This window comes from Felis catus, chromosome B2 (genome assembly GCF_018350175.1).
Source record: "Felis catus isolate Fca126 chromosome B2, F.catus_Fca126_mat1.0, whole genome shotgun sequence".
Classification (NCBI taxonomy): domain Eukaryota; kingdom Metazoa; phylum Chordata; class Mammalia; order Carnivora; family Felidae; genus Felis; species Felis catus.
Window position 1 is genome coordinate 120,572,911 of NC_058372.1, and position 144,179 is coordinate 120,717,089.

Consider the following 144,179-nt stretch of genomic DNA (forward strand, 5'->3'; position numbering starts at 1 on the left):
GACAATAGAGCAAAGTGTTTCAGAGCACAAGCTTTGGAATTAGCCCTTGCAAGTTCAAATTGTCCTCCCACCATGCGCAAATAAAAATCATTAAAAATCATTTTACTCTGCCTTTATACAATTATTTCATTTTCTCATCTCACTTCCTGGGCTAGAACTTCTAGAACAAAGGGGAGAACATAATGGTGATAAGAGGCATCCTTGTCTTAGTTTTATTTTAATGACTATGCTGCTAGTCTAGGCTTGACAAATAATATAAATATGAAACACACTGAACATGTTCAAAGTCTGACTTTTCAGCGAGCCCAACCTTCCTCCCAATAAGGTAAATGCTAGCCTGGATTTTTTTGCTTATAGTATCCTTACTTATAAACATTGTTCTTGTTACTTTTTTTTTTTTTTTTTTTTTTTTTTACCCTTCCTTCACAAGCGATTTTTAAGTTTGTTTCATTTTGCCTGTCTTTGAGCTGGGTTCATACTCTATGCAGCCTTCGCAACTTGTTCATAGCACTCAATATTGAATTGATTAATCCCTGTGATTGCTTCTAATGTCAGTTTATTCATTTTTGCTGCCATATAATATCCCCTCGTATAAACACACCGCAACTTGTCCCTTCTATTGTTTAAGAAAACTTTGGATTTGTTTACAAGTTTAGCTACTAGCAGTGTGGCCTTGAATATTTTTGTGTTTGTATCCCAAAGCAAGAGTTACTCTATCACTGCTAACAAGATGAGATGAGCATCTTTCCCTATGTTTGACTCATATTTTTATTCGTATCATCATGTTTCTTCTATGAAATGCTCTTTATGTCTTTTGCCCATTTTTCAACTGGGTTGTCTGACTTTTCCTTACTGATTTACAGAAGTTCACTACTTCTCCATGTTTTTTCATGCAATAAAGACATTCATTTTATTTTGTTCATAAAAAAATTTGTTTATTTATTTTGAGAGAGACAGAGACGGGGGGGAGAGAGAGAGAGAAGGGGGGGAGAGAGAGAGAGAGAGAGAGAGAGAGAGAGAGAGAGAGAGAGAATCAGACAATCTCAAGCAGGCTCCACACTGTCGTGCAGAGCCCGATGTAGGGCTCAGACTCACGAACTGTGAGATCATGGGTTGAGCCAAATCCAAGCGTTGGACGCTTAACCAACTACACTCCACACAGGCGCCCAGGAGATTCATTTTAATGTTCTAAACGTGAGCTGCTTTATGATTATTGCTTTCGTATCTTGTTTAAGAAATACTTTCCAATCCTGAGATCATAAATCCAATATAACCATTTCATCTGCTTCCATGTTTTCTTTTTAAAGTCTTGAAACTTTACCCGTCACATTTAAGTCCTTCCTCGGGCGGGAATTGATATTCCTGTATGGTGCGAAGTAGGGGTCCTATTTTATAACCCATTTTCCTAGCACTGATAAGTGATTAGCTCATTCTTTCCCCACTGAAATCGCAACATGATCTCTGACATATATCAGGTTTCCTTATACGAGTCTGACTTTGGCTCCTTATTCTGTTTCGCAAGTCAATTGATCTAACCCTACACCAATAGTCCATCACTTAACTATAGAGCTGTTTAATAAATTCTGCCTGTTCTTCAGGATTGTTTGTCAAAGTTCCTCTAAAAAATCTCGTGGGGATCTAGATTGGAATTCAATGGAATCTACAGCCCAGTTTAGGAAGAAATTACTTCTTTCAGATATTGAGTTTTCCTACCTATGAAAATGATATATCTCTGCATTTATGTAAGTGTTCTTCAATTTAATTGAATAACATAATTTTTATATAAAGGTCTTGCATATCTTATTAGGAGCATTCCTAAATGCTTCATTTTGTGGATTCTATATATCTTACATTTTTTATTACATTCGTTCAATTTTTGTTGCTGGATGAAGTGGATATGGTTGACCCTCAGTTTTCATTCCTACTCTTTCCTAGTATCACTGTTGTATTGTCACTGCCACCTTCCAGCAGAGTCTGGAAGGCTAAAATCTACATTTTGCAGACTCTTCCGAAGCTAGTTTTATCTTTGTGAATTAGTTTCCACCAATCATGTAAATTTACAGGAAATTTGGAAGATGAAAGTAAGGCAGAGGTCATCTTTCTGACACTTCATCCGTTTTTGGCTAGTAAGTAAGCACGGTCATTGAGATGTGGAGCTCGTCTGCGGCAGTGTTCTAGAATCCAGTCACATTTCACAGGCATTGAGTTGAGAGGCAGTTGGGAAGTGGCTTTCCGATTTCACATTCCTGAATCGCAGCACTGGCGGTGTGTTACTGAATGCGGTGACCTGATTCTCTAACTTGTTTATTGTGGTCTTTGGAGGATCATTCTGTGTCGTTCTGAGCGTCATATTTGGAAGCCCAAAACTTCCGATGATTTCATATTCCTCTAATTTCCTCTGTTAAACTTCTGTTTAAAGTACTTGGAGTGGCTTTAGTTCCCAGTTGTTAGCTGATTTGTAGAAACGCAACTAATTTTTATATTTTATTTTGCATTTCACAACCTTGCTGAACTCCTTTTCTTATTCTAGTAACTAATAAATTCTTTTGAATTTTATTTTCATATAAATATTTCATCTGCTAGACATAACCATTATGTTTTTAAAAATCATTGTATCTTTGGGGCGCCTGGGTGGCTCAGTGGGTTAGGTGTCTGACTCTTCTTTTCTGTTCAGGTCATGATGGCAGGGTTTGTGAGTTCCAGTCCCACAGCAGGCTCTCTGCGGGCAGCACAGAACCCACTTGGGATCCCCTCAACGATCCATTTGGGATACTCCCCCACTCTCTGTGCACACACGCTCTCTCGCTCTCAAAAATAAACATTTTTTTAAAAAGGGGGAAAAAATAAAAATCTTTCAATCTTTGGTATATTTTTCTTGCCATACTCACCTGGCTAAGACTCCAGTAGAGAGCTGATTGAAACAAAGTAAAAGTTTAACAGCAATTGTCCTTGTTTGAGTCTCATTCTTAAAGGGGAAGTGTTTGGTATTTCACCATTGGGTATGATATCTGCAGTAAAGATATTGTTGTTATTTGTAGATACTTTTTATCAGTTTAAGGAAATGTGGTTTTATTCCTGGCTTTATAAAAGTTATATTTTAAATCATAAATGTATATTGAAATACATCAAATGCTTTTTTTGTATCTATTGAAATATTCATTACTTTTCTAGTCTTTTTTTTTAAGTTTATTTATTTATTTTGAGAGACAGGGAGGAGAGAGAGAGAGGGAGAGAACAGGGGAGGGGCAGAGAGAGAGGAAGAGAGAATCCCCAGGAGGCTCTGCTTGGGTTAGATTCAGGGCTTGAACCCATGAACTGTGAAATCATGCCCAGAGTCAAAACCAAGAGTCAGATGCTTACCGACTGAGCCACCAAAGGGCCCCTGATCCTCTACTCATTTAGCGGATTATATATATTTACTTTCTTATATGAAAGCAACCTTGCAATCCTGGGATAAACTCACTTGGTCATGGTGTGTTTTTCCTTTTTATGTATCGGCTAGTAGGTTAAGCACTTTTTTTTTTCAATGTTTCTTTCTTTATTTCTGAAAAAGAGAGAGAAAGGGACAAAGAGAGAATCCCAAGCAGGCTCCTCTCTGTCAGTGCAGAACCCAACCTGGGGCTCGATCTCACAAACCATGAGATCATGACCTGAGTCGAAATCGAGAGTCAGGCACTTAACCAACTGAGCCACCCACGTGCTTCCAGTATTTTTTTTTTAAGCTATTTCAATAGCCGTGCCATGATATCTCATTGCGGTGTCTCTGCATTGCTTTAATAACTAATAATGTTGGACATCTTTACATGTGGTTATTTGCCACCTGTATATATTCTTTTTTTTTTTTTTAACTTAAATCCAAATTAGTTAGCATCTAGCGTAACAATGATTTCAGGAGTAGATTCTTTAGTGCCCCTTACCCATTTAGCCCATCCCCCCTCCCACACCCCCTCCAGTAACCCTCAGTTTGTTCTCCATGTTTATGAGTCTCTTTTGTTTTGTCCCCCTCCCTGTTTTTATATTATTTTTGTTTCCCTTCCATTATGCTCATCTGTTTTGTCTCTGAAAATCCTCATATGAGTGAAGTCATATGATTTTTGTCTTTCTCTGACTGACTGATGTCACTTAGCATAATACCCTCCAGTTCCATCCACATAGTTGCAAATGGCGAGAGTCCATTCTTTTTGATTGCCGAGTAATACTCCATTGTGTATATATATACCACATCTTCTTTATCCATTCATCCAGCGATGGACATTTGGGCTCTTTCCATACTTTGGCTATTGTCGATAGTGCTGCTATGAACATGGGGGTGCATGTGTCCCTTCGAAACAGCACACCTGTATCCCGTGGATAAATGCCTAGTAGTGCAATTGCTGGGTCATAGGGTAGTTCTGTTTTTAGTTTTTTGAGGAACCTCCATACTGTTTTCCAGAGTGGCTGTAACAGCTTGCATTCCCAACCACCTGTATATATTCTTTAATGAAGTGTCTGTTAAATTATTTTGCTCTGTGTTTTATTGAGTTGTTTTGTCATAATTGTTTTCTTACAATATTTTTAGAGTTTTTATAAGGCATATGACTTGCTAATACTCTCTTCAAGTCTATGGCTTACTTTTTCATTCTCTTCACATTTCTTTTGAAGAATAGAAGTTTTTAATTCTGATGAAATCCAATGTATTGGTTCTTTAATAGGTATTCTTTTGATGTCATACATAAGAAATATTTGCCTAATTTGAGGACATAAAGTTTTCCCTGTGTTTTCTTCCAGAAATTTCATGGCTTAGGCTACACCTTTAAGTATAGGATCCATTTTGAATTAATTTTTATATATACTTCAAGATATGGATTGAAGTTCTTTTTTCTTTTTTTTTTTTCCATTTGGCCACCAAATTATTCTAGCACCATTTACTGAGAAGATCATCATTTCTGAATTGTTTTGTTCAAGAATTTTGCCTAATGATTAAAACTGGCCAGTATTTTCATATCTCACACCCTCTTTGTAATGTTTGATAAGAAGTCATTCTATGAAACTAGGAGTGTTTCCTATTTTTCCATTCTTTAGAACATTTTATATAAGCTTGGAACTATTTATCTTCTTTGAATGTTTGTTACCAGAGTGTTTGGTATCCTCAAAAGCCTTCTGGGCCTGAAATTTTCTTTGTGGGAAAATTCTGGCTATTAAGTTCTTAGGTGTGGCAAAATATGTTCTCCTAGGAATGTGTCCTTTCTTCTGTATTGCCAAATCCTTTGCTGTATATATGAATGTTTATGATATCCTCTAATCATTTTTTAATGTCTACAGCATTTAAAATAATGATCCCTTTTTGTATTCCTGATAGTAACTGTTTGTACCTTCTCTCTTAACTAATCTCAACTAAACAAATATTTGTAAGGTTTTTTTTTTATAAAATTTTTTTTTTCAACGTTTATTTATTTTTGGGACAGAGAGAGACAGAGCATGAACTGGGGAGGGGCAGAGAGAGAGGGAGACACATTATTGGAAACAGGCTCCAGGCTCCGAGCCATCAGCCCAGAGCCTGACGCGGGGCTCGAACTCATGGACCGCGAGATCGTGACCTGGCTGAAGTCGGACGCTTAACCGACTGCGCCACCCAGGCGCCCCTGTAAGTTTTATTAATCACATATATATCAGCCATTAGCTCTTTGGATGTTACCTTTGCCTCTTTTCTCTCTGCTCTACTTCCTGGATTCTGATTAAATGTATGTTAATCATTTCTTTCCTGTCATTTACGTCAATACCTTTTCTTCTGTATTTTCTTTTTGTCTCTGTTTCATTTTAAAATATTTTTTCTAATTTATCTTCTAGTTCACCAATTCCCCTTTCAGCTGTGTTTGCTCTGCTATTAAAACCACTAATCAAGTTTTTAATTTCAGCTATCATATTGTTTTGGTTCTGGAAATTTCTTCTTGACCTTTTTCAAACCTGCTTAGGTAATTTTTTTTCCTACAGATATTTCAAATGTATCTTTTATTGTATTAAATAGTAAGCATAACTGTTTTATTACCTATTTGATAACTTTCTAAATCTAAATATTAAATATTTTTGACTCTATTTCTGTTATTTGTCGTTTCTTTCGGTTCTTGCTCATGTGGTCTTCTTTACGTGCCTATATAAGTCTAACTCTATATGCACTGGGAATAGCACTTGGAAACCTATTTATAGGAATAATTTGAAACCTAATAGAAATCTACCTTCTTACAGAGTGATCTGTGTTTCCACTGGGCACCCAGGGACACTATCAGTCTGAAATCAGTGTCTGGAAACAACTACTACCGGACTTGTTTACTTCAGGTACATTCTTACCCTCAGGATATAGCCCTTTGGTGTCTCACTTTGATGTCAGGAAGATCTCCTATTCAACTTGCCAATTAGTGCAATCACTGGGCTATTGCTGTGCCCGTCACTTACGGAGGATGTCAACATTAAAGTTTCAGGTCTCAGGACTGGCCAATACTCACTGAGCAAAAACACCTTCTGATGACTATTGACCTTTCCAGGTTCTTCCTTTTTCTTAATTTTGGTCTCAGAGTCTCTTATTCTCTTTTCAGTATGTGCTTCTAAGAAAGGCTTCTGGATTTTTCTCCCAGGATTTTTAGTAGTTTTCTGCAAAAGAATTAGTCAGTTACCGGAATCCTGAGGTCCATTCCTTTCTTCTTGAGTCATTTTTGCTGTTCATACTTTAGGAAATTTCTCATTTCTTCAAAATGTTTAAATTTTTTGGTAGAAAGTTGGTCTAGTGTTCTCTTTTTATCTTTTTAGTCTTTGGCATGTCTGAGGTTAAGACTCCCTTTTTCATTTCTAATTATTTTTATTTAAGCTTTATCTCTTATTTTTCTTGGTCAGACATACAACTGTTGTCTACTTTATTATTCTTTTTTAAAAATAAGTAGAATCCTCTGTATTTTCTTTGTGTTTTCTATTTCATTAATTTCTGTTTTTATCATTTTTTTTCTATTTTCTTGGAGTTTCTTCAGCTTTTTATTCTCTAATTTCCTTTTCTTTTTCTTTTTTTTTTTATCGTTTATTTATTTTTAAGAGGGAGAGAGACAGAGTGCTAGTGCGGGGAGGGGCAGAGAGCGAGGGAAACACAGAATCTGAAGCAGGCTCCAGGCTCCAAGGTGTCAGCACAGAGTCTGATGCAGGGCTCAGACTCACGAAGTGGGGGATCATGACCTGAGCTGAAGTTGGATGATTAGCCGACTGAGCCACCCAGGTCCCCCTCTTTCTCCAACTTCTTAAGTTGGATACTTAGCTCATGCATTTTCAGGCTTTTTTCTTTAACACAAATCAAAAGATTTTGAATTGTATTAATTAATCTCTACTCATTTTTATCTGTGTTATCTATTAATAGTTCAGAGAGATTTATTGGCATATCTACTCTGATATAAATTTGTCAAATTTTAACTTTGTATCTTCTAATTTTTGCTTTTATTTTGCTGATATTAATGTGGCTACTACATTTTTATGATTAGCATTTTTTCTGGAATCTTTTTAATATTTAACTTTCATAATTTCTGCTATTCGTATATAATAAATCTTTAGAGATCTTCTGTTTCCTTTTCATTTGTTTATTTTTATTTTTTTAAGTCTTATTTATTTAAGTAATCTCTACACACAAGATGGGCCTTGAGCTCACAACCCCTAGATCAAGAGTCACATGCTCTGCTTGTTATTTTTTTTTAAGTTTATTTATTTATTTTGAGAGTCAGAGAAGGAGAGAGAGAGAGAGAGAGAGAGCACACAGGAGCAGGGGAGGGGCAGAGAGAGAGGGAGAGAGAGAATCCCAAGCATGCTGTGCATTGTCAGTGCAGAGACTGACTTGGGACTCAGTCCCACAAACTGTGAGACCATGACGTGAGCTGAAATCAAGAGTCGGACGCTTTACTGAGCCACCCAGGCACCCCATGTCACATGTTCTTCTGACTGAGCCGGCCAGGTGCCCCCATTTGCTTATTTTTTTAATCCACCAAAACAATCTCTGTTTTTAAGTTGGCGAACTCAATATATTTACACACAGAATATAGTTGAATTACTTGTAATCTATTATGTTTTTTGTTTTTTGCATGTGAGTTTAATTTACATGTATTTTGTTTAGTAGAAACTTACAACTTTTTTCCACTCTCTTACTTTACATCATCTCTTTGTTCCACTTTTTCTATGTCTTGTTTCTCTCTTGACTTTGTTTGTTTAGTTGTTTGTTTTATTATTTAATTTTTGCCTTCTATCACATGGGAATATATACAGTATTTTTTATTCTCTTTATAGTAGTAGTAGTCTTTTAGTAATCTTATTTAACAATTCAACAAGATCTAAAACCCATCATACTGTAACTTCTTTCAAACAATACAAATCTAAGGATACTTTTCCTGCACCAACATCCACCCTGCTACCCCAAGTTAAGGAGTTGGTAAATGTACAGGGTAAAATTTCCAGAGTAAAAATTAAAAAGTTAATTTTCATACCACTAGAGGGCGACATGCATTTTTCAAAATGACTTGTTTGACACACTTCAAAATGTTATGGTAAAACCCTGGTTTGTGAGCATAATTCATTTTCAAAACATGCTTGTAATCCAAAGCACTTGTATATCAAAGTGAATTTCCCCATAAGAAATAACGGCAACTCAGATGATTCGTTCCACAACCCAAAAATATTCATATAAAAATGATTACAATACTATAATAGAATACAAAATAATAAGGAAAATACAAAATATAAAGAAAAATAAACAAATCAACCTGCACTTATCTTTGAAAAGCTTCATGGCCGGTGTGAGGGAGACAAGAGAGAGGAGGGTTATTGTCTAGGGCAGTTTGCACACTTTCAGTCTCACTAATGGAATCACTGCTGTCTATTGGCTCAATGGAATCTTTTTTCTTTTCATGCAACTTTAACAAGGAACCTGTCCAATGACACATGGCTTTTGCTCCCTTTTGAGGATTTCGTGAAAATGTGACATTGCATTGTTATTAAACAGATTCATTGCTCACACTGTTCAGCCTTTTTTGCATAGTTCTTTCCTACAAAATTGTGTACTCTTCCCCACGTTTTATACATCTCCCTAATCTCATTTGAAGTGAGGGATTCCTCCACCTTTGTCTCCTCCTCCTCTACAGATGAGATACAGGCGTAGACTTCTTACAAAATTCTGCAGTTTTGGCCACTTGCAGACCTCGTTTGTACCTCTCGATAATGTCCTTCTTAACTTCCACCATGATCATTTCCTTCTCGTAACTGCCTTTCTTTTCAACCTTTTTCTGCATGGGGGCCATTGTATACACTCTCACGGGTGTTGACTACAGTACAGTATTAATAAAATCTTTTTACATATTGTATTTAATGTAACTGGCAATAAGGCAGCAGAGGAAAGGGTCTATATCTGCAGGCAGCCTGACCTAGAATGAAGCAAAGCATTCCTAAGCTTACTCTTGTATGGAAAAGCAAAGGACTGTCCGTAGGTGCTTTGAAGTGACAAAAAATCCACTAGTGCCAGTTGTGGGCAGCTTCCAATGTTCTGAAAAACCACTGATTTCTGCCAAACACCGTGGGCTGAGACAGAGCATCTGAACATTGAAGATGATCACCCACAATCCTGCAGCGAGCGAGAGAGAGAAGAACCATTGGCTCAATTGCAGTCATGTGATATTCGGCATCACATACTACCCATATTATAAGACATCGCTTAGGGGCACCTGGGTGGCGCAGTCGATTGGGCGTCCGACTTCAGCCAGGTCACGATCTCGCAGTCCGTGAGTTCGAGCCCCGCGTCAGGCTCTGGGCTGATGGCTCTGAGCCTGGAGCCTATTTCGATTCTGTGTCTCCCTCTCTCTCTGCCCCTCCCCCGTTCATGCTCTGTCTCTCTCTGTCCCAAAAATAAATAAACGTTGAAAAAAAAAATAAGACATCGCTTGTTTATCAAGTTAAAATGTATTAGAAATGTTTGCTTGTCTTGCAGAACACTCACAGAACAAGTTACTTGCCATCCAAGGTTTTAACCGTATTTATATTAGTTGCAAATTGAATGATCTATCAAACGACCAAACAAACTTTTGTTTCAAGAATGTGGCCTAAAGATACATATACTCTAGTATCTTAAGATTCAATTAAATTAACGGAAGAAATATAAACATAAAAATTAATTCAGAGCAGCACAAGAAATGAGTCTGAGGTGCCACCAGAATCACAGAACAGTGGAGAGTTTCTGAATCATGTAAAGCAGGAGCCACACTAGAGCATTAAATCTGAGATGGGGGAGGGGGGGATGGCAGGAGGGGGACACAGGAGGCTCCATTTTGTGTATGTACATTTGTGTCGTCTGACTTTCTACAAAGAAAACGTACTCGTGCATCATTTGTGTAGGAAAAAAAGGTTATTCCATAGTCATTTATAAATAAACTATATGGATAGAGATTTGATGATAAAAACCTAACAGAGCTGAAGATCTTTGAAGCTTGTACATTTGGCCAATGTCGTAAGAACTCCTCCAAAAGGGGGCTAACATCAGAGACAGCGGAGGTCTTTAACTCACATGGAATGTATTTTTGTTATGAAATAAAGATCTGACTGCATATATATTTTTTCCAGTGGATAGACAACTGTCTCAATACCATTTACTGATTAATTACCCTTTTCCAACAGAGTTGAAATGCACCTTTATCATTTAATGGATTCCTTTAAATACATAGATATGTTTTCTATTTTTATTTTTTTTAATGTATATTTATTTTTGAGAGCAAGAGAGTGTGAGTGGTGGAGGGGCAGGGAGGGAGGGGGACACAGAATCTGAAGTAGGCTCCAGGCTCTGAGCTGTCAGCACAGAGCCTGACTTGGGGCTCGAACTCATAGACTGTGAGATCATGACCTGAAGTTGGACACTCAACTGACTGAGCCACCCAGGTGCCCCTGTTTTCTATTCTTTTCCACTCATATTCTGTCCGTCCCTGCCCCAATTCTATACTATATTAATTATTGTTGCTTTAAAAAAATTTTTTTAGTGTTTATTTTTTAGAGAGACAGACAGACCGAGTGTGAGCAAGGGAGGGGCAGAGAGAGAGGGAGACACAGAATCCAAAACAGGCTCCAGGCTCTGAGCTGTCAGCACAGAACCCAACGTGGGACTTGAAATCATGAACCATGAGATCTTGACCTGATCTAAAGTCAGATGCTTAACCGACTGAGCCACCCAGGCCCTCCCATTATTGTTGCTTTTTTAATGTGTTTTTAGATCTGGCAGTTAAATACATGATTTTTTTCTTTTGCAACACTATGGCATGCTCCTGCATTTTATTTTTCAGGTGAAATTTAGAATTTGATTAATTTTCTTAAAAATCATCATTAGCTATCGATTGGAATAACATTGAATATGTAGATACATTTGAGGAAGATCGACTTCTTTATACCACTGAGCCTTTCCACCCACGCAGTTTTACATTTGCTTGTCTTTTTCCCTCCATCTTCTGTCTCCACTTCTCTTCCTATGTCACTTTGTTATCCGCTAGTGAACATTATTCTCTTCCTTACAGGATACATCAGCTCAGATGTGTCAGTTCCCACCTTCCCCGATTTTACTGCCAGAAAAGAGGACTGTTCTTTTTCCCAGCTGCGCCTCAGTAAGTCCCAGAGTGGGACACCCTTTGGCCTGGCTTGGTCACTTACCCTCTTCCTCACCAATCACAGAAGCCAGGAAAGTGGGGTCGTGAGTCCAATCAGGAGAGGTGAGCTGCACAGGGATTTGAGCAAGAACAGTATAACATAAAGAATTTTTAACTATCACAGGAAATTGGGAGTATTAACGGGCTGGCCAGCAAGAAACAAAGAAAACACAAAAGAATATAGGAACTGCACATTTGAGGGCCAAGCACTATTCCAGGGGCTGGGTTGGAGAATCAAGGAACAGACTTGCGCACTCTCCCCTCGCCCCCAATACAGCTGAGTTCCAGGCCTTATTGGAAAGGGCACGGCCATGGCTCACTGAAATTTGGTAGGATGCTTTCCAGAGAGAAGTCATAAGAAATCCACCTTCTAACTGCTGCGGAAAGCAGTTCACAGGAGATGTCTCACAGGGGGGGAGGCTCTCCTACAAAACCTCACGATAGGGAGCAGGGGTGGCAGCTACCTGTGCTGTAGGAGGCAGACACTGGAGAAGCTGCTGACGCTGTAGGAGCCCCATGAACTACAGAAACCTGCCTGACCGCTGGGCTCCATAAGCATCTCTACAACAGAACGATGCTGTATTTCTATGGAAGAAGACACTGCTATCCTCCTTACCAGTAAAATGCTCACCCTTTTCCCAAAAAAGGAGACACAGGGTCCTCAGATTCATCACATCCATTGCTAGCTATATTACTTAGTCCTCAGGTTCAGTCACCATTCCACTGAATATTGTTACTTAAAGACTAATTGTAAGGTTAACTTATGTAGCGAGTTGCATTGTGGCCTCAGGAGACAGGTCTACGTTCTAGTGCCCAGTTCCTGTGAATGTGTCCTTTTTTGGAAACAGGGTCTTTGAAGACATCATTCAATTAGGGATCTTGAGATGAGGTCATCCTGGATTTACAGTGGGCCCTAAATCCAATGACTGGTGGCCTTATGAGAGAAAAAAAGGCAGGGGCGGGGGCAGATTTGAGCTACAGACACGCACAGAAAAAACAATATGAAAACGGAGGCAGAGATTGGAGTGACGCATTCATAGGCCGAAGGATGCTAACGATTACCAGGCTGCCACCAGAAGCTAAGAGAAAGACATGGAACACATTCTCTCTCAGAGCCTCCAAAAGAAACCAACACTGCCCACACCTTGATTTTGGAATTCTGGCTTCCAGAACTGTAAGAGAACAAATTTCTGTTGTTTTAATCCATCAGATTGGTGGTACTTTATCACAACAGAACTAGGAAAGCAACACGGCTTCCAATAACTTGAATGTCAAGTAAAAACAGGAAGGAGATAAAGGGATAAGATGATCAGTAAACACGAATGAACGCCTAAGGTATAATAAGCCAAGAGAAAACATGCAACGATACTGCATTTCTGTAATTGTTCACAAGGTCACAGTTAGTGACCTATAGCTTTCACTTCACTACCCATTCTGCATTTCCCTACTGTCAGCTGGGACCTCAGTCGGTTGGGATTCTTTGCTTGGTGGAGTGGCCCAAACCTTCATTTCCAAAGGATCTCAGTCTTCTAACACCCTACCATTTATTTTTGGTTGCTATAAATTTTCATTCACTTTGATATCAGACACAGAAGTACGAAGAGGATTCCGGAGACTCTTCTGGGTTCTAGACTGTCTTTCTTGCCTCCACTGTGTGTAAGTAACCTAGTGTCCCAAACAGTGTCACCATTTAAGAATATCATCTCACTAACAGTTTACAGCTTTGGGTAGGGATTTTACTTGTTGTTGCTAATTTAGTAAATATAAGAGGGAGTTCAAAATGCCTCTAATTAGTTTGTGTGTGCCTTTTCTGTATACTTTATTTATATAAATAAATGTCCTAATAGTTTCTTTATATATTTATATGTTATTCATGCAGTAAACGTTTGGTAGAAGTCATATATATATACACACGTAGTGATATATATATATATATATATATATATATATATATATACACACGTAGTGATATATATATATATATATATATATACACACACACACACACACAATTAGTGTATGTGTACATACATACATATCTCTATGTACATACATACATACATACATATTACTCCAGCCAGTAAATTACCTCCTGTTTTTGCTTTTTGTTGCAGCGGTATAAGGAACCCCAAATGGCCAGATGGTAGTCTCGTCTTCCAATTTAGTGAAACCATTGATATATCTCATGAAAGAAGCATTCTCCCTTTGGGGACTAGGGTCTCTACTCCGGCAGCAAAGTTTCCAGGTAAGGGAGGGAAAATTTCTGAGGGGATTATAAGGTGAGGTTGTGAGAAGAGCCGCTCCCACTCCCATACCTTGATTCCGATGTATTCTGGCTATGGAAGCGAGGGTACCATGTGATGGTCTCTGATGCAAAACGTATCCTGTAAGACAGGCTTTCATTTCTTCCCAGGGTGTTGCCTCTCAGCTGGGCTATGGCTGAGGCTTCAGTAAGTCATTTCACTGTTCCGTTCAGCCGGCTGCTTTCAAGCGACGGGGTATGTGGTAAGGCCCGTTAATTTCCTATGCATGGACGCATGGCTGCACTTCCTTTGCCGTGAAATGAGTTCCCCGATCGGATGCGGTGCCGTGTGGAATGCACTGCTGGTAGATGGCACACCATTTTGTGAGTTCACAAACACTAGGTGCTGGCAGAAACATTATGAGCAGCAAAGACTATCCATTTTCAGGGTACAGGAGTACTCCAATAAGGATGAATCTTTGCCCCCTCAAAGGTGGAAGAGGTCCGGTACGATCAATCTGCCATCTGACAGCTGTTCTTAGTAGCCCAGGGAAAGGGAGCCGGATCAAGGACTCGGTGTTGTTTTCTGCTCTCTCTCTTGACAGCACTGTCAGCAAGGGGAGCCTCGGTAAGGAGACATTCAGATTGTTGAGCGTATACATAGCCTGCATCCCCACCACCATGGCCACTTTGTTCAAGGGCCCACTGAGCAAGCCCTGGGTGGCTAAGCAAAGAGGCTGCCTGACATCCAGAGACAGTGCCATTTCACCCACCTGATTATTAGTCTCCTCTGCAATGGGTACCTGTAGCGTGTATCCAAATGGTACACACGGATCTTCACAGTGTGTGCTCATGAAAAGAAACTTATCTATATACCTCTTCCCCACACTACCTTGTCACCAATCTTCCAATCTTATTCCTTTCCGAGTCCCTGTACATCTAGAAGAAACCACTAGCAATTGCAACTCCCACTTGGACCCACATTAGATTGGAGGTAGGTAAAGAGCAAACATAATTCTCCAAATAAGAGGTGTAAGTACTTTTCGCAAAAGAAGAGAGGTGTTCTTGGCTGACAAACCAATAACTGTTCCCTACATGTTACCCTTTGGCTGTTCAGTGCATGCACACACACACACACACACACACACACACACACACACACACTGGTTTTCACATAGCTGTAGTTTCTCTTAACATAAAGCAACTATCCCTTATGCAATTGACAATGTACTCAATCCCTACCCAATGCTAGAGGAAAACTCAATGTCACCTGCAGCCCAAATTCAGGATCTTTGAGTGTAGCCAATCTTGATAAGGTCCAGATCTAGCTAAATGATAATGATAATGGATTTTTTCCCCAATGCACAAATATATAATAGAGGGGGGTGGGGAACAGGATAACAAAACCTAATAAGAAAGGGCAAAAAGGAGACTCACCGTGCCATGGTTGAGCATATACCGTATAATGTAGAATAAGCGTAAGAAGGACTTCTCTTCTCCAGGAGAAAACTGAGATCTCTTGTCAGTCACTCAAAGTGCCAAGATCTCCTTTATCTATTATCCTCAAAGGCTGTCCTTTAGAGAAGTAGTGAAAAGGAATTTCCTGGGACTTCCCTGGCAACTGAATTCATCTTTCTGCAGATCCCAGGACTGGGATGTTGTCTTTGAGACAGCACAGCAGTAGAGGCCTTTTGCAAGGCTAAAGGCTTTCTGGCAATCCCTTAAAACTTATTTGGCTGTCAGTCAATGTCATTTAGGGGAAATCCATTAGCTTGTTATCAGAAATCTCATTTAGACAGCAAGCTTTAAATAGGGACTTTGCCCTTCTTGTTTCCATCTCTTGGAAACTGGCCTGGCAACTCTACTCTGTCAATCACCCTAGATCTTAGTTCACTGTCTTTGCCACAGACTTTATCTGAGGGCAGGGAGGGAAGCAGGCTGGGATTGTAAAGCCAGGTTACAGCTTCAGACTGTCCCCTAAGTTGTGCCCCACTCATCTGGCACAATGGGAGAAATTATCTCTCAGTTGGTAAGGGGGCACAGCAGAAGATATTTGAGAAGAGCCCCGAGGAATGAGACATCCCTGACTCCATTGTCCTGCTGGGTCTCTGCAATCCTGTTTAGTGTTTTAACCTTATGAGGGATGAAGTGGGGGGTGGGGGGGGTGGGGAGGGCGGCAGAAAATCTAACTGTTTCAATTGGCAGAGTAGATATTATCTGATCACTATCAATGCAAGATAACTAACCCACTGGCAGAAAGGACTCCTCTTACCAGCTATATAAGTACCACTTTATTATTGCCCATCTCCTTCTGAGTGGCCCTGCTGAACCAGTCTGTCTCTCTCAGAGCACCAAGGGAGTAAGAAGTAGCCAATATATTCCAATAGCTTGATTAAAAAAAAAACAAAAACGAGTTTTCATAAAGCTAGAAGCCTTAGTGGACACAGATATCTGTTGTGAAGGATCACTTTTTGCTTGTTTGTTTTTAGTTATCAACTCAACACAGACAAATGCTTTCATAAATAGAAAACTGCATGCTTAGGGGCCACATTAATGTCAAATTACTCAAAGTTTCAAAATGCTCCTCTCAATTTCTATACCTATTTCATTGCTGATCAGTACAGTTTACAGACTGGCTTTGGTCCATACATCACATTTTAAGGAGCACTTATCTAACAGATAAATCTCACTAGGTTCCCAGCCTAGGTATCAATTTCTGTATTTAATGGAGAGTCTTGGTTCAGAACATATACTGTATATTCTAATCTTACCTACCACCTGAATAATGAGTAATATTATAATCTTACCTGGCACCTAAATAATGGAGCGCATTCTAAGACCAATGGAGCCCACTGACTCTATCTCATTGTTTTACGTCTTCCCTGGTGAAGTGAATTCCTTGGTCAGAGGAAGGGTGTATGGGCTAATGTGATAGGTCTACGGAGAATGGGGCTTGCTTGCAGCAACATACATCCATTTCCCGGATGAGGCACTTGTAATGAGACAAACTGTCGACTAATCTATGACAAAAGGGAGTCTGAAGTAATTGACTGGCTTCATACCAGGTATCTTGCTGGTCCCCTGAAAGAAAGCTGCCTCATGAAGACCTTAAAATTGGTCACCATTGATGTGAAATTGACTTTTCAGCCTTGGCACTCATCAGGGGATTACAGCCTCTCCCTTGCCAGTTCCTTGGCAAATCAGACCATGTTACACTACAGCTTAAAACCCATCACTTCCTCTAGCGCTTGGAAGAAAATCCAAACTCCCTTCTGCGTCTACAAGGCACTGAAAGTTTAAGGCCTGACTTTCTCTCCAATTTCATCTGGTGTCACTCTTTCCCTTGATTAGATCAGGACGCTCCATCCACGCTAATGCTTCGGCATAGCAAACGCCTAGCATATCTTGTTCCCTCTGCCCGGAACACTCTCTGAACATCCCTTCCACTCCCATAGCTTTCAGTTAACAGCTGAAATGTTACCTCCTAAGAGTCATCACCCCAGTATGACACAGACATTACTTTCCAGTCAAGCCTCGTCTATTTTCTTCACTTATACCTAACCAAGCTACAATCATTTAATATTATTCGAAAATAAGTTAGTACAAATATTGCAGCAAAATGGAAATTCCATTCATCTACAGAGCTTTTTAAATGCTCAGATATTTTTTGAATACTTAGAGTAGGAAGCAAAAGATCAAGAGCCATCCTTAGAGACCCAATAGATAATAAAATACCCAAGTGCTTGCATACTCCCAAATGCCCTGAAGTCAGCCCTTGCCTTCATTTTCAAACGGATAGTGGCATTATCATTTTTCATCCACGATTCACACCAATCAGAGACCAGATACCCATGACCCCGCCTTGTGGCCTTTTATTAAATCAGAGCTGCCCGTCGGCCTCTTCTGTGGCCAGAGGCTTCTGGCTGCAGCTGAGCTCGGGAGCAGAGGCCCGTGCCAGCCTGAAGAGTGGGACTCCGGGGGCGCCGCGGGGTTCTGCGCTGCCTGGCGCTCCCCAGGCCGTTACCCGAGTCTCGCTCCCGCGGGCAGCGCCTCTCAGGCCACCCCCGAGAGCTCATCGGACCCCAGCGCGGCCGTTCAAACTGGCGAGTGTGCGCCTCTCGGGGTCCCCGGATTCCAGGGCTACTTGGGCGCAGAGCCGTGAAAGAGTCTCAGTCCCCAGGCGCCCAGCTTTCGAGCGACCGCCCTCCTACGCCCGTCGGCCTGAGCCACCGTTTCTCCTGCTGGGCTCCCCAGCCCTAGCCTGCAGCCGCCCTCGCCCCGGTCCATCCTTCCAGGATCTGACTGCGCCGCGCATAAGCCTCTGAAGTGCTCGGGCTCCCAGGCGGAGTCCTGACCGCAAACCCAAGTTGAGTAAGGAATATAGGGAAGGGAGAGGCGACAGAAGTGTGACCTAAGCTCCCTGCCTCTATCTGTCTATCTATCCATCCATCCATCCATCCACCCACCCACCCTTCTATCGATCTGTCCATCCATCCTTCCGCTATCATCTCCTGCCGCTGTATTTTAGGACTAGAATTAGAATTCCTTAATGAGAGGTTTATCATGACGTCGTAAATTAACGTTTAACTGAAAAAGCGAAAATAGGACTTTTTCAGACAGAAAAGGTCTTAGAAAATAAATTTACTTGTTGAGAACTAGTTTTGCTAATTGCGTTAAATGGTGGACCTTGAAGTTGAACGAGCTAACGAGAAAGTTCTAAGGTTTTGACAAAAAAATTAAAGTCCATTTATACTATACTGTATGCCAGGAACAACGAACTCATGTTTAGAGATGAGCTAGAAAGGTACAAAGATCACGCAATCTTTTCAAAACCTTTTTAGGCGGTCCTCCAGCAAAAGAAGTCTAGCCCAGTAGCAGTCCCTGCCCCCAACACCCGGACGTCGCCAAGCCCAAGAGCGGGAGGGGCCTACCTTGGGGGACTAGGAAGGAGGAAGGGAAAGTGGGGAAAGGGGCGGGGGAAAGTGACGGGAGCAGTGAGAGCCGGAAATGAGTGGCTAGCGAGGAGCCCAGGGGCGCCCTGTCCGGCGGCGCTCTAGCCCCCGCGCACTGTCTCTATGTTCCCCCTGCGTCTGGTCTATTTATTGTCGCGGGGAAGAAGCGGCCGCCCAGTACCCGGAACAACAAAGCACGAAAGACGGAGCTCGAGCCTCGGGGGCTCCTAGCAACGGGTCGGGGCGGGAGTTCCATGGAGACTGGGGAGCGCGCCCGCCTCATCATCATCCTTGTCCTCCAGCTTATCCTCCGCGTCCGACGTAACCGGCAGCAGCGCTGCCGCCGCGTTCTCTGCCGCCGCCCCCTCTTCCCACGGTAACCCCGTAGGCGACCCTGGGCGGGGGGAGCGCGGGCGACCGGGCGGCCTGAGCGCCGGGTGCCGGGCATCTGGGCGCCGGGGCTGGCGTGTGCGAGCCGGGCCGTACGGTTGGTGGGGTGTGCGGGGGCGGACGACCCGAGGAGGGGAACTAAGGTGGGAGGAATTGGTCCGGGGGCCGAGGGAGGGTCTACTTCTTAGGGAGGACCGGGTGATATTTGGGGAGCTCATCAGGGATAACGGCGTGGGGGGCGGGGCGTCCCTGCCTGCGAGCTTAACCGAGCGGGGTGTAGCAGAAGAAAAGAGGTGTTTTATTTTTCCTGTTAGCCACCCCTGGGAAAGACAGAAGGGAGATTCCCCATCCGTTTCTGTGAAGCCCTCACCCTGGAGAAGAAGAATCGTGCAAAGATGCTAGGGGTCCATTGCTTCCCAGAAAACTTCCAGCGGCCTCTGCCGCGGCGGGAATGCTACCAAATAGCATCTTCCCCGGTTACTGGTGCCGGCGATGCCAACAGCCCCGCTTTATTATTATTATTATTATTATTATTATTATTATTATTATTACTACTATTACCCAAATTAGGTTTGATGAAGGGTCCGGAACTGAGGAAGATAAAATGAATTGTGGGCAGAGCTAAGCGAGGATCAGAATTGGGATAAGCGCTTAATGATAGACCGTAAGAGCCCTAAAAGTAATTTAATTGAGAATGACGGTTTTTAAGACTCCTTCAGCCGCGGTGTGCATCTGCGGGCTCTGTCAGTGTGCTCATTGCAATAAGACTCAGACTGCAGCCAGCCAGTTCACATCTGTGAGCTCTCTGGCTGCGTCTGTCACCTGCAGTTGCAAAGCGACACTGGCAGTTAACCAGCGTGGGCTTCTGTATTTAGGGTTAAGAACAGTGCCTTAAAATTGGCTGAAGGTAAAAAAGAGAGAGAAACAAGCCTGGTGTGATTTTTGTGTGAAGAACCAATTACAGAATCCCTGAGAAAATTGAAAAATAGAAATACAAGGAAAAGATTTAGCAGTCGGAGCGTAGTCTGCTGTCTCTTTTAAAGTTTGAGAAAATGGCAGGCCATTCAAATGGAGAAGGGACTTTTATCGCTATCTGGTTTCAAGAATTATTTGCAGTTTGATACCTCCAGGTAAATATTTGTCAGCTTATATGATCTCTGTGCTTTACATCACTATTTAGTGGTTTTATACTTTCCCAAATCATTCCAGGTCAGTAAATGAGGTTTCCCTATGGCATACTGAAATGGCCACATATACCTTCAAGAGAATATCATCTTCATGTCCAGTGAGAATAAAGCTCTTTATATAAAGTTGAGGATTAACAATGAAAATAAAACTGATAAATCACAGAAGCAATTATGTCAACCACAGCTTCTGTTTGTCTCAAGCCTTTTTTTTTTTTTTTTTTTTTTTTTTTTTGGCTAAGCTGGCTTGTCTTAAGCAAAATGTGTCATCCTTATTCTCAGCCCCCTCTTTTCATACTCTTTGCCTTCAAGATCAGAAATTAATGGTCTGCTAATAAGTGCTCTTGATTGGTTCACTATAGCCAGAATAGCGTTTTTAACACAGGCGTTTTCCTGGAGTTGGGGTTCAGTATCTCTTGTTAAAGGACTTTCACGGATGTGCAAAGAGGTGGGCAGTTATCTTTAATGGAAAGTATAAACATTGGGAGATTTAGAGTTGCTTAAGATTCTAAGAGGAAAAACCCAAGATTGTCACCTTTAGGTTAATGAATCAAGGATTGTTTAATCTTTTCATAAAGCTCTTCTTCTATGAAGGATATCCTGGGGGAGGACCACACTTGAAGCTGTTGGATGTTGAGTCCCAAGATTTCCATAGTGCACATGAGACTTAAGTGAATTCCCTCAATCACAGGGTTGCCATCACATACTTCACCTAGACCTGTTTGTGGTTCCCTGTCTGTTCCGTGTTTGAGTGGGGGTCAGGCCCTAGCTTCCACCTTTAGTAGCAATCCAATTTCTGTGTTCCCTGCTCTCTACTGTAACATTCCCAGTGTTTGGTGTTGTTTTAGTTCCTATCCTTATTTAATCATGTAACAGTCCAAATGATTTTTTGGGCTATTTGTATTGTTTGTTTCTTACGGAGTTTTCGGTATACATCCTTGGGCTATATACCCTTTTCATTAATGTTAACTTTGTTGTATTTTCCTTCTTCTGTATCCCTCCCCTTTATTTGTAGAATTGAAGTGGTCATGTCAGATGTTATGTATTCATTCTGTTTGTGCAGAACAGCAGGTTAAGAGCCTCATGCTGGGACTGTATTGAAATAAAGCATGTAAAAAATATTGTCACTTTTCAGAATTAAAAGGTGTTTTACAAGTTCAAGTGGTAGTACTATAATTATAGACACAGTCACTTTTTTAAAGGTTAAAAGTATTGTAGAGCTCACTGTGTTTTTAATTGAACCTCAGATTTTCATAATTTTTATTCTGAAAACCTTCTTAGTATCAGTCTTTTCTGATAATTTTGCATCTGAATATTTAACTGAAATTACATTTTGCCAAGTTTGAGGGAACAATTTAAGTGATTCCCACAAATTTTTCTTTATGTGGATAATTTTTATATCAAAACTTTTGTGGATATACAGTAGTCCCCTCTTTATCTGTGGTTTTACTTCCTGTGGGTTCAGTTCCCCCTGGTCAGCCAGGGGCTGGAAGCAGACAACCTTCCTTCTGATGTATGGTCGGAATGTCAGTAGTAGCTTAATATTAGGTTATTAGGTCATAGGGCCTACGTCATTCACCTCATTTCATCTCAACATATATGCATTTTATCATCTCACATCACAAAAAGAAGGGGGAGTATAGTACAATAAGATATTTTGAGAAAGAACACATTCACATAACTTTTCTTATAGTACATTGTTATAATTGTTCTGTTTTATTACTGTTGTTAATCTCTTACTGTGCCTTATTTAGAAATTATGCTTTAACATAGGTATGTATGTACAGAGAAAAACATAGTGTATATAGGGTTTGGTATTACCTGCAGTTTCAGGCATCCACTAGGGGTCTTGGAACATATACTCTACAAATGAGGGGACCTACTATATACGTGTATAGAATGTGCAGAATTTGCTCTAAAGTAGAGCAAATACATATGAAATATGCAACCGAATGTTATTGGAGAATGTTATTTCTTATCATGGATGTGGCACATCACTTACAATAAATATTGTATAATCTAGTTGAATGGGTGTCAGCATTGTTTTTAGGCGAAGGAGCCGGTAAGAATCTGGTGATTGATTTCCTTCCGTTGCATCATTGACCATGTGATGAAATTATTATTGCTTTGAAAAGTGAAATTTAAATTGATTTTAGAAGAATTCATAGTAGAATGTTTCCCCCGTGTGTTTAACTGAAGACCTGTAGTGCTTTGAAAATTTAGCTGTGTTGTGACATTTGAATTAAAAAATAAGATTTCCTGAAACGTACACTCAGATTTGTTACACCTTTTATATGCCTAATGCCGCATCGAGTATGTAAAGCTGGATGAAAGGTGTTTCTCTTCAGGTGCTTTTTGTGCACTTGTAGATAGCAGAGAAATGGACATACCGTGAATACCGAAACACGACACACAAATTTGTGTTTTGAATCCCTTGTTACACACTGCCCGGTGCTATTGATGTACAGATTTCATCATGCCTGATAAAATTAGGACTTTCTGGAGGATCAGGACTATGAGTTGCCATCCTGTTGTATGCTAATGTCATGCAGGTGTGTGTACATATTTTGAAGATTAACATGTTAATAAAAGGGTATATTTATTTTCTTTGACTTCGGAGGGTAACCTGGTAGATGAGGGGAACCTTTAATTATCTAATCTAATTAGTAATCTAATTCTTGATGCCTACAATTTCAGTTATTTTGGGGTTTTTTTTGTTTTTTTGTTTTACTGGCTGCAAATTATAAGCAAAAACTTCTCTAACATGATTGGGGATTTTTTTTTTTTTTTAAACCAGTTCAAACAGTAAAAATAATGATTTACTGCCTTGAGTAGCTCCAGTATTTGCTCGCATGAATACCACCTTGGGAAATTTCGAAAGGGTGAAAGAGTATATGCGTGTTTGAGGTCTTGCCAGGCTACGTATACAAATTTGACTTTTGTGATACAACCTTTTATTAAGAAGAAAGATACGGAGTGTGTGTGTCTGTGTAGTTGTGGAAAAACCAAGATTCTAGAAATAGGTCATTAGTGAAAAAGAATCAGTTTGTATCAGAAGTTATATTCATCTGGTCTTATCTTGTGATTGGTGATAAAACTCAAAATTTGGCTTCGATGGCTTGTTTTGTATGGGACACCTGCTGCTAGGGATCCCATTAAATGTTAAACACACTAAAGTGAGTTCTGGGACAGTTCGGATGGGCCTTCGTGCAGGAATCAATAATGAAACTGTTTAAAATTTCACGAAAAAAAAAAACAACACAGCACAAAAGTTTGGCTGGCAACTTCAAGCATGTAGTATTCATTCATCAAGCAAGAGTACTGAAAATCAGATTGTGTACTGAGGACGCTTTTGTCAGGACATGTGTGGATGAGGACTCTTACTGTTTTAATTGTATTTAGCACCATAGAGATCTGCTTATAAACATTGGTCCGTGGTATGTTTTTTTGTTTTGTTTTGTTTTATGTCTGTTTATTTTTGAGCGAGCGGGAGAGACAGAGCAGAGCTTGAGCAGGGAAGGGGCAGAAAGAGAGAGAGGGAGAAACGGAATCGGAAGCAGGCTCCAGGCTCTGAGCTGTCAGCACAGAGCCTGCCTGATGCATGACTTGAACCCACAGACTGAGATCATGGCCTGAGCTGAAGTTGGATGCTTAACTGGCTGAGGCACCCAGGCGCCCCTGTTTTTGGTTTTTAACTCCCTCGATGAGAACGCATAAAATTTTAAAAGAAGTAAAAATTTGTTTTTGTTAATTAAATAGTTCCAAAGAATCAGGTGCGAGCCTTCTTTTGTTGATAAATTACAGGTATTTTCATTGTGAGGCAGAACAATTTTAGTCAAAATCAGTTATACTGTTTTCTTAGGATTAGTCTTAATATAGCACTTAACAGTATGGAATCAGGATACAGGCTGTCTGTGTTCAATACAGTGGCCGTGCTGCTTTTTGATGATGTGGCCTGAGTAATTTATTTCACTGCCTTGATTCCCCAGTTGTTTCAACTACAGTATGGGACTAATCCTTGTACGACCCTGTAGGATTGCTGTGAGAATTAAGTGAAAAGCATTTGGAACAATGCTCAGCATAATTAGGTGAACAGATATTCCCTGATGCTGACAGCAGTGGTACTAGGCAGCACATTAAAGGTGAACCAGCTATATAGTTTGTGTCCTTCATATGGAGGCTTTCTGTTAAAGCACTGGAATTCTTGATGTGTGATTACCAACTTAGACTCATCCCTGCTGTTAGGTTCTGGGGGGAGGGAAGCACTTTTGTTTTAATTTTGAATTATCACACAGGCATCTGGTTAGCACTTACGGCAGATGGACTAAGTAAAAAGAGACATCTCTGTTTCTTGGGAAAGGAAGGCCAACAAAGCCTGATCTGGCACCACGTTGCAGCTATTGAAATGCTATTACCCTGTGGACTTGACCACTTGTTTTGCTGTATGGTGCTTCTGAATAAGAGCAATAGACCCTGATGGTTTTATTTAGCAGAATTCCTCTTTCTTTAGAGGACACTATTTTTGCTTGTATAACCTTAAATGGTGATAAACTTGAAACTTGTTGGTGTCTTTGTCAGGCCATTTAACTTGTGTTTTCTGTTATCACTATAAATGTCCTACATTGTAGCTTTCTTGTAATTTTAGAAGTAGCTGAGACTGCTGTTCTGCTCCAGTAATTCAAGTGACTCAAGGATGACCGCATAGAACTGGAAAATTATTTGTTTATGGTAAGGCTAACACCAGATACCGAGGCTTACCTAATCAGGGGAATAGCTTGATAATTGTAGTTTTGTTTAGGCTGTTATTAAAATGGTTAACTTTTTAAAGCGAAGTACAAATGTTTTAGTTTAGTTAGAAGGACATTTGAAACTGCTGACTAGAAAATAAATGTTTCTGCTTAAATACAGTGAATTGCAAACTGTTCTTTTCTGTTTTGGCTGACATCCAGGTCTTGGTTTTTAGTTGAAATAATGTTTTCATAAAAGGTATATTACAGAAGTTTATATGAAACGTGCTATTAAAAATATGTTTTGCTTTAAACGTACAGGGGTCGAGTTTTATAACCCTTCCATCTTGTGCTGTTTTGTTTAAGTTGGTTTTTATACTATTTCTCCCCTAAGAAGATTGGCGTATATGCTTGTATGTAGAGATGTGGCTTTTGTTTTCCTGTTTAAAGAGAGGGAAGTTTAGTTGATGTTCTTGATTTAGTTGAGTAGTCCTTTCGTTGACTAGATTGATATAGTATTGATATAATATTGTTAACATTATTCCTATAGCCATCATGGATTCTGGATCTGAAAAATATTGAGATAAGCAAAGAAATGATCGTGGCTATTTCATGGATATCTATATCCATATGTATCTATATATATCTCTGTAGATATCTATATCCATAGATATATATCCATAGATATATCTATAGAGATATATAGTTTATACATACACACCTCCATATATCCTTTTAGATATTCTAAGGACTATAGTGGGAGATTTTTACGAAAACAGGTCTCCAAGGTGTTAATATTGTCCAGAATAAAAGCCCGTTTTGAAATAAAGGTCTGACTGACACATGGTTAAATGTTCCCTAGTGTTCTTTCCACCACACTTTTTCAGGGACAGGTGTTGCTGACCTTGAGATATAAAGATAATAAAGCTAATGTGTAGTCTAAAAGCACAAATACGAAGATGGAAATTTGGTTTTTGACTACGGTCACCATTTATAGAACCCATCGTTGTTTGAACCTCAGCTAACATTCCTGGTAAGCCTGAACCTTCTGTGGAATAAGAACCACCCCAGTCCTTGTAAATTGCTGCAGAGCCTCTTTCAAGGTACAGAGCCTTTTCTTTTCCTTACCAGCTGATGGCTACAGTGAGCTTCTTGGCTGTCTCCAGTTATTCGTATGCATGTGTAACCCGGTAAAGTTGTGATGAGCATCCTTTAATTGCACGGCTTGACCATATATATCCCAGAATCTCTGCTGGGGCAGGTTAGGGTAGATGTGGATGGTACAGCCTTCTTGAAGGCATAGTCACCAGTTCATGAGACCTGCCTCAGCACAACGTTGGTATGCTAATCTCAAAGGTACACTAGATTTCTTAACCCAGTTCTTTCCTCCTTTTTTGGTGATGGTGGCAGTTAAGGTATGTGACACAGCTGAACAGTTTATGACTGACGAACAGCCATGCGAATAACTCTTTTATCATCTCAGCAGCATACTGCTAGTGTGAATCCTTCGGTTAGTAAAGCTGAGAAAACCTTTGGCTGGCCAGTGATCTTGAAAATTCTCCTTCAGTGCATAGTACAGTACCACTTGGATAATTGTTTAATTTGTGTGTCTATTAAGAATGTGTGTCTATTAAGAATGTGTGCCTTTTAATTTACTCTTTCTAGGCTTTTTGTTTGGGGCCGATTAAATTGGAAGAGTTTCAAATGTCTGAAGCGACATTCTTAATTCGTCTTGTGTTACATCCTCACTCTTACTTTGTAAAGAGTGGAATGATGGCTTTATTATCATATTCATTTAATTGCGCGACTGGTAGGCTGGAAGCAGCTGACCTGTTGGCTGGTCTGTGACCAGCTACCATGGAATGAACTTTGGGTATGGATGGTTTAGGGCTCATAGGACTCCTGGGGTTAAAATGGAGAACGTAACCCTTAGGAGAAAGGAAAGGGAATATATACATCAAAAACGTTAAGGATCTGTGTGGGTGTTTTAATTAAAATAATTCTTTCTTTACATCAGAAACATACTTCTGTGTTTGTAAAAGCTCCTGAAACACAGTTGCCCTTCAGGATTTGGGGGTCTAAACTGAAACCAGTAATAACTTGTTAGGTGTGTGAACACTAAGCAGAACATACCAGTAAGTTAAATAAAGGACATAATAGATGCTGTTAGAGAACTTGAGTGGTTTGGGGCTACTAAGCTTCTTACCTGTTACAGTGAAAAATGTCTGCCCTTCCTACTTACTCCCCAACCCCGCAATTCGGTTTTTCACTTGTTCTTGAAGTATTCATCTAATTTAGCAACTATTTGTTGAGTTGATGGCCAAGTGCCAGCTAAGCCAAATTCTAAAGGTTACACATTTATATTAAACAGCTCTCTTCAAGGCTGTGGCGCCTATAGCACACGGTTATCATGCAGACGGTACCTCTGCGGTACCCTCTGCTCGGAGAGCTCCTCTTAGTGTTTCGTGACTGGTTCCTTCTTATCCTACAAGATCGCACGTTAAGAATAATTTTTCGTCTCTGAGGAACTTAAGAGGCCTGCCTGCATCATTCCTCCTAGAGTTTCTCTTGTGTCCTCTTATTCCCTTCACAACATAGATCACATTTTCTTAATTATTTTAATTGCTTATCTGTTCATTGTCAGATTCTTCCACCGGAATACAGCTGCCGTGAAGTTTCCTTCTCTGACCGTTGTTCTGAGCTGTCTTCCCAGTGTTCAGCTACAGTGCTTGGTTCGTATCAGTTGTGGATTCAATGAGTCTACCCACAAGTAAGAGTCTGTTAGTGAAGCAATGAGGAAAGGGCATCCTAGGCAAATTTAAAATTAAGAAAAGGTCTGCCGGAGGAGAAATAGTTGAGATTGTTAAGGTGTGTTGGAAGTGGAAGAAGATTAGGTCACAAAAGGTAAATTGGAGGCTCGAAGCTCACTGCATTCCAAGCCAAGCAAGTTAGATTCCATGTGTCCGTGCAAGAGAGCCAGACTTTTCCTTAAGCAGGGGTGTGGCACAGTTAGGAAGAGAGCTTATTTGTTGGATGGACTAGATTGTGGGTACTGCAAGCAGAGTTCCATTAGAAGGCCGTGGTCATAAGGACATGTGAAAGCCTAAAATAAAATGTTGATGCTTCGGATGCAGAAAAGAAGCAAAGTGGAAAGTTGACTGGGTATAAGAGAAAGAAGAGCTGAAGGATGATTGATTCTGAAATTTCTGAGTCAGGTGTTGAGTGAGTGTTGGAGGGTGGCTCCATCAACTGAAATTAAGAATTAAGAGACCACAAGTATTTCTGAGGGGATTAATTGATTTTGGATATGTTGGTTTAAGTTAACGAACATACCGCACAGCCAGTGAAGAAAATGGATTCAGATCTCTGATAGGTTAGGATCGATGTAGGAGTCATAAACTCAGAGATAACAGTTGAAGCTTGGAAAGCTTATAGAAGAAAAGGGCTCTTAAATTCATCGAGAATATGAAAAACAAATGGCCTCAGGTACACGTCCAGATTTGTGTGTGCACAATTTCAGGGGTTCCTCACCTCCGGAACCTATTGTTGAGCTTTTCAGGAACTGTCCTGGGATTCAGTGAAGAACTTCCAATTTGCGGAGCAGAAAGGTATTGGAGATGGGAGGAGAACGTAGGGAAAGGTGCCTCAGAAGCCAAAACTAGGGGTGGTGAGGGAGAATTTTGAGAGTCAGGAGTGCCCCGTGCTTTATGCTCTGGAGAGGTCCATCAGGAGGGAGTTTGAACTGCGACATCAGATTCAGCAGTGAGCCGCTCGTTCCTAAACATTTCATAGCATGCAGAGGCACAGGGCAGAGTGTGACAGTTTCATGCATGAATCGAGTTAAGGAAACAATGCATGGTAAACAGACTACAGAAGTCTTGATGTTCTCTAACGATAAACAGGCCTGATATGAGAATAGAGTCCATTTTAAGGACCTGCCGAAAGGGAAATTCCATGATTTTGATGACCTGTTGTGGTGTTGCAGCCCAGTGGTTCTCAGCTGGCTACCCACTAGAAACAACTTGGCAATGTTTTCAAAAATTAGGGCCCCCGATGAAGGTTAGTTAATCAATATCTCTGGGGGTTGAGGCTTTCTGTAGTTGTTATTTTGTTTTATCTTTTACTTAGTAGTTAAGAGCTAGTGTTGCAGTCAGAAAACTTCATTATCATTCTTGATTTGTGTTCTGTGTAAGAATACTTTCTTTTACTTGTATGTTATCTAATTACTCAGTTTACTGTTGTGCTGTTTTAAAATATTTTGTCTTTCTCACAGACCTTAATTTCCAGTTTAAAAAACGTGACTCAGCCCTCAGTCAATTAAAAGATCTGACAGTTCTGAGTAAATTAAGACGTTCTTAATGGTGCTTACATGTGGAAAGATACTCATTCTGTAACCCTGTTTGCTTTTATTTAAGTATGTTACTTTTTTACTAAATAGTAAAAACTGCTTGTTACCTAGAAAAGTTTGAACTCTGTATTACTATTTTCCAACTAGCTAATTTATTTCATAATTCTACCTTCCTTTTCTTAAAATGGCACTCATACATGGCATAGACCTTAAGCAGGTTGTCTACACTAGAGCACACATTTTATACCAAGGGTAAGCCTGTAAAAGCAGTTGAAAGGAAACCATCAAAATAGAAAATTTCTCATGTTGTGTTCTACCTTGGGGTGCTTTCTCTTGATTACATTCTTGGTGAGCTGTCGGCATTCAAGTTTGAACCCTGCATTCACATCCCTGACCTAAAAATCAGAATACAGAATACGGAGAACTTTGAATTTTATGGGTGTCAACCCTGACACCAACCAGAAGGTGAAAGAGGGGTTGTTCAGCTTACTAGCCACCTAGGGAGATAATATTTATACTACCAAGAAAATGATAATCTTTTTAAAATTATGTGGTTTTATTAGCTTATTAGTGGCTTAATTAGTTTCACAAAGTGTGGTTACTTATGAGTAAGTTAGGACAGATATCCAGATTCTCTATAAAGTGACAGACGTAACTAGTTTTTGAAATGATGGCTCACAGTATGGGAGAATACGACATATAAGACTGGGGAGAAAACCTATGCCATACACTTGAAATGAACACAGTAGATTTACACTTTAAGCGAGATGAACATGATACACAGTTTTGTTGCAGTTTAGTTTCCAAATCTGTTGTACCTCTAATTTTCCTGTGTTTGCAGGTACCTAGCTAAGTAAAAGCAAAATATATATTTTGCAATATGTAATAGACTTGGTCAGATTCTTTTTCCCTCTCTCTCCTTGTTCCCCTTCTCCCCTAACCCCAACCCCCCCCCCCCCCAGAAAAAAACTGCATAATAAGCACTTGGTTTGAAATGGTTTTATTATTGGGGATTTTTAAAAAAATCACTGTTAAATCTATTTTTTTATAATACTAAACAGACACATCAAAATTATATTCTTTATTTTTCCACTTGCTTTTTTCTTTTTTTCTTTTTCCTTTTATTCTTTGTCTTTTTTAGAGTTTATTTATTTTGAGAGAGAGAGAGAGAGAGAGAGAGACAGAGAGAGAGAGAGAGAGAGAGAGAGAAATCCAGAGTGGGGGAGGGGCAGAGAAAGAGGGGGAGAGAGAGAGAATCCCAAGCAGGCTCTGCACTGTCAGTGCAGAGCCTGACTTGAGGCTCCAGCTCACAAACCACAAGATCACGATCTAGGCTGAAATTAAGAGTCAGACACTTAACCGACTGAGCCACCCAAGCACCCCGAATCCCACTTTTTTTTTTAAAGAGAGAGAAAGCAGAGGAGAGGGGCAGAGGAGCCTGACATAGGGATCAATTCCATGACCCTGAGCTCATGACCTGAGCTGAAATCAAGAGCCTGATGCTCAACTCACTGAACCACCCCGGTGCCCCTCTACCCCTTGCTTTTAGACTTGAAAGAACATGATTTGTTTTTGTTTTTGTTTTCCAAAGCTTGAGGACCACAGCAGATAACTGGAAATCCTTTCCAGTTTTGAACACTTCTCTATTCATGGAAGATAAAGAAAGGAGATGATAATAACAATGAGAATGGCTAAGTTTGAATGCTTACCAACTGTTAGTACTGCACTGTGTTTTGCATGAAATTTCAATTTTTGCAACACTCCAGGATAGGTCCTATTACCTGCCTTATTTAATAGATGAGGACATTTAGGCACAAAGGCATTAAATAACTTACCTAGGGTCACACAGCTGATAAATGGTAGGGTCTTGATTTAACCCAAGTGATCTATTCCAGAGTCTGAGCTCTGAAACGTGTGTGTGTGTGTGTGTGTGTGTGTGTGTGTGTGTGTGTGTGTACTGCTTTTTAATCTCAAGCTAACAGTTAAGCTCTTCCAGACATTTTATTGAATGTGTTTAGTGTCTTGGGAACTATGTTAAGGTTTGGGTGTAAAAATAAGTAAGATTTGATTATGTGCTTGAGGAGTTTATTGTCTACCAGGGAGACATAAATAAATACGAAATTTTACTATAGTGTGGGGAAATCCTGTGATAGTGGTTTGCATAGCAACATGGTACTGGGACTCAGAGTAGGGACACCCTGGCTCAGTCTTAGGGATCGGATGTCTCAGTTCCTTTGATTTCTTATTTTATCCATCGTGGTTTTAATTACCTTCTCTACTCGGGTTTTCAGATTTTTACCTCTAATCTGGACCTGTCCTGAGTGATGGACTCTTACCTAATTGTCTGCTCTGTACCTCCCTATGGATGTCTTCTAAGTTCCTTCAACTCAGCATTCCCCAAACAGAATCCTCACCATCGCTCCTTGTCCTGTCTGCTCTGCAGCTTGCTCTCCTTCCAGTGTTTCTGTAAATAGTATGTTAGGCAACAAACCTGGAGTCATCCTCCACCCCCTTTTCCTCTTTCTGTATCAGCCACAAAGCTGGGTTCAGTCATCTAGAAATGTCACTCTTCTGTCTACTTCTTTGCATCTTCATCCACCCTGTCTCCACTGCTTCCCTCTCTCACCAGGACTGCTGCACTGGACCCTGACTGAGTTTCCTGCCCGTTCTTATCATCCAGTCCATTCTTCCATTACAGAAGTGCCGGGGATATATTTTTAAAAAGCAAATACTTCATGTCATTTCTTGCTTCTCTTTTAGTTCATTGCTCTTGGGATGAATGTGAGAATGTGAAAATCCTTAACGTAGTCTGGAAGGCATGACCCCTCCGTGCGTCTCCAGCCTGGTCTTGTGCCACTCTTTCCACTTGAGCTGTGCTGGCCCTTCTTCAGGTCTGAATAGTCTGTACTCTTAACTCACCTTAGAGCTGAGAACACCTGCATTCCCTCTACCAGGTCTTGCTCAGGCCTGGATCCCCAACCCCCCCCCCCCGCCCCGCCCCCAGCATGAGGCCTAATGCTTAGATTTCCAATTCATTTCTACAGAATTGATTGAATGAAGGGGATGCTGAGCTATAGAACAAATAGGAGTGAGACAGGTGAAGAATTTTAGCAAAGGAATAGCATAAGCCGGCAAAAGATTAATATTCTTTAACATATAAGAGCTTGTACAAAGCAGTAAGAAATCTCAGAAGGAAAATGAACAAAGAATCGGAGACAGTTAACAGAGTAAATACAAGTGGTAGTATTTTAAAAGTGTACTCTTATCAGTATTCAAGGAATTTCACCCTCACCAGTTAATTCACTATTGGTTTTTCTTGTATCTCAGATTGTCAAAGACCTTTTCAGAATACTTTGTTGGCGAGCTATGACAGAATATACATGTGATCTCAGTCTTGTTTAATATGCAGATAAATGTAAGGATTCAGCAGCCTAAAAACATGTGCCTTTTTTTTTTTTTAATTTTTTTTTTTTCAACGTTTATTTATTTTTGGGACAGAGAGAGACAGAGCATGAACGGGGGAGGGGCAGAGGGGGAGGGGCAGAGAGAGAGGGAGGCACAGAATCGGAAACAGGCTCCAGGCTCTGAGCCATCAGCCCAGAGCCCGACGCGGGGCTCGAACTCATGGACCGCGAGATCGTGACCTGGCTGAAGTCCGACGCTTAACCGACTGCGCCACCCAGGCGCCCCAACATGTGCCTTTTTGAGCATGGGGGAGGGGGGACCTTAGTAATTATAACTGTGGTGGGACTTGTTTTTCTTTGAGTATTTTGTATGTGATTGGAAAATGACATGGTATCTTCCTTAAAATCCTGCATTAAGGCCATTTGTTTGAAATATTAAGAAAGCTATCCATTGGGCGCCTGGGTGGCGCAGTCGGTTAAGCGTCCGACTTCAGCCAGGTCACGATCTCGCGGTACGGGAGTTCGAGCCCCGCGTCGGGCTCTGGGCTGATGGCTCGGAGCCTGGAGCCTGTTTCCGATTCTGTGTCTCCCTCTCTCTCTGCCCCTCCCCCGTTCATGCTCTGTCTCTCTCTGTCCCAAAAATAAATAAACGTTGAAAAAAAAAAGAAAGCTATCCAAAGTAAATTTTGTTCTTCATAAGGAATTGGTACACTCAATTTCTCATCTTTTGAGTTTGAATCCGCAAATTTCAAGTTATATTCGGTAAAATATACTTATTTTCTTGTTATCCACAGTAATACATTAGTTGATGTTAGCATTGACTAATATGGCGTTAATTGGGCACATTATGATTTGGGAGGTGTTCATTAATTTCTCAAAACAAATCATGTGAAGAGTAAATGGTGTATGCATTTTGCAAATAGTGTAGGAATGTTCAGAGCCAGCCCACTTTCACAAAGCTTCCACTAGGATCCAAGTTCTCTTACTTTATTTCTGAGAGAGAGAAAGAGAGCCTCTGCTCAAGCACTGGGGAGGGGCAGAGGGAGAGAGGGAATCTTAAGCAAGCTCCATGCTCAGTGTGGAGCCCAACCCGGGGCTTGATCTCAAAACCTTAGATCGTGACCTGAGCTGAAATCAAGAGTCAGACACTTAACCAACTGAGCCACCCAGGCACCCCCAAGTTCTCTTATTTTACAGATAGATTTTAGTACATGATGAAATAGTGAAATTCTTAAGTGGGCTACTATTTAAACATTATTAATATGAGGTAGATATTAGATTATTCTTAAATTGCAAAAATACTTTTTTTTGTTTTAACTGGAACTTTTTCTTTGAGTGTAAACCATTGATTTGCCTTTCATTAAGCACACATTCAGAAAATCATCAAGTTAAATTAAATTAAATTTTCCTCCATTATTTTTTAGGCACCATCACAAATATTTTTACTGACTGAAACATAAAAATTTTCCTTTCTATTTTTTTTAAATAGATAGTTGCTGGCAACCCACCACTTGTTGTTAATTTCCATAAAAACAGTATTTTTGTAGTTTTCTTAATACAGATTTAAAAACCGTTAACAGTTCATTTTGATGCAAGGTATTTACATGAATGCTACCAGCTTGCTGGTCTTCAGAATTGTTATTTAGACTAAGTCATAGGTGGAGGCAAAAGTAATGAAGATACTCTCTGTTTAACTCAATGTAATCATGGTCTGTACATCAAGTACTTTTTGCTTTATACTTAAATACTTGTTGAATGTTTTATGTAATATGGATGGCATAATATATAAGCTTTTCCTTTGGAAAGTACAAGGGTTTTTTTTAGGCCAGGCGTCCTGTTAGTAAAATTTTCTTTCTGTGGCTAGAATGCAAAAATGCCAGCCCTAAAGATGGGTCCCGGAAGTGCACCAGGTGACAGAATGATAGAATGTCACCCTGCCACACGGGTTCAAGGTTTGCAGCTTCGTCCATGTGCCTGTGCTGTTGCCCTGTAGTGCTGCCAGTCTTCTCCCTCCGCTGCCCCTTTGAACATACACGCATGTTGAAGGCAAAGCGGGAAGTTGAGAATTGGGATGTTAATTAACTAAACTGACACAGTAGCTCTAGAACTGAAATAAAAATTTAGTGTATAATGCCTAGTTTGTCAGTAGCCTGCCTTCATCTAAGATGTTAGAATCTGGGATTTGAGAATTAGGTGGGACCTTAGAAACCATCTAGTCTCATCTTATACTCAATCGAAGACTCATTCTATAACATTCTTAACTGTTGGTTAATTCTCTAGCCACACCTTCCCCCCCCCCCCCCGCCTCCTTTTGTGACACTTGTCTTCTGTGGAGTCCCCTGCTTTGCAGTGGTATTTGTTTATCGGTGTGGCTTCATGAGATCTGCTTCCATGTGACTTTAACTGGTTCTGTCAGTTTCCTTTTTATTCAGATATTTGAGAACAACTGCTATCTTTTCTTTCCTGCGCTAAATGTCCTGAGACTTCCCTCACACACTATTTTTATATCTCATACCATCCTACTTCCCTCTGGATATCTGGTTATCATTGCCCTCTTTAAATGACAGTGTTTGGATATTGAGACGTTTTGGTAGCAAAAAAGGCTATAGGCGCTCCTTTGCTGTAGGTGCTCCTATCTAACCTAGGTTCTGTTTGTTTTTTAAGTAATATAATCACAACTTCATGTTGTCTTAGTATGGCCTAGTGTGAAGTAAAGTCTTTTCTTAAACACTTTTTAAAATTATTGTGGAGAGGCACCTGGCTGGCTCAGTCGGTTAAGCATCGAACTTCGGCTCAGCTCATGATCTGACCTGGGTTCGAGTCCCACATCAGGCTCCGTGCTGACAGCCTGGAGCCTCCTTCGGATTCTGTATGTCCCTCTCTCTCTGTCCCTCCCATGCTTGTACTCTGCCTCTCTCTCTCAAAGAAAAATAAACATTAAAAAAATTATTATGGAAATTTTCAGAGAGAATTAAAGGGAGAATAGTATAATGAATACCCATCTGTATGTCTATCACGTACATTTAACAAATGTTAAGACATGCAACAGTAACGTGACATTTTTTTGGTCCTAAAATACAATTATATTTACTGTCCATATCTATTCTGTATCCCAGAATAGATTGTCCAAATTTGTTTGGTTCCTGTAGCAGGATTCCAGCATCTAGGGAGTCATCTGAAACTTTATCCAAATCTATGTTAGTGAGTTCAGATAATGAAAAACACTTGCATTTTAACGTAAATTATAAACACGACATGCCTCCCTGAATATTTTGGTAGTGTCTCTAAAAAATAAGCATATTTGTCTATGTAACTAGTCTGTCATTGCACATAACGAAATGAACAGTAACTCCCCAATATATGTATCACCCAGATCCATACTGATGTCCCTCAAATATTTCCTACAACTGGTTTGTTCAAACCAGTGTTCAATCAAGGACCATGACAAACATATTTTATGTATTTTAATAAAAATGTAGGTGGGGGGCCTGGGTGGTTCAGTCGGTTAAGCATCCGACTTCAGCTCAGGTCATGATTTCACAGTCCATGAGTTCGAGCCCCGCGTCAGCTGGGGCTGTGCTGACAGCTCGGAGCCTGGTGTCTGCTTCAGATTCTGTGACTCCCTCTCTCTGACCCTCCTCTGTTCATGTTCTGTCTCTTTCTGTCTCAAAAAAAAAAAAAAAAAAAAAAAAAAAAGTAGGCTTTAAAATTTATCAGTGTTGCATTTTATTTTATTGATACAGCCTAATTGGGCCAGCCCAGGAATTAACAGACTTTTTTTTTTTTCCTTAAACACCAGATGGTAACTATTTTAGACTTGTGGGTCATCTGGTTTTTGTCATAACTGCTCAGTTGTGCCACGTGGTCATTAGGTAACACTTGAGCATGGCATGTTCCAATAAAACTTTTTTTTACAAAATGGCCACTGGTCCATTGAATAATTTGCTGACCCCTGCCTAATCTGCGGCGATCTCCATTTTTTTCTCTCTGTTAATATGGCTTCTCAAGGTTTGCATCGGTTCATGAAATAATACTATTTGGTTATAAAATTCAACTACCTGTGAATCCATCAAGCAGTAATAGCTGTCATTTAATTAATGCATGCTGTGTGCTGTATGGACATAGATAACCGTACTTAATCCTTCACAGCACCTTGGGGGGGGGGGGTGCGGTGATACCGCCAGTTTCCAGACGAGAAAGGGAAGAAGTAAGGTTTCTCCTGTCCCATGAAACAGATGTGAAAGAACGTTGGCTTTTTCAAAGGCACAGTGTTAGCTGGGTTACAGGCGTGTGCTGAGGGACTGTCAAGTCGTCCGTTGGAGTCAGGACACAACGCCTGTGTCCTGACGTGCTATTTTGAGAGCTTTATGAAGAATATGAGGTTACTTTGGATGGCATGCCTCACCTGTAGAAAAGAGCAATCTCCAGGAGACCGCGAGGGTTCATGTTGTGTGCAAATGGGTCTAAATCCAGTCTTCCCCTACTTTTGCCATTTCTCAAATCATGGAGGGTGATCTTGTGGTTAAAGCGTTGGAGGCCGCTCTCCCGGTGTCCTCAGATGCAACTTGAATATCCTCGGAGTAGCTAAGATGTTATTTTTCTGTGCTCTGTTTATTTCGTTTTGTTCTCCTGGCCTTTTATTAGGTTTTGGGGGTATTTTTGCCTTGTTTTTACGAAGAGTGTTTTTTGTGGCCTTTCAGTTTCAATATCTTTCCTGGTGTGGAAAGTATAAAATGTACTAGAGCTATTACTGGTCTTAATGCGCTCCACAGATACCGCGTTTTTGGCAGACGGGACGTTTGTGACAACCTTGCACCAAGCAAATCTGTTGGCACCATCTTTCCAACAGTTAGATGATTCCCTCGGTGTTTCAGACTTACTCATTATTACTGTGTTTGTTGTGGTGATCAGTGATCTTTGCTGTTACTCTGTAGTTGGTTTGGGGCCCCGTGAAATGCTCCCGTTTAAGGTGGCAGACTTGACACGTATCGGGTGTGTCTGCTCCACCAACTGGTCGTCCCCCTGTCTGTCTCCTCGCGCCCCCCCCCCCCCCCCCCGTGCCCTGAAACACAATGGTATTGAAATTAGGTCAGTTTGTAGCCCTCTGATGACCTCTAAGTGTTCAAGTGAAAGGAAGAAATACACTCCCTTGAAATCAAAAGCCAGATACGATTACGCTTCGTGAGTGTCAAAAGCTGCAGTAGGCCAAAAGCTAGGTCTCTTGTGCCAGTTAGTCAAGTTGTGACCGCAAAGGAAACGTTCTTGAAGGAAATTAAGACTGCTACTCCAGTAAACACATTAATGGTACGAAAGTAAAACAACTGTATTGCTGATACAGAGAAAATTGTAGTGGTCTGGATAGAAGGTCGTACCAGCCCCGACCTTCCCTTAAGCCAAAGCCTGATCCAGAGCAAGGCCCTAACTCTCTTCAATTCTGTGAAGGCTGAGAAAGATGAGGAAGCTGGAGAAGAAAGTTTGAAGCTCACAGAGGTTGGTGCATTTAAGGAAAGAAGCCATTTCCATGACCTAAAAGCAGGGTGAAGCAGCAAGCGGTGATGTAGAAGCTGAAGCAAGTTATCCAGAAGATCTAGCTAAGATAATGAAGATGGTTACATTAAACAACAGATTTTAAATATACACAAAATAGCTTTTGATTGCAATGAAATGCTGTTTAAGGATTTCATAGCTAGAGAGAAGTCAATGCTAGCTTCAAAGGATAGACTGACTCTCCTGTTGGGGGCTGATATTGCTGGTGACTTTGAGTTGAAGCCAGTGCTCATGTACTATCCCAAAAATCCTAGGACCTTTAAGAGAAGCTACTCTGCCTGTGCTCTATAAATGGAACAATAAAGTTTGGGTGAAAGCACATCTATTTGCAACATGGTTTATGAATGTTTTAAGCCCACTGTTGAGACCTACTGCTCAGAAAAAAAGATTATTTTCAAAATATTACTGCTCATTGACAGTGCGCCTGGTTACCCAAGAGCTCTGGTGGAGATGTGCAATGAAATTAATGTCGTTTTATGCCTGCTACCACAACATCCATTCTGTAGCCCATGGATCAAGGAGTCAGTTCAACTTGCAAGTCTTATTGTTTAAGAAATACATTTCCATAAGGCTATAGAACTGCCCCAGATAGTGATTCCTCTGATGGATCTGGAAAAAGTACATTGAAAACCTTCTGTAAAGGATTCACCATTCTAGATGCCATTAAGAACATTCATGATTCATGGGAAGAGGTCACAATATCAACACTAAGAGGAGTTTGGTAGAAGTTGGTTTCAATCCTCATGGATGACTTTAAGGGGCTCAGTACTAAAGTGGAGGAAGTAACTGCAGGTGTGGTGGAAACAGCAGGAGAACTAGAATTAGAAGTGGAGCCTGGGGGCGCCTGGGTGGCTCAGTCGCTTAAGTGTCCGACTTCGACTCAGGTCATGATCTCGTGGTTCACAAGTTCAAGCCCCGCGTCAGGCTCTGTGCTGACAGCTCAGAGCCTGGAGCCTGCTTCCGATTCTGTGTCTCCCTCTCTCTCTGACCCTCCCCCCATTCATGCTCTGTCTCTCTCTGTCTCAAAAATAAATAAACATTAAAAAAAAAATTAAAAAGAAGTGGAGCCTGAAGATGGGACTGAATTGCTGCAATCTCATGGTCAATCTTGAATGGCTGACGAGTCGCTTCTTAGGAAGAGCCAAGAAGGTGGTTTCCTGAGATGGAATCTACTCTTGGTGAAGATGCCGTGAAGATTGTTGAAGTGACCAACAGAGGATTTAGAATATTACATGAATTTAGCTGATAATGCAGTAGGTTTAATGGATTGAGAGGACTGACTTCAATTTTGAAAGAAGTTCGACAGTGGCTACCTACTATAGGGAATGCATCACCTACTATAGGGAAATCGTTCATGAAAGGAAGATCCGATCCATGTGGCAAACTTTATTGTCTTAAAGAAATTGCCGCAATCACCCCAGTCTTCACCCCAATCTTCACCCCAACTGCTTCACTCTGATCAGTCAGCAGCCATCAACATGGAGGCAGAACCTTCCATGTTCTCCTTTTCCTTTCCGCCAGCAAAAAGATTGACTTGCTAAAAGCTCAGATGGTTAACATTTTTTAGCAATAAAATACTTTTAAAATAAGGTTTATACATTGATGATTTCAGATATAATGCTGTTGTATAATTAATAGACTATAGTATGGTGTAAACATAACTTATAGGCACTGAGAAACCAGAACGTTTATTTGACTTGCTTTATTGAGTTACCCGCTTCATCATGGTGGTCTAGAACCAAACCCACGCTATCACCTGTGGTCTTTGATGCAATTTGTCTTAAAAGCCAGGAGGTGGCGGTGTTTTCCAAGTAATGCTTTAAGGTTGCAGTTTGTGAGGGTTACTGAAGTAATGTTTTTGAATACCACTGAAAAGTCAGAGAACCTAAAACACACAATGTGTTCTTATTCCTAAAATCATTGAGTGAGGAAGAAGCTGCTTCAGCCTCTATGAGGAATTTTTTCTAAGACTATTTAAAAATTTTTATTGAGATACAATTGACATATAATATGTTTCAGGTATACAACTTAATGATTTAAAAAATAGATATATGTATATAGGTGTGTATATGTGTGTGTGTGTGTGTGTATATATATATATATATGTATACACACACACACACACACATATACATATACATATACATATACATATACATGTATATATGAATTGCAAAATAACCACCACACTATGTCATTAGCATCCGTCACCACACATAGTTACACATTTATTTTCTTGTGATGAGATCTACTCTCTTAGCTTTCAAATATACCACATGGTAGTATGAACTCTAGTCGCCAAGCTGTACATTATATCTCCAGGACTTACTGGTTTTATAACTGGAAGTTTGTGCTTTTGGCCACAACGGTAATGGACTTAATAAGAAGCTAGAAATATGATAGTTCCTGAAGTTAGGGCAGGGGCAGTTTTGAATTCTGCTTTTTATTAGGAGGAAATATTTGACAACTCATAGTAGGCATACTTGGAGCACAGGACGAAACACCTGATTAAACCATGCCTTAATGTTAGGCCCTGTGCAGTGAGAAAGTCATTGATAATTCTATTTATATCAAAATAGAGTTAACTGTGCTTTTCATATATATATTGTTTTTCTCTAATGTATATTTTTCTATACTGTAGAAAGATTCTAATATTTATGTTGTTTTTCTATACTATACAAAAAATTGAAGAAATTAACTTTTTAATATTCCTATATGAAAAAACTATTGGAATCTTTTACATTTCAAAACTTGGAGTTGAATTTTTCTTTTATTTCTACCATGTTTGCTTTTTTAGTTATATTATTTCTACTTTCATTTATCATTTTCTTCCTTCTATTTTGTGGTTGTCCTATACTTGATTTCTTGGATCGAATGCTGAAGTCATTTATGTTTGTCCTATACTTGATTTCTTGGATCGAATGCTTAAGTCGTTTATATTTGTTTTCTTTTTTATGGCCGAGAAGTATTCCATTTTGTATATATGCCACATCTTTTTTTATCCATTCACCCATCAGTGGACATTTAGGTTACTTCCATAGCTTGGCTATTGTAAATAATACTGTGATGAATGTAGGGGTGCATATATCTTTTCAAATTAATGTTTCCCCTTTCTTCAGATGACTGTCCAAAAGTGGAATTGTTGGATCGTTTTTAATTTTTTGAGGAACCTCCATACTGTTTTCCACAGTAGCTGCACCAGTTTACATTCCCACCAACAGTGAACAAGTTTTCCCTTCTCTCCACATCCTCACCAGCGCCTGTTATTGTGTGTCTTTTTGTTAACAACCATTCTAACACATGTGCAGTGATCTCTCATTGTGGTTTTGAGTTGCTTTTCCCTGATGATTAGCGATGTTGATTGAGTATCTTTTCATGTGCCTGTTGGCTATCCGTATGCCTTCTTTGGAAAAATGTCTCTTCAGTTCCTCTACCCATTTTTTAATCAGATTGTTTGTTGTTTTTGCTATTGAGTTATAAGAGTTCTTTTTATTTTCTGGATATTTACATCTTACTGAGTATATGATTTGCAGCAATTTTCTCGCATTCAGTAGGCTGCCTTTCATGTTGTTTGCTGTGCAGAAGCTTTTTAGTTTGATGTATCGCTCGCTTGTTTTTGCTTTTGTTGCCTTTGCTTTTAAAGTTGGATCCAGAAATTCAGTGCGAAGACTGGTGGTATCATGGAGCTTACCACCCGTTTTCTTCTAGTTTTATAGTTCCAGGTTTTACATTCAAGTCTTTAATCCATTTTGTGTTATTTTTACGTGTGGTGTAAGATAGGAGTGTAGTTTTATTCTTCTGAATGTGGCTGCCCGGGTTCCTCAGCACCACTTCTTGAAGAGACTGTCTGTTCACCATTGTGTGTGCTTGCCTCCTTATTCATACATCGGTTGACTGAACGTGCATGGGTTTATTTTGAGCTCTCTATTCTGTTCTGATCTCTATTACTATAGCTTTGTAATATAGTTTGAAATCGGAGTCCAGCTTTGTTCTTTCTCAAGATTGCTTGTGTGGTTCCATAGAAATTTTCGGATTGTTTGTTCTATTTCTGTGAAAAATACCATTGGGATTTTGATAGCGATCGCATTGAATCTCTAGATTGCTTTGAGTGGTATGGACATTTTAACTATTAATTCTTTCAATCGATGAGCATGTAATATACATTTACTTGTTTTTCATTTTCTTTCATCAGTGTCTTACAGTTTTCAGTGTACAGGTTTTTCATCTCCTTGTTTAAATTTATTCCTAGGTATTTTGTTCTTTTTGATGCAATTATAAATTGAGTTTTTAAAATTTCTCTTTCTGATAGTTTGTTGTTAGTATATAGAAACAGAACAGATTTTATATATTGATTTTGTACTTTGCAGCTTTTCCTGAATTCATTTATTAGTTATAAAAGTGTTTTTGGTGGAGTCTTTAGGGTTTTCTATGTATAAAATCATGCCATCCACAAAAAGTGACAATTTTACTTTTTCCCTTTCCAATTTGGATGCATTGTCTTTTTCTTGCCTAACTGCTCTGGCTAGGATTTCCAATATTGTGTTGAATGCAAGTGGTGAGAGTGGGCATTCTTGACTTGTTCCGGATCTCCGAGGAAAAACTTTCAGCTTTTCACCATTGAGTATGATGTTAGCTGTGGGGTGAATCTTTGTTAATATCCAGCACTGCTTTCTTGTTTTACAAGATAGCTAAATTGACTGCAAGTGGGTTTTTTGTTTGTTTGTAATGCTTCAGAAATGTGGAGTCTTTTGTGTAGGATGCCTCTTTTTTTTTTTTAATTTTTTTTTTTTAACGTTTATTTATTTTTGAGACAGAGAGAGACAGAGCATGAACGGGGGAGGGGCAGAGAGAGGGAGACACAGAATCGGAAACAGGCTCCAGGCTCTGAGCTGTCAGCACAGAGCCCGACGCGGGGCTCAAACTCACGGACCGCGAGATCATGACCTGAGCCGAAGTGGGCCGCTTAACCGACTGAGCCACCCAGATGCCCCGCCTGATTCTTTTTTAAGTACTGACTCCATATTCTGTCCTTGATTTAAAACGTATTAAAGCAATAGTGTTTTCTGAGGCTGCTTGCCAGGTTATATTCATCTAAAATATGAACATTGAGTAACTTAGGATGAACGACGCCTATGATCTCATTTTTAGAGTTTAAGTTACTAAAGTACAGGCACAATTGTATTAATTTCAAGTCTTCTTTGCAGTCACCGAGATTTGCTTTATACCTACTTTCTTGACTTATTTTTACCCTACATATTGTCCTGGTATTCTCGCCTTAATTTGTTTTAATTTATTTTAATGTAAAAAACAAAATCTGTGTAAAACAGTAAATTTGACAGTTTCTTCATACGAGTTTCTTTTTAAGTAGTGCTTTCTGTAGCCTGTCTCTTGGGATGTGCATCCGTTAGGATTAGGCTTGGCTGCATATGACAGAAATTCAGCAGGTGAGGGCCTTGAGATGGAAATTGATTTTTCTCCCACCTTCATCAAGTCTGGAATTAGGAAGTACAGGGGTAATAAGGAATTCCATTGGATTAGGGGCTCGGGCTTGCTCTGTCTTACTGTTCCACTGCCCTTATCTCATAGTCTCATGATCAGATGGCTACTTGAGCTCCCAATTCTTACATCTAAAGTCCAGGCAATAAAAGTGAAGAAGGGTAGGAAGGCCAAAGGGGTCTTGGCTGGCTTAGTCTGGTCACTCTAAGCAATCTTTAATTCGCAAAAGATACAAAACTATTTCATTTTACATTTCGTTAATCGTGACAGGATCGTGTGGCCCCTTGGCTCTACCTGTTCCCAGGGAGCCTTGAAAGTATGGATACTATTTTATTTCTCGCAAACACCTGGGTTCTGTTCACTGTGCAGGAAGGGTGGAACGGATGTTGGGGTACGCAGCTAAGAGCCTCTTTACCTCAGTTATTTCATAGTTTTTACAGGAAAATAGAAAACCTGGTGAGGTCTATATGGCTCAGCATCTGGGCTATAATATAATCATGGGAAATGGTAGTAAGAGATCTCTGCTTATTGATTATTTTATCCATATTAACTGTCATTTTTGTGTTATTATTGCCAAATATGTATGCTAAGTACTTTTTATACACTCTGTATAATCCCCACAACACGTTCTAGTAGGACACTATATGCCATGCCACAAATGAGAAAACCGAGGCACAGATAGATTGCATACCTTTTTCAGGTTCTCGTACCTGGTGTGTGGGGAGTCAGGATATTGATCCTGCTGTTTAAGATCAGTGTTGATAACTGCCTCCATCCTCTTTAGTAATCCGTCTACTTGTATGTGCACTGCTACTCCTGCCCTATCCCTTGTACGTAAAAATCATTTGAGTTGTCTTAGAGATACACAGAAAACAACAAAACAAGGAGATAAGCAGATTGAAGGGAACATAAAAGTCAGAAATTGGTGAAGCGGAGATACAGGTGGTGCACAGAACTGAAGGCTCCATCATCGTAGAGAGGTGCCACAGGTCTGGTCTGACTTGTGTTCTGTCAGATCCCAAACGGCAGGAAAACAAGCTTGAATTTTCTGTATCGGGACCCTTGGCATCTTCGTTGTTTTAGTCATACAATAATTTGAATCCTTATAAAGAATACTAGTTTATCATATTGTAGCTGCAAGGGATCCCCAAGATCATTACAATGGTATTGTTACTGTTTTCTGGTATTCTCTTTGTGGGTTAGGTGAACTAAATTACCATTACTTGTTTTTTAAGATGTGGAAACCTGGTCAGAATTTTGTAACTGGAAATGGGTCATATGCTTACTGGTAAAAACTGGGGCTCTTTTTTGTTGGTTCATTTATAGAAATGCTCGTATCATAGTTTTAAAAGGATACAGACCTTGAAAGACTGTGATCCTGACGAAAATGGTGTGCTATTTGTGAGAGCTTCTTCCTACACTCATAGACTCGTGAGCTCCTTGATGACAAAAGATTTTGCCTTACTCATTTTTTTCCTGGTGTCCTCAGTGCATAGAAGGTATTCAGTAAGTGAATAATGAATGGCTGACTGGTAAATGAGAAAAATCTATTAATATTATAATTAATATTTCTGCTTCTTTAAACAGGTAAGTCAGTTACCTAAAACAGAGGAAAGACAGGTCACCCTTCTTTTCCCCCTGGCAAGTTGTATGAGGCGGGTTACAGTACCACTAATGATTGGACATTGGGACCACAAAGTCCCACCCTTAAACTTGGTGTGTTTGGAGAATTGCCATAATTATGATACACCTGAAACATAGTGGTTGTAAAGGGAAGTAGCAGGAGACAAGTCTGGTAGGCTCCTGGCACGTAAATGTTACTTATTAATTGTAAGGCATAAAAGGTCCGGATTTTGAAAGATTCTGTACGACATGTTTGTTATCTTTTTAAAAATGACATTTTTAGTGAGGAAAAGAAGGGACGTGATTTGGTTTGAGTCACATTTGAAAACTAAATAGTGTAATTCATTTCTTATATTTTAATTTTCAAGACTATTTATGAAAAATAAATTAACAGGATATTTAAGTGTAATTACTTTATTTTGTTTTCTTTCTCAGGATGTGATCTTCGTGGTGGGAAGCTCAGTTTTTAAACTACCCCAATGGATGCAGACAGTGATGTTGCATTGGACATTCTAATTACAAATGTAGTCTGTGTTTTTAGAACAAGATGCCATTTGAACTTAAGGAAGATTGCTTTGGAGGGAGCAAATGTAATTTATAAGCGTGATGTTGGAGTAAGTATCTAAATTTTGGCGTGTGGGCTACATAGACTGGTTTTGTAGTGCTATAAATGATATACTAAAATATATTCACTTACCGATAGTTTAAGAGCACCTTACCAAGTGCCGGCTGTACTCAGTACAATATGGAGCCCTGTAGAAGCCCCCCCCCCCCGCTCCCATGAAGTGCCAACTTTTGCATATACACATCTCGAAGTCTTAGCAAAGAATTCACAGGCTACTAGACATTTTTTTCTCTTAATTTCTTTTAACTGAAGAAGGGGACATCTGTACAGTGGTATATACTTAATTCAAATATAATTTTTTAGTTGCATGAATGATGCATGATACGAATGAGGTCCTAATACATATGTTGTGATTTTTGTAGTATGTTGTCATACCCCTCTTTATTTAGCTAAAATAAAATAGTTGGTATTCTTAGTAACACATTGCTGAAAATAATATGATTCATATCCTAACCTGGATACTTTCAATTTTAGTTTTTGTTAGACCTCTACTCTTTAAAATAAAAGCATTGATAACTTGCCTTTAACCTTATTGAAGATTAACATTAGAAGTGACAATACGTGTTCATTGGATTTTGTAAACCACATGATGTTGAGATGTGTATCTTATACATTTATTATGAAAATTATGAATGTATATGAAGGCTCCAAGCTCTAAAAATTAGGTGCCAGTATACCTCAGTAAATTATTAGTTCTTAGTACTACAAACTAAGTTAAGGGGAATTGAATTCAATTAAAACTTAATAGTGACACAATTAAAGATTTTCAAGTTCATCAGCAATGCCATCGTCACCTAAATAAAGGAAGGAATATGTCCGCTGGAGAAGGTTAGCGAGTAAAAGGCCTCGTGCTGCTTTGGATCTTGTGTGTGCCATGGGACAGGGAAGTCATTTTTCCTAGGAAGATGAACTGAAAAGGCTGAGTTGATGGTAAGCAGGTGGTGAAAGGCACTTAAGTGCAGAATAAACTCAGTTTAGTGTTTCCCAGCCACTTGTGTGTGAAATTTTATACTATCTTTTAGTTCAGATTTTATTTTGACTCTTTGGGAAATTTTATCCTTCCAGATTTAATAGCTTTGATAATAGGTGGGTAATACGGTATTTGACAGAGAAAGGGCAAAACTCAAAATGCCAACGGAAGTTTGAAGGAGAAACGTCTGATTCATATGCTATCGTAATCAGTATACATTTACTTCTCCTATGCACAATGGGCATATAATTAATATTTCCATAAATGAAAAACTACAATGAAAACTTAAATTTGTTCTCTTGGACCTTCGTCCTTGACCGACTTATGCTCATTCTGTAGATAATTTCATTCAAACCCACAGCTTTAAATGGCTCTCATATCTAAAGAATCTAAAATTACATCTCCAGCTCCACCGTTTCCCCTGCATTCAAGATTTGTGTATTGAACTTGAACATGTAGTAGGCATCTCAACTGTAAGGTACAGAAAGTAGCGATGAGTACCATGAAGCAGAATAAAGCAAGGTAGGAGGTGGGGAGCGACAAAGGGACGGGTGCATTGATGGAGTGGTCAGGGAAGGCCTCTCTGACATCTGGTGAGAGACTTGAATGAAGTGAGAATATTGAGGGAAGAACATTCCGGATGACAGTAACAATTACTGCAAAACCCCTGAGGTGTGAACAGGTTTGGCATGTTTAAGGATCCATTTATGTGGATTGCGAATCGCAAATTCCAGTTATGTAACCAGCGGGGAATGAGAGTTGGAAAGTGTACAGACTCGTGGCGTATTGATTTCAAGTATATAGTAAGAGGTTTATGCAGACCTTGTATTTTTGATTAATTGAATGTCCTTTTGGATGAATATGTTCTTTGTGTTCGGTATGGAGCTCGATTTCCGAATGGATGATTTGGAGAACAGTTATTTATTTCAGGCGTGGGTAAGCGTCGAGTAGTCAACTTGTATTAAAATGGCCACGTAGAGCAGCACCGTAAGTGAAAATTAATATTTAATGTGTAATCAGGTTTTGGGTTTTGTGTGTGTGTGTGTGTTGTTTTTTGCAGAAAGTATTAATGAAGCTTAGAAAACCTAGAATCACAGCTACAATTTGGTCCTCAGGAAAAATTATTTGCACTGGAGCAACAAGGTAAACTTTCCTTGGACTTTTAATGTTTCCTTTGTACAAGGGGAGGACGTTTTCCTGGACTTAAAATCATGTGTGTCGTTTGTCATGTTTGTCAGTATAAAGTTTATTTCCTGTGTGACTGATAATCTTTTCGTTTCCTTAAAACCGTAGTGAAGAAGAAGCAAAATTTGGTGCCAGACGTTTAGCCCGCAGTCTGCAGAAACTAGGTTTTCAGGTAATGTTTTCAAAAAAAACATCCGAACCGCAAATATGGAAGGATTTAGTTTGTAAAGGTAAACTTTTTAATTTAATAGACGGAAGAAATCACACAAAAACTTCCTCACGATTGGCCTTTTTCTTACCGTCCTTCAGTACAAAAATTACGCAGTGAGCTTACCCACGTGAGTCCTTGCAAGGATCCTGGCTTTTTCACTGCCCCCCTTTCTCAGGGACGCTTGTTACCTTACACGTGACCTGCCTTTTCAGCTCTTCAGGTTGTTCACTCCTCACACGCACACACCAAGTCATGTTTTTGATGACCTCAAGAGTAGTTTGTCAGGATGATGAGTAGGGAGTAGGGCCCTACGTTCAAAAAGTTGAAGCGCATTTGTTTGTATTTATAGATAGCTATCACATAAATTATAAAGAAGAAAAAAGATATTAGAATGGAACTTGCCTAGATCTATACATTTTGTGGCTAAGAGTAAACCGTGTTCCTACATTTTATGGTTAGTGACAGCGTTACCATTATAACAGGAAATTGTGATTATTTAAAAATATGCAGAACTGACTGAATCTGTGCTTGAGAAATAACAGCATTTGCTGGTGTAAGTTGAAAAGGATTCACATGAATAACTAATACTAAGTATACACCTGTGTATAAGAACTCAGAAAAGGCTGCATTTTGTAAAATCAATCAGCTGTATTAAAAATGACATGAATCCTGGGGCACCTGGGTGGCTCAGTCGGTTGGGCGTCCGGCTCTTGACTTCGGCTCAGCTCGTGGCTGATGAGTTTGAGCCTCACATTGTGCTCTCTGCTGTCAGTGTAGAGCCCGCTTCAGATCCTCTGTCTCCTGCCCCTCCCCGACTTGCGCCCTCTCAAAAATAAACATTTAAAAAAAAATAGCATAAGTCCAAAACAAAATGCACAGTGTTTGAAAACGGACATTGTAAGATTGGCCTGCTGTGTTAGATCCACAGTTTAGTCCACAGAAAGTGCATACTGGTTGGTGGGCTCTTACTTGTAAAGTGACCATCACTGGGAGGTTAACTTTATCAAATACCATTTTATGGAGGCATACATTTGGTAAAATTGCTATGTAGTATGGACTTGTTGTGTCACTTGCAAATGATGAGTCAACGAAAGAAAAATAAAGATGTGCTGTGGTCCCTGAAGAGATGGGCCCAGGCTGTGTGGAATTCAAATGAGCAGTTGTGGGAAGTTGAGTTTCTCTGTGTCTTCCTCAGTCTTCCCCGAGGTGGAAGATACTAGAAAGGCGCCGGGGTACTGATGGTGGGAGAGGGGGAGGGTTGGTGCCTAAGAAAAGTGGCAGTATTGAGAGTCGTGACTGATGGTGGGGCCACTTTGGACAGCGTAGTGACTTTCATCAGCTGCCTTGTGCACGTACTCCGATGGAAGATAGTTAACCCAGAATTGTGGTTTTACTGGGAACGTTTCAAAAGATAATAAACTGCTCCATCCAAGTTATTGGTAGGAGTGGCTGAAGTTACTTTTCAGCCTTGGACCTTGTCTTAGTATAACATTAGACGTGTCGAGAAAAATCCCAGTTAAAAACACCATTTTCTCACTCTACCCTCCCGGAAGAAAACGTCTAACTAAACTCGCAGAAAGGTCATTTTACCTTACTCCTATAAGCAAAAGTCTGACCTTTCAGAGCTCAGTGTACACGCAGTACTCAGTATTGACTCAGCGTATACTCAGTATTTACTTATTTAAGTGGCAACTTCCATTTTGACTCTTGAGAAGGATAACTCTGCTTTAATTTTTATAATCACTATTCTTTCTCCTGTCCCAGCAGATTAAATATCCCACTTAAAGTTTAAAAAAATACAAGATAAGATTCAAAAGACCCAGATGTTTTAATCTTGCAAATCTCTCAAGTTTTATTTAATTTTTTGATGAAGTTTTTGACCTTTTTCTTTAATTACAGTGGGCCCTTGAACAACACAGGTTTGAACTGTGCGGATCCACTTATGTACAGATATTTTTTGATAAATCTATTACAGTGCCATATATGTATTCTCTCTTCCTTATGACTTTCTTAATAACATTTTCTTTTCTCTAGCTTTATTGTAAGAATACAGTATATAATATGTATACAAAACATGTGTTAATCGACTGTTTATGTTATGGGTAAGGCTTCCAGTCAATCGTAGGCTATTAGTAGTTGAGTTTGAGGAGTCAGAAGTTATGCGTGGAATTTTGACTGGCAGGGGCACTAATCCCTGCATTGTTCAAGGGTCACCTGTATGGTAGTAAGAAGTCACCGAAAACTAAATCAGTTTGTCAGGTGTTGTTTTTCTTTCTAGTTTGTTCTTACTTTTAAGGATTGAAAGAGTTACTTATAGTTCCCCTGATGAACAATTTCTATTTTCTGATGAGGAATTTTTTTGTTGCAAAATAATTCATTGAGTTGTACTTCTCTCCTGAAGGTAATATTTACAGATTTTAAGGTCGTTAACGTTTTGGCGGTGTGTAACATGCCATTTGAAATCCGTTTGCCAGAATTCACAAAGAACAATAGACCTCATGCCAGGTAGGTCTTTGAAGAATCAGGACAACTTACCAAATTTGTAATTGTTTGTCAGCCTATAAATATTTATATTAATTGTGGTTTTTTTTTTTTTTTGTACAGTTATGAACCTGAACTTCATCCTGCTGTGTGCTATCGGATAAAATCTCTAAGAGCTACGTTACAGATTTTTTCAACGGGAAGTATCACAGTAACAGGTATTTTATGATACTGAAAGCAGGCGTATGGCCAATTATGGTTTGAATGAAGTGCTTATATCCAAATATAAATATTGTCTCATTGTCCCCCTTCAGTCACTTCTGCCCTACAAAGGGAACCAGTCTCCTGACTTTTAAAACTGTAGTTTCGTTTTGCCTGCTTTTTCTACTAGTTTTAAGTCTTATACATACTGTTTTGGGTCAGTGTTCTTTCATTCATTATTATCTAGTGAGATTCATTCGTATTATTCCACGTAGCTGTAGATCCATGACCTAAGCCAAAATCAAGAGTCAGACGCTTAACCCACTGAGCCACACAGGCACCCTAAGAGAAATCCACTTCATAAACTTCATAGAGGTTTTACCTAAGCAAAATACTCCTGTATCACTGGTGCCTATTTATCACGTCTTATGTGTATTTTGTTATGTATCTTCTGAGTCCTAAGTATTTGAAAGGGGTGGTTTCAAAGACAAGGCATAGATGTCAAAGGATCACATTAGCACACAGGATGGTTTTTAAAAGTACTGTGTGTATAAATTGTACGGAGACATCACTTGAGAGTTAGGCCCAACCTTTGACTAAATTGGATTCAGGAAAATTTCTTTGGTGTCCTTGAATTTTTCTTTTTATTCCTTTAGTCCTTAAGAGAAAATACACGTTACCAACACCTTTAGACTCTGAACAAGTAAGTTTTAGTTTTGACTGATTCTATGGGTTTTCACATCTTCCTTGGAGACTTTTAAAACCTACTGCCAGAGTCATGCCGAAATCTTAAAATGGAGTGTGGGGGAACAAATCCATGTTCTTTCTTGTCTTCTTTCAACTGCCTCTTCCTACATTTTGGAGCCTAGGCCTCTGGCAGAGCCCCAAAATCTGTTGAGAAGTCCCCATTAAGTGTAGAGTTTATGATGCATAGGTAAAATCTACATTTGAGTTAATAGGTAACTAAACAACATCACAAACTGAAGACAGTTAGGTTGATTAGTATGCGTTATATATTTACATCTGGAACATCCTATGAAATGTTAACAATTCAGTGAACAGATACTGAGTGGTTCCCATAGGCAAAGCACTATCCTATGTGGGGGAAGGGAGAGGAATCAGGAAAGAGCAGACCCTGATGATAGCATGTGGTCAGTACCTTCAGAGAGTTCACAGTGGGTACAATATGTGTGTTTTTAAGATCTTTCAAAAGAGTTAAGCGTACGTTAGTGAAACCATTTTTATTAAAATGTTTTATGAAAATATTTGGTCTTTTTTTATGTTTCCTTTTATCTATTCAAGTGGAATATTAAATTTTTTAAAAACTAGTTATTCCTAGCCTTATATGGATTAATTCATATGTAGCGTTACCTCATTCCCGTGTGTGTGTGTGTGTGTGTGTGTGTGTGTGTGTGTGTGCGCGTGCGCGCGCGCCCCTATTTACTGAGTGAACTGTGAGGATGAATGGCCAGGTTAGTAATACACGTGGGGGTGGGTAGTGAGTACTAATCTGCGGGGCGTTTTAGACCAGTTAGCTAGTCACAGCCCTCTGATTTCCCAGAACTTTGGAAGCAGGCTTGTTGTACTTCACTGGGTTCCTCAGCACTCCTGTGAGCGTCAGAGGCGGCCTAACCAAAGCCAGACTACAGCGACCAAAAGGCTAGTGCCCAAAATGTCTACTCCCGTTTATCATTCCTTCCTTTAATCAGTATCTCACATCGCTTCTTATTCTCCTTCACGGCAGTCTGTGTGTGGTTTTTATGTACACTGTCTTCACCCTGGGGCCCGAAAACAAGACGAATCACGTCATTGGTGTTTCAGATTGCCTCGAACTGTTCAGAGAGAATTTTATTCTCTTGGTTTTTGCTGTGACCGTCTGACTATGTAAAGTGTAGATCTTTTTAAAAACAGCCCCATATATTTTCAGTTCTGGGAAATCCGCGTTCCTGGCGCTCTTCTCACCCCTTCCTCTCTCTGTTGTGTTTGGTACAGGGCCCAACGTAAAGGCTGTTGCTACTGCTGTGGAACAGATTTACCCGTTTGTGTTTGAAAGCAGGAAAGAAATTTTATAATTCATCGCTTAATTGGTTAGAATCCCTAACTGAGCACCTTTTAAAACCTGCTGCACATTGGACTCAAAACAAAAGGAAAACTGGACCAACAGTAATTGAGGAAATAGACTCTTTTATTCATTCACGGCTACAGTGTAAGCTCCAGGCCCTTTGGATTTTATTTCAGACCTTGCTGTAATATAAAAAGGAAGTTTACAAGACATGACATTGCTGCTTTTACAAAAGGACATTCTATTTATTTTCGCAGTAATTCTCATGTCCCCGAAAGCAGAGCTGTCACAGTGTGCACTACCTTAAATTGTTCTGTTGTTGTCATTAGTTTTTTCCAGTTTGAGCTAATGTGTTTTATTTGTGAATAGTCTTTTACATTTTTGTATGCTGAATATGGGCACCAAAGAACCTGTAAAAGTTATCTTTTTCAATTGAATGTGCACAAATAAAAGTTTGGAAAAGATCTCTCTTCATATCCATTCTGTAACTTTTATTCCCCATTTTCTATTTTAACAAAAATTGTATTCACAATTCTTTTTTCTTTTTGATCTATGCAAGCTTAGACTTTTGCTAAAAGTGTGTTGGCTTCTTTTTGAAGTGTATTTTGTAAATATATATATGCCACGTGTGTATAGTATCTTTTAATGCTCTGTTACCAAATATCAAATAGGCAATTTTTTTCTTGCAGATTAGAAATAAAAATATGTGTATAAATTCTAGGGAATGAACCGGAGTAGAACTTTATAGATTAAGCATAATGTTTTATGTTGCTAATTTAATATGATAGAAAATGTTAAATATCTTTTAAAAGTTACAGAATTGTAGTTTTAAAAAGCAAAACCTCTTACCTATGAGATGGATGTGAGAAAGAAGCTGTGATGGGTTGCACCTCGTATGTACTTCTGTGATTCTGGTAAGACTCAACTCTAGTTGTAGGAAAGTAGTAATCCGGGGTTGGTGTTCGAGGCTATACCAAGAGTCTTGTCAGAAGTTGATACGTTGTGCTGTTTTAACAAGAAGTGCCCACAAGCTGCCTCTGTGCCACAGTATAATTATAATATAGTTCAACTTGAACTTGAAAGCCATTTTGCAAGACATGTCTTTCCCCTTGCTGTGTCTTATTTAATGGAGCTGAAGAGTGACTGCCTATCCAGGATCTGGGATTGCTCCTCTTAAAATGACAATAAATGTGCATGTGTGAAACACTGGCTCTCTGGCTCACCCGCGTGAGCCCTGGGATGGTGGCGTGCGGATCAGGCTGCAGTTGTGCTCCACCCCTGGGGTGAGGAATTCGGTAGAACCAACAGTAATTTCAACGCGAAGTGAAGTTGAGTGGAGAGTGCAATTGGCTTCTCAGTAGAAACCTACTAGAGACAGTATTCCAACACAATCCGCCACTAAAACCTGAATTTCCAAAACGTTTTGAAAGCTTCATGAGAAATGGCCGCGTCCTAACCTCCATATTCGAGTCCATTTTCCTCACCATCTCATAAAGTCTCCCAAACCTCACTTACGTCCTGCACTGAACAACACACGTTATTTTAGATTTATTTTTATCTTCTTTCCTCTCGATGCCTTTCCCTACTGTGCCTCTCTTAATGGCGGTGGGGGGGGGGGGGGGACAAAGGCTAACTTCTATATTTTCTTTCTTGTGAAAGACTTCTGATTTTCAAACTTCCGTGTGCCCTCTCTCTTTCTCTCTCTCTCTCTCTCTCTCTCTCTCTCTTTTTTTTTTTTACATCGTGTTTATTTGCTTCACGTTAAGAGCCAATAGGATAGGTAGACCTCATAAAATACAGAGGATACCATTCCGTGAAGAAGTTACAGGTTCCGGGCAGACTATTTTAAAAATCGAGATTTTCCACTTAGCTTTAATTAACAGTAACAAGTGACCTGTTTTGTAACGTTCCCCCCAAAAAGAAATGTAGGAAAGGGGGGGGGGGACATGATTATATGGCCAATGTGCGGATCCAGGTGTTGTAATATTTTCAGCATTCGAGTGACTTGAAAAGTGGGTAGATCAGTAGCGCATCAAAACGCTTTCTCAGAAAAGAGGAAGAAAGACAATCTAACCAGTTTAGGTTTCAGGGCTGCTGTGTGAGCGTCACCTGGCAAAATGTCCTGGCTGACCCACTAAACTTAACAAAGCTGGGAAGAATGAGCGTGTCTGAGGTCTTCTGCTGGCTCTTCACAAGTGCTGTAAATTTTTTGATAAATAAAAACTGTGAATATATACATACACATTGTAAGTATTCCCCCTTTTTTATTTTTGAAAACCAAAAAAAGCTCTGATTGGGGACATGTTGGGTAAAAGTTGGTTCGAAGACAGAATTATTTAGTCACGGACTCAGGGTAATAAAAGAAACGTGTAAGAGTGTTTAAGATACCGAAGTTGAAATCACCAGTGATAAACCACCTAAGTTTATGAACAATTTCCTACCCATTTATGATGAGTGGCTAAAACAAATTGCTAATGTATACATAGTGCTCAGACTTTGAAGGGAACATGTAACAGTTTTGTTAAATATCTCACAATCTGGGACGCTTGGCAAAGAAAACAAATTTGTATCAATTCCCTGTCTTGATTAAAAAAAAATCTCAGCATCTAATTCCACTGAAGATTCATAATAAATTTCTTAAATTGATCCTCTAGAACACACTTCCTTTTTCCAAAAAAAAAAAAAAAACACAACCACCCAACACATGCTCTAACTTGCATAGGAAATATGCTGTGGTAGAAGGAAGGTCTCAAGTCTCCCTTCCTCATAACTTTCCCTGCCAATTTTCATTATGTAATTCGTTTCAGAATCAGGACTTTTAGTCATTCTCCTGAGTCTCTGCTAGGACAGTTTCCCTATTATACAGATTTGTAGTCTTTCCATTTTGTTGTAGGGAAATGACTAGGTCATATACCCTTCTGTCAAACTGGGACAGTTTGTTTGGGCCCAGTAGGAAAATCCCAACCTAAATAACGAAGGGTTTTGGCTCTTAGGATTCTCTTTTCTTCAGGTCAAACGTAATTGGTTACTCTTTTTCAAGTTAGGTTATTCGTGCCTTAAGTCTTTGTGTGCCTCCCATAGCTTATAATAGTCACTTAATGGGTTACTCCTGAAGTGGGTCAAGATTCTTTATTGTAGGTTCTCTGTCGTCATATCCAAATTGGTAAAATGCCCCACCAAGTCCTAATATTCAACTGGAGAAATGCAGAGGAAAGCAATTCATTGTTGTGGTAAAAACTCAAGCTTCTGGTATAGCTGGTGACCTCTGTTTCATCATAGAGAAGAACATAGGGAAGGAGTTGTCCTGATGTCCTATGTCTGCAGTCATCTGAAAGTCAGCATCAATTCTAGCCAGTATGCCATGACCCGAGGTAGTGATATTCCTGAGGAGTGCAAAGAATTGCGGGAAACTATGGATCGCTATTAAGTCATGAAAGCCTTACAAGGAGAGAGTTTTATAAGCTTGACTGCGTAACTCAAACCTAATTGATTATAGAGATTTGGATAAATAACCTAATGGCCTGACTCCTTTTCTGATGTTTTACTAACAGCTACTACTAAGTATATATGGTCCCAGGATTTGGAAATTGCCTTTTCTATTCATATATATTTTTTTAAATGGATGGAAAAGTGTCTGTTTTTCTTAACTATGGCAGAATTGTTTCTTTTAATATGTGATAATACATAAAATTTATAAAGGGGTATTTTGCATTACACTGTTGTTCATAATTCATAGAATGAGCTGCATAATCTTTGTACTTGTTGAAATATAATTAGGAATTATCACTGAAATCCTAGCCAGGATCCTATCCTAATCTAAAACATAGGTGCAATTGTCCACGTTGTGTCCTGTTCTTTTTTACAGAAGACCCAGTGTAAGTACTGTCATAGTGGGCAAAAAAAAAACCCTGTAAGCTCGTGTCCCGGCCACTTATGTGTCCGGATAATAAAGCTGCGACTGGCCTCCGTACGTACATACCTTAAGGCAGAAGTTGATCGCATTACTAGTTCATAGTTTTTCAAAGGCTGCTATGTGAAAAGGGTGGGAAGTATTGAACCAGCCAGTATTTTTCACCTAGTATCCTACTCAGAGTAAGAGATCACTTGGGATCTTGCACCCCATTTACGCTTTGACAGGTGGACATGAAAGGTTGTCCTTATCATTTCAGGGGGTCCCTCTAAAACTAGCTCCGTGACCCTAAGAAAACATGGGGGTGGCCAATAGGTGTTGGTACAAAGACACCCTTCTAATTTGTCAACACTTGGAAGGTCTGAGGCCATTAGGTCTCCGGAGAAAGCCACCTTGCTCGTCCCCTACCACACCGCTTTTTACACTCCAAGAGCTGCTCTTGGGGGTTTTCTTTTTTGAAGCTGTTTTGGCACTAATTCCTCTTGATGATGACTCATAAAACAAATGTTGTTTTTCACAAAGTTCCTGAAAGAGAAAGAGGCACGAATGAAAATGTCGTTCTTAATTTATAGTACCGGGGTAGGGGGGGAAGGGTGCAGGCTTTTTTTTTTTTTTTAAACCACCCCGGGCCTCTCATGTGTTAGCTAAGCAAAAAAGACATTTTCATTGTAAAGCCCTGACGTATCCTGACATTCAGTACCCCACAGAACTTGGGTCGATTTCATGCAAAGGGTAAAATGGGGGGGGTGACTTCTCCGAACACAATCAAGGCATTCCTACCAGCAGAGTCCAAGGACAGTATTACACAGAACTAATGGCGATAACGTCCCAGATCCTATTTTGTCTCCACTTCTCGAACCCAATTAACATGCCTGTTTGTATATCTACGTTGTCTGCCTTCTGCATTATCCCCTTGCTCCGGCATTAATAATTTCTTTTCCTACAGGATTATTCCCATGATGGGATTATTTCCCATAAAAATATGCCCTAGTATTTTACGTTCATTTAAAAGTGAAACAAAGGGATGCCTGGGTGGCTCAGTCAATCGAGCATCCGACTTCGGCTCAGGTCGCCATCTCACGGGTCGTGAGTTCAAGCCCTGCATCAGGCTCTCTCCTGTCAGCGCAGAGCCTGCTTTAGATCCTCTGTCTCTGCCCCTCCCCCCTTCTCTCTCTCCAAAATCTACATTAAAAAATAATGGTTAAAAGAAAAAAAAAAGCCACCTTTGAACCTCCTCTTTCAAAGATCTTTTCCTGTAATTTAGCCAGTTAAGTGGCTACTGTGCACCTAGTACTACGCTAGGTACTGAAGATAGCGTGGATATAGAGTCCTGCTTTCAAGGAGCTTACATTTTAATAAAGGAGGCAGGCACATAAGCACCTGATTTCAAGTAGTGAAAGTGCAAATGAGAAAAGTAAACGGAAAGAAAAAAAAGAAGGAAAATAGTTGGGAGAGAGGCGACTGTATCCCGCTGGCATCGCTCCCAAGAGGTGACATGTGATCAGAAACTGTAACGAGAAGGTAACCATGTGAAGCATTAGAAGCACTGTGTTTTCAGAAAGATCAGAGCATGGTGAGTACACGAACGACAAGACGGGGTCGGGGAGGTAGGTGGCAGCCACAGTGAGAAGCTTGCATTTTATCTGAAATGTAATTTGCACCATAGCATTTTGAGCTGAGGAATGACATTTGTAAAAGATCAGGCTGACTGCCCCATGGAGGGCAGACTGTAGAGGGCCAGGGCTGGAAGACCAGTGTGGAGGTTAGTGTAGTCCAGGAACTCCGAATGGTACTGGCTCAAAGTGTCAGATTCATGTATGTCATGCCGACAGATTTAACGAGACCTAGTGACAGTATAGATGTGGAGCACAGTGATTATCGTGGATGAATCCTAAGCGTCTGGCCTGAGGAGCCCCTCCCCACTACCCCCAGGCAGAAGGCTTATGGAGGAGGGTGTGTGCATTTGGGTGAGGGGGTCTGAGAACCAAGAGTTCTGTGTAGGTCATGTCAAGCTAGAGACGCCTATTAGACATTCCAACCAAAGATGTTAAGTAAGCAGTTAGATTTGGAAATTTGAAAGTCAGGTAAAAGGTCAAAACCTGGAGATAGAAGACATTTGGGAGTCCTCACTTTTTGGATGGCTTATAATGCCTTAGGGATAGGTCTAAGAAGTAGACGTAGGTATAGATCTAAGGACTGAGTCCTGGGCACTACTGGGTTTTTTATTTTTTATTTTTTCTAATCTTTATTTTTGAGAGAGAGGGGGACACAGAGTCTGAAGCAGGCTCCGGGCTCTGAGCTGTCAGCACGGAGCCTGATGTGGGGCTCAAACTCACAGTTCGTGAGTTCATAACCTGAGCCCGAAGTTGGACGCTCAACCGACTGAGCCACCCGGGTGCCCCTTGGGCACTACTGTTTTTAAAGGTATACAGGAGGAGGGGGAGAGGGAGGAAGCAAAGGAGACCACGAAGTGACTAATGAGGTAGGAGGAAAATCAGGAAAGAGTGGTATTCCAGAAGACAAGTGAAAACAAGTGTTTGCAGATAGGGAGCATGAGGAGCTGGGCAAGTGCTTCTGGGAAGTCGAGTAACGGGGACTGAGAACTGTCCCCATGTTTGATAACTTGGAAGTCCTAAGTAGCCTTCGGAGTAAGAACATGAGCAAGTCTGAGTGGAGTAAGTTCAAGAAAGAATGGAAGGTGAGGACACAAAGACAATACAGAGTACAGTAAAACCTTGGTTGGCGAGCATAATTCGTTCCAGAACGTGCTTGTAATACAAAGCACTTGCATATCAGTGCGAATTTCAAGAACCATTGGCTCAGTTGTGATCACGTGACATTCGGTGTCACGTACTACTCGTATTGCAAGACATCGCTTGGATATCAAGTTAAAATGTATTAGAAATGTTTGCTTGTCTTGCACAACTCTCGCAGAACAAGTCACTCGCCATATAAGGTTTTACTGTACTTGAGAACTGAAAAGTAGGCAGGGAAGGGGTGGGTTCCTGGAGGGAACTTGAAGTCTAGGGAGGTATATTGTTTATGACGGTAAATACTGCAGCTGTGTGTGTGTGTGTGTGTGTGTGTGCGTGTGCGTGTGTGTGTGTGATGATAACCTCCCAGAAGGGGGAAGTTGCACTCAGCGCATAAAGGGAAGAGCTGGCATAGATGGACATGGGCATAGATGTAGGTACTTTAGTGGATGGCATGCAGGATGAGTTGGTCTCTCTATTTCTCTTTTGTCAGCGAACTGAAAAGGCAAGATCGTCGGCAGAGAGGAAGTGGGAAGGGTACTCAAGGCTTGAGGAAAGAGTATAGAGTGTAAGGTAATCCTCTTGGAGAGGAGGGAAGTCAACTCTCTGGGCAACGTGCGTTGTAGGACTCGCCCGAAGACCTACTGGAGATTTGTGTTCATAAATCTAAAATCAGTCTTGTCAACACGGTTGTGTGTCTTCTTCAGCCATGCTGCGCCCCTTGGGTGCAGGGATAACATAATAAATGGTTTCATCAGAGTTGGGTTTTCCCGAAATGATGGAGGAAGCGAAGGCAGGGAAAAAGGAGTGGTGGTGGTCCATGAAGTCTGAGCAGGGGAAGCCGATGGCTACTCAGTGGATTCCAGGCCCTGGTGTGGCGTGGATTTGTTGCGGTGCTGGTGCTTGGGAAAGTGAGCTGGGACGCAGAGGGGTCACAGGGCGAGGGGTAATGACAGTCCGTGATACGACCATCCTGTTTGCTCCCCTTCCGAGCAAAATGACAGAAGGGCTGTAGCTGATTCCCTCACTTCGTGAACTTCTGTCCCATCTCAAGCCTCAAACCTTCCATCCTGTCACTCCACTGAGACTGTGCCTGACAAGCATGCGGTCACCTTACTCTTTGTACTTGACCTCTCAGCAGCTTTTGGCACCATCTGGTCCCATCTTCCTAGAACACTTTTTTTTTTTTTTTGGCTTCAGTGATCCCGTGGTCTCCTGGCTTTCCCCCAAACTCACTATCAGCTCCTTTTCAGTCTTTTTGGATACTCCGTCTCCTCTGTTGGATCTCTAAATGTCGGATTAACCTAGGGCTTGGTTCTGGACTTCCTTCCCTTCTCTCAGCTCTTTGACTAGATTTCATCCGGTTCCACAATTTAAATGCCATCTACAAACTACATAGCAGCCCAATCTGACCCTGTCCCTGAGTGTCTTTCAGACTTATTATATATTGCACAGCTGGCTAATAATATATCTCCCTGATGCCTAATGGTCATCTCAAAATGAATATATCGAGAATAGTACTCTGGACTCTCTCCATCCCGGAAACCTAGTCCTCCTTGTGGCTACCCTATTTTACCATCCACGTAGTTTCTCAAGCTAAACATTTAGGTGTCATCCTGACTACTTCATTGCCTTACTCTTATATCCAATTCATTCATTCATTCATTCATTCATTCATTCATTCAATAACTTTAGCTGAGATCAATTAGCCAGTGAGGCTGATAAAGAAGTTCTCTAAGAAATAAACCTTAGGGCACAAAAACTTTAAAATAGTGGGAAGATACAACGGAACCAGTAGAGGATGCTGACAGGAGACAACCAGGAGGGGAGGGTGGTCCTCGAAGGCAGTGAAGCCAACTATTTCAGGAAGAAGGGCATGCTCACCTCGGTCCAATTCTGGGAATGGTCACCACGCTAGCCATTAAGATGAGGAAGGAGAATTGACCACTGGCTTTAGCATTGTAGGGGTAACTGGGATGCTAAAAACAGCAATTTCTGTAGAACGGTGGCCATAAAAGTCTTACTGGAGCAGGTTCATAAGAGAATGGGAAAAGAGGAACTGACAATGAATATGCTAGAATTTGCTATAAATGGTAGCAGAAAAACAGCAAAAGCCAAAGAGAAAAGTGGAATCAAGGCCATTTTTTTTTTTTCAGATGGGGAAAAATTGCACAGGGTTTCCCTGCTGGTGAGCATTTGAGATAAAGGGAGAGGTAAAATGGGCATGATGCATGGGTGAGCAGAGAGAACTGTCAGAGAATGTCCTGGAAAAGGCATGGGGGGAGAACATGAAGTGATTGGCCTCAAACAGGAATGCTGAGGCTAACAGAGAAAACCCAGAGGGATGGTGGCGCATTTGGATACAAACGCGTGCGGGTTGGTGTGCCAGGTTATGGAAGTGTCCATTTTTCTCAGTAAAGTCAGAGGGGCAAGGCCGTCAGTGGGAGTGAACAGGGCTAAGGAAGAAGGGAGGTTTCCAGACAGAGAAGGCAGTATGGAGCAGTTGTCTAGGAGACAAGCAGTTAATGGACCAGGGACACGTGCGATCGCCAGGCAGCAAGCACTGAGGGCCATTTGAGGTCAATGATCGTGATTCGAAACGAGAAAAACCCAACACCGCGCTTGTGTGCTTTCTCAGCCACGCTCCGCTGTGCGACTGCAGAGGCTTACTTGGCACACCTCAAAATGTAAATCAGATCATGTCACTCCCTGCTTAAAATATTTTAGTGGCTTCCTATTGTACTTAGAATGAAATCCAAACTCGCTGGGCCTGCAGAGCTCTGTACGCTCGTCTCTACCGACTTTCTGACTAATCTCACACAGATTTCAGCTTCCTGGGCTTCCTGCTGTTCCTGGAGCAGGTCAAGTGCGTTTCGGATTAGCCTTTGCGCTGTTCTCTCTGCCCGAATTCTCCTTCGCCCTATCTTGGTTGGCTCTTTTATTATCACATAGATTTTATCTTAAATGTTGCCTCTCAGAATAACCTTCTCGGATCAGCTGATCAAAAATAGCCCCCTGGGGCACCTGGGTGGCTCAGTAGGTTGAGCATCTGACTCTTGACTCTTGATTTTGGCTCAGGTCATGAGGTTGAGGTTCGTGAGATCGAGCCCCGTATTGGGCTCCACACTGACAACAGGGAGACTTGCTTGGGATTCTCTCTCTCCCTCTCTCTCTGCCCCTCCCCCACACTCGCTCACTTCTCTCTCAAAATAAATAAACTTTAAAAAAAAAACAAAACCAAAAAACCTAGGCCCTGATTAGGAGGCTCTCTTATTGTCATGTTTTAATACGGCCTTTTTGCTTGTTGAGTAATGTTGCCGTAGCACCTAGAACAGTGCCTGGCACGTATTAGATGCTCAGGAAATATTTATCAAATCAGTGAATTTGGGTGAATGAATGAAGCAATGACCTGCTGGAAGCGGAAAATAACCTAAGTCTCAGAGCCAAAATATTTCCAAAACGTTAGCTTGTTAATTTTCTCCATTTGTTCCCGCTTAAACTGAGGAAAAGCATCAAAGTCACAGCTGAAATAGCAAATATGGCAAACATCCCATTTGGAGTTTGTGGCTGGCAGGGCAGAAGTTCAAAACAAAATCCTTTCAAATTACATTCTTGCTGAAATCTTGTCCGACCTCTCAGCTGAGTCACTGCTTATTTTATAAGAAACTTAACAACCTTGGGAGAATGTTTTCTCAGCCTCGCGGAGATGGAAGCACAAGCCCCGAACTCCGGAGATGAAGAAAGAGAAGTGCTAAGCGCGGTATGCAGGCTCAACTTCGAAGTTAATTTGACATTATAAATGGCTTCCTTTCTTACTCCTTAGGAAGTCATCGGGAGATACATGTCAGGACTATCTCTTTCCATGGTGGCAAAAAATGATTCACTTGTTTCATAGACTCCTAAATTTGCAAAGACTTGCTTGATATAGCAGCGTCCTTCCGCAATCTCTAAGCTCCCTTAAGCTTCCGCGTCCAAGCGAGCTCCCTGGGCTTTCTGCTGCCCCGCATTTACTTAGCCGGTTGGAGAACCATTATGTATTTTATCTTTTTATTTTTGTCGCCGACATTTCCCTCCAGGGAACCTTTTTTTTTTTTAAATATATGAAATTTATTGTCAAATTGGTTTCCATACAACACCCAGTGCTCATCCCAAAGGATGCCCTCTTTCATAGCCGTCACCTACCCTCCCCACCCTCCCACCCCCCATCAGCCCTCTGTTCTCATTTTTTAAGAGTCTCTTAGGCTTTGGTTCTCTCCCACTCTAACCCCTCCAGGGAACCTTGTCTAATGTACAGACTTTGGCCAGTCTGCACAATTCGGGCTGCTTACATTTTCATTTGAAAAGCCTTTGCCAACCTGCTTCTTCGAGCTCAGATGAACCACAGGCTCTCTACTACTAGATAAACAGCAGTTAGCCAAGGGTTCCCAGAGCAACTCTTTCCGCCCTCCGTACTGGGTTTCCGCACACCACACACCCTAGGAGATGCCTTCACTGCTGCTGTGAATTTCACGTGCAGGATTGGTTTGCCACCTCCTCTCTTATAATTCTCCGCATCAGAGCTCGCATCTATTTTTGGCCTCCAACACCTGGTACCCGTGTCGTCTTGTCGAGGGTTCACGGTGCTTTGGCTTCTGGATTCCTCTTACTCTGCCGTTTATCACTTGAGGTTCGGATTTAAGTGTGAATACCTTGCGTGACTCAAAAGTAACAGAAATGTGATTCTTTCGAAAACCTTTCATAATCCAGGCTTTACTGATTTAGACGGATTCCTTCCCCACCCTGACGCTGAATGAGTAAGTTTTGTTGCGTTTTAGACAGCCAAATCAGATACTGCTAGGGAATGTCTTATTCTGGAGGTCTATTAGATAGAAAGATTGGCTCTTCTGAGGGTTTGTCCTCAAATTTTTATTTGGTTTGCAATTGGATACATTCTGACAGCCCCGTGTGAAAAATAGATCTGAAAGTTTCTTAACCTTAGCTCATCCAGAACGTTCCTTCCACTTCCAAGTTAGACTTAAAAAGTTAATTCCTAACTGCTTTCTCCCTGCCTCAATTCTGTAGTGTTGTTCACGAGAATTTTAACAAACCTTAATGTTTTAAAGGAATTTCACACCCCCAGCTAATAAATGGGTAGTTAAAAAGTGCTTACGCACACGGTGGACGGACTTACCATGAAGCCAATGACACACAAGCCCCAGGGTCCCTCCCTGCACAGCCTCTTCCAAGACCTACATAGTCACACCTAATTTCACATTCATAATTTGTATTTTTTTTTTCCTTCGACAGGGCCCCTCAAAAGCTTAGGCTCCACGAAATGTGGATCAGCCCCCACTTACATCCCTATGCACTGATGTGTTGAGGACCATCTTCCGACCGACACCGGTCTCTCCGCTCCCTTGGTCCATTTGCATGTCCCAGAGGCACCTCACAGACAGTCCGTACAGACTGAGTTCAGGGTTGTCCCTGAGCCCCGCCGGGCTCCTGCCCCCCAAACCTGCTCCTCCTTCTCCTGGTCTTACGAGGGCACATGTCACCATTGTGTATGGGGTTAGTTCTCTAAGCTTGAGGGAGATTTGCTCCTTTCCCTTGACCATCTTTTCCAATCCAGGTCTAAGTTGTCTGGTTCCATCCCGACACGCCAACCAGCCCCATAGTTTTCTGTCTGGTTTCGTCAACACACTCCCATCGGTCTCCCTCACTCAGCTGCCCCTCCACTTCCATTCTCTGTATTTGGCCAGAGTCCTCCTTCAAAAATCGGTAACTCTTCCCTCCTGTTCGGTTACTTTATTTTTTCATGTTCATTTTTTGAATTTTTAATGTTTATTTTTGAGAGACAGAGCATGAGCATGGGAGGCACAGAGAGAGGGGGAGACACAGACTCTGAAGCAGGCTCCAGGCTCCGAGCTGTCAGCACAGAGCCCGACTCGGGGCTCGAACCCACGAGCCGTGAGATCGTGACCTGAGCTGTGGTCAGATGCCCAACCGACTGAACCGCCCAGGTGCCCCTAAACATGCCCCACTGCCTTTAGCACCAACTCCAAACTCTTTACCAAGAAGGACGAGCCCCTTCCTGACTGTTCTCTGCCTTCTGCTTGGCACTCCTGTCTCAATCCTCATATCCTCTCCAGACCACACCAGCGAGTATACTGGCCTCCGCGTGTGATCCCCCTGTGTCTCGCACATACACCTCTTTGCCCAGGCAACTCCTTCAGGATTCTGCTTCGGTATTATCTCTTTCAGGAAGATTTTATAGATGAGATCCTCCAATATAGGCGATCTTCCTTGGAGCCTGCCAACAACGCTAAATATTTGTAATAGTCTGTTTTCTTGCCTGCCTTCTAAAGAAGCTATGGATTCTTTGTCTCCTGCGTTTTCAGTTCTTTCCTAGAACGGTGTCTGGTGGAGAGCAGATGGTCAAAAAAGAGTTGAATGAGTAAGATGAAACCGTGGGGAAGGGAGTGGTGTGGTATAGCCAGTGGTGTGTATAGCCAGTCGGGCTCACTTATCTGAACACATACCTCTGCCTCTTCCCATTGCACAGGCTCCATTCAACTGTAGATGAAACCACACCCTACAAGCCACAGATCAACACCTATTGTGCTCCACACGGTCATCCAAGCTCTAATCCCCCCACACAATGAATTCAGCATTGGCCTTGTTCATAGGTTATCAAATTGAACAGCGGATACTTTTCCACCATCCTCTAGGAATCAAGATTATGCTAGGCACCACACAGAGGTTCCGGAAGAAAGACAATGGGCAGAGGCCACTCCTGGAAACCAAGACTTTACCACTTAGTTAAGGAGGGGGAATCCCTAGAGTCCTAGCTACGCCAGTAGAGAAGAAAATGGGACTCGAACATGTGAAAAATCCAGGAGAGAGGAATGCTATCCAGGGCTGGGGTTATGCAGGGCTTCTAAGATGAGGCTTTGCATGGTCTCTCAAGGCATAAGGATGACCGGCTAAATCGGCGATGGTAACTATAATGTAGGAAGAGAAGTCGAGAGAAAGAAATAAGTATCAGTGAGGCAGGAGGGAAGCCAGGAAAGAAAAGTGTTTCACAGGAGCTAAAAGAGAATTTCAAAAAGAGTAGGTGTGGAAGAGTCAATGTGGTTAAAAACAGTTTTTTGTGTGCGTGTGTCCATCTCATCAAGAGATTAAGTCGATGTCTACAGCCCTTGATTCTGGGCTGGCCTTGGGACTTGTAAGATGCTAGAGAGCAATGCAGGTAATGCAGTGTGACTTCCAGAACGTATACCCCACAGGGCCTTATAGCTCCGGCTCCCACCGCCGTGGAATGCTGCCCAGAGTCTGACGTGTGAGGAAGCCATGTTAGATTGGAGGCTGAGGCCACGTGAAGGGCAATGGGGGCTCCCCACTGAGTCAGCACCCGCCGCCATCCTGTGGGTGAGGCTCCCTTACACTGTCACTATGGCGGTCCCTCCTGCTGATGGAGACACATGAGTGCAGCCAGGCTAACCCAGCAGAGGCACCGCCCAAGCAAGCCAAAGAATCCTGGGAAATGGGAAATGGTGTATCTTAAGCCACCACACTTGGGGATGGTGCGTTCCACCTGAACAGACAGCTGACGTGAAACAGGTGACAGGGAAGAATGAGAAGCGAAGAATGAACAGCAGATTGGGAAGTCTTTAGCGTCCGGGCATCTAAGTCCCCGAAAAAGGCCTTGAATCTGAATCAAGTATTCAGATGAATGCATAAAGTTACCAAGGTCTGAGGCTACTAGTTATTGGAATCAGGTATCTGTGACAGTCCTGTTGAGATTCTGTGCTCTCCAAGAAATCCAGTCGGTTGGTTTCAACTAGCATAGGGCCAGGCAATGTGCTGATCAGGCCAAGGGTACAGCAGGCTTTCCTGACAATTACATATCTTCGTAAATGAGTAACCTTCGTTTTCATTGTGTTTTTTTAAAAATGGGGGCCTTATCTGTATTAAAAAGTAATCCTACAATTTGATGTTTAACTTACAGCCTGAATTAAGAGAAAAGTCCTTCTGCTCACTTAAGTGAAATATTTACTTATGTATTTATTTATTTTTTAACGTTTATTTATTTTTGAGACAGAGAGAGACAGGGCATGAGTGGGGGAGGGTCAGAGAGAGAGGGAGACACAGAATCGGAAACAGGCTCCAGGCTCTGAGCTGTCAGCACGGAGCCCGACGTGGGGCTCGAACTCACGGACCGCGAGATCATGACCTGAGCCGAAGTTGGATGCTTAACCAACTGAGCCACCCAGGCGCCCCTTTAAGTGAAATATTTTAAAGAGGCAAACCACTCTTGGGGCTCCTGGGTGACTCAGTCCGTTAAGCGTCTGACTCTTGATTTTGGCTCAGGTCATGATTTCACAGTTGGTAAGATCGAGCCCCGGGTTGGGCTCCATGCTGACAGCATGGAGCTTGCTTGGGATGCTCTCTCCCTCTTTCTCTGCCCCTCGCCCCCCTCTCTTTCTCTCTGTCTTTCTCTCTTTCTTCTCCCCCCTCAAAAATATATAAATAAACATGGGGAAAAATGCAAACCATCTAAAAGTGTATAAAATACAAACAGAAAGTTTTCCAAACCCTACTCTACATGAATATGTATACGTCCAGCTACCATCAAATCACCTATCAAGTATGTTCTTCCTTCAGGCAAAAGCTGAAGCATCACGGTGCCCACATTTCCTGTAGCAATCATACATTTTTCTCCAGCGCATTGAAAGACTTTCTGGAAGAAATTCCCAAACTGTAAATAAGTCGTGCCCTCCCCGTATATTGAAACCCAAGAGCAAGAATCTCTCCATGTTCAAGTGTAATGATTTAATCCGAGGAAGAACGAGTTCCCCTTCATTCCTGGCCCCTGTGCATCACCTCCTTGCCCTCAGTTGAGCAGTCAGAGCTGTGAGCTCTGTTAGCAAAATCAAAGAGTTTTCTATGGCCCCTGTCTAAGTTAAATGGTCTAAACAATCTCTCTATGTGAGATGCGTTTCACCAGTTTTCTGAATGCTATCCCTGCGAGAAACTTTATCTTCTTTTTTTTTTTTTAATTTTTTTTTCAACGTTTATTTATTTTTGGGACAGAGAGAGAGCATGAACGGGAGAGGGGCAGAGAGAGAGGGAGACACAGAATCGGAAACAGGCTCCAGGCTCCGAGCCATCAGCCCAGAGCCTGACGCGGGGCTCGAACTCACGGACCGCGAGAGCGTGACCTGGCTGAAGTCGGACGCTTAACCGACTGCACCACCCAGGCGCCCCAAAACTCTTTATCTTCTTAAACTCGTTTTGATTGTGCCGCATTTGGAATGACTGCAGTCACTGAAACTCGAGTGTTCCTGATAATCTTAGCCTTAACAGGTGTTTAGGGCTTAAAGACAACCTACAAGTGTAATAGGAATAGAAGCCTGTGGTTCTGGCACGGGATGAACATGGCATTCCAAGACTTACCTGAAACCCCAAACAAACAAACAAACAAACAAAAAACCCCTCCTGGGTGGGGGACCTAGGGAGACGAGAGAGGTTCTTTGAACATTTCTGAAAAGAGCTTTGAAAAGTTCACCTGTTAGAAAGCACTGGTTATTCTAACTCCTTCGCTTAGTCACCCAGATTCAACGCATGGCCCTAAAACCTGCAGTTGTGCTCTGAGATATGGCTTCACACCGTAGGGAATATCCTGAAATAATTTCAGACGTTATCATTATTCGGTTGTACATAAAAGCTGCATTTTTTGGACCAGAGTGTTGTGCAGAGAGCAATGCATAGAATACTTACCCTTTGGCCAGCTCCGCTGATATCTGTTCCAAAGAGCATCCCTTCGTCTCAGGTATAAACACAACAACAAAAACCAGGGATGCGAGGCTCATGATCGTGTATATAAAGCACACCCATGGCAAGCCAATGAGATCTACAAAGGACAAAAGAGACTGATTAAAAATGTGGGTTTTGCTTTTTGTTTTTTATTTTAGAGAGAGAGAGAGAGAGAGGGAAAGCAGGGGAGAGGGAGAGAGAGAGAGAGAGAGAGAGAGAGAGAGAGAGAGAGAATCCTAAGCAGGTTCCACCCTCAGTGTGGAGCCCAACACAGGACTCGATCCCAGGACCTTGGGATCATGATCTGAGCCGAAATCAAGAGTAGGACACTCAACTGACTAAGCCACCCAGGCATCCCTCAAAATGTGTTTTGTGTTGCTTTGACCCACTTTGTGGACAGCTGCTTCTTAGAGCATATAAAAAACATGTGTATTTCCGAACACGCTGGTAGAGTATATATCCAGGGAAACAGCAACTACAAATTAAAAATACAGTCAACCTCTGTAAGTTTCACGTTTACCAACTACCCCAGCTTGCCCTGTCAAAGTAAATAGAAGCCTTGTGGCTACCACCATTTAAATCCAATGCCATTGTGCCATCTTCCTGCTGAATATGCTCATTGCAAAAAAGAAAAAAGACCTCAAACAACACAGAAACGGAGAAAGCAGAAGGTAAAATATCTCCTCTCTCTCTCTCTCTCTCCTCACCCCACAGTCCCCCTCCTGGGAGTACTGGCTGTAGCAGTTTGGTTTCTATTTGGTGGATATTTTAAAAGACATTTATACAGATGCACTTTTCTTGAAATGAGCTCACCCGTCTTTACCCTGACTCAAATACGTCACTCGTGTTGGCAATATTCATTTTAGTAGCTGGCAGCATTTTTGTGATGCGTCTTCCTGGATTCAGAGAAAAAAGTGATAACTCCTTTTTTTTTTTTTTTTAACGTTTATCTATTTTTGAGAGACAGGGTGCGAGCAGGGGAGGGGCAGAGAGAGAGGGAGACACAGAATCCGAAGCAGGCTCCAGGCTCTGAGCCATCAGCACAGAGCCCGACGCTGGGCTCGAACTCACAAACCGAGAGATCATGACCTGAGCCAAAGTCGGACACTTAACCGACTGAGCCACCCAGGTGCCCCAGAAGTGGTAACAGTTCTAATGAAAGGCATTAGCTTGCTAAGATTCATCAACAAGAAGCCGCATCCTCTCCTGCCAGCCTGGTGTTTCCTCTGACTCCTTCTGGTCAAAGATACAGTCCTTTTGTAGTTACTGACCAAGGTTCGAGGCAAGTTAACTGGTGAGAAGCGGCCCCCAGGGCACCGGAGCCTGGCATGGGCACTGCGTTGCCCCGGGCTTAGCGGCAAGAAGTCCAGCCTGGCGGGGACTTGTGGGAAAGAAACTGGCTCTTAACAAACACAGGCTCAGACCGACCTCAGCCAGAGACAGTGCAAACAGCCCTTAACAGCCGCAGCCACGAATCCCGACTGGTCAGTCAGGGAAAAGTGCAGTGGGGAGGTTTGGTGAATGCAGTGTGGAAAGATCTGGGCATATTAACCACCTGCCAGTCAGTGAGGTGAGGAGGAGCAGGAAGAAGGGACAGTGCTGCAGTTCTTTGGACAGTTTTTTTTTTTTTAATTTTTTTTTTTAACATTTATTTATTTTGAGACAGAGAGAGAGAGACAGAGCATGAATGGGGGGAGGGGCAGAGAGAGAGGGAGGCACAGAATTGGAAGGAGGCTCCAGGCTCTGAGCCATCAGCCCCGAGCCCGACGCGGGGCTCGAACTCACGGACCGCGAGATCGTGACCTGAGCTGAAGTCGGACGCTCAACCGACTGAGCCACCCAGGCGCCCCTGGACAGTTTTAATTAAAGTCCCATCCCTTGTGCTTTCCTTGCTGCTGGCACAGGCTTTTGCCCCAGTGAGGGCTTAATAAAGTGCTTGTAGAATCGGTCGTCCTTTCCTCTCTGGGACATAAAACCGGAATATAGACAGTGGGGGAAAAAAAAAAGGTCACCTCATCGAACTCGTCCTCTGGTCTGTTTGAACACTTTCAGTAACATGGAGTTGATGAGCTGATGGCTTCAGAGATTCTCACCGCACAGTGGGCTGGCCCAACTGTTACAAAGACCTTCCTCACCCATTCTGAAGTCCAAGTACTACCTTTCAAGAGCTCTGGCTCTGGTCCTGCTTTGCCCTCCGGGTCAGCTCTCCAGTCCCTTCGTCATGACAGCGTGACAGCCACGCAGGCACCCGAGCGAGCTCCCATCCATCCTTTCCCTGAGCATCTTCTCGCCCCAAACACCCAGGACTTTCGCAACTTTTCTGCACAGACCGTGGGGTCACAATGCCCATCCAGGTGCCCTCCCGTGCTGGGTACACGGCAGCCCTCTTTTTTTATTTTTAATTTTTTTTAAATGTTTATTTTTGAGAGAGAGAGAGAGAGAGAGACAGAGTGTGAGTGGGGGAGGGGCAGAGAGAGAGGGAGACACAGAATCCGAAGCAGGCTCCAGGCTCTGAGCTGTCAGCACAGAGCCCGACGCGGGGCTCGAACCCACGAACTCTGAGATCGTGACCTGAGCCAAAGTCGGACGCTCAACCGACCGAGCCACCCAGGCGCCCCTTGGGAAGCTGACTTTTGAAAGTAAGCACAGCCTTCCCTGTTCTCAGCAAATTCGTGTCCTGCCCCTTTGCTTTTATGAGAGACCTACCTCGGTATCTGTTTTTGCTAACTGAGAAAAATCCAGAGAGGATTTTCGCTCTTAGGAAGTGCGAGTTGCTTTGCTTCCGGCCATTTTGGCTTCTGAGTGGTTTGGTAGACACACTCTACTTTCGAACAGCGGGAGAAACCTGTATCGAATTTCAAACGCAGCCCGGTGAAATGTCATCTACAGGTTCATTCCAGGATTTTTAAGTGAATGTGCTTTCCCAACGTTTGTTCTAAATGCAGGAGAACTTCTGAATGTGCATTAGCTCATCTTACACATTAGCTAGCCTTCCCAGAGACTTATGTCATCTTTTCCCATCCCTGATCGTTTCCATTCTTTTTTCTATTTTTTAATTACAATTTTAAGTCTAGTTGACACACAATGTCACACTGGTTTCAGGTATCAGGTTAGTGATTGGACAAGTTGACACATTATGCCATGCTCACTCCATTTTTGCATGTATATTTCTTTTCTGCACATCAAGGGGCAGATAAGGGGTGTGTGTGTGTGTGTGTGTGTGTGTGTGTGTGTGAAGATGAAAGGTACCGGCCTATGCACGTGATCTGAGAAGGACACGTATGGTTGGTGCTAATGACCAGTTTCTTTGTTTCCTTTAATCTTAGGCTATTTCTAAAAAACGTGGGACGTTTGAAAATGTTATGTAAAAACCCAAACCATGGTTAATGAATAACTCCAAAACTGAATTTCCAAAAGTAGATGTACTCAAAAAAAAGTGGTTGACAAGTATTCAGAAGTATAGATATAGACCTTTTCGAGTACACATCCACTTTTCAAAATTCATATTTTATATGTATTTTTTAATACGTATATCAGATACACATATAATGGGAAAAGGAAAGGAAGAAAAGAGCTCCTTAGTAATTTTGGAAGATGCTGGGGAACTGTCTCATTATTTTGAAAACTAGAAAATCAAGAGAAAACGTCAAGCATTTACCTTGCCTTTTTCCTACGATTCATCCTTTAGGGCAGGCAAATAACTAATGAGAAGAAATTCCTCCTTAGAGAAATATCAATGACAAAAATACAGAAGGAGCGATGCAATGAAAATAACGGATCTGGGGTGCCTGGGTGGCTGAGTCAGTTAAGCATCCGATTTCAGCTCAGGTCACGATCTCGAAGTTTGTGAGTTCGAGCCCCTGTGTGGGGCTCTGGGTTGATGGCTCAGAGCCTGGAACCTGCTTCAGATTCTGTGTCTCCCTCTCTCTCTGTCCCTCCCCTGTTCGTGTTCTGTCTTTCTCTCTCTCTCTCTCTCAAAAAAAAATGAATAAAATATTAAAAAAATAACACTTAAAAAAAAATAACGGATCTGGGTGATGATCCTCGAAGGGGCCTGAATGACAAAGTGGGACACAGACAGACAAGCAGACACACAGGGTGTGCCTTTGTGGCAGGACACCCGCCATCATCTGTGAAGGAATTCATAGACAAACAAATGAGAAAATCTAAATCTGCTCTCAAGCCTCGAGATCTAAAGAGCAGTTCTCAGGAAACCCAAAAGACAGAAGGCCACGTGACATGACTGTAATCAGCAAAACCCAGCGTGGGGAAAACTCTTTGAAACAAATGACCCAGTTTCTTCATTACAAATCCAAAGATGGGCAGGAAAGGGAGGAAATGGAGATGAAACCTACAAATTAGGAGCCATGTCAATCAACGGCAGATTGTGTTATTTGGATCGTGATTCAAACAAAGTATAAGAAAACATAAAAAGTGTATAAAAGACATAAAAATAACAGAAAATATAAAAAATAACTATAAGACATGGAAGAATGTGGATACAGACTCGATATTTGATACTAAGGGATTACTGTGAATATTTTTATTTCTGATAATGACCTTGCAGGTATAGGTTTTAAACGCCTGATCTTTTAGAGGTCCACGTGGAAATTTTATAGACAAAATGACGTCCTGTCTGGGATATGACCCAAAACAATTCGGGGAGAGAGAAGCTGGGGTTATAAACGAATTCAGAATGATAACTTTAAATTGGGTGGTCGGTACATCAGATACATCCTCTTTATGTTTGAATGTTTTAAAAAGGTCCACAGTGAAATGTCTTTTAGGTGAGTGTGCTTCCCCAACATTTGTCCTATGAGCACAAAAGGTGTTAGAGGCAAACAGCAGGTCCTTACCGGTCACAGTCAAAAATGTCAGAGAGATGATGAGATTGATGCCCCAGTTCATGCTAGAAGTTAAAGCCATGGCTCGTCCTCTAATTCCAGCAGGAAAAATCTCGCTCAGTAGTAGCCAGGGCACTAGAAGAAAGGGAAGAGAGGGTGGGGAGCAGCGAAATTATCAAACACCCATTGAAACGGAGGGCCAGCCCCCTGACCTCCGACCTCGGCTCTGGCCCTGAGTGGTCTATGGTTGGAGAGCAGGGCTGGGTCCTTCCTTGGCAGGAGGGAAGAGGACAGGCTTCCTGCTCCTCTCCAGCCAAGTGAGAAAGGATTCGGGAGAAACACCAACAGAGCCTGACAATCCTGGAGGAGGGGTGGGGCAGGGGTGGGGGGCGGGAGGACAGAAAGCGCTGGTATGTGACACAGGACTGAGAAATGCAAATGGGAGGGGCAGTGGCTGGGGCCACCTGCCAGGGAGCAACCAGAGAGGCAGCTTGGGACCTCTGCCAAGCACGGAGTCTCAGGGCCAGACCAGCGCTCTACCTGCTCCATGTCTGGGCCCTTCCCTATAATTTCCTTTGCCCCTGACCTTGGAGAAATCCAACATCATAGCCAATGAGTGGGTAGGAAATGGAGCCACGAAGGCAGGAGGAAGGAGGCCGTCTTATTCCCCCTTCTCCCACTTGGTCTTCCTGACCTGGGCAAGCTGAGCAGACAGAAGGTCTGAATTCAACAGAGCTCCGAAATTTGATTATTATACTTGACTTAATGTTTGAGTGTCTGAAAGGAGACTCTGGTCGGCACAAAAACTGACCAGAGCACTTTTGATTCTCTGGGAGTGACGGGGAGCATTATAGGACCCTCCTGATGGGATCAGGAGGGGCGGCCGAGGGGCAAACGCACTTGTCTTCTGCTTACAGCCTTTCAAGTCCCATCTGCCCTCATAAAGGCGCTACGAGTTCGTACAACGGACGGAGCGCGTCCCGAAACTTACTTCAAACGAGTCTCCTCAAATCTCACACGATAGGAACTATTACTATCCCTCTTCACAAGAGAAGAAACTCGGGCTGAAAGAGTTAATAATTTGCCAAGGTCACGGCGCTCACAAGTGGCACGGGTGCCACTGAGTCCTGGCGGTCAGTCTGTGAAACTCATGCTTTTTAATCACGGTGCTCTCTTGCTGGTGGCTCAATAAATATTTGTTAATGAATAAGTAAATGTGGAATCTAAGCCTTTGATTCTGAAGAAAGAAGGACGCAGGAGCTGCCCCAGCCCGGGCTCACTGCTGGCTAAGTCACCTTGTGTTGGAAAGCCATCAGTCACATACAGCCCAGATGTACCGTCCTAGCCCAGTGGAGGTGGGGGGTGGGGGCGGGGAGAAGCTTGAAGCCAGGGAGGGGCCCCACTGCGGGCAACCACTGGGAGGGATCATGTGGGAACCAAGCTGTCAGCTGTGCCTCTAATTTAACAACTTGGCTCGCATGACAAGAGCAGGCTCTGGGCTGAAAACATCTGCTCATAGTAAATTTGCTGTTTCAGAGTAAGAAAAACAAATTGAATTATAGAAGAGAGCTGGAGAAACATTTTTTTTTTTTTCTTGATTACCTTTTCCACGTGAATCCGTATCGAGTTACCTTTAGGGCATGGAAGATACTTTTAACAAAAGGAACACGATGATCATTGTTTTAATTAACAGGGAATTCAAAGTCAACATTTTGTACCCCTCCCCTCCGCTTCCTACTTGCAAAAAAAAAAAAAAAAAAAAAAAAAAAAACCAACTTTATTGTGTTCTTGCAGATTACACCCGAGGTAGGATCACTTTGCTCTTAATGAGACCAAAGCAGTGCTCAGGTAACCTTGTCTGGGGCTTTGTTAAGACTGGGGATCTGGCTCTGACAGTTGTGTGATTCTAGCAAAGTCTTTGTAATGACCTGCCCTTGGACAAATGCAAGATGAATTTATGTATATGCAATTTCTTTGGAGCTAAATAATCTACACCACAGACCAATCCCCTCTGCCCCTTTCTGCCATGGTTTTTTGTCAAGGTACAGCGGAGGGTCTCTTATCACCTTTTGCTCTAGCAGCCATAAGGAGGAGGTGGGGGATGGGTCACTCTTTCATTCTGGTTTCTGGAGGAGTTCGCACAAGTTTGCTTTATTTTTTTAAAAACTTTTTAAATGTTTACTTATTTTTGAGAGGGAGAGACAGAGCATGAGCGAGGGAGGGGCAGAGAGAGGGAGACACAGAATCCGAAACAGGCTCCAGGCTCTGAGCTCTCCGCCCAGAGCCCCACTCGGGGCTCGAACTCACAAACCGTGAGATCATGATCTGAGCCGACGCTTAACCGGCTGCGCCACCCAGGCGCCCCTCACACAGGTTTTTCTTGGTCTACTTTCATCCCCACTTCATCACCTCTGAAACTCCCTCCTTCCCTCCCCAGTTTCATCATGACCTCCTCTTGGAATTATTTGGTGGGATTTTGGAAAATCATTGCTGGGGTCATCAGACCCATGCTGACATCGGATGAAAATGAGCTGATCTTTCTGTTGTAGAAAGTGGTAGAGCTCGCCAACAAGAAGATGGGACAGTTTCCTAAAGCCCTAGTTACAAGCACTCAATCTGAACTGTCAGAGGCTTCCTGAAAGGACCCACAGTCTACACTGAAAGCCTGGGTACTAGGTGTGCATTCAATTCAGCACCTGAGCCAGCGTCGTGGGCCGTTGAACCAGTCAGTGAGCAATGAACTGAATGTTGAGAGAGGGACTTTCCTTCGTCTCTGATAAGAGCTTGTCAGGCAAACCTTGCGCCTGATGTTTCCAAAAATAATGCATCACTGTGGAAAGCTTCCACTTCTTTTTTGATCTAATAGAAAGAATTCAAGAATCGATACCTTGGCTTATCTAATATTGACAAACTGGGTGCTGTAGCAGTTGACAAGCATTTTGACAAGGATGGTTCAACCTCCCGATAAGAAGCCTGTTAAGTCAAAAACAAGGATTTTAATTGTTAAAACTATTGTTAAGATTGTTGATATTATTTTAACAATGAGTTCAGCACCCTAAAATCACAGACTTCCAAAATCAGAAAATGAAATGAAGTTCTGAAGGTGGTCCTTGCAGCAAGGGAAAACTTCCTGGAAGGATAAGAATCTTTCCACGGCAGCCTCAGGAGCAAGATGATGAAAAGCCTCCACGTTCCCTGGGAAGGGGCCACGAATACCCAAAGCGGAAAGAATGGAGAAGCTCTGTATCAGTTCACAAGGAAGGAGCGCGGAGATGTAAAATGTCACATGGGGATTTACTATGTTGATATTGGTAATGGCAAGTAGAAGTCTTCTGAAAATCACCAACGTTGCGTTCTCATGAGATGGCCTCATCGCCCTCCCAGGGAAAATTGAGGTATTGTCACACGGCACCGTGAGGAAGTGCTGGCTCTCTCTGGGAGTCCTTGTTCTCCCCTTCCCTGATGACAGAGCCAGAGGGGATGCTTTGTGCCCACCGCATAGCGAACTCTTCTACAATGAGTGCCACCGCTACAGTTTAGCAGACCCTGAAACAGTCCTCCTTGATTTCTGTTATTCCACCTTTAACCCTGACGTTCCAGGACTACCTTGGCAATTCGTGCCTCCATAAATGTCAGTCTGCACATGCCTTTTTTTTAATGTTTATTTTTTTTATGTTTATTTTTGAAAGAGAGAGAGAGACACAGAGTGTGAGTGTGTGTGTATGGGGGGGTGGTGCAGAGAGAGAGAGGGAGACACAGAATCCGAAGCAGGCTCCAGGCTCTGAGATGTCAGCGCAGAGCTTGATGTGGGGCTTGAACCCACGAGCTGCGAGATCACGACCTGAGCTGAAGTCGGCCACTTAACCAACTGAGCCACCCAGGCGCCCCAATGTTTATTTATTTTTGAGAGAGAGTGAGAGAGACAGAGCACGAGCAGGGGAGAGGCAGAGAGAGAGAGAGAGAGAGAGAGAGAGAATGTGAGGCAGGCTCCAGGCTCTGAGCTGTCAGTACAGAGCCCAATGCAGGGCTCGAACTCACGGACCACGAGTGCGCAACCTGAGCCAAAGTCGGATGCTTAACTGACTGAGCCACCCAGGTGACCCTCTGCACAGGTCTTCAAGGCCTTCTTTTGTGGCTGCGAGGATAGAGGAGATTTTGGACTTGCCAGGACACAATTTGTCCTCAAGTATTGGAACTTGTATTTCACATGCTACTGAATCACCACGGCTGCCCGTCAGAACGCGGCTGACCCGGGTGAGATCTGCAGACAGTGTTGACGGCCGGACACAGTGTCAAAAAATATGTTGACGTATCTCCATGTGCCGTGGAGGACAAGGACTTGCATTGGTAGGGGCCATCAGTGGAGATGACCCAGCCCACCCGAAGGTAAACTGCCTGCTTATCTCCACCCCCTCCATATGAGCCACCAAGGCTATCACTTATCAGACCTGCAGCTCTCCAGGCACGCCTTCCATTTGCCTTGAGCTTCTCCTGAACCTCCTGGCATGCCAGCTCCAGGTTTGAAAAGTTCGTGGAGGTCTTAAACTCTTACCAGAGAATTCCTAGCAACTTTGGAGGAAGTTCTACACTCAGGGTGCAGAACTTTCAACAACCTGACTTGCTGAGAAATCAGTGTTCCACACTCTGCAGAAGTAAAGCTAAATCCCATGACTTTTATTGCCTATGCAAACAGCGCAGGGCACACCTAGCTCTCTGTCTGCCAAGAGGTCCTTTAAATATGAATGTGAGAGGGAAATAGGCCCATTTCCTCCCAACCAGATGTTTAATTTTTTTTTTTCAACGTTTATTTATTTTTGGGACAGAGAGAGACAGAGCATGAACGGGGGAGGGGCAGAGAGAGAGGGAGACACAGAATCGGAAACAGGCTCCAGGCTCTGAGCCATCAGCCCAGAGCCTGACACGGGGCTCGAACTCACGGACCGCGAGATCGTGACCTGGCTGAAGTCGGACGCTTAACCGACTGTGCCACCCAGGCGCCCCCCAACCAGATGTTTAAATCCTGGCTTCGGAAGTTCCCTAAATAGGATAAGTATACTTTTTAAAAGTACCCTGCACTGTAGAGCACCATTTCCAACATCAGTGATGACGCAATAGCTTTCGCTTATTTTTATTTTTATTCTTATATTCTCCTTTCTCTCAGTCTCTCTGAGTTTTGCTCATGCCTGGCCTCTTCTCAAATATTTTATTCAAGAATACTATTTTGTATTACTTAAACAAACCAAGAAAAGCAACAAAAGAAAGTCTCAATGTTCCCTAATCTTTCTATCTTCATGATCTCTAGTCAACACCAACTGATTTTTTGAAAATATTGTAGGGGAAATTGGAATAAATCGAATAACCCTCTGTTTAAAAAATGCCAGAATTGGGGTGCCTGGGTGGCGCAGTCGGTTGAGCGTCTGACTTCAGCCAGGTCACGATCTCGCGGTCCGGGAGTTCGAGCCCCGCGTCAGGCTCTGGGCTGATGGCTCAGAGCCTGGAGCCTGTTTCCGATTCTGTGTCTCCCTCTCTCTCTGCCCCTCCCCCGTTCATGCTCTGTCTCTCCCTGTCCCCCAAAAAAAATAAACGTTGAAAAAAAAATTTAAAAAATGCCAGAATTGATCATGGAACTCCTTTGTGAGCAGGAACCAGTTGGAAATAAGAAAAAGCTATTGGCAGTGGTCTTCAAACTTTCTTCTTGTGTAACCTTTAAAATAATTTGAAAAAACTAAGTACTTTCTTTCTTTATAAGCCAGCATCAAACTCCCTTTCACCATAAATTTAGCTGATAGCAAAGAATGCAACTTCTATGGTATTATTCACTCTAATATAAAATAGAACACTTATTCTATGAAATACCATACCTATCTGATATTCATCATCATCCATTTAAAAAATACAGGAATGAGGTACTTAACACCAATTTTATATAGTTTTTCACCTTGAACTTGGTATTTTATCCTTTTGTAATGCATTTATAAACTTGAAAGTCTTTTGGTCACTCCATCATAATTCTCTGAAAAAAAATTACCTTAAATTGAAATTTTAGGGATTTTTTAATTTCCCCTAAGAGATTTTGGTATTTTTTCCCTCGGGTATTAACACAATAATTAATACAAAATGGATGAAAATTATAGAAATATGTTACAAATCTTTAGAAATAATTATCAGATATGAAAAGTGAAATGTATTGAAAAAAAAAAGCCTCCCTTAATTGACCGGGGAGTTTTTTCTTTATCATGTATGTGTGGGTGAATGTCACTTCTAGAACAATATGGTACATTTCTACTCTTTAGATGAAATTTATTATTCTCAAGGATAATGAAAAAAGATGGGGAGTTGAAGAAATTTTATAACAGCAGTATCACTCAGTTCTTTGCATTAACAAAACAAGTTTTTTGTAATGATATATCAGCTCATAACTTGGTTAGATCATTCTTTAATTTTGTTGAAAGTAAATTATTGGAAATATCTAGGTTTATGAAAAGATGATTATCTAGTCATTCTCATTTTTCCATACCATACCTACAGCAATATTTCCTTTTTTTTTTACTCAGTATATGAAATTTATTGTCAAATTGGTTTTCATACAACACCCAGTGCTCATCCCAAAAGGTGCCCTCCTCAATACAGCAATATTTCCGATTATTTTTTTGATTAGTGCTCCTGAGGTTTTTATAATTTGGGACACGTGTCATAATAAAAAGGTTTCCTGATGGGTAATGGGTGTACTTTAACAACAGTTATTACGATGGAGATGAGGAAGAAGAAAATTTAGGGAACAGATTTTCCCTAAAGAATCAAGAAATTTATTTTCTTTGATGTACCATTGAAGGAGTACTCTGGAAAATGAACCTCTAGGAGTATGACTATCCCAATTTTCGAACCACTGAACTAGGATTCAAAACGAAAAATAAAAAAAGGGGTTACGAGAAATTAGTCTTTTCTTGTCTAAACTATAACTTGAATGTCATGCTTAGAGCTAATACATTATGTGGCGCTTTTTTGATGATTGCTTTGGGCTTAATCAAAAAGGTATCCTGGTTTTTAAATGTTGCAAATATTCCTCGGAAAAATTCTTAACATCGTGCTCCGGAAAACATAAAGTAGCAAAGGAATGCTTGGGTTGATCAAGACAGTATTAAAACCTTAGTCTGTTTCTTTCACATCTTTACTGTGTGATATTCACAGGCTTCAAGGGCACAGGACTACGCTGTGGCGCCGACTGAGAGGGAAGTTCAGCACTTGTTTTATGGGAACAGTTGCCCATGGTAACGGAACTGATGGTGTCATTTCATTAAGTGTTGAGTTGTGCTCACACTACAAAAATGCAATTTTTACACTGCTGCTGTTAGGTACTGGTTTCCTGCTTCATGTAACTCCAAAGAGGAAAATAGGATTTCACTGGGCAAGGGCACATATTTCTTTCAGCACAGAGCCCGACGCGGGGCTCGAACTCACGGACCGTGAGATCGTGACCTGAGCCGAAGTGGGACGCTTAACCGACCGAGCCACCCAGGCGCCCCAAGGGCACATATTTCTTTAAGCCTTTCCTCTTTCGCTCAGATGCAAACTTAGTATAAAACTATTCAGATACCATTTTTAAATTTACTTTGCATTATTTTAATGACTCACATCAGAGCACCAAATAAATCACCATTTTCATCAATCAACATGGCCTTTAACTTCATTAATTGGAAAAAAGGAAGAGTACGGGTGGGAATATTGGTGATAACTAAAACCTAAGATTTAAAAGAAAAAAAAATTTGGAAAGATCTTAAACTTACACACTTAACACTTACACTTAACACAGACTAATGTGTGAATATGATTGTTTAATGGCTACAGTTGATAATAAAACACCCACGTTTGTAGCATAATAATTTGGGGGACACCTCGTGGCTCAGTGAAGCATCTGACTTCAGCTCAGGTCATGAGCTCACGGTTTGAGAGTTTGAGCCCCGCATCAGGCTCTGTGCTGACAGCTCAGAGCCTGGGACCCGCTTCGGATTCTGTGTCTCCCTCTTTCTCTGCCCCTCCCCCACTCACACTCTGTCTCTCTCTGTCTCTCTCTCTCAAATGTAAACATTAAAAAATTAAATAAATAAAATAAAGCATAATAATGTATGCAGTATGCCTTTTCTCTAAAGGTATGTAACTATCCTATAAGAATTGGAGGGGAAAAAAGATGATCACTAAAACTGCCTTTAACAGTCATGATTCTGAATATTAAAGCCCTAGAGCCTAGGAGGCAATATGAAGAATACTGAAATCTTTTTTGAAACATTCAATGTACTCTGGTCTGTATGCTTCTGTGTTCTAAACCCAATATATCTTAGAGTGAAGCAGCTTCCAAATTAGAACCTGCTGTTTCACATCCCGGAACTATCAAAATCTTTAGCTATGCAAACATCACATGAACAATTGCTTTTTGAAGAACTAGAGTTATTTAGGTATAAAATCTAAATTTGAATGTTATGGCAGAGGAGTCTCATGCTTCCTACTGCTAACCCATCCTCCAAAAAGCTGGCTAGACTCCGTAAAACTAAACCACACAAAAAGTTAGACTCTACAGTTTTTGCAACTTAAAAAAATTCTGGTTTCTTATTGAAAACATAAAATCAGCTTTTGGGGGTTACTTGACTCGAGAGACAATTCTCTGTGGCTCTCTCGCAGTTCTGCATATCTTCTGAGCAAAAGCGCTGACTGTCTTTGGTCTGGGCTGTCTTTCTAAGGATTTTTGTATAACAAACAGCCTTGGAAGACAGAGATAGGGTCTCCTCCGGAGCAAAGGTTTGTTTACAATCCAATAAATTAAAGATAATGTCTTCCATGGAAGAAATCAGGCTGGCTTACTGTCTATTATAAAAGATTTGGGTTCCCTAGGCTTGGGGCTCCTCTTCTCAAAAATAACCCATAATATGTGCAGGGATTATCTCGTTCTCTTTGTGGTTAGCTTGTTTTCTGTTGTTAGCTTGCAAGTGGGCTAAAATATCAGCCAGTTTACAGTTCTTGAGAGTTTGATTACTTGCGGCAATGGCATGATTTTTCTACAAAGATCTTTTATTACTAACTGTGGACTGCCCATTTACATCTGATGGATTCAATGGGATTGTTAAGCCTGAGATAATCCATTGAAATATTTCTGTAAACTCTAATATTAATTAAAAAGCAAAAACAAGTCTCAAATGCCAGGTTCAGATTTTCACATATTTCTCTTAGGAAAACTGTGAAGGAATTGACTCAAATCTTTTCTGTAGAGGCAAGTTTAAATACACCTAATTACTAAACCAAGGTATGGAACATTATTCCATGACACTGCTAATCTTAATCTTTGTTTTCAAAGGAAGGACTGGGTCTTGTATTTGGGGAAAACAATAGAAATCTGGAGATGAATATTTTGTATAACACTATAACTTTTTAATGGCCTTAATTTTAGGAAATTTAAAATGTAAAACTTCTTAGGTCATCAAATATTGGAGATGGCCTTGCATCCTGAATTGAGTAGCTTTATTCAGGTATAATTTTTGGTGAAAGGTACACAGGGTTCCATACACCATACATGCATCTCTAATTCCCTATACACTGACTCATATACCAGAGGAGATCAGGACGTATCAACCCCAAACTAGACAGAGAGCTCCCCTTTAGTCCCAGAAGCTGAGAGAGTTCCAGAAACACTTTTTTGACTCCTACAACACATATTTATTGCACCCCTGCTGTGGGCCAGGCCCTAGGTTAGGCTGGAGGAAACAACAATGAACAAGACAGAAGTTGTGTACGCATAGGACATATAGTCTGAATTAGTTGCACCAACGTAGAAGAGTGGACAGGTGGATGTTTCTCAGCCTACCTCACACCTTTCACCAAAGCTTCAGGACCTTCTCTAAGCCATGTCTGGTTTCCTAGGAAGCTCTCTTGACTGCAGGTAATCCAGAATTAAAAGATATTTTAAGGCCCAAATCTATTCGTTTTAGTCTAGACCCAAGTGGAATAGTGTATAGAAGGGCGGTGACGAGGACCATGGCATCATAATTCAACATAGGGCCATGAGGTACTTCCCGTGTGTCCTGACATGGCTTGAACAAAACGCCTGCTGCGGTCAGTGGTGGCATTATCAGAACTACTCACGTCTTGTCTGACATTTATTAGCATAATAACTAGCTGTATTGAGTCCACACTGGACGTCAGGCACTGAACTAGGAATGCTTGATAGAGATTGCCTCACTTAACCCCACGATTACACTGTGAGGCAGACAGTATTGTCCCATTTTCTAGATAAGGAAATTGAAACCTCGAGAGATGAACTGACTTGCCCAAAGTTCCATACCCTGGACCTGAGATTCGAGGCCAGGCAGTCAGATGTCAAAGCCTGGTCCGAATTCAAATACCCCGTGGTACAGCCTCAACAGGCTTTCTTGCTGTTCTGCTAAATCTTCAGTCAAGCTCATGTCCCCTCAAGGCCCCTTGACCTGCCATCACCCCTGATTCAAACTCTCTGCCCCCAGATTTTCACACCACTTTCTTCGTACAAGCATTGGCCCAATGTCACCACACCAGGAAGGCTTTCTGTGACCTTTCGACCTCCTCCACACAGGCTGTTCCATTTATCCTTTCCATTATTTCTTTACTACTCTTACCTAAAGCTAGATGTGAGCATTTCTCTCCTCTTGACACTGTATCACGCATGTAGTCATTTTCTTGCTTATTGCCTGTCCCCATCACTGGGCTCACGAGGGCACATCGTGGGCCTCGCTCACCCACCCCGAATCGCCACACCACTGAGCCCCGTATGTCGTGGGTGAGCAATACACATATGCCGCATAAGCGAGTGAACTGATGACCCACCCCCCCCCCCCCCATCGCTGCTTCCTCCCTCTCCCTCCTCCTCTGGGTCCCCGCAAGTCGCTTTCTTGCTGGAACTTCTGCCTATTTAGTAGAAGGGCTCTGGGAGGCGCATTGGTGGCACCTGTCACTCAGCCTGCGGTGTAAGGTTGTGCTTGAATGGGTGAATACAAAGGTAGTTAAAAGATAACAGCCACAGTCTCATTACCGAACTTGGCATGTGACGTCGGACAAATTCCTTCCATCTGCTTTCATGAATAGAGACTAGTCATGAGATGGAAGAGGTTAATTCATTAATTTATGAACATAGTAAGGTTTGGATTTTAAAAAGCCCTAATTATTGTGAAAAGAACAGCCACACACATTTTTCCGTGTTATGGTGGCCGCTTCAAGGAGGGCTGGGTTTCTACACAAATGTCACCTCAAACGAACTCATGAGCTAATAATTCCACGCCTCGGGTTCGGGCTCATCTGTGCTTTACTTTTGAACGTGAGTCAAAGGGAAATCTTCCTGTGGGTCTATGTCCTCACGGTGTAAGGGACCTCTGGTTCAACCCTGATGTTTGAACCATGATGGACAAATATTCTGTAATTAGAAGGAGCTAAGTGACGATCAGGACCACCCCAGAAGCACAGGCGAGGGCAAGATTCCGATTTTGAACGTATTTTAAAGTGAAAAACGAGGTATGGAAAGTAGAGTGTTAAATAAATGTCTCTAACAGAAGCAGTGGCATCTATATCCCGATTTCTTTTGATGGAAGAGTTTTTGGATGAATAACAGAAAAATGGAAGGCAGAGACTTTAGGCCATGAGCCGTTCAGCAAGCGGATTAAGACTATGGATTCCTTCCCTGAATAGTATATTAGACGCATACAATAAAATACATAAGATTACTTGGTACGGACCAAATTCATGCCCCCTCCTGAATTCAAATTCTAGGCCGAGCTTTATGATGTTACACGGAGGGAAACAGAGGACCAGAAAACAAAATGATGTAGGGCATGTACTTTAACCTAAAAATAGAAACACTTTTTTTTTTTGGCTGAAGAAACTATGTTGTGATCTAATACAATTAAGGAATGTTGTTCTAAGCCAATCCAGATTTAAGAAGACTTAATAAAAACAGTTTAATCTTGCTTTCAATTTTACTTTAGAAAAGCAGCTAACTCCCTTTATACACAAAGGATTTGCATCTATTACAAGCAATAAACTCTTTAAATGAAATACCTGGGCAATAATCACATCAGATTAGTAAGTTTGATTATGCATTCAAGATCTGGTATGAAAACCTTGCTCCTAATAAAAATCTTTAAACTCCAACTGGCTGGCAAGGTTTATACTAATGCTCTAGAATACAATTTTGGTGACCAAATTGGGATTCCTAGGTTACGTTTTCTTTAAAAAGAAAAAAAACTACAGGGGCGCCTGGGTGGCGCAGTCGGTTAAGCGTCCGACTTCAGCCAGGTCACGATCTCGCGGTCTGTGAGTTCGAGCCCCGCGTCGGGCTCTGGGCTGATGGCTCGGAGCCTGGAGCCTGTTTCCGATTCTGTGTCTCCCTCTCTCTCTGCCCCTCCCCCGTTCATGCTCTGTCTCTCTCTGTCCCAAAAATAAATAAAAAAAGTTGAAAAAAAAAATTAAAAAAAAAAAAAGAAAAAAACTACAACATAATATACAGACATAAATGACTGACTCTTGGCAAGAAAAAAAAGGACAGTTACCAGATCCCTTCTGAAAACTCTAGAAGAATCAATAACCCAAACCACGTGTATGAAATAACCACTGGTTCTCACCAGAGGGGAAGATTTGGGATTCTGCCTCAGACTGCGTGCCCCCACAGATTCATGAGTGAATACCCAATCTTTAGGCTTCTTTCTTTCTTTCTTTTTTTTTTTTAAATAATGTTTAGTTTTGAGAGACAGAGAGAGACAGAGCATGAGTGGGGAAGGAGCAGAGAGAGAGGGAGACACAGAATCCGAAGCAGGCCCCAGGCTCTGAGCTGTCAGTACAGAGCCCTGTGGGGGCTTGAACTCACGAACCGCAAGATCATGACCGGAGCCGAAGTCCGACTGAGCCACCCAGGCACCCCTAAGCTTATTTATTTCTTTTACTCAACATGTACTTATATGGCACTCTGAGTGCCAGTCTTTAAGGACTTCATTATGAGCCGATTTAATCTTAACAAGGCTATGATTTAGTTATTAATCATATCCATATTTACAAGTGATAAAAAATGAGGCACAGAGAAGTTAACTAACTTCCTCAAGGTTGCACAGCTAGCAGAGTGGAGATTCACCTCCAGGCCGCACCCTACTCCAAAATCCACACTTTTCCTTTTCTTAGTAATTGAACCCATATCTTGTTACCTACATGTCACCCAGCTCAGTCGTTGGAACTGCAATTATAAGCTGGGGAAACCATGAGACAAAGGGTCATTTCTTCTCCCACACCCAAACCTCCTTCAACCATGAGATTCTCTACCTCCTTAGCAGAAAGAACTCTCTTCTCTTTCTAGCAGCAAAAGGTAGAGATGTCCAAGAAAAACTGGGGCTACTTTTAGATACTCTGAGTCGGAAATTCCCCAATAATGCTTCACGACTTGACAAAGAAAAGCCCTAAGTGCCTCCCACTACCTCTTTTCAAGGCCTCCTCACTTCCCTATATCGTATCTGACGGGCCAAACCAGAAAGAGATATTTTGGAAATATGCCCAAGTGATGGATTGTTCCGCAAAGAGCCTCGCGATGGTGGCCAGCAGGGATAGCTCATATGGTGCCTCGCCTGCCCTGGAAGGCTTGACACACGTAAAAACCACACTTCGAGATCTTTCTTACGTTTGTGTCTCATTTTAAAACTCCTTTTCCCCCAACTCCTCCTCTTAGAAACACACATGCCTTCCTTCATGGTTTTCAAACAGACTTCTGTAGTGCTCACTTAAAGGAGGAGAAGGAAAAAAAATAACATGAGATGTCATTTCTTCCCCCAAAGGCCTTATTCTAATAACGATGTTTGGTTAATAAGCCAAAACAAACACAACGAAGCAGTACACTTCATCATTAAGGCCTCGGTGGTGTTATCACACATGTGACTTCCACTTACACCAGACTCAACAGCATCCCAAACAGTCGCCCGTGCTTCAACTCACTTGGCACTCACTCTACCCTGAGAGATCGAGCAAGGGTCATTACGCACAATTCATAGATTAGAATCAGCTTCAGAGAAGATAAATGGCTTTAAGATCGCACGGCCCGTAGGTAGAAGAGCTGGAATTAGAAGAACCCAGCTTTTCTGATTTTACATTCAGGCTCTTCCGTGGCCCCGGACCAGACCGCTCTCCACTAGAAATACTTCGTAGTGCATACAAACAAAGACCTCCAAGAACCCGAGTGAATTCCTAAAGGAGACGAGACTTATACTGAGCTCTAAAGATAGGAGGGATCTGGGAAGAGGGGAGGGGGAAGGAAAAGGAACCATAACAAGGGGTGTGGAGCCGTGGAGATACAGCAGCGCCGAGAGGTAAAGCGTGACCTCGCTACCCGAGGGCAGGGCTGCCCCTTCCTTTGCTGTCCATTCGGAGTCTAGACGTGCTTCTGTATGAGTGGTGGCACCAGAGCACAAGGCCACTGACTACAAAATGGAGCTGGGGAGATGATGGAGGGCCTTGGAAATCATACCATCTTTCCCTCAGTGATGGGTGAGGGAGTAATAGAAAGAGGATGGCTGAGGCTCCAGATGCCTGGGGATCTGGTCCCACGTCTGTGTGCCCTCAATCTCATGGACTTCTTTCTTTTCTATAAAAGGAATACGTTGGACTAGGGAATGTCTAATCTTCGTTTCATCTTGAAAGGCATTGGACTTCTCTGATGTGGTAGAAAGCAGGAAACCATGGAAGATTTGTGAGCTGTAGTGATATGAGGAACATGGTGTTTAAGGGGGCCCCTATGTGGGACGGGAGGGCATGGGAAGGATCTGCAATGTAAGAGAATTACACGAAGCGCCTGCCGGGAATCAAAGAGCGAGCTCCTAAGGGGTCGACTACGATGGCAGAAACGGGAAGGAAAACCTTAACACAGGAGGCATTGGTGAGCAGCAACGCAAGAGCGTTTGGTCATTGACTGGATTGGGAAAAGGCATTAGAGCATCAGACTGAATGACAGACAGCGTGGAAAAGAAAGGGCCGTGCCCCCTGGTCTCAGGGAGAAAAGAATTCAGCACTGAGCTTCTTGCATGGGGCTTACAGTGAAGCGTCAAAGTGGAAAAATCCCGTACTCGTTAGGAAAAAAAGGAGCTCGAAGTCATATGCCACGATAGAACTAGAGATAAGTGAGAGTCATCAGCTGCAGGGAGATGATGAACATTCCTGAGAAAATAGATGTGGAGGCTTTTATAATGCATTAGCAAAAGAGTCTTTTTTGTTTGTTTGTTTTATAGCTGAAGAAACGAAAGCCAAGAGACATTAATTTAATGATCTCACCTCTTTTTCAGAAGTAGATGGAATGGAAGCTAGTCATACATGTTAACAACTTAATAAATATCTATCACAGGAATAAGAGAAACAATAACAGAAATAAATATCTATCACGGCATTTGAAGACAGCATTCAGGGCCCTTGACCTTCTGGAATGTTTTTGGCCACATTCACATCTATTCTTTCTTAGTCCGGAGTTCATTACTATGGCGGTTTTGTACTGCGTCCATTGAGCTGAGCTGGAACTGTGTTTCCCAGAGTTCCCTCCCCTGGGTAGTTCTGGTGAGGGTTGGCCGGAAGAGAAATTTGCACGAGGCTTGGAAGGCCAAAGTGACACATCAGAGCCTCTGCTGGGTCCTAGACGTCACTAGGGCTGGGACCGGCTGCCTTTCCCTGCTGGTCGTGAGGACTAGCCAATGGCACCCAGTCTCCTCTTCTGGCCTCTCTTGCTGCTGTCAGGGCTCTACGGAGAAGGACACCTGCTTTTCTGCGGGTGGCCAGAGTCATCAGAGTCGATGTGGTGGGAGACAGACGTGGGCTCCAGTTTCTTCTCGCGGATTCCAGTTTGTCGTGGCTTTGAGGCCATCCTTTCTTCCCCGGGGCTCTGTGTGAGGGGCAACCCTTGTGACAAGTTCCTTGTCCCCTATCACTTACAGTGGTCCTGCTTCCCCGACAGAGCTGCTCACGATCCCTCCTTACCCAGGCCTTCCTATGCCCTGCCTCCCTCTAATTGACTGTACTTTGCATCTTCCACTGATTCCCAAGGGCCCATTAGCCATCAGAAAAGGGTGATGAAATTTTAAAACACATCTTCATTTTTTTAAAGAGACAGCATGATGGACAGAGAACCAAGAAGGCAGTACTAGCTACAAGGAGGTTTGGGGGACACCATCTAGGGGCTTCTGGTACCTGACCGTGGAGGCCTCCACAGCACCCAGAACTGCCCAGTCACTAAGCGAGAGAGAAAGAAACTCCTATCTTATTGAATTCACTGTTATTTCAGTCTTTGTTAGGGCCGGGCTTGAAATCTAACCAAACAACCAGTAAACATTATCTTCGTCAACTTCAGTCATTCAAGTAAGTACACATCAGAAACTTCTGTGTTCTTATCATTACCCTCCCTCTCTCTTATCCTGCAACTCAGCCTCATAAATGTACATGCTCACTTACCCAGCAGAGCTTCTGAAAAAGAGGGACTGTCTCTATCTTGCATAAAATGCAGAGTGGAGCACTGAAACAGCCTCATGTGATGGGCAATGACACACGATTTCCATTCATTCTTGCCTCTACAGCGTCCTCATGGAGGACGGAACTAAAAGTAATTAACATTTATTTTCGAGACCAACAGAGGCCTGCTTATTCTTGCCTGGGACGAGGATTAACACTGAGTTTCAGAAGACGAGTCTTTTCAATTATTTGAGCAAGTCACTTCGTTGGCCTCTGTGAGACCCAGTACCGTCATTTGTAAAATTTGGTGACCATTCTTTCTTCACAGGCTTGTCCTGAAGGTAAAACGAAATACTTCAAAGTATGTAAAACCTTCCTAGCACAGTATTTGACCTAATAGGTGTCAATACGTATGAGTTGGATCTACAGCCTAAATTGTATTTTGAAAGAATGAGTAGAGAACACTATTTCAAGAATCCTAAAGGGTAAATAACAAACAGCTCCCAATAATTTCTTCCAAAATCAAACGGAGTTTGCTGAAAAGGGGAATTCTTGCTCTAATACAATAATGTATCAAATGGGAAGCTAGTGACGGAGAATTTGCTGCGTGTTTTCAAAGTTACCCAAAAAGTAAAGACAGAAAGGGAGTAGGAGCTCATACCATGAGTATGTGGGTTCTGGAGGTTTATGATCAATGTCTGATATAATATGTACCATATCATCACCTCTGTTCACCTGAAAGTTTCTCTGACTTAAAGCAAGAAAAGCATCCTTTCCTTTTTGCTCACCTTTCCTTAGATTCTTAGTTGATTCTTGATATTGTAAAAGACTGGGTCAAGAAAATTGATGTAAAGAAGATTTTTAGTTATATGATGAACGTATAGGAAAAAAAGACGCTGGCAAAGGAAATCAACGAGACAATACCACCTGAAGTTTATCATATGAGTAAAACTTATTGTACACCTTCATATGGAAAAGCTCACAGAGGAGCTTGAGTTGTTCCTTGGTACGAGACAACACTTATATGTTGCCCTTCTGGTGGAGTTCAAGGAGCTTCTGGGAATAAAAGCGTAAGATGCTCTCTCGAATTTCATTAGCTTTGTGCATCAGAGTAACCACGTAAGTATTGTCTGCACCGCATGCATGTTTGTGTTCCCCATAAAATTCATATGTTGAAATCCTAATTCCCAATGGGATAGCATTTGCAGGTAGGGACTTTAGGAGGTAACTGGGTCATCAGGGTGGAGCCATGAGAAAGCTAGCTAGCTCTCTCTTGTCTGTCTCTGTTTCTGTCTCTCTCTCTGTCCCTCTGCCATGTGAGGACACACTAAGAAGGTAATGGCCAATCACAAACCAGGAGGGGGGCTCTCACCAACAACCAAGTCTGCCAGCACCTTGATCTTGGACTCGCCAGCCGCCAGACGATGAGAAATAAATGTTTGTTGTCTAAGCCATCCAGTCTTTGGTCTTTTGTTATAGCAACCCAAACTAACTAAGATAAGTGTCCCACAGATACACACCCAAGATGCCTGATTCCTGAAATAATAGTCGAAACCTGTTTTCAGGAAACTGTTCATTAATAATATTTGCCATTGCTAAGTCTTAACAAGGAGGGCCAGGGTTCAGAAACAAGTCAGAGAGGTCAGAGGCTGATGGTATTGTAGAATTGACTCGTATCTGCCCATGCACAGTCCCTTAGAAGGAAATCCATCAACTCACAGTGCCAGATGAAGGGCCAGCTCTGGTCGTCCATGGTTTGGACCATGTGGCCTAGAGGTGTCCTGAACAACCACTTATGACTGCGTCGCAAAGGACAGAGCCCATCAGATTCCTTCTCTTTCTCTGGAATTTGAAAGAATCAATATCTAGAGACTGATCTCAGTTAGATGTGGGAGTAGGCTGCAAAGTGAGGAAAGAGAGCAGCTGTAGAGGCCATATAAGTCATGTGCAAGTCCAGGTACTAATTAACTGAGATTAAGGAGGCCAAATCGGCTGGTTGCTGACCAGAAAGAAGCAGACACAGGGAATATAGTTCCGTTAATTCAAGTATCATCTCCTTGAAGACAGGGACAGTGTCTGTCTTGTTCATTACGATTTCCTCAACATCTAGCATAGTTGTTTGTTATTAAAAAATGAGTCACTTGATACATATCACCTGAACGAATAGTTAATGACCTAACAGTAGATCACCAGAGCAAGGCCTAAAGTGACTTTCTTTCTAGGAACATTGTCAGGTCCCGGAACCAGAAACCTAAATCTGTCCATGAGATTCCCTCTCCTTCAACATAACCAATGTCTTCTCATGTTCTTAAGCTCCAATATTTCCTTTTATCTGAGCAACTCTGCTTGGTTCCTGATCCTTGTAAACAACAACAGCAAAACTTTGTGGGAGAGAGGAAGGAAGAAAGCCAGAGGGAAAGAGGGAAAGAATGGGGGAGAGGGAGAGCTGTAGGAGTTGACTTATACTTCCCTAAAGAGAAGTTTGGATTTTGTGTGTGAGGCTAAAAGACGAGGAACTGCCACCGACAACCTGTTCTAGAAAACCGTAGAGAGTTTGCTCAAGTGTTTGAACTTTGTCATTGGAGTAGACCAGCTATATAAAATAAAACAACCGTGTAGCTATCTCCCTGTAAATTGTTTATATTGTATTGAATGGGAGTAACTTGACTCCCATTCTCCTGCTTAATGAGTAAAGTGCTCAGGGAGGTTACTCTGGTGATAAAACATACAGTACTTACAGGAATAATCCACCCGCCTTCCCAACTCATCGTTCCCTGTTCTTCATTATCACTGAATGCATCCACCAGTGTGTCTTTGAGAAAATCTAAAAGCTTGATTTTTTTCTTCCATTCACGAAGACACTCAGGAATGATATGGGAGAAAATGTTATTCCAGTAAACTGCTTTCATAAAACACAGATTTCTTGCACAATACTCATCTTTTGAGGTCTGGTTTATCCCCAATCAATTGCTATTAAATTATCCTCCTGCGACAGATAATGGAAAACTAATCCTTCTGTTGAATACCAGCCCTGCACATCTCACAAGAGAGGTATGAGCCAAGCATACTTTCCACATGAGTAGAAATGTCAGGTGGCCAGTATTATCCCCATCTTACGTCTAGTAGGTTTATGTGCAAGGTACCATAGCCATAAGACGTTCTGATGGCCAAAGGCAACAAGTTAGCATTCATAAGGGCAAAGAGGGAAGGAATAAAAAAATAGGATACTTACTTGGTCCTAGACCAATGGAAAAAGCAGCAACATAAACAAGCAAGCTGGCTAAGGAAAGCCATTTCAAGAAAGCTGGGACGTCCGCGGGATCTGTGACTATCTGGTATTGAGCTTGGCTCAGTCCAGTATTTGGTAAGTGTGTCACTCCTTTCTTATCCATGTCATTTCTCATGGGCATTAGGGAGCTTTGGCTGCGGGCAGTGAGCTCCTTATAGAGCTCTCTAAGAGTGTCATCACTGGCTGACAGGTTTCCGGGCCCATAGAACACAGACTCATCCAATGATTGGTTGACAGGGCTATGGCTTCTGCAGATATTGGTGAAGTTCATGGGGATGTTGAGATTCACGATGCCCATGGTCATCAATGAAGCTGCCATCACAGAGGAGCCGATACAAAGGAAGGTTTTGCTCCCAACGTGGTCTACAAGAAGAGTGGCGGGGATGGTGCTGATGACCTTGACGACCCCAACCCCAGTGGAGGCGAGGCTCGCTGCCTCATTGCTTTGGAAGCCAACGGACTTCAAAACAGTTGACGCATAGAATAATATGTTTGGCTGACCAGTGACTTGCACAAAAAATACCAATGTTAGGCCTATCATTATCCGGGTCCTCATGTTGTCCTTTGATCGAAACAGATCCCAGAAACTATACTGATATTCATCTTTCAGGGAAGATTTGATCCCAGTGAGTTCCTCAGTTGTATCTGAGACGGCTCTCAACCTTCTGAGAACCTTGCTAGCAGCTTCCTCGTGTCCTTTCATCACCAGAAACCGGGGACTTGGAGGCAGAAAATACATTGCAATGGCCTGCAAAATTCCCAAGGGAATGACAAGGCCAAACATGTACTTCCAGCCATGGGAAACATTGGCAAACGCATAATTTGAGATGTAGGCAAAAAGTATGCCGATGACAATCATCAGCTCATTCAGTGACACAAGCAGGCCTCTTCTGTGTTGGGGAGCAATCTCTGCGATGTAAACACATGTGGCAATTGAAGAGAGTGAAATGGAAACCCCTAGAGCAACGCGTCCCGCTATGAGGACCGTGTAAGATGAACTGAGTATCAACACCAGGCTTCCGAGTCCAAGTAGGCAGGATGACAAGATGATGGCAGCCCTTCGTCCATATCTGTCAATCAGGACCCCTCCAGTGAGAGAGGCGAGCAAGGCCCCCATGAGGAGGGAGCTCACAACCATCTCCTGCTCGTGGCAGGTTAGGGCTAATAAGGTTCTTATCTGCAGAAGGGCTCCAGAGATGAGCCCAAGTTCATAACCCACCAGGAGGCCACTGACAGCAGCAGTGACGGACGACAGGAGAGTAAACATGCCGCAACCTACAGGCAGAGAGGAGAGACAGAGAGGTCAGTTCTGCACCATTAGTTTAAACATTTTATGTCTGAATGGAGACTCAAGCTTGTGTGCGTAAGCTTTTCGGAGCACTGAGTATACACACACGCACATTAATATAGTAAAGTAACATATTAACAAAAATGATTAGATATAAATGGAAATATCCTTTTTCTTTCATCTTTGGAGGAGAGGGGTGAGGACATTTCGGAAGTCATTTCCTTCTATTTGTGGTGCCACTGTTGTTTTTCAGTGGCCAGGAGACAGCTACGCAAGATAAGCAGATGACAGATGATAAAGACTGAACAAACAAGAGCAACCCCGTTTGGTTCCTGCTTTGGTGTTGGATCAGAAATTCAGCCAGCCCAGTTCCTCGGGCCCCATGGCAGGTTTTTCTCTAAAGGCAAACCTCCAAGGCAGAGTAGAAAGGGTAGAAACCTCCATTCCCCTTGTGTAACCTGGGGAAAAATGAACCACGACCTCCAGGAAACCTGCTCTCATTTCTCCTTGGTCACATCTGGCCACAGTTGGCTCTTGCTGAAATATGAGGGGTGTGTGTGTGTGTGTGTGTGTGCGCGCGCGCGCTCACACATGCGCACGCGCGTATGCCTTAACAAAGTTAAGGTTGTATCAGAAAGAAGGAAGAAGGAAATGGATGCAGGGGAGGGAACCAACAACATCCGTTACTTGCTGTGAGTACGGAGGAAGGGGAATAGGACTTGGGGGAAGAAGGACAAAAGGGACTTCGTCTTGTTTTGTTATTTTAATGTTAACAACTGAGGAAAAATAGCAAAATGTTAACAGGCATTAATTTTCAGAAGTAGGTAGGAGGGTGTTTATTATATGTGTATATCTGTAGTTTGTCAAAACAGGAACAAAACGAAACAAAAAGTAACCGAGGGCAGCGCAGGGAAGAGCACTGCAGGCACAGGAAACAGTAGTTTGCAACTGAAAGGCATGACACAGGAAAGCAAATTCTGGAACTGCTGGGCAGCTAGCACATCATATGTGGGGTGCAACCCCAGCTTGGAGAAGTAAATAGGATCCAGTAAATCGGGGTAGCCACAGAGGGCACACTTCAAACAGAGCCCTGCAAGTCACAATGACACCTTTTATTTATTTTTTAAATACTTATTTCGGGGGAGAACGTAAGCAGGGGAGGGGCAGATAGAGGGGGACAGAGGATCTGAAATGGACTCTGTGCTGACAGGCTGACAGCAGCGAGCCTGATGCGGGGCTCGAACTCACAAACTGCAAGATCATGACCTGAATCGAAGTCGGACGCTCAACCGACTGAGCCACCCAGGTGTCCCACAGTGACACCTTCTATTGTTTTCCAAGTATCATGGGGCCAATGCACACTGAATAGCATGGGGGGACTGACACCAAGTTTCTTGCTGCTGGGTGCAGACTAGTTCTTCCAGAAGCAAGACTGGTAACAGAGAAAAGTGTGTTGCCTTAGAGTTGACAAGAGATGATAGTAGCTTGGATGTTCAGAGTAGACCTGGAGACACGTAGACAGATTCAAGAGTCAATTTGGAGGTAGGGTGCCTGGGTGGTTCAGTTGGTTGAGCATCCAATTCGTAATTTTGGCTCAGATCATGATCCCAGGGTCATGGGATCGAGACCTGCATCGGGCTCTGCACTGAGTGTGGAGCCTGCTTAAGATTCTCTCTCTCTCTCTTTCTTCCTCTAGTCCCCTTCCCCAGCTCACAAGTGCTCTCTCTCTCTCTCTAAAATTAAAATAAAAAAAGTGAATTTGGAAGTAATAACAACTACACTTGCTTGTGAATTGGGAGTTAGAAGGAGAAGAGGTGGGTCAGAGCCCAAGATGGCTTCCTGGTTTGACCTGTTGGTTGAGTGATTTTATAATGTTCAATACCCTGTGGACAAATATGTACGTGGGATTCAGCAGCATTTATTTGGGATTTAAAAGCAGGGGAATGAATGAAATCAGGTAGGGAGGTGAAGAGAAGAGCTGAAGAAGGAGGAGTAGTCCTGGGACCTGGGGAATGCCGACATCTAGAAGACAGACAACAGCAAAGGAGTTGGAGAAGGAACAGAACTGAGATGTGTACAGAATAGACTAGAAATGTGCATGGGCACACAATTATCACAGGCTGAGCAAGGGCTATTTAAGCCTGTCATTGTGGTGGGGGAGTTAAAAATGATGTTCAGCTCTAGGAAGTGAAGCAGGTCAAATAAAGTTGGTCTGAGTCTCTTCCCACCAGAAATACCCAAGGTGTTTTACATCTCCAGGATCCTGGGACATAGGTGACTTCAAAAAATAAATCTAAAAAGGACTGAACATTTAGATAGAGGAGCAAATAAAAGTGCAAGAACCCACAATAAAAGTAATTCATGAGCATAGTGAACATAAACCATGAAAGTGAAATTAAATTAGCAATTTATCCAGCTAAGTAAAAAACAAATATTTAGCACCAGTACATGGAAGATATTTCTGTAGGTAGTGGGAAGTACACACACACACACACACACACACACACACACACACACACACACACAGAGGGAAATAAGGACAACCAGATGTAGTTATATAGTTGCCCCCAAGAAACCCAAAATTCTGGTGATATCTCTATTATCTATTATTTATTATGCAGTGTTTTAGTTTTTACGTGCAAAATGGCTTTAAAGTAGTCTCTTATAGTGGCTCCTGGGTGACTCAGTTGGGTAAGCATCTGACTCTCAATTTCAGCTTAGTTCATGATCTCATGGTTTGTGAGTTCCAGCCCCACATCAGGCTGTCCTCCTCCTCCTCCTCTGTCTCTGCTCTTGCCCCACTTTTTCCCTTTCTCTCAGAATAAATAAACAAATCAACAACAACAAAAAAGGTACTCTCTTATAAGATCATTCATGTGCTAAATTTCCACATATTTCCCCCCCATGTGATCTTGAAATCCTCAGCAACATATTTCTCTATGACAAGGAGAATCGGGTCAAATTCTCACATTTTGATAAGAATATTGTATTACTTCGTATCTCTACATCCCACTGTTCATTTTATCTATTATTTTTTAAGTTTCTTATTTTATTTCTTTTTGAGGTGGGGGAGGGACACACAGAGAGAGAGAATCTCCAGCAAGTTCCACACTGTCAGCATGAAGCCCAGTGTAGGGCTTGAACCCACCAACTGTGAGATCACAACCTAAGCCGAAATCAAGAGTCAGATGCTTGACTGAGTGAGCCACCCAGGCCCCCCAATTTTATCTACTTTTGACATACTGATTAGCTTTTATTATGTTTTGGCAATTGGCCTCTGCTATTCATATTAAAAAAAATAAACGACATTGAAGAATGAAACACTTGTAAGGCAGATTGAGGGAGGCACCCCAGGAGTGGATTTAGAGTGACACAGGGCAGCAATGAGGGGATACTGAGTCAGGGACGTGGCAGAATAGATGCTGCAACTGCTTGAGTGGCAGAAGATTGCCCTTGCCACTTCGCCCTCTCCTTCCCCTCTTGTTTCCCCCCTTTGTTAGCTGGGAGATAGTGTTTTCCTACCAAAAGAAAGACTTCTTGACATACCAGATTCCCTTCCTTTGCTGCTCTATCATGTTACTTCAGACAGAGTCTGAGGTGGGCAAGTCACAAAGCCTGCTCCTTATACTGTGGGGGAAATGCTCCTGACGGAAGAGAGATCCAGCTTCTTCGTCCACTTTCTGGACTTAGCTTCATATGCTGATTCTTTTAGTCAGCGTTCACGGGACACGGACAAATTGGGATGTGTGCAAAGGGTCTGGAAACCATCCCAGTTTGTCAAGGTCCCTCTAGATACCCAGCAGCTAGCGCTGAGTAGAATTCCTCAGGGTTACAATAAAATTATTTCCATATGAATTACTAACAAGTCTTTTTACAAAATTACAAGTGTAAAAGTTTTTTTTAATTAATTAATTAATTAATTAATTAATTAATTTGAGAGAGAGACAGAGCATGAGCAGTGGAGGGGTAGAGCGAGAGGGAGACACAGAATCCGAAGGAGGCCCCGGGCTCTGAGTTGTCAGCACAGAGCCCAACATGGGGCTGGAACTAGTGAACCACGAGATCGTGACCTGAGCTGAAGTTGGACGCTCAACCAACTGGGCCACCCAGGCGCCCTGAGTTTAAACATTTTTTTATATATCACAACATTATCTATCTATCTATCTATCTATCTATCTATCTATCTATCTATATCTATCTTTCTGTCTGTCTATCTAGGGAGTTGGCCTTTAAAATCTTAAAGGGTGCAGAGGACATTCTATGACCCTATTCCCACACAGGGGGCATACCAACAGGGGTGATATGTCACAGAATTAAGCTAAGGGCTTAACTGTGTGTATTTCATTGGAGGGGCCTGTCCTCCCTGAGATATGCTTTAAGGGATCCCGACCAAAACAAATTTCACTCATCTTGGTGCTGTTCCTTGTTACTGCTGAAGTTCCCTTACAGTCTCCAGCTGCCCATTTGGGATTTTGAATTCCATCGAGCCCGTGGAAGGTTAGTCCCTAATCACCCTAGACTGTAGCCCTGTGACACCTCAGGACTTCCACGACAGGACATTTTCCTGGTGCTAATTTACCATAAAAAAACAGTGAAGAGACATAAAAAGTGGACTTTTTTTTTTTTTTTTGATGATGATGATAAAAGCAAGACATTATTCTACGGATGCCAGAAGGTAGAAATAACTTTTTCAAGAAATCTGGCCATGAACAGGAGGAAAGAGTGCGTCGCAGGCAGGTGGGGTCTGCCTAAACACAGATGAGAGAGTTTGGGCAGCTCGCTGGACCCAGAAGCAGCAGCCGGTCCTGAAGGAGAGGGCAGGATGAGGAATTCTGATGAATACCTTTTCAAAGAACACCCAGCCCTGAAGTCAAACACCCTGCACTTCACGTTCATGGTGACGTTTAGCATTTCCATCCCATTTGCTCATGGCCTTGCTCAATGGGGGGCCTTTCCTTAACATTCAAGGAAATGGCCCCAAAGGGGCCACAGGGAACTCCCAGCCTTTCGTGGACATCACAGAAATGGCAACCACGCGCGGACTCACACCTGGGACCCGCAGTGCTGCTGGGTCATGCCTACTTCTCTGTCTTGCTGCTTCGCCAGAAGTCCAGCAGCGTCCCTGTTGAAGCCACGGCGCCTGTGCTACAAGGTAAGGAAGTAAAAGCACTTGCGGAAGATGCCATCACAGCCACGGGGCCTCACGTACGTGCACGGAGACCCACACGGAGGGCACAAAGGGCAGGAGCCTCCCCAGGCGAGGCGAGGCCACAATAGTTGCATTGTCCGCCGCTTGTGGTGACTCACATGAAACCACGCTGTCACTGGCTCGCACACGACACAATTTTCCATAATATTTGCGTTTCTCCCTGCTCTCTGCTTTCCTCTCTTGCCCCATATGTCTGTTCCAGCCTGGGTACATAATGGGCGCACCATGAACACTCGTCGGCTCACTAAATCCTACAACAGACGGCAAAACGTGCACACACAGGTTCCTCTGGTAGGCAGCCAGGGAATTGGACGGCGTGCCCCGGTGCGAATGCCTCTGAGGTTTCAAAGACCCCCCTACCTCACGTTTTGCTCGGGGGGAAAAACTGGCAGTGGCCCCCAAATGGCCTTGCAGATGTGGTCTCCCCTTTCTCCACTCCTCCTCCCTGAATATCTTCCATCCCAACTCATCTTTCAAGAGTCATCCCAAGCGCCACCTCCCCCAGGAAGGCCACGCTGCTCGGCCTTATTTTGCGAGCTTCACCCCTCAACCCCTGGGCTCCTGCCGCCCAAAGAATGTGTTTCTAGTGCACCTGTCATCTTTCAAGGTGCTCACTTATTTACCCATTTGTCTCCACCTGTTAAACCGAACGTCTAAGAACTCTACTTTCCTTAGGTCTGTATTCTCATCTGTGGTCTTTGGCGCAAGGTAAACACTCAGTAAATGTTTGCTGAGTGATGGAATAAATGAATGAATGATAAGAGCCCTCCAGAACACTGATCCTTGGTCCTCTCCTCCCCAAGGTTCTGTCGGCAGACTAAGATTAAGGCACAGTATTATGGAATGGTTAGCATTTACAACTTTATATTTACATAAATGCTTAGCCTTTGAACAGCATAGCATTAGCATTTCTATAAAGCTTTCAGCACTATTTTTAGCCTGTTAATATAGCACCACCGGAGACACCGTAAACCGTTTCGTTATCATTCATATATTTATTCTATATGAAACGTGAGCCCCGTGTTCTCTGGCTGTTCAGACTCACTGTTTAGCAGCACCCGTCAGGGACTCGGGTTTTCAGCCCCCACAACAGTCTCCAGACACCGGTTCCTCCCAGCCCATCCGGACTACTTGCTGTTTCTGGAAAATGCCATGCACTTTCCCAGACTTGTGCTTCTCTTCCAGCTGTTCCCCCTCAGGGTATGTCTCTCCCCTAACTTCAGAGTCTAGGGGAAACCTGAGTCATCTCTGAAGATACAGTTTGAATATCGCCTTCTCTACAAAACCTTCCCAGACGCCCTCTGGTTAGCGTTAATCTCTCTCCTCTCTCTTGCCTTTCTGTCCATGACCTTAGAGCACCCTGGATCATATTTAGTTGCGCCCGTCTCCCGCCTTAGATTGGGAGCGCCTTGAGAGTAGGACTGTCACCATCAAGGGACAAAACTCATCAAGGGACCCACACAGGGCCTGCCAGGAGGGCTCAGTACAGACTCCTGGTTGTCATGTGGGGGAAGGGCGCTGGCCCAGAGAGCTCCCCCAGACCCAGAGGGTATGGCCCTTGGAGAGTGGAGGTGTGCTGTTTCCACCAGCTGCCAAAGGTCCCGGATGCTGCCTCTGGGCCCTAGACCACGTGTGGGGCCCCTGGTGGTGGTAAATACTGGGCACTAGCCTGCATCTAGTCCCCCTGCCCGCCTCCCAATCCCCCTTAGCATAAGATCAAACTCAGCCCAACAGGAAATGTGGCCTCCCTCTCTACCTGCTATCGTGTGGCCTTTCGAAAACAAAAAGCGATAGGAACTTTGCTTTCTTTTTCATTTTTCAAATCTCAGGTTTGATTTAGCAGTACGTATACAGCCACACTTTCCGGAAACCAGGCTTCTCCAAATTCCCTGGGCTAGGGAGGTACCTGGAGGGGACGCTGCCTACACTGGCTTATTAGCCCTTCCCTTCATCTTGCCCTATTAACTCTCTTTTTCTGCCTGATTATTCACAGGACTTCCATTCTTTTCTTTCTTTCCTTTTCGCTTTTTTGCCTTTCCGCCCTTCCTTCCCTCCTTCACTGTGAGACTTCCGCCGGGATAAGTCTGGCTACTTGTTTCTTCCACGCGTTTCTGCTTCTACTTGCGTTCTTCTACTCAGGAAAGATTTCTTCTAGTATTTTGGCTTTCCCCCTATTTGTTTAGTAATAATTATGTGTTACTCATACATATCCATCTCATTTCCCGCCTGTATCTTTTTTTTTTTTTAATGTTTATTTGTTTTTGACAGAAAGAGAGCACGGAACGGCGAGGGGCAGAGAGGGAGACCAAAACACTGAGAGCAGAGACCCCTTCGTGGGGATCGAACTTACAAACCATGAGATCATGACCTGAGCCGAAGTCGGATGCTTAACAGACTGAGCCACCCAGGCGTCCCCACTCTCTGTCTTCTTGTCCTGCTTATGTGCACCTAGAATAGCCTCTCCTACGTCGCAGATCTCAGAATATAGTTCTGCTCCGGCGGCGTTAGTGTCCTCACGCTCAGGACAGGTTCACACAGGCCTGTCTGCACCTGTGTCCTCAGCTCTGTCTTCACCTGGATTTGTTCTCGTCGTCGGGCGTTGTCCTAATCTCTTTTTTCAGAGTCTACTCTTACAAAATGTATAGAGAACAGAAAACAGATGCTTTCCAAAAATGTATGTATGTTTCCTATAAAAAGAAATCTTAAAATGCATCCTTCGCCTTTGTATTTAGAACCTACTTGCCAGTGGCCAGATTTGTTGCTTTCTCTGTATCCAGCCCCCAGATCAGTTAGGATATTTTTGACCGTAGGAAACCAAAACCTAAAAAACAAGGCTTTAAAACATTGTGGCATTCGCTGTTTAATTGGTGAGAAGACCGAGCTGAGTTTGGTGTCTCCAAGGATTCATACTCTATCCATTCTTCTGTTCCTGCCTCCTCAGAGGGTTGGCTTTTGCCCCCTGGTTTGTCACCATAGGTGCAAAGAGGCCGCCACAGCCCCAGGCTTAAGATTCTCTCGCAACCAAATTCAAAGGCAAATGACGGGGGAAGAAGGCTTGCCCTTCTTGGGCATGTTCATGGAGGGAACTTTCCAGAAGCACCCTGGAAGAGGATGGGCTTCAGAATACGCTAGCCCTGAAATGTGGTGCCTTGGCTTATTGAATGCTTTAAGCTGAAGGAGTTTGAGAAAATGGCAGAAGCAGGAGGGTCCCTCTGGCCTTCTCCCTGCCCTTGCCCCCTGAAGCAGGTGACACCCTTACACGGGAGATGCCCTCCCCACACCCACAGGAAGGGAACAATCTTATCTCTGAAGACAGAGAGAGACCACGAAGGATCCGAACAAACAGGCCTTGCCCAGTCTCCCCAGTTCACAACACTTACCTCACACACGACCTGTCAGATGCTCCGTGGCTGTCCACGCTTCATCAAACAGAGCATAACAACACTCAGGTTTAACCATTTCTTACTCTTTAGTTCCCGAGGGCTCCCGTGTCACGTAGAACTCGCATTAAATTCACGTGGATACTTTTTCCCTCTTAATCTGTCTTTGTCAGTTTAATTTTCAGACCTAGCTGAAGACTTCCCATCGTGTCTCATTGGCCAGAAGCAGAGGGTTCCCTGGTCAGACTTGGCTGCAAGGGAGCCTGAGATGCGAGTCTCTGAATATTTTAGCTCCCCAGATAGGAAAGGCAGAACATGAGAAGGGAGGTGGAACAGCTGTCGGGTTTTCAGTGTCTTACAAACCTTATTCTAGCCACCCGGCTGCCGTCGAGAACTCCTCTTAGCGAGACCGGGGGGAGCACTTGGTGTGCAGAGCGACTGGCCAAATTTCTGATGCCTGGAAGTAATTTTTCTGGTGGGACGCCATTGGACGGAGGAAGGACTTGTATTGCTTCCATGTTTTGGTCCCCTGACTAGGAAGAAGAGATACCATTCCTGCATGATTTAAAGCAGTCTGGAAAGCCAGTACGGGCAAAGCTACAACTTCTGGAAGGCACCATTCCAGTGGCTCATCCAGGCTTTGTCCCTTCTTAACACTGATCTCATGTTCCAGAACTCGGTGAGCCGCTGTCTTTCCTATCTGCCCAGAGTTGCTGAAATCTTGGAAACTGTAGCCCCTGAGAGAGAAAGAGAAGTAACAGCAACAGGATGCCTGGGAAGATCGGACCGTGCGGCAAAGCTTCGACCCTCTGCCAGAGTGGCCCCAGGGGTCTGTGGCGATGTCTTCCCTATATGTGGCTCCCGAAAATCCTCTCCATTAGGGATGTGCAGTGGGAGTTTGTGCAAAGCTAAAATGTTACTGCCTTTTATACATCAGGCCCATGTTTGTACCTAACTTTGGGTTAAATGCTAACCCACCGATGAATATCTCTGGCTTTTATGCTTTTGTGACTTTACATCTCTTTCCATGTTTTTATGGATATTTTCAACAGACAGTTAAGGGGGTGTGATCTGGAGAACAAACCAGCAGCCACATCACCTGGAGACGTCTGAGGACTCCACCACGGAGATTCTCAGTGTGTGCGAGTGCGAGTGAGCTATGGACATGTGAGAATTCACAAAATCTTTAATTAGTGAACGTTGGAAAACATAGTAACACGTGTATCTGTACTCGAAGATTACAGTATGCAGATGTGATGGAAAAATTATAAAAAAGTTCAAGTTCCGGTGATGGCACAGTAGCGTTCCTTCAGTCTATGTTTTCTCTTTTCAAAAAATTTTTAAATGTTTTTATTTATTTTTGAGACAGAGACAGCCTGGGCAGGGGAGGGGCAGACACAGAATCAGAAGCAGGCTCCAGGCTCTGAGCTGTCAGCACAGAGCCCAACAGGGGGCTTGAACTCACAGACCGTGAGATCAGGACCTGAGCTGAAGTTAGAAGCTTAACCGACTGCGCCACCCAGGCGCCCCCTGTCAGTCTATATTTTCTAATCAATAAATATAAGATGGCAGAAACTATTATGTGAGGATCTAGAGTTGTTTAAGGAGTTGTTAAAGGGGTCTACATACTTGAAAATGACTGGGAATCATCCGTAGTGCATTTAAACATTTTAAATTGGGAAAATACAATGGGAAGAGAACAAATAATATTGTAAAGGCTGTGGATGTAAAGCTCTTAGGAAATGCACTTTATTTACTAAAAATAAATACCTGCATGGTCATCTGGATGTTAACGGAGAAGTGTATGGGGCAAGTTGATAATATACAAGTGGACTATGGGAAAGAGAGAGAGAGGAAAAAAAAAAACGCCGAGATGTTTTATATAACATAAGGGAAGAATTTTGACCTGTGTGTGGATGTGTGTGTGTGTGTGTATGACAGAGAGAATTCAAGAAAGACTGGCCAAGAATGCCCAGAAATGGAAGAAATTGAAGAAAAATGGAGAAATGGAAGAAAAGGTCCAGACAGGTTATCAAGTTGTGGGGGAGAGGACGGGGATAAGGGAACAAAAGGGCCACAGGCCTACAGATTTTAGGAAAGTTGGTTTACAAGAAATTCCCTATGGTAGATTTGACAGGATAATTTTAAAAATGGGCTCACCAAACATTTATTTGGATGATAGCTGTCTACAAATCGTAGTAATGATCCACAAAGAGCTTATATGAATGGGATTTGAGAATGTGAAGGAAAAAGGGCCATGATCTGCGCATGGATCAAAGCAAAGATAAGAGAAAAAGACTAATTGTAGGAAGTGAAGGTTAAGAATCCAGTGGAGACAGGAAGTTGATCAGAAGAACAGCAAGGCTCCTCAGGTATTCTGTGTGTGCACAGCGAGGGCGGCGAGTAAGAAAACATGTGGACTTAGCCTCATGGGGGCTGGAACTGTGTTTATTTAAATATTAAAATAATGGTGGCCCCATGAAGCTGGAGGACTTTGACATGCAGATAAGGTTTTCTAGAACTCTCTAATTCTGTCCCCACTACCATCATTTTCAGAAACTTGCTTGGTTTCGCTAAACTGATATGGTCTCTTCCTAAGAATGCTTCCTCTCATGATACTTAGCACACAAAGGTTTTGTGATATGGTCCCTGCTTACATCTTCAGATTTCTTTGTCGTCCTCTGCCCTCCACCCTTCTTTGAACTCTGTGCTCTCGTCACACAGAAATAGCTGGAGGTCCCTGAATGTGCCATTTTGTCTTCTCAAAATTTGTACGCAAGCTGTTTTCTCTGCTTATAATGCTCTCTGTAAATGCCCTGACCTCAGTTATACCTTCTTGACTCAGCTTCACTCTACTATCTTCCAGAATCCATCAAAACCTGGCTGAGCTGCCCCAGGGGCATTAGTATGGCATTATATCCCCGGCCACCTCCTCCATCCTGGGTTTCCTGAACTCGTGTCTCTCTCCACCAGTTGGTAATATGTATCGGCATTGCATGCATGTCTCTTAGTCACCCTGGACCCGGCTGTAGCACGTTTGCTAAACGATCATCTTATAATTATTTCGATTCTGGTAAAATCTGGTAAAATCTACAGACACGGATAATGTCCTACATATTGCTTTGCACTCTGAAGTATCCAGCATGGAGTAAGTGCTCAATATGTACTGCTGAATTCCCATGTTCTTTAGTTTAGCGGAACAAATGCTTAATTCATTTGCTCATTTAACAGCTCAGCATGTACTATGCGCCAGCACCATGTTGGGCACAGATGGTAACATGCTCATCTGGATGAACAGTGCAGTCAGCAGGATGGTCTTTATGAGCACTGTGTTGAGAGATTTCCCAGGTTGCATCTGGATTTGGTAGCTCAAGATGGTGGTGCTTGTCCCACGTGCACGCGATCCCTGATGGAAAAGGCATAGCTCCTACCTCTTACGAACAGTATTTTCCAAGCCCACAGTGCTTACGATCCTCTCAGAGCTCTGACAAATGTACAAGAATGTGTATTTTATCCAGGAGCTTATAACCTTATAGCAAAAGACGTGTTGCATGGAAAATCAGGGAGCTAGCTAAAATCGAATGCAATAAAGTTCTGAAACGAGTTTAACAGGTACCCCAAATCAAAGATCAGAAAACAGAACAGAGCAGGGAGTAGAGACATTGGTGCTGGATGGTATTACGGGTCAAGTGGGTAAAACCGTGGATTGGATCATAGGATACTGACACTCTGATATTATCCATGCTACCTGGAGTGAGTCCCTTTGGTTCTCTCCAGGAGGTACCCGGGCTTAAGGTGGAGGTACAGTCAGGAATCAGAGTGCCTGATTAGTTACCAGCTAGATTGTGACATGTCCCTTAACCTTTCTGTTCCTCTGTGTCCTCATTCCTAAGATAGAGATAATAATATTACCTACTTCATAAAGTTGTTAGGAGAATTAATAAGGCAGAAGAATGTGTTGGGCATGGTAGTAAGCATTTGGTTCTCCTGGCCTCAGTTTCCTTATCTGTGAACTGGGGATAGTATTACCTCATTGCGTTATTGTAAAGATAAGAAGGAATAATAGTAACAGAAACATTTGACCCACAATAATCATTCAACAGAAATTTGTGTCGTCTGGATCAGTGGGGTAAAATCTCCATGACATGGAAATAAACCTTTGAAACAGTCTCTCTTACTGAAAGCAAAGGAAGTAAAATGATACTTTGTTTCCAGCATAACAATTATGCCTTTTCATAAATTCTTGAATTCCTTTGTTTTTGGTAGTACCTACATAATTGGGTTTATACCATGAAAAATTCTTCCCGTGAGTTTGCCTGGGGTTTCAACAATCTTGTTTCCCAATGGAATTGAAACATTTTATTAGCTTGGGAATGCTCTCTCACCACAAACTGATCTTAATCACAATTTATTTCTCTGTTCTTAAAAGTCTTGCTGGGGCACCTGGGTGGCTCAGTCAGTTAAGCCTCTAACTTCAGCTCGGGTCATGATCTCCAGTTCGTGAGTTCGAGCCCCTCATCAGGCTGTCTGCTGTCTGCTTTCAGCATGGAGACCACTTCAGATCTTGTCTCCCTCTCTCTTCTCCTCCCCCACCTGTCTCAAAAATAAATAAACATTAAAAAAAAAAAAACCTTGCACCTCTGAGGCTGAGATGCCATTTCAGGCTGGTTTCTAAATTAACATTGCACATTGCTCCCAGCACCAACTTCCACAAAGTATGGAAGCAGGTGCATGTAGAACAAATTTTGGAGAAAATTATATGGACATAACCAACAGCCCCAGAGTCTGCCTAACTGTGCCAGGCAGACCTGAGTCATGAGTGTTCCGGAGAAACAATTACTTCCAAGGGGAGCACAATTTAACAGCTTAAAGGTGAATTACACTTGATTTACTCAAGGAAAAAAATACTCCTGTAAGTCAAACAAAGGACTGCATTTTTCTCCCTGGTATTTTGGCAGAACAATATAAAGTAAGGGATTGTTCGAAAAGAATGAAACCTACTGAAATTAAAAGGATGTAATATATTATTTTAGTTTTATTATTACTCCTATACCTCAATTGTATAGAAAAATTAGAATATCACTGAAGTATAGCCATTTAGCAAATGTATAAATGAGTGTGCTGTGTTGTGTGTGTGTGTGGGGGGGGGGTTTTGGTTTTCTTTTTTAAAATTTTTAATTAATTAATTTTTAGGATCCTATGGGATTAGCAGTGCTGTGACATAGGAAGTAAAACGGTACCAATGAGCCGAAAGAAAACAAAATTAAATTTTAAAGAACATGTATGATTTTATGATTTACTGTAAAGGTTATATAGCTGACTAGGTTTCAGCTGGGAACTATCTGGGGTGATTTCAAGTCCTTTGCCTTTAACGGAGATTAGGTACCTTCTGAGGGAAGACGGGATGAGAAATTATCCTTATTTGGTATTTGGTCAAACAGCCCCTTGAAATGAAGCCCATTCTAACCTTCCCTCCCCTTTCTCACCGTATCTTGGTATCTTTTTACATGGCTTTTATTCTCTATTTTATTCAATAACTCATCATCTTGGGGAAGACTGTGCCCGAGGAAACCATTGAACTAGGGAACCCAACTCTGCTCAATTTAAGAATCTTCTACAACGAGTTCTGGCTCACAGTCTGAGTCAGTAGGTGTTTTGCTGAGAAGCAGAAACTAATTGCACACTAACAGGGGGCGGGGGGCAACTGGGAGCTCTCAGAACTTTTTAAACCCTGAGGCTAATTGTTACTTGGTTCCTACTACTGAGAAAACGCTACCTACAAGACCAGACTCAACAACTATTATTGAACGAGAAGACAGTCCCACCTATCTACGGCAATTAAACATTGCTTTTTCAGATTGGCTGACTCCCCTTGGATTTACACATTTAAATTGGAGTCTTCCTGGGGCAGCTACCGGGTGGGTTTCTTTTGAGGTGTTTTTGGTTTTGTTTTCGTTTGTTTGTCTGTCTGGTTTTTTTTACCCGCTAACATAAGATTTAGCCCAGCAAAAAGTACCCCCTTGAAAACTCACAAACAGTAGAAGTTAAGGACTACCACTAGGCCTGCTCCTGGGATCTCAGAGGCCTCAGCTCCTGCGAGCAATCTGACCAGACTATGGGTGATATTACAAATATTTCACGACGGGGATGGGGCACTGACCCATCAGAGGAGGCATTAGCTGTAAAACCAGCTCAGGCACAATGTGTCTGCTGACTGATTTCAGTCCTCCGGGTCAGTCACAGCGCTTGAAGGCTTCATCCATGTCTGCCAGGCCCTGCCTCCTGCAGGCTCCCTCCAGTGCATGTCCGCAGCTGTGGTGGCAGCCTGTGGAAGCAGCAACCTCTCTGCCCTCTCTAGGGCACAGCCATTTCAAAGGGAAACAAGAGCCCTGGCTGTGTGAGCCCAACACTACCGGGAGTCTGTGGTGAAACAGCTTCTGCCATGTTGGCTCAGAGCCTTCTCTCTCCCTAGATCTCAGAGAAGCCATTTGCCCGGCCCTCACAGTCACAAGGAGCCTCAAACTGAGGCTTTTGACGTGATTTCCAAGTGAGGTTAAACGTACAGTCATAGAGATAAGCTGACCGAAGTGAAAAGGGAGATAATCATCTTTAAATCTGTTCTTATTTCCAGACAAAAGAGTCGACAGTCTCTCAGAGATTCACATGTCTATCAATCCTGCCATTTCCTTGGCAATATCCAGCTGTATAGAATAGTTTTTTTTATCGTTATCAGTCATCAATTTGTTAAATGCCTGTGTGGTTAAAGCACAATAATCTGTGTCACAGGTTTTGCCACTTTTTAATGTAGGGAAAGCCTGGGAAAATGCTAATGGCTAAGACCTGGGTCTTCCCCAAATGACTGGTTTGCTGTTAGACTTGCTCTTCTCACAACCAAGGCTCTGTTAAGAGGTAGCATTGAGGGGGCGCCTGGGTGGCGCAGTCGGTTAAGCGTCCGACTTCAGCCAGGTCACGATCTCGCGGTCCGTGAGTTCGAGCCCCGCGTCGGGCTCTGGGCTGATGGCTCAGAGCCTGGAGCCTGTTTCCGATTCTGTGTCTCCCTCTCTCTCTGCCCCTCCCCCATTCATGCTCTGTCTCTCTCTGTCACAAAAATAAATAAACGTTGAAAAAAAAATTAAAAAAAAAAAAAGAGGTAGAGTTGATTGGCCTGACTTGCTCTTCCCTGGGGACAAGGTTCCTTCTAAAGTCTGCTCAACTCTCTTACAGGTAGACTCTCCATCGGGCTGCCCAAGGAAGCCTGAGAGAGCTGGGCCTGACTGAGTTCAAGGGGGCCTGGTTCAGGCTAACCCTGGGAACCCAAGACTCAGTAAGGAATGTAGTAAAAATGCCCCACCCTCAAAAACATCGCCTGCATAACCAGAGTAGTGACAGACCTGTGGTTTGCTAATGTGGTCCCACCCAGGACCCAGCTCAGGACTACAGGAGATGTAGGGATCAGGGAGCAGCCTGCCTCAGGCTCTTCCTTTTCTTCACCCCCCTTTCCACTAAAGAGGTGCCATGATTACCTCTCTTACATACTGACCACCTACTTCAGCTTTTCCTTTGTCGGAAGGAGTTTCACAGCTTTAAACAAGTTTGAAAACAACTGCCTTTGGATACTCATCTGATTAGCCCAAGTGTACATTTCTTAAATCTCAGCCTGCGGCATTTTGGATTTAGAAGGGTCTCAGGGGGGACGAAGCCCAGCCCCTTCAACTGGGCCAGTGAGTCCAGCCAGTTATACTGATCTGGGTTCCAGTGCATCGGGCAGCCGGGGCTCCATTGCTTGAGAACTTGCACTCATACAGTGAATATTGTTCTCGGTCTCTGATCCTTTGGGCAGGTGCTGGTGGGGTAAAAAGGGCCTCAAGGAAACTCCTCTTAGCCTGATCTGAAACATGAAATTGGAGAGGCGCCTGGCTGGCTCAGTTGCTTAAGTGTCAGACTTCGGCTCAGGTCATGATCTCACAGCTTGTGAGCTCGAGTCCCGCATCGGGCTCTGTGCTGACAGATCGGAGCCTGGCACCTGCTTCGGATTCTGTGTCTCCCTCTCTCTCTGCTTCGCCACTCATGCTCTGTCTCTCTCTCTCTCCCCCCTTCAAAAACAAATAAACATTAAAAAAAAAAAAAAGAAACATGAAATTGGAAGAGTCTGGAAGACCCATCTGCTGAGACAGAGGAACAGGCATCCAGCCCCCCAGGCCAGAGACCTCAGGGTGAGTTTTGCACCAGCCCTGCGAGAACCTGGGCCAACCACACACCTTCTCTCACTTGTGTGAGATGTTGTGGCATTGTGCTTTTCTAATATCACCCACACAGCGGTCGGCTCTAGGCACCAGGATTACGAATTGAGCTTAACGCTGCCTATAAGGTCAGTTATAACATGCCCGTGAATACTAAAAAAAAATTACTAAAAACATGCACGCTTTATGTCGTAACTGATTGAAAATGGACTTAAGTTCGTTAGCTTGTAGTCACTGGAACAAAGACTTCTTTCCAGTTTCAGAGGAGGTGGCCGGGTGAGATCTGCCAACACTTTTATTGGGCGTGAGAGCGTTAGGAGGCGCTAACATGGAGTCTGGAAATTTTTGTGTGGATTTGTTTCTCAGTATCTCACATGATCTAATTACTTTGTCCTGGGTTGTATGACTCATTCGTCTTTGTGCTTTAATTTCCCCATCTAGGAATACAGAAAAACTTGTATCTTCAAATGCAGGACTAGGATGGTAATTATTGAGCATATGTAAATACTCTGGATTTCCTGGATGAAACTACGGGAATGTACAAAGAGGTCAAAAGAACGATTCGACACACATCATTTCATTAAAACCTCAACATTTTCATGAAAACAGACTACAGTATAATCCCAAATCGTACAGCGAGCCTGCACTATGCCTTCCGTAGGTACAAGTCCATACACATAATTGCCTTGGATACCACGACGCGTCTGAGACAACGTAACGAAAATTTGTACTAATAATCCTAAAATGTTTGTATCCATCTAAATATAAACTCTAGCACAAATCAAAGCTTTATTCATTTAGGATTTGGGGGAGACGTTTAGGCTTCCTTTCTTTTCTACGTAATAAAGGTTCATTTACAATTAAGTTAAAAAATAATTTACCGTGTTTATTCATTTTATCATTTCTTTGGAACACAGTTGCATTGTCGGTTGAATCTTGTGCCTTTCCGAACACTAACACCTGTGACCTTCCTTCAGGATGACCGTGACCTTGCGCAATTTAACCTATTAAGAGTACATGGTGCTTTCAAAGCCATATCAGAATTAAATAGTCCATATTTTTCATTGTTGCCATGGAGGCCCCTTCGGGACAAAGTTTCTTTTCATCCTCTTTGTGACGTTCTCACGGGCTGTTTAGCGAACCCTTTTGTTGACATGGCCACCTGAGCAAGCTCGGCGGTTCAGTCTTTCAGGAACTCGGAGAGAACATTGCAACTCTTTCCTTTACCCTCAAATACAAGCTTCCCTGGCCTGCTTGGAGACGTAGGAGCCAGACAGCACCCTTGGAGAAAGGGGTAGTTCTGCTTAATCGAGGGAGAGGCCGTCCTGAAGGATGACCTCAGGTACTCATTCTTGACCAGAAGTGGGGAAGTAGGAGGAAGCTGAAGGGGGAACAGGGCAGAGAAGAATGACAGCCTCTCATTGTGGAAGAGCCAATCCATGCCTCCGTCAGAGGGGTCGTGGATTCAAGTCCAAGATCAGACAGACCCATGAGGCAAACGTGATTTGATAGATCCACTGCAAGGTGAGAGGCACATGCCTTTTGAATCAGTTAGTGTTCTGGATTGTTCATGAAAACTGGCCATTTTCACATTGGCCGTTCCAATAAGTGGCCTGGGAATCTATGGTAGGCATGGTGAAGGGGCACAGAGCTGAGCAAAGCTTCAGAGAGACAATTATCTGTGTTCGATTTAATTTCCTATTACGATTAGTTTCCATTCCTTTGGGAACCAACTAACAGAGTAGGAAAGGCTAGCCAAGAGCTTGCAGTGCGTTTGTGGGAACTGTAAATGTGGAAGTGAAGGAAAGCATTTGCTGTAGCAAAGATAACTGGAATGAATTAAAACTTTTTCCAGTTTCGCCTCCAGAAGGAAAAAGGATTCAAGGACCCTCAGTTTGAAAGGCCAGTTTGACAGTTAGGCAGGAGCAAACGGAGCACAGGTTTGAGGCTTCCCTAAGGCTCAAATGCTCAAATGCATTACCAACTAGACGCTGGGAAGTTAAAAAAGAAAGTTGGTGTTCATTGATTACGTAACTAACAATTTTCCGGAGCCTACTTAAAATACTGACTTAAAACATGGTGGTTCTCCATGTTCCCTCGTTACAGATTGCCCATTTGTGGCAATCAATGAAAAAGTGTGTGTGCGCGCGCGCGCGCGTGTGTGTGTGTGTGTGTGTGTGTGTGTGTGTTTACACATGCGACTCCCTTGCCAGTCACTCTTCCCCAAATGAAAAAGAGTTACACATTATGTCAACGCAGTCCACGGACCCATCGTGCCAGCAGTGGGACTTCAATCTCCACGTTACAGCTCCTTGCCTCTCCTCCTCCCACCGGATCCCGTTCCCTTGTCTCCACGCACCGTGCACGCTCACGTGTACACACACACGCGCGCGCGCACACACACACACACACACACGCGCGCGCGCGCGCGCGCGCGAGACCCGAGCACAGCTTGCTCCTCCAGCCGGTCGGTGCCTCACTTTACCTCTGGCCCCGGGAGGATGCCGGCTGCCGCTGGCCGCGCCGCTGCCGTCTGTCTCGGCCGCTCTCCCCTTCGGGTTCAGCAGAGCGGGGCCCTCTCTGTTTTCAACAGGTACCATGGTCGCGGAGAAGTTACAGCAGCTCCCGCGGCCCCGAACCACCCCGGCTGCCCCCCGTGACAGCGGCGGTCACTGTCCCCATGGTAGCATGCTTAAAGAAGGGTGGAAAAAAAAAAAAAAACTTCGGGCAAAGCCAATGTGATTTGTAACCAACTTTGTTTCTATTTCCGAAGGCTTTGCCCTTTTCGGTGACACAGGCTGTTGCTATTTGCAAGCAGCCTATCAGAGGCAGTGGGAGGGCCGTGTCTCCGAGGATTGTTTTTGCCTTCAGATGCGGAGTTGGAAGCAAGGGGTTAAAAGGCCGGGGCGCTCAGGGTTTGGCCGCAAGCTGGGGTGGGGGGGGGGAGCTCTTGTATGCCCCGCACCTTTGAAAAGAGGCAGAGAAGAGAAACCTGCAGATTTAAAGGGAAGCTGAGAGGGACGGCCCAGAATGTTCACAGATGGTATCACTTAATCTTGCAGAGAGGGGGACAATTTATGCAAAGACATACCAGAAGGAAAAGTGTGGCAGTTTTTCAGCAAGGCTGTTACTCCAAGAGTCGTGATACTCACCATTTAAACAAAGCATAAGACAGCTTTGCTGTTTCGGCCTGATTTTGCTCTAGGTGAGTGTGGTATGCACTCTTCCTCCACAAGGCCCGTCAGACGGATCCAGGCCCGAGACCAAGCGTGCATGAACTCATACGGCATAGATTCTTTCGACTTTTTATACCCTGGGATGATCGCAAAGTAATCCAGTTTATTTATGCATAATTGTCTTTATGAGAGGAACCAACCGCCCCCCCCCAACCCCAGTCTTCGTCAGGTTGTGTGATTGCCTGCTTGTGGGAGGAGGGTGTTTCCAATTCAGAGACGTCAGACCGATGACCCATTGTGTGAGTGTGGTGGCCATAGACTCGGAAACAAAATCAGGGAGTGAGAAGAAGATTTTGCCCCCCATTGGTGAATATTATTTAGGTAAAAAGGTCTTACAGAGTTGTGATGTTTTACCTTCGGCTGTATGTTTCCGCAAGTCGTGTTTCGCGAAAAATCTTAGGAAATTGGGATCGTTTTAGAAAATCATTAGGCGTGAAAACGAAAATTTACGGAGCACGTACTATGTGCCAGCAATTGTGCCGAGGGTATTAACTCAGATGATTCTTTTCTTTGGAGATGATTCTTTTGAGAAACGACAACAACAACAACAACAACAACAACTTGTGAGGCAGGTACCCGTGTTACAGAAGAGGCAATGGACGCTGAGAAAGTTGCCTCAAGTGTCACAGCTACTTTAGTGGCGGGGCTGAGACTGCAAAGCCAGGCAGCCTAATGTACTCCTACATCCGAATTTCCCAGCCTTTCCTTCTCTGACTTTCTTGGCTTCCTTCCCTCATCAGCCTTTCTTGATTTTAAGAAGACGCCGTGAAACATGCCCTTTTGACCTAGTCACTTCCCTGGACGGAGAGGCTGATCTGTGCTGTCGGCAGAAGCTGAACCACTCTGGACTCACTTTCGACGCCTCGGCTGGATCATAACACAACTGTGAAGTAACTTATCATGTGTACCTTTCCTTCGCTCGTCACCAGATCGCTTTATATTTGTCTCATCTGTCCAGGAATCACATAGCGAATGGAAACAAACCTGTAGGAACTCGACTAGTATTTACCGTGCACCTGTCATATGTATGCTGACCCTGCTGAAGCTCTCCAGATATCCCCCAGCCCCCTCCTGGTTCAGAGGTGAATATACCCCCGGATCAGCTTGTCCCCACCGAAGGATGCGTAGTGCGATGATGCTTTAGTTTTAATTTGTTCCCAGAAGGTGTTATCATGGTAAGAGCTGTACTTTTTATCTGCGACACACATGCATCTCTCATCAGCTGTCCATATTCTCTTTGCTTCTACCTTTAAAAAAAATTTTTAATGTTTATTTATTTTTGAGAAAGAGAGAGAGACGCAGCATGAATGGGAGAGGAGCAGAGAGAGAGGGAGACACAGAGTCCGAAGCAAGCTCCAGGCTCCAAGCTGTCAGCACAGAGCCCGAGGCGGGGCTCAAACTCAGCAGCTGTGAGATCATGACCTGAGCCAAAGTCAGATACTTAACCGACTGAGCCTCCACCCGCGTGCCCTTGCTTCTCCCTTTTCTGCTCAGAACCAGTGACCTCAATTGGCGGGGAGTGGTGGAGGGGAGGACATATTCTTGCACTTGGTCAATCGCGTAATCGCCCTGTTTAATGATCCTGGGCCCTGCGTCTCCTCCAGCGGCTTGTGGGCATCGTGAAAGTGTCAGGGTGTTTGCTGTAGTCTTTGATCAGAGAGAAGACAAACTTAATTCTAGAATTCTTTAAGTCTGGTTAAAAGCAATTCTTGCTTTACGTTCTATGGTCGAACTCTACTGGAATTCCTAAGGCATAATCCAACAAGAAACCAAAAGGAATGAGCAAACAATGTGACTGACTACCTCGCCTCCTGGTAGAACTAATTCTGTTCCTCATTCCGTTGTTGCCCTGATGTGAGCCGTGGCTATCCTGGTCTGTCCTGTGCTCGCCTTACTCTCTTAACTCCGAGAAAAGGGAGGAGATTCCTTTCACCTGGGCTACAGGGGAATATTCTTCTGCCTGAGTTTCCTGAAGTAACCTGTATTTCTTCATCATAGTTTGCACATTTATAATTTATAATGTATTTCTTGGTGTAGATTGATCAACTTTGCCTTTTCTGCTAGATAGCAAGCTCTACGAGAGTATGGAGCATGTTTCGTTCATTATGGTATTCCAAGTGAATATTCAGTAAATATTTGCTGGCTAGCAGGCTGATCCCTGTAAATGCAACCAATGCGAGCACTGTTCGAATGCAAACTCCGAGAGAACACGTACCTACGTCTGGGTGTGCCCTCGTCCGTCTCTGTCCCCCCAGGTCCTGGCACAATACCAGCCATGCTGTATAAATCCTTGATCAGTATATCTGAAATAAGCGAGTGCTCACAAATGAAGCTTTTAGTGAGCTGAAGACCTGTTTACTTTTTATGTATCAAAACCCATTTGATGATTGCCTGTAACACTCTGGCCTTCCTCTCTCACTTCCGTTAATATCTTTGGAGCAAGTATCACCATCGGCTTTCTGTCCCTCTTCCATGGAGTTGGAGCCACTGCTATCCTTAAAAGCTGTTCCCCACCCCCAAGAAATAGATCTTAGCAGACAGCACACAGTTTGTTCCTTATAACCCCGATAATTATGCCACACACCGTTTTAGACGCCCTGCTTGTAGATCATGCTGTGGAATCCTAAAAGACATATCATGGCTGATAAATTGGCAGGATAGGTAAGAGGGGACCAGAGACAAGGCCGGAAGCATTGCCAGGCACGTGAATGTCTCCTATATTCCAGGCCTATTTCTGTGGCGAGTTTTTTTTTTTAACATCACAACTTTGTGAAGTAAATACTATGACCCCCATTTGCAGAAATCGAACTTGAGAAGTTTATGAGCATGCCCAGGATCAAAAAGTACTTTGCAATGTTTTATCATGAAAATTTGCAATAACACAGGAAAACCTAGATCCTCTAGCCAACATTTTACAACATGCTTGCTCTTGGACTCCTATATCCATCCCTCTATCCATCCATCGATCCATCCTGGTTTTCATGAATTTCTTTTTTTTAAATGTTTGCTTTTGAGACAGAGAGAGCCTGTGTATGCTCGCACAAGCAGGAGAGGGGCAGAGAGAGGGAAACAGAGGATCCGAAGCAGGTTCAGAGCTGACAGCAGAGAGCCTGATGTAGGGCTCAAACTTGTGAATCTCAAGATCATGACCTGAGCCCAAGTCGGATGCTTAACTGACTGAGCCACCCAGGCGCCCAGTATTTATGAATTTCAAAGTAAGTTGAAATACTTTGGGATGTGTATCATTCCCTCGAGTTCAATATTTATTTGTTTTAGTTCTTTTTGTTTTCCCCTTTGAGACATTTTACATACAACCAAGTGCACAAATCCTAAGGGTACCATGACATGATTTCATGTGCACAGTCCAAAGCTCTGTTAAGTTACAGAACATGCCCATCATCCCAGAAAGTTCTTTGTTATCTCTTCTGAGTAAATTCCCATTTCAGCCTCTGGAAACAACCAGTGCTGTGGGTTTTTCTCACATGGGTTACCTTTGCTGGTTCTGGCTCTTCATACCATGGAATCATAAAGTATGTACTCTCGTAGAAGGCTTGTTTCGCTGAGCGGAATTTTGAGATTCACCCATGTTTTTTATGTGTATTCTGTTCATTCTGTTATTGCTGAGTAGGATTCCATGGGTGACGATGACACGGTTTATTTATCCATTTTCCTACTGATGTGTACCTGGACTGTTTCCAGTTTGAGCTGTTATAAATAAAGCTGTTATGAACATTCTTGTACAGGTCTTTTTGTGGAACATAAAATTTCAAAGCACAGCGGTCCAAGTCCATTTGATTCCAAAACCCACATGTTTTCCACTACACCCCGTTGCTTCTCCCCAGTGTATCCTACGGCACTATGTTTATGTGCGATGTACCTCTGGAGTTTTTTAATCCTAAAATGGTTCATTACAGTGTAAGCACAAATGGGGAAATATGATCTTTAGAAAAAAATTACCCAGATACAAAGTCAGCTCTTCCTTAGCCCTGGTCCAATCAACTACTCAGCTTGGTACGATTTTTTGGAAAGATAGTTATTATATTACCTGTTTATACTACCTAAATAAGTTCTTTCTCTAAAAGTTTTCAATATAACTTTTTTCTTATATGTAGAATCTTACCAATCATTACCTATGGATTCAAGTTCCTCACATTATAAAAGAAGCACGGTTGAATTTATTATAATATATTTTCTGGGTAGAAAATGATAAACCATTAAGACAGTTTAGCAATAAAATCATTAAGGACAGTATAGCAATAAAAACTGTTATTTTGTTATTGTGAACGAGAAAATCAGAGTAGAAAATTGCATGCCGATTACCATTATAATAATTTTTAAACACGTATGTGCATAGCGGTGGAGATTAGAAAGGAACTTGTAAAAATTGAAAGTAACTGACAATGTTGGAATGGTAATCTTAGGCCACGTTAAGAAATGTAGACCGGTCCTAATCATGTGTAAATCATGTGTAAAAAGTATTTTCAGAAGAAATGTTTTCTTAATGTTGTGATAACATTGTATAATATATATACATGTATATACATATACAATATATACAATATATAATATATAATACATAATACATAATATATAATATATAATATATAATAAAGTATACATCTAAAGAACCGTTCTTCAGATTTAGGGCTACTATATATTATTGTGCAATTTAGACATTGCACAATAGGCGGACCATTCCCATTCACAGCACAGGTTGGCTTTGTTTAATCATAAAACAAATTTTCCAGAAATTGATACTTGAAAATGTCATGGTGGGGGGGGGGGGTTGCGTCTGGGCGACTCAGTTGGTTGGGCGTCTTACTCTTGATATCGGCTCAGGTCACCATCAGGTCATGATCGAGCCCCACGTCAGGCCCTGCCTTAAGAGCATGGAGCCTGCTTGGGATTCTCTCTCTCCCTCTCCCTCTCTCTCTCTCTCTCTCTGCCGTTCCCATGCTCACGTGCTCGTGCTCTCTCAAAATAAATAAATACGCTTTAAAAAAATATCATGAGGGGGGCGCCTGGGTGGCGCAGTCGGTTGAGCGTCCGACTTCAGCCAGGTCACGATCTCGCGGTCCGTGAGTTCGAGCCCCGCGTCAGGCTCTGGGCTGATGGCTCGGAGCCTGGAGCCAGTTTCCAATTCTGTGTCTCCCTCTCTCTCTGCCCCTCCCCCGTTCATGCTCTGTCTCTCTCTGTCCCAAAAATAAATAAAAAACGTTGAAAAAAAATTATTAAAAAAAAAAAAAAAAAAAAAATATCATGAGGAAGGGGCAGCTTTTCCTAATTTGCACAAAGATGTACCTGAGCAACTAAGAAGGCTGTTCAAATTCTGGTCTTCCTTTAAATTTCCTTTTTGATTTGTCTGGCCTTCATCTGCTTTTTTTCCCGCTTGGCTACACAAACGAGCGCCTTTCTTCGTTCCGTCAGCTATTGTTCCTAACAAGTTATTTCTAATTTTTAAATCTTCCTCAGTACTCTTACATGGTCTTGCAACGGATCCTTTTTCATTTGTGCAGAGGCAGGTCAAAAGTAAAATATTTACCTGCAGCGAGTTAAGACTAACGAACTCTTTGCACCATGACTCTGACATCCTCTCGGTCACATTTTCTTTGCGTCAGGTGACATGGTGGCCCTCGAATATTTGGGATCCGGCTTAGGGGCAGTTAATTTGGAAAAATATTTGGTTTGAGTTTCAGTTAGATGGCTCCCAGGAGCTTGGGTGTATATAGTCAAGCTCTTGTTGGCGCTCTTTGTGAAAGAAGGACTTCCGGGAAGTCTCCCATGTCACGCATATCCCACATTGTCACTCATGGGGCACCGCGAGGGAAGGGACAGAGCTGGAGACTGCCTCTCAACATGAACCCGTCCTATGGCTCTCAGCACAAGACGTGTGTGGACTGTGGAGGATGGCCATGCTAGGGGACACGCTGGATTCTTTTGATTCTCTCTGTAGAAAATAACGTCACCAAAAACATGTGTACGGAGAGGAGAGGGAGAAAAAAGTACTGTCAGATGTATTAGGCGACTCTTGGATTGTGTGATGTTTGTAACAGTGGCAGCTTTTCAGTACGGTAAAACCTGGGATAGCGAGTAACTTGTTCTGTGAGTAGTGTTCCACAAGACGAGCAAACGTTTCTGATAAATTTTAACTTGCTAAATGAACAACGTCTTGCGATACGAGTAGTACGTGATGTTGAACGTCACATGATCACAACTGAGCCAAAGGTTCCTGAAATTCGCTCTGATATACAAGTGCTTTGGATTATAAGCATGTTTCTAGAATGAATTATGTGTACGCACCAAAGTTTTACTATATTTGGAATTTAGCTAAATAAATATTCACATTCATATGTAATTTTGAATTCTTATTTTATTTTTATTTATGTATTTATTTTAAGGTTTATTTATTTTGAGAGAGAGAGAGAGAGAGAGAGAGAGAGAGAGAGAGAGAGAGAGAACACAAGTGCGGGGAAGATACAGAGAGGGAGAGACAGAATCCCGAGCAGTCTCTGAGCTGTGAGAGCAGAGCCCGATGTGGGGCTTGATCCCATGGACAGTGAGGTCATGACCTGCACCAAAAAATCAAGAGTTGGACACTTAAATGACTGAGGCACCCAGGTACCCCATTTTGTATTCTTATTTCTTAAAAGTAGGAGCCCTCAAATTTTTAAAACCTTCAGGCCCCACAAAACTTAGATCAAGAAGCACGAATATGTTTGGTAAACAGAGTTCTCTCCAGATGAGCATGCTTACTAAACATCTCTCAGATCCCTTCCCTTCTCCCCTTCTCCACTGCTGCTCCCTGAATCTAGGCTACCTGACCGCTGGCCCCGTGGGCAGCTGCAGCAGCCTCTAACGTGCCCCCCTGACTGTGTTCTTGCTCCTGGAGGCCATTTCCAAACTGCAGCCAGGAAGATTTTTTTTCTAACATCAAGACCCTTAAATGGATTCCAGGTATTTTAAACCTTTCGCCAGCTTCCTCTGTTCTTAGGATTGGTCTAAGTTTCTTCATGAGACTTGAGATGCCCTGCACAGTCTGGCTCAAGCTGGGATCTCCAGACCCGTCTCCTGGCCCTGCTGGACTTGAACTCTGAAGCCTCCTCCCATCTCAGACTCTACAGTGGGCCAGCCAATCAGTGCCTCCTTGACTGGATTCCCTCTCAGAAGGTCTCGGCTCACTCCTCACCGTGGTTGCTCTAATGCTACCCCAGCACAACTAACTAAACCAGGAATAGAATTCTTTTTTTTGCCCAGGGAGCAGACAGGATGGGCCAGGATCCCCTCTTTCACATCTTCTCTCTCTGAATTAAGTTAGAGACTGGTCATATCAGTCAGAGTTCAGTGCAGGAAGTGTGAGCAGGAAGGAACTTAACACAGGGAAATGAATGCTTATAAAATCATTAGAAGGCCTGAAAGATCAGATTCCAAGCACTCAGAAATGACTCCCAGAAGGATACAGAGCTGACTTATCAGCTGAGCTCCTGTATCTGAGGCCAGCGAACAAAGCCGTGAGTTCAAGAATGTATTGCCCAAATTCAGAGGATAACTGCCCCCATAACTGCATTCTCCAGGAAGCTATCGATGCTGGAGTGCTGTCTCTGGAAAATGTCACATCTGTCTGAACTCACAAGGCAGCAGACACTCCCCAAAGAGCCAGAGAAAATAGCACCCCCTCCCCATCATACCTATCCCCATACAGATGCACAGAACTGACATCCAGAGCTGGTTGCAAGAGTCTGGGAACCGAGACTGAGTTTTCTCATCTCTAAAATGGGATAATAATAGCACCCATCTCATAGGATTCCTACAAGGATGAAATGAATTAATATACAGAAAGTATTTAGAACAGTATCTGACCTCAGTGATCCTCAGTAAGTCATAGCTGTTATTTGCATCCAAGGGACTCCATGGAAATATAGGGCAATAATAGAAAAAATGCCGGTTCAAGAGTAAGGTAATATAGATTCTAATGTTGGATTTTTTTTTTATTATGCACACGACTTTGGCCAGTTCGAATCATCCCTCTAGGCTCGGTTTCCTTATCTTGAAGATAAGGACACATATACTTGCTTTGCTTAAAGCTGGTATTTTTTTTTTTTCTTTACCAAGCAGCTAAGCTCACTTCTGTTGGCAATATTCTTGAAATTTTCTTTTGGGACCTGCCAACGAGTGCACACCACCCTTAGCCAAGGGGTAAGCTTGGACCTGCCCGCCATGACAATTAGATGTTCTGTCTTTGGACTGGAAGCCTTCCAAGGTGACACAAGGGACTATACCTGAATGGAGCAGTCACTCATTCTCAATGGCAGAACTCCGAAAAGACCATCCATTAGTTCCTACTACCCATTTCTCTAGAACTTTCCTGATCCTTCCCAAGGCTTTGTTCTCAGTATTTTCTCCCTTCGTTCTTATAAACCACCCCAAAACCAAGCAACAGACTCATTTTTGGCTAATGTTGTCCAGAGTCCAAAATTCCTAACATAAACTCTTTAAAGGGGTTTCAGTTACGATAAAATCAGATAAAGTATTTGAAAGCACTTTTAAAACCGTTCGGGTGCCATATAAATAGAATTTATTCGCCGATGCAATAGCAACAGTAAGTGTAAAAGAGAATCTGTTTGTTTATCCATCCAAATCATGCACTCCCTTTCTAAAAAGGACAGAAACACCATATGACAGTAGACAGGCAATGGATACAGTGGTGATAAGCCAGAAAAATCCACGTATCTCCAGCCTTTACAACGGCATGACCTGACTCAACATTTCCCAGAGCCACGTACCCAACTGGAGGCCCCTGGTTAGATCTTTAACTTTCAGATGAAAATCTGGGGTCTGGCCTACCTTCCCAGGAGAGAAGGTGAGACAGGAAAGTGCCAAGTAGAAAGGTTTGAAGGTGTATCTACATTTTTCAAGCTCCCTCTTGAGATAATTTACTCTATGAAATGGCAAGGGGCAACACTGTCGTCCTTTCCTCCCTGTCGCCCAATAAATGTTCTCTTATCTTTAAAGCCGAGAGAATCAACCTCCGCTCAAGACAGTACGAATTTGCTAGGACAGCGCTTCCTAATTCGTCCTCTACAGAGTTTTGGTGTCGCATCTTCAGATGCGAATAGATGTTCTGAGAAATTAAAAAAACGAGGGGGCCCTTTCATTTTCCAGAAAGTTTGAGAAATTGTCTGCATGGTATGCTACTCTTAGGACACCAAAGCTCTAAGAAATGTTTTCAGTGTAGACACCAAACCATTTTAATGTAGATTTCTCCCAACGTCCTTAATTTTAGATATTTAATTTTGCCACAAAACAAAACAAAACAAAACAAAACAAAACAAACATTACCTTGTAGGAGGACACAGCTTGGAAAATCTGCGTTGAGATATTGGTGGGAGTGGGGTGGCTTTGCTCGCAGAAGGCTGGAACCTGAATTTGCTTCTCTCTGCTGCCCCCTACTGATACATAGAGGGAAGAGTGGGTTTCCGCTGCAAGGGCTGAGGAGATTGAGAGAGCACCCCACCAGTGATGGGAGTTGTGCTTTGTCAACCTTGTGGTTTCTGTGGGTCCAATTCGCTGTTTGTTCCTGCTGCATCTATGCCTTCCCAGGTGTCCTTGGGCCCTGGACTGAAGGCAATACGGGCAATCATCCAAAAACTCATTTATCCATCCGTACAAATGTTTGTGTGCTTACTAAAACAGCAGTGATAAACCAGTGCAAAGCGATGGGGATAGAACCATGAACGACGCGCTCCTGTGGACGAACGAGAGACGTTTCCCAACTGTGTGATTATATTCATTGCACCTGGACCTGGCCTTCCTTTGGACTCTAACATCCTTCCTTGCTCTCTGTGAATCTCAAAGACTGAAACTGCCGATCGAGACTTCTTTCTTCTTATCAAATACAACAGCCATCTTTTCAGTTTTCCAGATCCTGGATACCATTTAGTAGGGACATTTTGATGTTTAGTCATAAATGCCCACCTTAGGCTCATATCATTTTTGCTGCCTCCACAACTCGTACTTTATTCTGTTTTGTGCTGAGATTTGAGGCAGGACCTGGGTCACAGACTCTACCTGAAGCTACCCTGGGTGTGGAAGGGTATTCACTTTGGGAAGAAATCCGAATGGAGTCCTTAAGGTATAAAAGTGTCATCATTTTCAGCATGGCTCACAACAAATGGAACATTAAAAAATATCTCCAGAAAGAAAAAATAAAGGAACATCGATGAGGTGGTTTCCAGCCCTTCCATCTCTTTCCTGGCTACTTCTATCCTCATAGAAACTTCTAAGTGACAGTGAAGAGTTTCCTGGCAAACTCCAGTTTTGCCCCACTGCAGAGCCTCACAGAGTAGCCCAGACCTTCTGAGACACTTTGTCATTTCAGTCTCACTACTGTATGGTATTTATGTCATTCATTGCCTGAAAGAAGACAGTTGTATCTTATTGTTCTAGAAACTTTTGCCAGACAGGTGCAAGCAGCATCTTTATCTGTCCTTGGAAAAAAGTGGAAGACCTAGGATGCGTCTATTTTGAGGGGAGGACAGCAGTGGGACTGCCCATGCCAGACCCTGTCCCCAGCACCAAAATCACCAGCAACCAGAGATCGGATTCTCTCCAAAACTCCACCCTATCACAACTCATCTTGAATCTTTCCACAACCCCCACAGTCTACCTAACCTACTCAAGGGTCTTTATTGGATAATAATTGGATCTCATGGAAACTGTACTTTTCTCTTCTCCAAATGGTCCCTACCACTTAAGCAGACATTTGAGAATGAAAGAAAAGAAACTCAGGTTTGAAGATCTACGTGTCTAAGAAACATGATAAAATTGAATTAGCAAATACGTTAGTTCAAAGAGTACCTTTCAGAAGCAGAGACCTTTATTGATTTATTTCCAGAAGACAAAGAGATTGGCACCTTTTCTAGAAGATTCTACCCACAGTCTAACTTTTCTTGGGCTCAGGAGAGATCTGTTCTGATGCACAATCATTACTGAGTAATTACGCTGAGACCTGACCATTTCTTCTCTTCAGCTTTATAGTGACATCACCCACCATGTAGAGACTAAAAGTGACCTCAGGTTATCAAGTTCAGTGTTCCCTTTTGACAAGTAGAGAAATTGAGGCCTTAAATAATTAAGTAATTAACCATGTTGCAACCTACTCCTTTTAGTTTATAAAGGAAGCTGTTAATTATTATATGGTAGAATTATTAACTTCATGCCGTCTTTGATCTTGAAAACTATCAAGAAACATTAGTTACCTCCAAATCACCTTGGCTGCCGAGCCTGATGTGGGGATGCTATGCCGTGCGCCCTGCAGATACAACTCTTCCCTTGTCTCACCTCTGGGAAAGGACTGACAAGGAAAGAGTCTTGTCCAAGGTCAAGGGACAGGTGAGGAACAGGACAGAGATTAACATCAAGCCCTAGTAAATAGAACTTTCTCTGTCCTTATTCTCTCGGGTGCTTTTTTTCTCTTTCCTTCTCTGCATGCCAAAACATTTCAACACCATGGACGGCAATCGGATATCTAAAGAATGGCCAAATTTTCAGTGGTTAGGGAATTAGACGGTGAGTGAAGTTTTTGATGAATAGTCTGAGAGAGATGTTACTTTAGTCACCGCTCTAATATGCATTACTTACTTCCCTGCCTGAGTTACCATAGGGTAGGAACCAGACGGAAAATTTTCTGGATTATTCTGGGTAATGACTATATTAAGTTGTCATGCAATGATGTCCTGAATAGTAACTAATGTGAGAAATAAAAAGCCAACGTAACTCCTTCACTCAATTGCTTCTGGCTTGTGGGCCCTCAAACATTTTTGCTCAAGTACGCCATGAAAGTATCTGAAAAACTCTTGAGAAATTCTGTACCTCTTCATGCATTTTTAAGCTGACATCTGAATGTTTTACCATAAATTTAAATAGTTGCAAAGTCTGTATTTTCCAGGGTACTGCATAACATATATATATATATATATATATATATATATATATATACACACACACACTTTGGATTTATTAATTAAAAGCAAAGAACTATAAAGATTCAAACTGTGGCTAACATCTGTCACACTTCCCGATAGGCCTGAGTGTCAAACCATACAGTCAAATATCAAATAATACTTATTTTCCACCAGGAAATATTGAAACTCATTTTTAAGTTCAAATAGTCACACTGATGTGCATCTTTCTATGATGGCCTTCTCATTTCTGAATTTTTATTCTAAAATAGATTGATGATAGATGGAAAGAAAGAAAGACCTTTGCCACAGTTGGGACTTGAGACCTGAAGTTTTCAGGAGGAACAGGAAGGCCCAACACCCATCTCCCAATGAAGACGTTGTTAAAAAGCAGCAAGGGTTGTCAAGTCATGACAAGACATGGAGGAACCCTAAAATCACTAAGTGGAAGAAGCCATATAAAAAGGCTTCATTCTGTATGATTTCAACCATAGAGCACGCTAGAAGAGGGAATGTGGTGGAGACAGTCAAAATGATCAGTGGTTGCCAGGGGCCGAGGGGAGAGGGGATGGACAGGTGGAGCAAAGAGGAATTTTAAGACAGTGAAACGGCTCTATATGATAATCTAATGATCGATACATGTTGTTATACATTTGTCAAAATCTATAGAGTGTATAACACAAAGAATGAATCCTAATGTACATTATGGACTGTGGGGGATAATAATGAGTCACTGTAGATTTATTGGTTGTAACAAATGTACCATTCTAGTGGGGGATGTTGATAGTAAGGCCAGGGGGAATATAGGAAATCTTTATATCTCTGTTCAATTTTGCTGTGAACCTAAACTGACTCTAAAAAATAAAGTCTTTAGGGGCATCTGGGTGGCCCAGTTGGTTAAGTGTCTGACTTCGGCTCAGTTCATGATCTCACAGTTCGTGAGTTCGAGCCCCGCATCGGGCTCTGTGCTGATGGCTCGGAGCCTGTATCCTGCTTCGGATTCTGTGTTTCCCTCTCTCTCTGCCCCTCCCTTGCTCAAGCTCTGTCTCTCTCTCAAAAATAAATAGACATTAAAAAAAATTTTTTTTAGATAAAGTCTTTTTAAAAAGGCAAGTGGACTAGATTTGACCAAGCTCAGCCTGAACTGGTCCTTGGGTGTCTGGAAGGTGCTGTGACACCAGACTAAATCACTCTGGCCTGGAGAACTGTGCCGACACTGGTTGGCTATGCATGGATACCGTGGTCTTGCCAGGGTCAAAGATGGCCAGCCCCTCTGAACTGGGGATGCAATTCCACGAAGCAAGTGGAAATTTCCACAGTCACCCTGAGAAGGAGCAGCTCTAAAAACCAAAAATGAAAATTCTGGGTCTGGGATGAGGTTGGGCTGGGAGGGAGGGTAAGGTTCTTTCTTTGGGGCTTTCAGGAAGAAGGGTCCAGGATGAGAGGCAAGGATGTGCCTGGGGAACCCCCGCTGAAGGCCCAGCAGGGAGAGTGTTGGCTCCCGAACCCGGAGGCAGCGCATGTATGGCGGCAAAATTGACATCAGGCCATCCTTGAGCCCCTGAGCTGTTATTCTTTGTGTCTACATGGTCTACAGATTTGGCAAAAGATGGTGGCCAGTCTTAGCTACTTTGTCAGAAGTTGAGGCAATTGTCTGTGCACATACTTAGGACAGAGGCAGAGAGACGGGAGCAGTCTTTTCTCCTTCCTTATAAATTCTGCTTGCTGGGCAGCCTGCTGAGTTTCTGGAAGACCTAACAGGCTGTGGCTCTTCACCCCCTCTTTTCCCGTATCTCACCTCTCTACACCTCCACTCCCCACTTAGAACTTAGGAAGGAACTCCAGGCTAAAGGAAAACGGGTCCCCCAAAAACATTTATATGCTTTAATAGCCTCTGTGCCTGAGGAAGGAAGGCGTGACTCCACCTCTCTCTTGGTGAGTAATGTGCATCGACTTGTGATCTCTCTTTTGAGTAGCTGATGCCATTTTTGGGTGCTTATTTCTGAGTTTGAGCCCTCATGAGTGGGTGATGACACCAGATACGTGGGATCCAAGTATATCTGGAGATAGAAAACTACAAATCTAAAGATTCATCCAAGAGCAAATTATTCCCCCACCAACTTTCAAATATTGCATGAATTCTAAGAACACCCCAGTGTATTCCGATCTGGCTATGCCACATGAGTTACAGGCTAAGCTGTTGGGATTTAGGGCAGGGTGGGGGGCGGGGGGTGGGGAAGCCCCTTGTTTTCAGTCAGAAAATAAGTTGCTGCAGCTACCAGTCTAAGAGAAGTGGGGATATTAACTAGATGGGCTGACAGTAGTGCGTCCAAGGCCCAAAATGATATCACTTGATGAAATATCCCAGGAGCATTAGATCCCTAGCGTTGCTGTAACAAAGTGTCATACCCTGAAGGGTAATGAAAATTTGTTGTCTCATAGTTCAAGAGGCTAGAAGTCTAAGATGAAGGCATCAGTAAGACCACACTCTCTTCGAAGTACTAGGAAAGGCTCTGTTCAGACCTCTTTGCCAACTTTGGATCATTTCTTGGCACTTGGTAACATGATTCCGGTCCTCACGTGGTGGTCTCCCTGTGTGTGTCCATCTCCTTGTGAAAAGAAGACGTAAGTCATATTGGATAAGGAACCCACCCTACTCCAATGTGGCTTCTTCTTAACTAACTACATCTGTGAAGACTATTTCCAATAAGGTCACTTTCTGAGGTCCTGGGGGTTAGGATTTCAATATATTAATTGTGGTAGGGGGAGCACAACAGAAACTCTGCTCAGAGAACTCTTTCTTCGGATGTTGCATTAAAATGTCTAAGAAGTCGGGGCACCTGGGTGGCTCGGTCAGTTAAGCGTGGGGCTCTTGATTTAGGCTCAGATTATGATCTCATGGTTCATGATTTTGAGCCCCATGACAGTTGTGCGCAAGCTCTTGCTCTCTCTCTCTCTAAAGAAATAAATAAACTTAAAGGGGAAAAAAAACCCAAAATGTCTAAGAACTTTGGAAGAGGATTTAGTGTCCACTAAAAACCAGAGGACAACCTGAGTCAGTTTCCTAAACACCCTCGTGAAGGCTGTTGGAAAGGCTGGGGTCTGTATTTGCACTGAGATTAGAGTTTCTGGTACAGAAGGCTTAGACATCTGTTGCTTGGAATCTGTTCATTTAAAACAGGACATGTACGGGGCGCCTGGGTGGCATAGTCGGTTAAGCGTCCGACTTCAGCCAGGTCACGATCTCGCGGTCCGTGAGTTCGAGCCCCGCGTCAGGCTCTGGGCTGATGGCTCAGAGCCTGGAGCCTGTTTCCGATTCTGTGTTTCCCTCTCTCTCTCTGCCCCTCCCCCGTTCATGCTCTGTCTCTCTCTGTCCCAAAAATAAATAAACGTTGAAAAAAAAATTTAAAACAGGGCATGTACAAAGCACGGTGCCTCACCTTGCTGCATATAGCCTCAGCCTCCCTAGACCCTGTATACCCCCTCTCTCACCCCAGCTGCTCTCCTATGCACTGAAATAGGTGAAGGAAAGGGGAGAGGTGAGGAGTGAGGAAGTTGTTGACCACTTACATAAGGGTAGGAACTTGCCCACTTACATAAGTGTAGGAACAAGGCATGGGTAGGTTGACGTTAGTGGCCCATATCTTGCCTGTTGTGATAGATGGAAGTTCGCCAGAGCAACAAAAGCCCTGACTTCCCTGGGCAGGCTTTGGGAAACATGGTGTGGGCACCCTTTTAGGGAGCTGGGTGCTGAGGCATCCTACAGAGAGTACCCTCTGGTCTAGTAGGCCATCAAAGAGACATGGCTCTTACTTGGTCCTTGACACAGTGGCATGGAACCCAAGTAATGCGACTAAAACGTGGACTAGGCCCCAGTGGCTCCAGGGGAGACAAGAAGCCCCCCTTAGCCTTATGGTGGGAAGATCCAAGTGAATCATTGAGGATTTAGGGAAGCCCAATGGGCTTGTGTTTGCTTTTCTTACAGTGGACTATACTCAGACATGAATGTGCAGCTGATAAAAGGAAACTAGGTATGTTTATGGCAACTGTGGGGAATCTGGGAGGGAGCGGGAAGTGGAAACATTGCAAACAATACGAAATTAGGCTCAGCTGGCTTCTTTAGTTTTCCCTTTTACTCCACACTACAGAGGTCCTAAAAACGGGGAAAGGAATAGTGAGGAAGAAGAGGGCACAACCCCCAGTTAGGAGACCAGATCTGGTTTTGTCAAAAATTGACTCTCTTCGTCTCTCGTTGCCAATAAGCCAAACATTACTCCCCCAAACCTGAGGCTTACCAGGGATTTCAGAACCGAAGAAAATTCTAGACCTCAGGCACATAATGGGTTGAGGAATTGCTTCTTGGTCCACTTGCCGGGAACCCAGATGGCTATGGGAAGGATCCCTCACCAACTGATAAGCTGCTTCAGGTCGGGGAGCTAACAGCCTGGGAAACCTAGATCTGGTCTTCTTGGGGGAACCACAGGGTAGGGAAATGTTTTCTTTTCAGGGACTCCAAGATTATGTGGGGAGATGGGAGGCAGAGAAACGATATAAGATCATTTTTTGAAAATACCAGTTTGTGTTTTGGTCTTGCTGCTAGAGTGTGTTAACTCCCCCATCCCAGAAGATGCCAGGCCTTTGTGTTCCCAGCCAGCCTGAGTGCTTTTGTGTGGCACTCCAGGAAGTAGCCGTTGCCAGGCACCCAGAAGACTCCCGCCCCCCCCTCCTGGCTTTTGTTTTGCCTAGGTCTGGGCTGCTGGAAGCAAATTATGCTGCCTAAAAGGGAAATCAAGAGAAGTGAGTAGTCAGGATTGAAAAGACTTAAGCAACTGTAGGCGAGGACTATTTTTCCAGAGCTCCCTTCCAGAACTGGAAAGGAAATGGGGGCTTTTGTGATTTCCACACCTAGAGGAGCAACATTGCCCCGTCCTGATACATCCACACTGTCTTGAGAATTTTAGAACAGGGCTGTCAGAAGTTCAGAGGTTCGCTAAGAGATGGCTCCGCCCCTCCCTGCCAAGGGCTCTTGGAAATTAGAGATGGCCCCAAGTTGTCCTTCTCATACACACAGGATGATGAACAGAGTGCAGAATGGATTTCATTTCCCACTGGGTCCTTCACTTAGACAAACCTGTCAGTCCCAGTCTCTTTTCCCAATTCATTGTAACTATTTTTAATTCTTCGATTGGATTTTTCCATATGCCTCCAATTCTCACTATAGCATCTTCCAACTTCTCAAACTATACTTATTTCTACATTCTCAATATTTATAGTATTATGTTTATAGTGTCTCCAACTGTAATTAATTTATTCATGCTTTGTAGATTGTTTTTAATAACTGGTATTCCTCATAACCACATTTATAACAGGATACTTAGGGATACATTATTTACCATGGAACTAATTGAAGTAATGTGGCAGGATAAATACAGAAATGTACCAATGTGTCATTAAAAGCTGTAATGCTAAAAGGAAAAAAAATATGTCCAAATGTTAAAACCAAATAATTTATCTTCTTATACTCTATCAGTTCTTTAAAATTATACCACATTGGGGCACCTGGGTGGCTCAGTCGGTTAAGCGTCCGACTTCGGCTCAGGTCATGATCTCACTGTCCGTGAGTTCGAGCCCCGCGTCAGGCTCTGTGCTGGCAGCTCAGAGCCCGGAGCCTGTTTCAGGTTCTGTGTCTCCCTCTCTCTGACCCTCCCCCGTTCGTGCTCTGTCTCTCTCTGTCTCAAAAATAAATAAAAACATTTAAAAACAATAAATAAAATAAATAAAATTACACCACATTTTTTTATTGCTTCATGTTTGAACCCTGATTTTCCTGTGGATGTTTGTTCTTCTTTTAGTTTCTAATTGCCTTTGTATTTCCCAAAAAGAAACATACATATTTTTCACTGAGGTCGTCTAGCTTCTTAAAGATGTTTGTCAAGGTGAATTCACTGACCTTCTTCGACTTCCTGTTTTAATTTGAACAGATTGTTTTTCAGGGCTGCTGCATAATCTTCATCATGGGTTGGTCTCCTCTCCCTTGACCTCATACTTTTTTTTTTCTTGCATTCACTTTAAGTTTTTTTTTTTTTTTTAATTTTTTTTTTTCAACTTTTATTTATTTTTGGGACAGAGAGAGACAGAGCATGAACGGGGGAGGGGCAGAGAGAGAGGGAGACACAGAATCGGAAGCAGGCTCCAGGCTCTGAGCCATCAGCCCAGAGCCCGACGCGGGGCTTGAACTCACGGACCGCGAGATCGTGACCTGGCTGAAGTCGGACGCTTAACCGACTGCGCCACCCAGGCGCCCCTAAGTTTTCCTAAAGTAAATTCTCAATTTTTTTCCCAAAGGGTAAATAGTAGAAAACCATTTGTGCTATGTATGTCTGAAAAAATCTTTGTTTTGTCTTTATGTCGGAGTAATGGTGTGGGTTGGTATATAATTCTAGGTTAACATAATGCTTCCTCAGAACTTCGAAGGCGTCCACCATATAGGTCGCTCACCTAATTTTCACTCCATTTAGAGAAACTGTGGTATACTTCTCCCTCTCTCAAAACCTCCTAGGCTGGATTTCTGAAATTTCATATCTTGGTATGAATCTTTTTTTTCCTCCACATCTATTAATCCCTCTGAGTAGTTTTCAATAAGAGTTTTAATTTAATTTTTTATTTTTTTAATGTTTATTTATTTTTGAGAGAGAGAGAGACAGAGTGCAAATAGGGGAGGGGCAGAGAGAGAGGGAGACACAGAACTTGAAGCAGACTCCAGGCTCTGAGCTGTCAGCACAGAGTCCGATGCGGGGCTCAAACTCATGAACTGTGAGATCATGACCTGAACCCAAGTCAGAGACTTAACCTACTGAGCCACCCAGGTGCCCCCAGAGTTTTAATTTCTTAAATATTTTATTTATTTTATATTTTAGAAATTCTTATATTACATAATTTATTATATCTTCCTTTTATTTTGTCTATTTTTTATTTCTAGAACTCCCATTGACCAGACTTTGGGTTGATTTCTCATGCTACAAACTCAGTAGCTTAAAGCAAAACACATTTACTATCTCATAGTTTCTATGGGTCAGGAGTCTAAGCACAGTCCAGCTGAGTCCTCTGCTCCGGGTCTCAAAAGACCTCAATCAAGACATCAACTAGGTTGTAGGGTCATCTGGAGGCTTGACTGGGGAAGAATCTCCTTCCAAGCTTGGCAGAATTTATTTCCCTACAGCGATAGGAATTAAGGCCCCAGCTTATTTGGGGCTTTGGGATAGAGGCTTCCCTCAGCTCCCCAAGGCCACCTGAAATACTTGCCACATAGCCCCCAACATGGGTATTCTCTTTTTCAAAGCCAGCTGGGGAGAGAGAATCCCTGGCATTAGTCTGTTGGCAAGAAAGGAGCTTGTATAACATAATGTAGCCACAGCAGTGACATTTCATCACTTTTGCCTGTAGTCAGTTCACTAAAAGAAATTCATAGGTCCAGCCCACACTCAAGGGGAGAGAACTATTCCAGAGTGTGAACACCAGGAGGTGGAGATCATGGAGAAGCCATCCTCGCATCTGTCCACTGCATCCCATGTCTTTTAATCACCCCTCACTTGCCTTTTCCTCCCTCTACCATGTTTATTTTCCAATGCTTTTCACTTTTTAATCTATGCTCTGGAAGATTTACTCTCCTTTGTTTGCCTCTTCTTCCCGAGAATAAGAGGCCCATGAAATAGGGGGAAAAAATCACAATAGTGTCACGTTCTGGATGGCTAGTGAAAGATACGATTCAAAGAGGAGGGAGTGGTCCGCAATGTTAAAATTACGCTTTATTTGCTAATGAGTTGGGAAAGATGAGGACTGATAACTTCCTTGTTGGATTTGGCCACATGGGATCATTGTGACTTGGTGGTTTTGGTGGAATGATGAGGGTGGAAGCCATTTGGAGTGGGTTCAAAAGAAAATGGGAGGCAAAGAACTAGAATAGAAACTAGACAGCTCTTTGGAGGAGTTTTGTGGGGGTTTTTTGTTTTTAAAGTTTCTCCCCAATTCTATTGCGAAATAATTGATATACTGGAGGAGTTTCTCTGTTAAGAGAAACTGAGAAAATGGGGCAGGAGTTGGATAAGGATGCAGGATTGAGAGAGAGTATGTAACATGTAAGAAGTTATTACGTGTTTATATGCCGATGGCAATAATCTAGGAGAACGGGGCAGGGGGTGGGAAGAGATACAGGAGAGAAAGGGAACAATAGCTAGAACAATGCTTTTTAATAGATAAAGGACAACGGGATCCTTTGCACAAGTGGACAGATTGGCCCTTGAGAGCAGTGTAGACAGTTTATTGTTGTAAAAGGAAGAATTCGCCCCGGGAAGGGAAAGGTTAATAGAAATGTGACCTCCTCCTGAGGGGACGCAGCAACTGGATGGTTGACCTTGACCAGACCTCCTTATAAATATGTTAATGATGTTTACTGTTAGATGGAGACACACACATGCATCTACACACACAGAAAGAGAGCTGCCGGGTGTCAAAGTAGTCAATTAAGACAAGCTAGGGTTGTGTAGCAACCCACACTACTCCTTCCACGTGAAGGCATTTTCACACATGCGTGTCTCAGATTTTTTACCATTCACCCTTCTGCAAAAAGAACATTGACGCAATACTTCAGCAAAACTTACAGTGAATTCAAGAAAGCAAGCAAGCATCGGGTCCATACTGCTTATTGTAAATAAGCCTGGAACCTATGGACTTATGCAGCCTGATGGTCTGGGGGCGCAGACAATACCCTTTTCCACATTGTTCAGAAACCAGTTGTTGATCTGAAAACAGAATGCATTCTAATGATGGAGAAAGAGACTTTTTTTTTTTTTAAGCGGAGTCTGACAGATTGGGGCTCCTCCTGAAAGACATGCCACATCTATTTCTAGTTCTTGCCCATCGTCTTCCAATTATCAGCAAAGTTTGGTGCTGGGTGAGATCTATTATTCAAGTGAGTTTGCTTTGACAATTCAACCCTTCTCCTCTGAAGGCAGGTAGGTAGGCAGATGCTCCTGTGGGCGTGTGGTGGGCACGATATCTTTTCTGACTTTTTTTTTTTTTCTTTTGGGTTTCCTGGGTAAACTTTGATTTCTCCAGAATTAGTCATTCTGTTTATTCCTCTTGGTCCTTCTCCTGATGACTAATGTGGGAAATCATTCTTGGTCGCCTGGCAACAAGTTGGTAAAAATGGTGGTTCACGCCTCTCAGGGGCAGAGCCTGAAATTTCCTCTGTAATCAAGTGCCTTCCCTGGGAGGACTGGTACCCAAATTTCACAGTAGTGGGCACCCTCAAGTTCTCCAGATGTGGCCAAGTGGCATTTCGCAGAAGGTTCCTAAATAGTTGGCACCTAAGCTCAGACTTTTTCGTATGCTGCGCCAGAATCTTTCTTTTTCTCATCCAAGATCAGTGTCACGCTCTCGGATGAGAGCAAGAGTGGCAGGAATCACGGTGTTCGTGGTCGAGACCAGCCCCACCACGTGTTCAGCTGCTTCAAGATCAAGCATGCCTCTCGTAGGGTGCCAGAAGCCAGGGTCCTCTCAACGTCCACCATTAATAGCCTCTGGTGTTTGCCCAGATCTCCGCGGGGATGGTCTGGTGATCCTTGGTTGTCCTTTCCTATTGTTTGCATAAAGGGCTAGACTGATTAATGGAGGAGCTTGGCATGGTTTCCAAAGCTATTGCGTAGTTCTGTTCTCCCAATGAGAATCTTTCTCAAACCAGTATCCTGTCATGGGGGGAGGAGTGCGCGTGCGTCTGTGCATGCACTGAATGAGGGGGTTTACTTCCGGGCAGAAGCCCTACACGGAATACATGGGCTAATTCTGTCAACAAAAAAGCTAAGGCTTTACTTCAATTTGCCGGCGTCCACTCTTGGAGCCCTAAACTCGGCATCACAGGTCACTCTCTTTAGCTACCACATCTCTGTGACTTTTTTCCCCTCGGGCTAAAGACAGCAGCCAGTTGCTTGTCAAGTGTGAGGTGAAGGATGGGAGATGGGAAGACAGCCACCAGCTCTACTGTTCTGGAGAAAGCCTTCCAATAAACACAGGCCTCTTACTCCTGCTTGGAACCTGGTGATGCTAAGCTTTGCGCCACCTTGGAGCTTACAAAGAAGAACAGCTGTCACCTCTACTGAAGCCTTCTCCCCGGGATGCTTAGAAAGTACCCCCGATCTTCTTTCCATTTTCCAGAAATCAGTCAGAATCACCAGTCCACTCGTTGCCTGTTGTGGTTGTTTTCCCTGTGTTTCTTACGTGTAACACATTTATTCATCCAAACTTTTTTTTTAATGTTTATTAATTTTTGAGAGAGAGAGAGAGAGAGAGAGAGGAAGAGAGCATGAGCAGGGGAGGGGTAGAGAGAGAGAGAGAGGGAGACAGAGAATCCCAAAGCAGGCTCCCCACTGTCAACACAGAGCCTGATGTGGAGCTTGAATTCATGAACTGTGAGATCATGACCCGAGCCAAAATCAAGAGTCAGATATTTAACCGGCTGAACCACCCAGGCGCCCCTATTCATCCAGAAACCTAAACGCTTTATTTTAAAGAATCTGGGTATGAATTGACAGGCTACTATGAAGCCTGCCTTTTGTGTTTGCATAGGATGTTAAAATAGGATGCTTTTGCCCTCAATTTTGGCTATAGGTTCAAAAAGTTGAGTAGCAAATAATAGGTGGCAAATGTTCCCACCTTCCTAAGTGACATACTGCACCTCCGATGCAGGGCTAGCAAAGTTGCAGATCAAAAGCTGTTTCCATGACCCTCCCATCCTAACATTCATTAAAAGGTATTCGAAATGGAGGTTGAAGAGAGAGTTTCTTTGAAAAAATGTGGGTAAGCTGAGCCTCCTTCCCTCTCCCAACCCTACATGTTGGAGAAGGGAAAGGCTGCCTCTTCTTTACTCAAGCTGGTGGCAAGGGTTTCAAAGGCATACTTGGAAAGCTTGATGGGTGTTTCAGAGTTTAGGAATTGATTTGAGCCGTACTTATGAAGCCAAAGCTAAAGGGCTAAGCTGAAGCCACCTGTGGAGACAGGAAAAGACAACGGGCTGTGCTGAGCAGGTGGTACATTCAAGGATACATGGGCATACCATGGACCAAGTGGATAGTGGAAACTGATCCGGGATGCATCCGGAAGGAGTCCTACACAGAAGAGCCGCCAAGTGAGGTAATCCCATCAGTATCAGCTCAAGGGAACACACTGGCTCTGGTGCCAAGGGTAGGGGTTGTCACCACAGATCAGTTAGGGAGTGCGTCACTCATGTCAGGGGCTATGAAATGTGGCATCTCATAAAAGGCCTCTGGAGACCCCATTGGAGCACTAAAACAAAAATGTCAACTTGGAATGTCCATAGCCCATCTTGAGTTAGAGCCCCAGATCAGCTGGCAGAAGGGAGAAAGTAGCTCAAGGAAATAGAAAGGAAACTGACCAGGTCTCTCTTCTCATTGTAGGTTTCCAGCCAGAAGGCAGCCTGGGCTGGGTGAGAAGGAAGCCTTTACTCAATAAAGTTTGGAGTTTTTACAACACATGGAACTAGATATATTGATGATTGAAATAAAGCTGTTACTGTGACTAGAAGTAACCGGAGGTCTTTTTTTATTTATTTATTTATTTTTTGTTACAGAGAGGGGGCACAAGTGAGCGAGGGCAGAGAGAGACAGAGGGAGAGAGAGAGAATCCCATAAGAGGGGAGAGACAGAGAATGAGAGAGAGAGAGAGAGAGAGAGAGAGAGAGAGAGAGAGAGAGAGAAAGCGGGGCTCAAACTCACAAACCACGAAATCGTAGCCTGAGTTGAAGTCAGGTGTTTAACCGACTGAGCCACCCAGGCACCCACTGGAGGTTTGTTTTTTTTTTTATTTTCTGAGAGTTATTATAAGATTCTTGCGACTTGCCTTAGATTTTATCCAACAGGCAGAGAAGAAATAGCCTTATAGGACAGGTTGGTAAGGGCAATCAAGAGAAAGAATAAAGTTTGTTTTTTTCTGCTGGCACCCCATGAAAATTACATTTCCGTTCTGCTCACTCAGATCCAACTTTCAAATGTATCTTTTCAGGAAAAATGAAATTGGAATCAGAGGCAGCAGTTTAGGTGAAAGGAAACAGCTCGTGCACTGTCAAAACATCAAAAAGTGGAAACATTCATTCGTTATCAATTCATTAAAAATAAATTGTGCGCCATGACCTGAGCTGGGCATGTGGGTTACAAATGTGTCAGAGCGAGCCCACACATTTCTTAATCTGGTGGGAGAGCCAGACATGTAAACAAATCGTGGCACCGTGAGACATCATACTACAGACTTAGACGTATGATTATATGGAAGCCTCTTCCTATCTCATTCTGCTCATTTGCATTTCTTACCTGCATAATCTTTTTAAAAAAAAATTTTTTTTTAACATTTATTTATTTTTGAGACAGAGACAGAGCATGAACGGGGGAGGGTCAGAGAGAGAGAGAGGGAGACACAGAATCGGAAGCAGGCTCCAGGCTCTGAGCCATCAGCCCAGACAGAGCCCGACGCGGGGCTCGAACTCACGGACCGCGAGATCGTGACCTGAGCCGAAGTCAGACGCGCAACCGACTGAGCCACCCAGGCTCCCCAGTCTTACCTGCATATTCTTAAAATTAAAAGTATACCAGGGGAGAGCCACTAATCCTAAATTTGGAATTTCCTAGCAGGGAAATAGGGAGGCCACGACGGAATATGTAGTGGAGTGGGGCCCAGACAATGGAAGGGTTGAGTTGGATTCACCAAAACGGTGTTTTCCCACTTCACGACTTTGCTGCGAGCCAGAGCTCCTTGCCAGGGAACAAGTTTTGAGACAGCTATTATGAAAATTAAACCCAACTTTCTGTGATTAGAGCATGGTGGGAATTGGCACAGTGATATGTCTTTTTTTTGTTCCCACATATTAAAAAAAAAAAAAAAAAACCTTAAAAAAGCTAAAGCTATTTCTCACACGCCACTTTTGGATTTGGCACACACGATGAACGAGGAGAAAATGGAAAAATCTTAAAAGCTTGTGGCATTTAGCCCTCGTCAAAGACAAGAACTAGAAGTGAGGATAATAATAATTGTTAGCATTTCAGCCTTCAAATCTTTTTCCTTGCAGACAGAAATGAGCAAGCTACAAGGACTATAATGATTTTTTCAAAGGTCTTGAGGATGATAGTTTTTTTTCTGTTGTTATTGTGTCACATTAAATAATATTCCCTCCTCAGAAATATGATATTTTGGCCCCCCAGTTATTTACAGATTACATTAAATCAGAAACCATTGAATTAACATATTTGGATATATTTCTCTGTACAACAACTTAAACATTTTTTTTTTTTGGTACGGATATAACAGAGAACTATGTTTAGCCTTTCATTTTATTTTATTTTATTTATTGTTATTGTTCTTGATGTTAACTTTTTTCTATTTGAAACTAATTTACTTGAGGTTTAGGATTTTTTCCCCAAGCAATAGAGTAGCTTTGTTGAAAATAATGATCAACTTTGACACTGTCCGTATAACTGCCATATAGCTTGAGAAACGGCCCTATCTTTTCCCTTCCCATCCTATTCTCCAAATATCTCAATGACAGCTATCCTTTCAAAAATAAATTTAAATTATTAGTGGCAGTTATGAACGTGATCTATAGTCCTTACATGTGAGAAACGTTACGTTATGTATTCTACATTAAATACATCAGTCATGTTTTGGGGGTCACATTAAAGATCTGAAGACTGCCACGGTGTCCTCAAACACTGAAAAGGTTTCTAGTTTTCACAACATCATTGCCATGGTTGAGATACCCATCTGCCATATTTCCCCTGCTGACAACTGTACCTAGAATATCAGTGACAGTTTGCTAAATAAATGAATGAATGGTTGTTTGCTAAATAAATGAATGAATGGTTGGTTGAATGCCTGTTCCAAATGGCCAGGAGGCTCTGTAACCACAGTGCCCACGGCCATGATTCTTAATTGTTCATATCTGAAAGGGTCGATACATAGCACCTCCCTCTCTCCCCACTTGAGTTCAGGACCAACTGGGAGATGCAGGAATGTGCAGCAGGAGATCAAAATACTACTTTAGATACAGATAAAGCTTTGTCAGGGAGAATGGTCTGGAACTCCAGAGCTCAACTGGTTCACCCACCTAGGAATGCTGGTTCACTCACCCAGCCGAGGTTGCTCCCGGCCACTGCCGTCCCCCTCCATTGGGGGCAGAGCAGAAAGCCATGGGGAAGAGCTGGAGTGTGCAGGCCCATTTTCCTCCCATTTCACTCATCAGAGCATTTGCTTCTTCTCCCCTGGGAGGACTGGGAGGCAAGGGGGAGAGAGAGCAGGCGTTCGATTTCTGCTGAGTTCTCTCTGCGCAAAGGAAACATCAGGAAAGAGAGTAAGTGCACACCCCTTGACACCAGTATTCGGTCCCTCTGGCAGTTATGAACCACCTTGTAAGGGAGGTTTTATGTCCCCTTGGGGCACAGTACCCACCCATCATGAACCCCAATCTGCATCCTCATCTGCAGGTCCTGGCTCTCTTCCCTCCCTCGATGGTCCTCCTTCAATGGGCCTTCCTCAATGGGCCATTCTTTCAGAAACAAAGGGTTGGTGGGCCAGGAAAGGTCTAATTCTGAGAGCTTTCTACCTTCTGTTCTGCAATAAAAATATCCCCTAAGCCATGGAACGTGTAGTCAGAATCTAGTTTCTTAGGATGAGAAAGGGGGGCAAATAATCTGATCTTTCAGTTTTCCTGTGGATTAAGAATAAAATGCTGAGGCGCCTGGGTGGCTCAGTGAGTTGAGCATCAGGCTTTTGGTTTCAGCCCAGGTCATGATCCCAGGGTCATAGGATCGAGCCCAGTGTCAGGCTCCATGCTGACCATGGATCCTGTTTAAGATTCTTTTTCTCTCTCGCTCTCCCCTGCCCACACACTCTCCCTCTGAAAAATATAAAATAAAATAAAATAAAATAAAATAAAATAAAATAAAATAAAATAGATAATTTTAAGAAAGAACAAAACGCAACTACGTGTTCTAAAAATTTATTCTTCTCACCTTTGAAAAATTGCATTTGCTACGTAAACAATAGGCATTTTTTGGTACATTGGCTTAAAATTCAGCACTGATAAGGGAGATGGAAGATAGCAAAGTTGAACTCTTCCTTCCCTTCACGTGCCACTGGAGATTTAGCTCCAGAGCCCAGGAATCGTATATTGACAGAAAGAAACCTTTTGTGGAAGGATGGGACTCTGGCCAGTTACAAAACAGTCAATTCTGAACGTTCCCTTCCAAGTGGGCCTTCTGGTGGCACAGGCAGCTGTCTGCTGAAAGAAAAGCCTGAGTCGATATGACGTTCAAAACAGATATACTCTCAGGAAGGGAAGCATCGAAATAGAACTATAAATACAGCGCGGACAGGTTTTCTCCCCGGACATGGATGAAGAAACAGGTCACCCAGATATCTTGTGCCATGATCTTGTCAACACAAAACAGAGCCAGGTTTATGCAGTGAGAATAATAAAAGGAGAGATGGCTGGCTTCTTCATAACAACTTTGAGCTTACAAATCAAACCAATCCTATCCCACCTTGGACATTTTGAATTACACCAACCTACGCAACATATTATTTGAGCCAGTAAGTAGAGAGAAAAAAACTTTAAAGGAGTGCTAACACCCTTAGCTGTTTTCCACCCTAAATTTGTTTTTTAAATGAATTCCTGTGTCTAGACTGACTTCCAAGAAATGTAGCACAAGGCAGTTACCTTATGGTAAGAGGGGAGAGAAAGAAAAAAGCAGGAAGGGAAAAAGGAGGGAATAATTTTTCAAGCCGACTCGAAAGTCACATAATGTTATATATCAGTTACATCTCCAGTTTAAAAGCAATTAATTAAAAAATAAGTTAAAGTTTAACCCAGAAGGGAAGGGGGTTAGGGCTTTGCAGAATCTTGCTTTAATTTCTGGAATTTAAATTCATTAGCCGCAGAAGTACATTTGAGAAGATTAAAATAAGCAATTTTGGCTTCTCTAAACTCACAGATGTAAGATTTTTACATCTTACTAAAGTTGGTACTGGTCCTTAATTCCTTAATTAGCAATAATGGGAAAGGAATACAACGTAAATGAACAAGCCTGGGAACTGATTTTTAGTGCCTCATGAAATTCACTATACATATATATGCCTGCACATAAAGGGGTATTAAGCACAACTCAACGTACAATGAAATTTACTCCAGATACCTTGCCTTGATTATATGCTCTTTAATCCTACACTTGGCCATTGTTCCTAGAATGTTCCATGTTGATAAATCTCATGATCAGACCAGAGACTTTTGTCAGAAATGATATTTTTTTGTCCAATCTATAGCTGAAACATGATGAGGCAGCTGGTTCAGCACTTAGTAATAAAATAAAACTCATTCTCCCGATTCCATCTGGAATAGATTTATGTAGCCTTTGGCAACTGACAAATCTG

The 144,179-nt window shown here is 42.7% G+C and overlaps 2 protein-coding genes and 1 long non-coding RNA gene across 18 annotated transcripts; 2 read left to right on the forward strand and 1 right to left on the reverse strand.

Moving 5' to 3' along the window:
• The first annotated feature begins 17,750 nt into the window (after window positions 1-17,750).
• TBPL1 (TATA-box binding protein like 1) lies at window positions 17,751-53,784 on the forward strand. 14 transcript variants are annotated; one of them, XM_045058081.1, is made up of 11 exons: window positions 17,974-18,285; window positions 25,086-25,168; window positions 27,812-27,899; window positions 46,021-46,199; window positions 48,241-48,323; window positions 48,474-48,537; window positions 50,978-51,081; window positions 51,181-51,275; window positions 51,915-51,961; window positions 52,820-52,917; window positions 53,251-53,784. In XM_045058081.1, the coding sequence occupies exons 4-11, from the start codon at window positions 46,065-46,067 to the stop codon at window positions 53,306-53,308; spliced, it is 684 nt and encodes a 227-aa protein (XP_044914016.1). In that variant the 5' UTR covers window positions 17,974-18,285; window positions 25,086-25,168; window positions 27,812-27,899; window positions 46,021-46,064; the 3' UTR covers window positions 53,309-53,784. The 14 variants fall into 14 exon arrangements, with proteins under 14 accessions (XP_044914020.1, XP_044914021.1, XP_044914017.1 ...); XM_045058080.1 differs by having other exon boundaries at window positions 17,974-18,280; XM_045058077.1 differs by lacking the exon at window positions 17,974-18,285 and adding an exon at window positions 19,028-19,242.
• A 1,780-nt stretch (window positions 53,785-55,564) lies between these two features.
• Window positions 55,565-115,297, reverse strand: SLC2A12 (solute carrier family 2 member 12). Of its 3 annotated transcripts, XM_003986576.6 has the most exons (5): window positions 114,987-115,290; window positions 94,328-95,659; window positions 74,635-74,757; window positions 69,743-69,875; window positions 55,565-57,755 (listed from the first exon to the last, which is right to left on the reverse strand). In XM_003986576.6, the coding sequence occupies exons 1-5, from the start codon at window positions 115,099-115,101 to the stop codon at window positions 57,650-57,652; spliced, it is 1,809 nt and encodes a 602-aa protein (XP_003986625.2). In that variant the 5' UTR covers window positions 115,102-115,290; the 3' UTR covers window positions 55,565-57,649. The 3 variants fall into 3 exon arrangements, with proteins under 3 accessions (XP_003986625.2, XP_019686819.1, XP_019686820.1); XM_019831260.3 differs by lacking the exon at window positions 74,635-74,757 and having other exon boundaries at window positions 114,987-115,294; XM_019831261.3 differs by lacking the exons at window positions 55,565-57,755; window positions 69,743-69,875; window positions 74,635-74,757 and adding an exon at window positions 89,921-91,430 and having other exon boundaries at window positions 114,987-115,297.
• Window positions 96,230-106,054, forward strand: LOC109499903. The gene is made up of 3 exons (XR_002157476.3): window positions 96,230-96,364; window positions 100,111-100,824; window positions 103,150-106,054. It is a non-coding gene; the product is annotated as an uncharacterized LOC109499903 (long non-coding RNA).
• Window positions 115,298-144,179: the final 28,882 nt, after the last annotated feature.

Excerpts from the sequence above, each read along its gene's own strand:
- TBPL1 (XM_045058082.1), top strand. The coding sequence starts at position 46,065 with ATGGATGCAGACAGTGATGTTGCATTGGACATTCTAATTACAAATGTA. Across the intron at positions 51,276-51,914 it reads GGGAAGTATCACAGTAACAG|TCCTTAAGAGAAAATACACG; the intron begins GTATTTTATGAT and ends TTATTCCTTTAG. Across the intron at positions 51,962-52,819 it reads CACCTTTAGACTCTGAACAA|AACTTTGGAAGCAGGCTTGT; the intron begins GTAAGTTTTAGT and ends CTGATTTCCCAG.
- SLC2A12 (XM_003986576.6), bottom strand. The coding sequence starts at position 115,101 with ATGGTACCTGTTGAAAACAGAGAGGGCCCCGCTCTGCTGAACCCGAAG. Across the intron at positions 95,660-114,986 it reads GCATCCTCCCGGGGCCAGAG|GTTGCGGCATGTTTACTCTC; the intron begins GTAAAGTGAGGC and ends CTCTGCCTGTAG. Across the intron at positions 74,758-94,327 it reads TTCCATTGGTCTAGGACCAA|TGCCCTGGCTACTACTGAGC; the intron begins GTAAGTATCCTA and ends CCTTTCTTCTAG.